This window comes from Microtus oregoni, unplaced genomic scaffold (assembly GCF_018167655.1).
Source record: "Microtus oregoni isolate MIOR12 unplaced genomic scaffold, Mior012 000002F_ref0000024, whole genome shotgun sequence".
Lineage (NCBI taxonomy): Eukaryota > Metazoa > Chordata > Mammalia > Rodentia > Cricetidae > Microtus > Microtus oregoni.
In genome coordinates, this window is record NW_024543061.1 from 10,092,897 (window position 1) to 10,202,205 (window position 109,309).

General features: G+C 38.8%; 3 protein-coding genes and 1 gene segment (V, D, J or C); 3 read left to right on the forward strand and 1 right to left on the reverse strand.

Annotated features, from left to right (window-relative positions):
* Positions 1-5,988: 5,988 nt before the first annotated feature.
* Positions 5,989-87,225, forward strand: LOC121441603 (zinc finger protein 431-like). 3 transcript variants are annotated; one of them, XM_041642815.1, is made up of 4 exons: positions 5,989-6,499; positions 84,382-84,508; positions 84,706-84,766; positions 85,675-87,225. In XM_041642815.1, exons 1-4 carry the CDS (start codon positions 6,497-6,499, stop codon positions 86,813-86,815), a joined length of 1,332 nt encoding a protein of 443 aa, XP_041498749.1. In that variant the 5' UTR covers positions 5,989-6,496; the 3' UTR covers positions 86,816-87,225. The 3 variants fall into 3 exon arrangements, with proteins under 3 accessions (XP_041498749.1, XP_041498756.1, XP_041498766.1); XM_041642822.1 differs by having other exon boundaries at positions 84,706-84,757; XM_041642832.1 differs by lacking the exon at positions 5,989-6,499 and adding an exon at positions 39,957-39,997.
* Positions 16,798-17,383, reverse strand: LOC121441619 (60S ribosomal protein L17). Its single transcript, XM_041642840.1, has one exon. The coding sequence runs from the start codon at positions 17,358-17,360 to the stop codon at positions 16,806-16,808; it is 555 nt and encodes a 184-aa protein (XP_041498774.1). The 5' UTR covers positions 17,361-17,383; the 3' UTR covers positions 16,798-16,805.
* Positions 33,751-42,401, forward strand: LOC121432382 (zinc finger protein 239-like). Its single transcript, XM_041630322.1, is given in 4 exon segments — positions 33,751-33,774; positions 39,721-39,737; positions 41,126-41,952; positions 42,253-42,401. Coding segments are annotated over 4 exon segments (1,017 nt in total).
* A 19,904-nt stretch (positions 87,226-107,129) lies between the features above and the next one.
* LOC121465249 lies at positions 107,130-108,053 on the forward strand. The segment is given in 2 exon segments: positions 107,130-107,178; positions 107,346-108,053. Coding segments are annotated over 2 exon segments (360 nt in total).
* Positions 108,054-109,309: the final 1,256 nt, after the last annotated feature.

Genomic DNA, 109,309 nt, shown 5'->3' on the forward strand with positions numbered 1-109,309 from the left:
AGGATCTGGGAGTCTCTGTCTGATATTGGCTTTTTTAAACATTATTTTAAATTCCATTTTCTATAGATCTCTGAAGTATTTAAGGCTGTCCAGGTATCTCTGATTAGACAGACTTTATTATTAAAAATTACTTGTTTTAAGCTTTAAAACAGGCTTATCCTGTATTTATATCATATCATTACTTTGAGGATGACTGATTATTAACTTGTATTTTTAACAGTCCAGAACTATATACCATATTTTTGTCAGATTGAACCTTTAATGATTTTAACAAAGACAATGAGGCTAAAATCTAAATATTAACAATACGAAACATTTTATAAGCATATATGTTTTATAACCTACTTTATTATAGTTGACACTTGGTAACTATTACCTGGCATTGGTGGTTTTCTTTGTAACTGTTTTTTTTTTTTTCCTTTGGGAGTCTAATCCCAGCTATTCCCAGTGGTAACTGACATTCTTGTATATCAATAAAGAACAGCATAAAACAGTTTTAACATTATCTATATCAAAAAGAGATCCAAATTTTTGTGAACCCAAATCTAATGAACAGAGCTCAGAGAAAAATTACAAATACAAAACTCATAATTACCAAAGACTAATTTTTTAACAAAATAAACATATATAATTTAAAAAAAAAATAACCATGACCCTTTAACAAGACAAACAAAACTTTTTAAGCCCAGAATTAACCATTAAACATTTAGGTACAAGAAATTACAGCAAACATCTTTTGGCCTTTTATAACTTTAAGCCTGGCTCTCTCTCTCTGTTTTTTTTATTGGTTTAGCCAGACATTTTTAGACATTTTTATTATTATTATTTTAGTCTTTTGCCTTTTTTGTTTTTTCGACAATATAAAAACCTTTATTAAAAACCTTTTTAGACAATATGTAAATTTTTATCAAAGTCTTTGTTGTGATTTTATTTAGCAGAACATTGCATAAAACAAAAGCAGAAATATGTATCTTAGTTAAAGGTAACAAGTATTTGTAACCCATATATTTTTTTTCCTGTGGAAACAAAAGCATTTTTAAGCATAATACATTTACTTTAAAGTCAACATTTTTTTAAAGTTACAGGTTGGTATAATTGAAAACTTCTTATAAGCAGTATCAGGACAGGAAATGGTTAAGATGGGAAACTGCTGGCCAGCAGAAGAGACCTTGAGTGTTATATCATACTGATGAACTTGGCTCAGAAAAGAAAAGAGGCACCGAGAGTGTCCTTGGCTGCCAATGCTTTTTTTAAAAAAAGGTTTTTGGTAACTTTTCTCTAACCATGATCTCAGATTTTCTGTTTTACATTTTCACAGTTTTTTAATTGCAAGTGGTCAATTACCTGCCACCGGCGTGCAGGTCCCTCTCTCCTGACTAAGGCAAAGACCCTCAAGATTCAGAGAGAGAACAAGGGAGGGGGGCTGCCTTGTTCAGGCCTCTCTCAGTCCTTAGCTCCACAGCCTGCCTTCAGAAGAGGCATTCCTCTGCCCTCAGCCAGGTGCATGATGACTTTGCCCCTGCTCTATCCCAGGTGCTGCTAATCCCTGGCCTTGGAGCCATGCAGGCCCCAAAGATCCTCTGCTGCATTGCATTTTCCACAGTCTCAGGGCTTAGCTCTCAGCACCCAGGCAGCTTATTCTCTGCCATCAGACCTGGCTCAGGGCTAGGGATACAGACCCTAGATGGGCTGCTGTCAAGTCATCTGCATTTTAGATTTAAGTTTTATCTCATTTTTTTTTTCAGTCCTCGTCAGTCCAGTCTTAAACATAATAAACAAAGAGACAACGGTTTTCTGGAACTTCAGGGGATCACAATGCACCTGATGTAGTGGCCTCAAAGACATTCCAAGTCACAGGCTTGTACTCCCTACCCTCTCTGTGCCCAGTTCCTTTTGGGCTCTCTCCAAGATTTTGCCTCTCTCCTCTCCATCCTAACGGCTGGGGGGGGGGGGGGGGGAGTCTGGGGCTCCATAGGAGCCCTAGGACCCTGAGGATATTAGTTGAGGAGACAGAAAGAAAACAAAGCAACAATTACCATAACATAACACAAAAAGTCTTTGACAAATTCCTGGGACAAGACACACAGTGGCATTTTCTCCCTTGGTGGGAGAAACCAAAACAGTTGTTTCTGAGGTAGCTGCAAATGACACAGGGTTTGGAGAATGCTGTTCCTATCTATTGACCCAGGACTGGGAGAATTCCCATCCCTGTCTGGAAATGAGCTGGGAACAAAACTCCCTGTCTGGAAATGACCTGGAGCCGAAAGGCCCCTGTCTAGAAATGACCCAGGAATGGGAGATTTCCCATCCCTGTCTGGAAATGACCCGGGAGCAAAACTACCTGTCTGAAAATGAAAGACAAGGTGTCCCTTGCTTCTCCAGGGTCTCTGTACAAGTGTGTTCATTTCAGAGAACACCTGTCAATACCAAAATCGCAAATCAGTTGACCGGTACAAAACCAAAGCATCCATAGTCAGTCAGACAAGAAAAAAAGATAAACACAAAGAGACAAGAGACAAAAGACAAAGAGCACTCTCTCATGGGTAGATGCTAATTAAACCTCCAAACTTCCATCATCCTGGTGGAATCTCTGGGGTTCTCGGCCAATGCACCAAATGTTATGACCCCCCCGAGAGAGACCACCAGAGAGGCCCAGACTGTAATAAGCAAGGTTTAATCAGCATAATACAAACATGTTTGGAACTCATCTCCATCCCCGTTACAGCGAGGTGTACAGAGGATTTGGATCTCCTCTGTAGGGTAAGCATTTAAAGGCATAACTACAAAGAGAATCTTTGAAGATGCTTTGCCATGTGTACAAGGACTTTTGCTCTCTCCCATTCTGTTAAGTCAGCTTTTTCCTTGTTTTTAGAGCAAGGGCACTGTTCTTGAGTTAGGCCATCTTTATCAGCCTGTACCAGGTGGCAGGCTGGGATGAGTTAAGTGACCTGTGCTCAGAATCTGCTGGGTTGTTGAGGGGAAGGCCACTATCCTCCAGGGAAAACATTCTGTTAGGAAATTTCTTCTCGCCCCTTTGAAAATAAGGGGTGAGGGTCCCACAAACCATAGAACTAAAACACAATAAATAAATTAGAAAAAGGAAAGGAGTTTTCAACAGTGTGTCACAGTCCTCAGAGAGATAGCAGCCAGAGCTAGTTAACATGAACTACTACTGGTCTTGCATGAAAACAGCTGTGGCCTTCTGCCAAGCCAGCCTGCTCAGTGGCAAAACCTGCTTTGTTTTGAATTTAATATAGATAGATCATCTTAAAGGTTCGTATGGGAGCACAGTGCACAGTGGTATTAGGTGACAATTCCTAGACATTTTTGTATTTGTTTCCTCTTTTGTATCTATGAGAACTATAGCATTGGTATAGTTATCTTTTCGATCAAGCATCAAGATTGACATGTTACATAGGCTCCAAAGCAGTCTACTTTTCAGTGTCATTTTCTTGATTTTTATCTAATACCTTGTGGTACAAGATGAACTAGCCAAAGACATTTCTTTTTTATCATTTTTGTAATTTATATATATTCCTGCATGACTCTGAGGTAAGACTGTCCCTAAATGTCCCTGATTTTACATTGTGATTGTAAGTAAGTGTGAGACTAAGAGCTCTGGACCTCAAAGATTCTGACTCACAGGGAAGCCAGGCTATACCTAGAGCTGCAATAGGGCAGCTGTGGAGGGGTAGAGCCACAGTAGGACACCTCGGGAGGGGTAGAGCCACAATGGGACAGTTTGGCCCTGAAGAGGAAAGTGTCTTGACTTATTGGGAAGTCAGCCTACCTGTAGCTGGGAAGCAGTGGGGACTCCTGTTCTCCCTGCAGGATATAGCAGTAACCCTCCTCTCCTGGAGTACCCCTACAGCTAAGCTCTTCTCTGTTCCCCTAAGGGAAAGTAATAGAGCTATCCCTTTCTTGGGCAATCCAAGAAGATACTTCTGCTAACACTGTGCTAAAGGGGAAGCCCTGCAGAAACGGAACAATTTCCTTTATCTCCAGAAAAAAGTTGTTACTTCTGCTCAGCCTTGCTAATCCTCCCTAAGGGAGAATCTTAGAAATGTTTTTCAGCTTAGTTCCCAAAGGGATGTCCCAGCCAGGTTCTTGTATTATAGGCATGGAGTTTACCCAGGGAGAAGTTTATCTTCTCAGGGATTGATTAGTTTTCCTGTCTCAGGGATTGCTTAGTTTAGTTGGTCAAGAATGACTCTGATTTCAGGACCAAACTGTTTTTCTGTCACTTGTCCTTTTTAGACTTTTGGCTCTAATCTTAGCGCCAGGGAATATTTCTTTCACCGGCTCTGATTCTAGGGACAATGGATGCTTCTTTGGTCCTGGTGTGAGAGTCAGCACGTGTTTCTTAGGTTTTGGGTTCAGGGATAAAATGTTTCTTTCCCTGGCTCAGGTCTCAGATCCAGGATGCATTTGTTTCACTGGTTCTGGGTTCAGGGTCAGTGTGCTCAGCGATTGATGTTTCCTTTATAGGCTCTTATAGCCTGTAGTGGTTATGTTCAGAAGTGGATTTCATAATTGAACATGCTTAGGAATACACAGAACTCCACACAAATATGTCCAAACTCCCTAAGTAAAATACTCATGGTTCTATTGTTTACAAATACATTGGTTTAGCTCTAATCTTAGGGCCATCTCCTAGTAATTAGAGCTGCTCCCGACGCCTCCAGAGTTGTACAAGGTCTTGTCAAGCCCTCCCACCACGTAAACGGAAGTACAGGTGGAGAGGCAGCCTGGGGTGGTGGCTGAGCTCAGTCACAGGATTGAACACTCCTGCTGCAAGGGCTCCTGACTGCCACCCAACTTGCTAAACGTCTCTGGTAGAACTTCTACTTCTAAAAGCCCACCACTGGAGGCGAATAGCACGTTCTTTTCCTGACTCGGGGGTGAAAGAAAAGAAAAATCTCATCCACATAGAAGTCCCCAAATCGCCAAGACCTACCGCTTTTGACTGGAACAAAAAGAACATATGCTAATGGAGGGGGTGGAAAAAAGCAAATCAGGAATCTGCGGGAACCAGGCGCCTCCACCTTCAGAGAGCAGCCAAGTCTCCAGCCTCAGGTTCCAGGTCTCTCCCCTCCCACCGACCGCGCAGCACCAGCTGGAAGTTAGCGAAGCACTCTCTGGGCCCGTCAATCAAGCGCGGCCTCCCGCCTCCCCTCCCCGACCCCAAAATAAAATAAAAGAGTAAAAAAATTAATTTGGAAAGTCGTCTGGAGAGGGAATTCGTCCCAGATTCGGGGAGGCCGAATGCACAGGACTGACCGCCAGCACCGAATAGGCTGCCGGCTCAGCAGCCCCTGCCACGATCCTCGCCGCGCGCCTTCCGCTTTCCAGCTCCCCCGCGACCCGGCCCTGGTCAAAGTTGCGCGAACCGCCACAAGGACTGGCAGCTACTCAGCGGGCTTGGAGCAGGCTGTAACAGGGACGGCGCTGCGACGAAGGACTTCCGCTGCTGCGCAGGTGTGCCTGAGGCAGGGTACTGAGCCGCCGGGCTTTCACGGCGACTTCCGGTCTGCCCACCGGTTCGCCTCAGCGTCTTCCAGCCTTCCCCTCTCTCTCCCCGCCCACCCCCTCCGCTGCAGGCTGCTAGGGGCTCCCGCGGTCGCCTGTTGGTAACAAGTTTAGGGCTGGATGGTGCTAGCACTGTGCCCAGATATCAGACGCCTGCCCCGCTGAACCCCACAGTTAGACCCGCCCCACGCTCCTCCCTGGGCGCTCTAAGGACGCTGGAAACCCTCATCTGGTCAGCTTGAAGCTCTGGGTCGCCAGTTCCAGGCGCTCTCCACCCCTCCTCACATCAGCCTTGGGCCTGCCGCCTGAGTCACTTACCCCGCCATGCCCAACCTGGACCACCTCTAACCAAGTCTCCCACCGCCCTTACCACCTGCCCTGCACCCTCACCAAGACCTGGTTCCTACTTTTCTTTCCTGATTTTCTGAGGTACATGTGACACCCAGGAAAAAAGTACCTTTAGTTCATTTTTACCTCAGCATTGAACCACAGAACAAATACTCCCTTTTGTGTCCTTAAATCTCTTCTGGGCATCCTTCCACTCCTGTGACAAGGAATTACTCTATCCACAAAGAATAGTGGGCTGTGAAACAGCCATGTGTGTCCAGGTGGAAGAAGGAGAAGTGCCTACAGGAAGATAGTAGGGTCTGGAACCAGATCCAAGGGCAAGTGCTATTGAAAAGCACATATCTTCTGATCTAGAAAAGGTCTTTGGTTTGGAAAGCGGGGTCAGCAAATACTGTGCTGTGTCTTTAAGAAGAGGCTCACCCTATGGGAGGTGCACTTGTCACTCAGGCATCACTACCCAATCAGGAACTCCAGGTAATTTGCCAGTCAGAAATGGTGGAGGGCGCTTCCTGTTTCCAGCTTCGCAGTGTAGTGGAAGTGGAGCCAGTCTTGTGTGCTGTTCAACGAAAACTCCTCCAGGAAACTGCGTGGAGCGCTTGGGAAAGCAAGGAAACCCGACATGGTGAGTGAGGGGCTGCTGTCCCTGGACTGGGAGGAACAGATGGTGAGATGCTGGAACCGGTGTGGTGGTTCCTCTCCAATTCTGCATGGGAAATGCAGATTCTGCGCATGCTTTCCAGCTCAACGTGGTGCCTGCAACTCCCTGAATAGGGCAGGTCTCTGAATAACTTGGCACTGTGGGCTGAATCTTCTCAGAGCATTGGGAGCAGGGAGCTGTGTGGAGAAACCTCTTTCTAGGCAACATCAGAATGCTTTTAGTGCTTTCATGGAAAGCAGGTTGCCAAACTCATGGAGGTCTAGTTTCTCTAGTATGTCCTAGATGTTAAGCACTGTGCATTTTACCTTCATGTGTGAGATCTGTTTACTGTTGTTATCGTGGAGGTTGTAAAATCAACCATGTATGGGGTATCCCTCCACTTCCATGCCGTGATGTAGAAGAGTAGAATTGCTAATATTAAGGATTTTTCAATACTTAGAAAATATTAAGTCTCAAAAAGTAGAATTTAAGGGAGGTAGGGCTGTCTCTGTATACTTGTCGGGCCTCATGAAGCAGGGTCTTGAATATTTCCCATTGTATTTTCCTGAGCCTAACTTGAGTTGGCCTGAGGCCTAGTGTAACTTTCTGAGTCTAGCCAGATTTTTGAAGACCTGTCTCTGACTACCTGGACCAAGACCTGCCTCTACCCAGTTAGCACTAACATGGCAAAGTACTATTGGCCCTTGTTCCTTACTCTACCTTGGCCCATCCCAGGCTTCTCTACCCCCATCACAACTCTATATAAGTCCCTGTTTGATACCAATAACGGAGTTTCTGCTTCAAAAGACACCCTACTCAGTGGGTGTGTTTTTCCCTGGTGCCCCGTGGGGAGGGTGGCTGAGTTGTGACCCTCATCATCCCTTTCAGCCCCACAGAGAGTCTGGCAAGTCAGGCTCTGCCCCTGCTCTTTTTGCCTGAGAACCAGGCAGATTGGTGCCCCTTGTAAGGAGGCTCTATCCTGTCAGGAGCTGTTGCTGCCAGAGAACAGGGCATATGCTGACCAGGCCTGTTAGAGATTAGGATACTAAATGCACATTTATTCAACAGGGTTTTTCGGACATTTGCCTCCAAACCTTTACAAAGAAGTCTTCCCTGGTATACAACCTGGTACTAGGTCCATCTGCATATCAAAAAAGAAAAAAAAACCCAGCCCTATAACTAGGGGAGTAACAGGGTCACAGCCAACTTTAAGGCCTGGTGTGCCATAGTAGTTTTGTTTTCTTTTAGAGAAAAGCATAGTTCGGCCTAATGGGTAATATGACACCAGGTGACAGCTTTTTGAAAAATGAAACACTGTTGTGTGAAGTACTGACCTGATCAACTAAGGCTTTTATTTTAGGCTCTCCAGCAGGGAGAAGGGACATTCTTGGGAGAGAGAATATCAGCCTAAGGCCTAGGCTTTGTAAGCTTCCCTAGAGTCTGATGTATTGACAGTTGAATAGAACAACTTTGGTAATTGCCTGGGGTCAGGGCCTTTGTGGAAGTGTTGCTATAGATCCTGAGAACTCCTCAGAGCTATGTGTTAGGAATATTTCCTAAGCAAGCTCTCTGAGGATGCAAAAATTCCCAATCAAGCCAAATCAAAACAAGCCGAATTAAGAAATATCCAGGTTTAATGGGAGATCTGCGCTTTCGTGTGGCCCCTAGGGGGAAACTGGGAAGCCGCAGGAATGCGACCCAGGGAAGAAGAAAGGGGGACCACGTGTTCTTCTTTTGGGGGATCACTTAAGTACCCTGGGGAGTGGTCCTGACCTCACCCCCAGGGAGGGGTAAGGACTGGCCTGCTGGGATTTGAAGTCCAGACCAGGCCTGAGGGCTGAGATAAATGCCAGGGACTGGTGCCTAGGCTCCCGCCTAACACTATGGTTGTCAATCCCAAGGCCTTTTTGGTTTTAGTAATGATCACATAACACCCCATGTTCCCCTTGTGTAGCATTGTTTGATTAGCCTCCCCTTGAATTTGTACTATGTATGCAAGTTTCTGCTGACTTCATTGAAGTTTTTTTTTATTGTTGTTTTTTCTTTTCTTTTTTTTCTTTGAAATTCTTTTTTTTAAATTTATTTATTTATTAAGGATTTCTGCCTCCTCCCTGCCACCGCCTCCCATTTCCCTCCCCCTCCCCCGATCAAGTCTCCCTCCCTCATCAGCTCGAAGAGCAATTAGGGTTCCCTGACCTGTGGGAAGTTTTCTTTTCCTTCCATTTCCCCCCAGAAGTTGGATACAAGATTCTGGTCTTAAGAAACTTACTTGGCATGGAACTTGACGTGTGCAAGAAATCCCCACCCTAGCTTTTATCTTTTTTTTTTTTGTTTTGTTTTGTTTTTCGTTTTTTGGACAGGGTTTCTCTGTAGCTTCGAAACATGTCTTGGAACTAACTCTTTTAGACCATGCTGGCTTTGAACTCCCAGAGATCTGCCTGCTTTGCCTCTAGAATACTGGGTAAAGGCCTGTGCCACCAATGCTTGGCTACTTATCACTTCGCTACCTTCTACTTGTCCTATCTTCCTCAACCCCTGTGACCTTCACCACAGGACCCTGCCAATGTTTCATGCCACTGGTGTACTTACGAAAGTGTTCTGGGAACATCTTTGCTGTCTAACCCTCCCGTCTGCCTGGGTGACTAGACCTACAAATTCCCTATCTCTTTTGAATTGTTTAAGCTTCAGGCAGAGATGGATAAGACCATCAATAACGAGATTTTTCTTTGTTAATTAACTTTATGTGAAGTGATTTTTCACATAAAGGCATATTATTTCTAGAACTGTTGTTTTTCATCCTCTTGGAAAAACTGTGTTTGAGATAGGATCTCTAAGGTTGAGTTGGGTGGCCCCGATTCCAGTCTGTTGCACTCAAGAAACTGGCCTTGTTGTCCTCTATATTATACCTTCAATATTATTAAATTGCATGACTGTACCATCTATCTCAGTTTTAAAATAATCTGTTTGAGTCATTTAGTCAGCTCTCCAGTGCAGTCACAGGAAAAGGATCCACATATGGAACATTGCTTCTGTCTTCTGACCAAAACAGGGGGAAGAATTTATTCTGTACTTTGCCAGGGAAACAGGGTAGGCAACCAGCTCCTGGAATCAGCATTATGATAAAGGACTTAATTGTGGTCATGGGAGTGATTTCCCAGCATGTTTTAATTCATATCATGTGAATGAACACAGATCAGTGTCGGTGTACAGTTTAGAACGGTTATCTTGATGCAATGAATACTGAAGGTGTAATTAAGCAGAGTCCTATGCAGATATGTTCAGTCCTGCTTGACAAATAAGCAAACTGTTGTGATCCTTCCTAAAAGGCTGTTATTTTTCTCGTTTAAGATGTGCACCTTAGAGAAAAGGTGCGAGAACTCTTTGATATGCTCTAATCCCTAGTCTGGACCACATGGCTATAAAGTCTATTTCAACATTTCAAAATTAATTTTGAGATTATATCTCCATTATCTTCACATTCTCTTCTTGCTTCCAAGCATACCATGACGCCTCATTGTTTTCTAATTCATTACTTCTATTTCTTTAACAACAGTTGACTGTGACCTGTGTTTGTCTGCAGGATTTTCCATGTATGAGGCAATGGGTTCACTGAACTAGACATTGCATGTGTAATGGAATGTGCACACAGGAAACATGTGATTAGGATGAAGATCAGGATGTGTTCATGAGAATAGAAGATAAGGTCATCTCTATTGCCCTGGAAGGTCAGAGCTAGAAGGAATGTGTTGCCTGAGTCATTTGATCTTGTCTAACCCAGTAAAGGAGCTGCTAGCATTCAGAGGCACATCCAATGAGGCACTAACCAATGAGGAACTTTGGGAAGTCTGAGAAATCAGGATTACTGGTGATGCTTAATTTTCGGGTTCTTTCTGGGATTCCTCTCTGCTTTTGCTGGAGTGAGTTGTAAGGAAGACAACAAGCTGTGCCTTGCTGAGTTTGGCATGTTCAGAGCAGGTCTGCTGTGCTGTCATTTCTGCTTGGAATTGGATGGACCTTAAGCCAGACTGATTATGTGTGGCCATGTGGTGACTTGGACAATGGCCCTTGTCCTGTGAGCCTCCCTGTCTATGGATTTCCTGGGAAGTGGGAGACTCTGCAGCCCTGGAATGGGAGGATATGATGCTTGTAGTCCAGTGTGCACACATGAGCACTGCATTTTGTGTGCAGAGGGAGACAGATTGGAAAACTGAAGGTCTTCTTACTAGAAGTTCTGAGGATGACATTCCACTCTCAGGTTTTTCTCGTAAATGTTACAAGTAGTTTAGAAACTGTTAGAAAGATGGTGATGGGATCACCTTTCATCAATACATGACTAGAATACTGTTAACTTTCTCTTTCCACCTCCCACAATGGTGTGATTAAGTGAAATTTAGTTCCAGAGGACAAAAGGAGTTTCTGATCTGTGAGATTTCTCAGGTGTGCATGGTGTAGGTGCATGATAGTTCAGAATTCAAATCAAAACTGCATTTTTCTTATACCACAAGGAGGTATACATGGCTGCAGAACCATAGCAAGGAATCACCTTCATTTGCAGAGAGATCTCTAGAGCATGGGGTTTCAGTCTTTGGAAGAAATGTTAGTAGCTAGAGGGACAAAAACAATTTAAAGGTCACTTTGGGCTGATTTTATGAAAGTTGTGATGTCTGTATTTATTTAATTTCTATGCTAATAGGATTATAGATAGATTGGTAACATTAGCCATAATCACACTTTTTCTTGCTAAAAATTTCCTTTGATCTGATTAAAAGTTGACAATATTTTCATATCTTTGTTCTTGGCCTTTTTTCTACACCCCCCCTTTATTCTTTCATAAATATTGTATATATTTTTAATTGTTGTATCTTTAGTATAAATATAAGTAAGTATTGAAGTCATATTATATCAATCTCTGTTCTACTTTCTCATAATTCCATTGAGCATTCTGAGTGTTTCCACTGTGAATGTAGCTTTGTAATCAGCTTACCTCTTATAAAGTGATGGGCATTGTCATTTCATTGAATTCATTTTATGGTGCAAATTTATCACACAAAACACCTTAATCTTACTGCATCATGTTTCCAAGGATCATTTATTCACTTATTTACTTATTTAGCCTCTTGTTCCTGTTGTTGTTAATTTGTAAAAGACTTTTGGTTTATTGTACAGAAGGTGTTATTGGTCTTGGTATGTGACCAAGCACAATTTCTTTTTGAGGATGACCTGAGTTTCATTATCTACACTCAAATTGGGACGCTTTTTAACTTTTTACTATTCCAGATTCAGGGGATCTGAAATCTTTTTTGGTATGACATATATGTGTATGTATATATATATAAGATATATATCATATATACACACACACATATATATATAGTAAATGTCCATGGCTCCTGGAGCAGAGTGTGTCTTCTAGTTCCTGAAACACTGATGCATCCCCTCAGGTAGTGAAGCATTAAGGCTTATTTGTGTTTCTGTGTATGATTGCTTAGTGGTCAAGGAATCATAGAAGTTTCATAGGACAATTGATGTTAGACATTCATTTTGTGTACCCAGTATATCTTTCAAACTTCTTTGTGTCTTGACAACTAAAGAGTTTTTATCCTGGAAATTGCCATTATCTTATGTTTCTGATAAAGCTAAAAAAAATTGGTAGCTCTCCATAAAACTGTCATAGCATCCTCTTTCTGTGGTGACTGCAGCCCAAGCCTGAGTTCATTCTTCAGGGCCCTATCAGTTGATTGGTAAGTAAGCACAGGTGCTTAGAAGACTTCATGAAAAATTTAGTTACCAGTCATTTGTGTGATATATGGTCCCACATCCTTCTTATTTTCTCGATGTCCCAAGTAAGTAAGGCAGTATTATCTGATTTCTTAGACCAAATATTTCTTCTGTTGCATAGTTATTACTGATGGTACAGTCACATCAACAGTAAAAAAGAAACAAGGAGAAAGAAATGAAAAGTGTAGTTGGATATTTCTCTCCCACCCACCAATTTCTCAATAACAACTCAAAGGCTTTTATTAATTATAATATTTGGCCAGTGGCTCAGATTATTACTTGCTACCTCTGCCCCATGGTTCCTGGTTGGTTACCTTACATCTTGCTTCTCTGGTAGCTCTTAGTGTCTCTATTATTCTGACATCTTTCTTTCTGTATATCTGTTAGTTTTTCCACTTAGCTATATTTTGCCTTGCCTTATACCAAAATATAGTAGGGGTGCAGGTTGCATCTAGCCGCCTGGCTAGCTTAACCCCCTGAAATAACCACATAGAGATTGTATTAATTAAATTACTGCCTGGCCCATTGTATCTAGCTTCTTCTTGGCCAATTCTCATACCTTGATTTAATCCATTTCCATTAATATGTATCACCACTTGACTGTGGCTTACCAGCATGAATCTAACCAGCATCTGTCTCAGACAGGAGAATCATGGCGTCTGCCACACTACCCTTCTTCCCAGCATCCTGTTTGGTCTACTCCACCTATCTAAATTTTGCCCTATCAAAAGGCTAAGGCAGTTTATTTATTCCACCAATGAAAGCAATACAAATACAGAAGGACCTCCTACACCACCAAAAGAGCTTTAATCATTAACCACACAAACCAACACATATTCACAGAATACAGAATACCCCACATCAGAAAGTTTTCATTTTGTTGAGAAAAACAGCAATAGGTAGTTTCAGATGGCAGTACAATGCCAAAAAGGATTCAGGGATTATCGATGATTTTAGCTCCATTGAAGGGAAGACCCTGGTTCTACATTTGAAGCCTTGGAAGGTGCTCTATCCAGCTAAGTCCTAATTTTATGGAAGAGTACACAAAGTAATTTCTTGACAGCAGCAACATCATACAAAAACATCACCAAATTTGGTCTAGGCTTGGTAGCGTCTATTATATTTTGGTGAGATAATGTATGTTGTACTGATTCTGGACACAGGAAAGCTGTAAAATGTAAAGGTCATGGATTCTTCTGTGGTCAGTACATCACTGTTGTACCCATCTATGTTTGGCAGGATCATAGCCCCAGTGAAGAGATTGTGAGAGTTCATTGCAAGAAGCAGTAGAGATGACGCTGGGTTGCATTTGAAACCACAGGATATTGAGATACCCAAGCAATGAGACATCTGCCATGGAGAGTTGCATATGGGGAGTAGAACTTGGAAAAGAGTACAATACATGAGAAGTTGCAGGATATTGTGAGATATGTTGATCAAACTTTGATTATAAAGCTTTCTTGGTGTAAGAAAACAGAAATAGCTATTAGCTGACCAAAAAATATCATAGTGGTCCAATACTGTGACAAGAAAAGAAACATATAGTGGCAAGGTGGGGCTGTTAGAAGATATTGACCTTTTGTGGATGGAGAATGGAAAAGATATGAGTCACCAGTGACTGATCCACTGCATCTCTAATCATTCAGGTTCGTACCACTGATATCTAAATTCCTGTATTTTCTTGATAAAGATTCATTAGTTAACATTTCATCTGGCACTCTAAAAGACATGCTTAATAAACATCAAGGGGTAATTAAGATCCCCAGAGATTGATTACACTGCAGCTTATTAACTTGAAATATTTCAAATGCTAATGAATAGGAAACGTTATCTGCGGGGAAAGTAAAAGTTATACTCTTTCATTTTGATTTAGACAAAAGGGGAAATCTTGTGAAATATTGTTTGAAGATGTGTTACATTCAATTATACTGTGAAATATTTGTTTAGTGATGCAAGAATGTATTACATTCTTATGTTGCATTTATTTAACTCTGTGAAGCTGTGTTACTTTGCCTGCCTAAAACACCTGATTGGTCTAATAAAGATCTGAATGGTCAGTAGATAAGCAGGAGAGGAATATGTGAGGATTTCCGGCAGAGATAATAAATAGAAGGTAAAAGAGATAAGAATTGAGGAGGAAAAAGAGGATAGGAGGACATTACAGACCAGCCACAGAGCTGCAAGGCCAGCCTTGATGTAAGAAGTAAAGAAAAGTATTTGTAACAGAGAAAGATGAAAGACCAGAGGTGAAATGTAGATGACATAAATTAAGAAAAGCTGTAGAGAAAGAAACCAAGCTCAGCCTGGGTATTCATAGGTAAGAATAAGTCTCTGTTTTAATGGGGAGCTGGGTGGTGAGGCTCAAAAGATAAAAGAAGAAAAAAACCAACTTCAGAATGGAGCATCCTTTGGGTATATGCCACAAAATAGTATAGCAGCTCCTGTTTTCTGAGGACTGCCATTTTGATTTCCATAGTCGCTGTAAAAGTTTGTAAAAGTTGTAAACCACACAAGAACCAGAGTGATGTAATTGAAGTTTGGCTCAGCTCATGCCAATCTAAAATTTAAGTTTTTCAGAGATTGAAATTCTTAGGTCTGCTCATATCAATACCCAAGTTCGAAGGCCTGTCATTTCCTGCTACTCCAGATCCAGGGAATTTGACATCCTCTTCCCCTGTATGTCACCTCTATACACATGGAAGGCATTCTCTCTCACACAAAAAAGATATACAAACTGTGTGGTTGGAATTGTTTTCAAAAGTTCTTGTGACTCATAAAGCAATAAAAACAAAACACATTACTTTAAGTGTATAATATAAATCATGAACTGTTTTCTTAACAGTCTGCTATCTTGCATTAGGTTTGGAAAAGTTTTTATTTCCTCTCTCTGCTGCACACTTATAGACAGTCATCTGTCACAAGAAACAAAATGATGCCTAAGTGATCTTAACAAATAGTTTATTATAAGTGAATGACATTCTTTTAGTAATCAAAACTGTTTTGTACAAATTTAAAGAATCAGAAATCTTCCAGTGAGTCTCTCCAGTTTTGGTGGAAAAGCTCTCCTTGTCCAATCCATTTTCTGTTATTGGCAAAAGTCACAGCTGCAGTGCACAGAATGAGTCCTGACTATTGCTTTCTTCTGGTTACATTTTGATTAGAATCTTGTTCTTGTATAAGTGACCGTATGTTTGTAGGTCTGTCTTTGTGTATTGTTTTACCAGTGGTTTTATCTATGTTGCTGATTTTATTAATTATCATTTAAGTTTATTGTTGTTTCTCTAGAAAATGATGATCTTCACCATTTTTTATTCAGAAAGTTTACTATTATGATGTTACGAGTTCTTTGAGCATTTGTTGTCTTGGGAAGTTTCTTTGGAAAGGCAGTTGTAGTTTTCTCTTCTTGATCTAGGAGGCTCACTTCTCCTCATTACTTGGTATACCTGTATTTTGCTGTTGTTGCCATCTTCATTTTTGTTGTTGTTGTTGTTGTAGTTGTTGCTTAAATAATTGATATCGTTAACATGCTGGCTTTTTTTTTTTTAGAAAAAAAAACTTCTCATATTTTATTGTCTGTCTTAATTAGCTGTTAACATGATGTAGCCTAGAGTAATTTGAGGGGGCATCACTTGAGGCTGTGCCCAGATCAGAACTGCTAGTTCCAATTTTGTAAAAAAATGTGTTGATTTGGGATCCTCTTCCACTGATGTTCGAATATCCTAAGCAAGTGGGCCTGAGATGAACAAGAGAGCTAGCTGAATCTGAGACCGTAATTAAGCAAGAGAGAAAGCCAGAAAACAATATAATGTTCTCTTGTGGTTTTTGCCTTAAATTTCTAGCTTGAGTTTTTACCCTAAGCTACCAGTTGTGGGATGTGATCTGGTAATATCAATCAAATATGCTTTTGGATAGAGAATTTAATCACACCAAGAAACAAGCAAGTTAGGTCAAAATGTACCTCACCATAGTCCATTAGTTCACTTAGTCCATTCATTGGGCTGTGTTATCCTATATCCAGTTAGTTAGGAAAGTTTTTGACTATGAAGTTTTTTGAAACTAATTTATTGGCGTTAGAGCTAAGATTCTTCTTTAATTCCTATTTTTCTTACATTTTGACATTTCATAGTGTTTCAGATTTTCTGGCTGTTACGTTTTAGGAAATTTTTAGATTTAATATTTTCCCTGATTAATAAATCCATTTCTTCTATTATACCTTTAAAGCCTGAAATTCTCTGTTCCATGTCTGATATTATTATGGTGAAGCTTGCCACTCTAGATTTTCATTTCCAGAATTCCTTCAGTTTCCATTTTTAAAATTTTTTTCTGTTTTCTAAATTAGGCTCTTATGCACATTCATTCATTTCCATCAACTGCTTGGTTTGGGTGTTTTTTTTTTTCTTTTGTTTTCTTATTTTGCTTTAAGGAAATTAATAATTTTTGAAAATATTTCATTATTTTTACCCTGCTTTCTTTTTTTTTTTTTACTTTTATCTGCATTAATTTCATGTTGAATTTATTCCCGTGCCATAAGTTTTTGTTTCTTCAGTTTCTTCTGGGATATCTTTTTCTTCTGTGCAACCTCCTCTTCTGGCTTTGGAACAATCTGTTCCTTTTCAGTGAGGATCATCTCGATGTGGCAGGGGGAGCTCATGTATGGGTTAATCCGGCCATGAGCTCTGTAAGTTCGTCGGCGCATCTTAGGTGCTTTGTTCACCTGGATGTGCTCAATGACCAGAGAGTCCACATCTAAACCCTTCAGTTCAGCATTGCTCTCTGCATTTTTCAGCATGTGCAGCAAAAATTCTGCACTCTTTTTTGGCCACCGACCCTGTGTCCAGCCCCACTGTTTGGCCTGGGCGCACCTACCAACTCCACCATTGTACCGTCGGAATGGCACACACTGCTTCTTCAAAGTGACATCTTTCAGATACTTGGTGGCTTTTCGGATATGCATACCCTTGATGGCCTGGGCCGTTTCACGGGTGTTCTTAAAGTGAACCCGAAGGTTTGATCCTCTCGATTTGCATGATTTTGTAGGGTTTTCTGGGTCAAGAGAGTAGCGAACCATCTTCACGGGTCACCTCTGGCCGCTTACAGGAAGAGGTACCCTGCTTTCTTTAAGGGATTCATTCACTTCCTTTTTAAGGACATCTGTTCTTCATAATCTGGTAGTAACATATTGATCTGGTTGATCCTGACTTTGTGTTCTTATACTGGAGTCTACCTATCTGGGTTTGAGGTGGTTGGGTTGTGGTTCTAAGTGCTGATTTCTCTGTTTGTCTCTGTTAAATGGGTGTTTTGTTCCTTAGTTTCTCTTGCTTTCTGATTTCTCTGTTCTGTGTGGCCTATAGTTGATCATGGGTTCTCAACCAAAATTGGTGGTTGGAAATTTTGTAGAAGGTGTGACATTTGTTTCAGGTGGGAGCAACTGTCAAAGTTTGAGGATATAAAAAAGGAAGAGGGGAAGGAGCTTGGAGATAGTATTAGGGGACACTGGGAGAGTGGGAGAAGCCAGTGGGTAGGTTGCCTAAATAGACTTCTGGTTTTTTATTTGAGTGAATGGTCTCCACCCAATTTGGAGGCTACAACACAGAGATGAGCCAGGAAGTAGGATTGGGGATAGTGTTGGGGCGGGGGGGGGGGTTTATTGAATGAATGGAGGAGTTACACAGGCAAGAAGTCTACAATGATTTTTCATGGCTGTCATGTCCTCTCATCCAGCAGGGAGTCAGGTTGCCTACCTGTTCTTGCTGATGTGGGCTTCACTTGAACACAGGAAAGTCTTTCAATTCTGGAGTGGAGACATTGCTTTTGGGATAGCAACTGTAGGGTTGGTGGAGGATTTTGTGTCTGTGAGAACATAGGGAATGTAAAAGTTTCATGGGCTGGTGGACTGCCTCCCTGTTCTTGTGGCTTCTGTAACGTGCATATGAGTAGGGGATGTTTGCCTGGGTTGGGAGCTGGAACACAATCATATTCCTCTTTTTCTGTATGAGAATATATACTATACCATGATTTGTTGGAAGTCACTAATTTGTTTCTTGATTTTACAAGGTGTGAGAGTCAAGAGATTGCCTTGAGTGTCAGAAGGGACATTGGACATTTGCACTCTTTGCTTTGATATAGATTATGAGAATCATTGAACTTAGACTATATGCATCTTCCTTTGTACTTTTTTTGTATTTATTCTTCTCTCATACAGTACATCCTGACTGCAGTGTCTCCTTCTTGCACTGCTTCCTGTCTCCTCACACCACATCTCCATTCCCCTAGATTCACTGCTACAGTTTTCCTTCAGAAAAAGTACATCTTCCAGGGATTTCAACCAAACACATCGTACCAAGGAGTAATAAGTCCAGGCACAAACTCCTCTATCAAGGCTGTACAAGGCAATACAATAGGAGGGAAAAGGTAGCTAGAGGAGGCAATAGAGTCACAGACAATAGGACTCCTACTGTTAGGACAACCACAAATCCATAAGCCATAAAACCATAGCAGCATGTGTGCAGAAGACCTGGCACGTTGACTTGAAGTCTCCATGATTGCCACTTACATTTTTCTGAGCCCTTACAAGCCTTGCTTACTTGATTCAGTGGGCCCTGTTTTTCCTCAACCCCTCTGGATCCTACAATCCTAACCCCTCTTTCTATAGAATTTCTATAGCTCAAGCTAATGTTTGGGTAGGGATCTCTGCAGGTTTTTCCATGAGCTGCTGAAAGAAGACTCTGATAAATATTGGGTTAAGTGCCAATCTATGATTATAGCTGAAAATAGGTTGAACCATTCATTGATTTTTTTTTTTTTCTTCTTTAGTTGTATTTGATTCTACCATAGTTTTCTGAGTCATTCAAATTCTGGTTCCTGGCCATTCAGGAACGTTCACTTATTCTCACAATTTGGGCTTCAAGTTAGACCAGTTATTAGCCACTATAGCAGTTCTGAGTGAGCCACCATTTCCCCTGCATATTTTGCAGTCAGGAAATACGTGTATCAAATGTTTTATGGCTGGCTTGGTGTCCCAGACCTACTGTGAGCTTTATATAGTTACAGAAGATGGCTGGTTTAGCCCCTGTAATCTTGATCACTACTAGCCCTAATGAGGGTTATAGGTTCTATGTTCTATGACGTTTTCACTGCACTAATTTCATATCCCCTGCTGAAAGATCTCCTATTCCCATCATCTCTCTTTTTCATCTCTTCCTCCATACCTTCATCACTCACCTGACTTTTACTGTTCCCATCGCCACTGGCTTCCAGTGCACCCATAAAATCTATTGTAGTTTCTCTTCCCAGGGAGTTCCCTTCATTTCCCCTAGATCTGTTCTTGTTGCTTAGCCGCTGTGTATCTATACCTTGTTCTTGGATTAACTGTAATTACCATGATTGTACTTTACTTAACTGCTAATTTACACTGTATATAACATGTTTGTCTCTGTGCTTCTGGGTATCCTCACTTATGTCAATAAATAACACTCAAGGAATAAGACAAGGACAAACCTTATAATCCAATTATGATTGTGTACACCTCTAAATACAATTCTCAGTAAACGTTTCTAAAGTGGATGAGAAACTAGAAGAAATTTTCACCATCTTTAGCCATCATGGAAATACATATTAAAACTACTATGAGATTTCATCTTAATCTTTCAGAATAGTTAAGTATATAACAACAAGGAAAACTAATGCTGGCAAGGACATGGAACAAGGGGATTCATTGCTTTTGCAAGTACACAGTTGTACAGCCATTGTGGAAAACAATATTCAATCTTCAGAAAATTGAGAATCAGTCTATCTCCAGACTAACTTATACCACTCTTGTATATAATACCAAAAGATTCTTCTAGAAGGATTCCTTCTCAAGTATGTTCATAGTGACTTTATACATAATAGCCAGAAAATGTATCTCTGAGAGATTATGTTGATTGACGATTTATGTGGGATGATTCCTCCATTGAGGGTGGCATTATCCCTAAGAAAGTGGGCCTGAACTAGAAATGGAAGCTATCTCCACATGAGACAGTGACTAGGCAAGAGATTGAGCCAGGAAACAATCATTGCCCATGACTTTTGCCTCTAATTGTTAGCTTGATTTGCTATCTTAAGTTTCCCAAAACGATGGAATGTGATCTGACACAATCAGCCTGAGCTGCTTCTGGTTATCAGATTTAATCACAGCAGCAAAAACACAAGTTATACCAAAAAAAAAAAAAAACCGAAACAACAAAAGGGATTTGTTTTTCTTATGCAGAACCTGAAATGTTTTCTTTTGTAAGAATGTCATTATATCATGACTTTAGGACTTACCACAGGGCAAGGACCCTGACTGCTCTTTGGACTGGAGAGGGAGGGGGAGAGGAGTGGGGGGAAGGGGAGAAGGGTGGGAGGAGGGGGAGAAAAAAGGGAGGATGGGAGGAGGCGGAAACTTGTTTTTTTTCCTTTTCTCAATAAAAAAATATATAAAAAAATAATACTTTATTAGTATTTATTAGTACCACACAACTGAATGAAATGGAATTATACATTGAGTTTGATACAACTCATTGAAAATAATTCTCTGTAATTCTCTGTAAGACTTTACTAATTTTTATAAGAAAATAAAAATTACACAGCATGGCATCCTAAAAAAAACAAAAGAATGTCAAATATATCATGACTTTAGGTTGCAAAAACCATAGAAAGTTGTACATAGAACTTAATTGGCTGCTTTTGTAGGACCAGGAAGATGGGAATGTTAAGAGTAATAGCAGAAAAAGGAGATTGAGATCATATGATTTCAGTCTAAATAGGCACCTGGTGTAGGAGGATCTTCTTTCTATGTGTTGCTTTCATTGGTTGAATAAATAAAACTGCCTTGGCCTTTTGATAGGGCAGTCTTTAGATGGGCATAGTAGACAGAACAGAATTCTGAGAGGAAGAAGGCAGTATAGTAGATGCCATGGCTCTCCTCTCTGAGATGGACAATGATTAGACTCATGCCAGTAAGCCATAGAAAGAACCCACCGAGAGAGGCCTACTGAACTTGCCTAAAGGTGAGATGATTCTTCGGGGTTCCTGATTCATGAAAGAGTCTGTGAGACATTCTTCAGGATACAAAAGAAAGTGACTGAACTGTCTTTGAATTTTCCTGCTTTATGGAAATGTCTACAGGATACTATGGGCCTGTGGGCTGAAGATGGATGCCCCAAAGGTACAAGAGAACTTTGGGTGACTGTCCAGGCCGCAAGATGTCTTCTGTCATTTCTAGAGTTTTAGAAGTTGCTTACTTCTTGTTTACTTAAGTGATATTATATCCTTCTGGAGTCTTTGATGGAGTTGAAGAATCAATAGATAGTTATAGTTTTCCTTAGTTATTATAAAAGGTAAAATAGATCTAAATATTGTAACTAATTCTTGCTTAATAACTGTTTTGTTATATGTAATGTTACTATGTTAAAGTTAAAGCCTTTCTTTGTTTAAACAGAAAAATGGGAAAGGGTATTCTTTCTATCTGTTGCTTTCAATGGTTGAATAAAGAAAACTGCCTTGGCCTTTTGATAGGGCAGCCCTTAGATGGGCATGGTAGACAGAACAGAATTCTGGGAGGAAGAAGGCAATGTGGCAGATGCTATGGCTCTCCTCCTCGAGATGGATGCTGGTTAGACTCATGCCCGTAAGCCACAGTCAAGTGACTGAAGGCGTAAGTCACAAACAATGCCACACCAATTCGGGGTTATGATTATTAGGGTGGTATTTATTTAAAGGGGAAAAAACTTACAGATCACTGTCCCAGGCAACAGCCCTCTTCGCAACCAGGAAAGGAGTCTAGTCGCAGGCGGAGCAGGAAGTGAAGAGAGAGAGAAGAGGGAAGTGGCCGCTTTTTTAAAGGGAGAGAAACCACGCCCCGGTGGGCTGGTACCTCAGCGGTGATAGGCTGGAGGAGTGGGAGGACCTCCTGCAACACCTCCCCCTTTTGTTTAAATAAGAGAGTTCTAAACCTACTATGAAATTATATACAATAAGTACAAATATCCTATTCTAACTAGCTTAGGTCTTGTATAATAAATAACTTGGCCAAGTCATGAGAGAAAGTAACTACATTTATATAGTCTTCAACCCCATCGAAGATCTGAGAAGGGAAATAATGTTACCTGGGTAATTAGGAAGTTCAGTAAAACAACTTCCAAAACATGCAACAAATTACAGAGACAACTAGCTACCTGGGCAATCACCCAAAGTCACATTAGCAGCGTTGAAGCAACCAACTTTGGCTAAGGCCTAACATAACTGACATACCATTTTCTAAGGCAAGCAACTTTTCAAAACTATCTTACCCTGTCTTGGCAGGATATGACAGTCCTGTTTTATCCATTGATGCATGCTCTGTATCTTTGTCAGTTGTTGAGGTATGGGCATTTCTTTGCCCAAACGCCAGTTCTGCCAAAAAGAAAGGCTCCAGGTGGAGTGTCTTTGGTGCTCAACATTCTCTCGGGAATAGAGTGGTGTTGCCAGGAGCAATTGTGTCTCACTACCACAAAACTCTGAGTTAGATTAAAGGCCATTTTCTACAGCTCTTTGAAGAAGTTGAAGATTATCTATCTATACTGAGTATAATCTCTATATATCTAAAGAACCTGATTAGTCTATTATAAATGACAAACTTAGATGACTATTAGTCTATATAATTCTCAATATCTATCTAACTTAAAGACTAAGACAATAAACGACTGTGAAACAAATGAGGACAATGACCTCCAAATATAAACAATGTACAAATAAACATTGCAGTAGGTAAATATATATCAATACACAATCATTATATAAGTATCTTAATCAGAGGTAGAAATGTACACTGCAATATGGTAAATATATACAATATATATATATATACCAATACAATATATGTCAATACATAAAAAATGTTTTAAACAGAGGTAGAAACATGCATGCGTACAATAGTCAATATAATTTAACTTTGTATCAATATACAAGAATCTATACCAATGTATTTGTCTAAAAACAGTAACTCACAATTACAAATCTATTATCCCATCATCCCTCTTTTTTTTTTTTCAAAATGATCCCTGAGCGTATAAAATTCCTCCCCCAACCCTCAATTGTATACTAATTATAATCAACCCCTAAATGATGTCCCTAAACCCAAGGGCAAGTTTTATTGGGAAAGGGGACGTCGTCCTCTAGAATTACTTCCAGCTGTCATGGGGGCGACGTTCTTTCTGGGGGATCCTGTGAAAGTGAAATGATGGTTAAATTTCAAGATCAATGTCTTTTAAAATTGCCAATAGTCTCTGAGTATTTTGTGCAGGTCTGGCCAAAATGTTGTATAAGATGTGCACCATTTCAGCTAACCAAGTTGGAACTGTCTTGTGCAGCTGGTACCAAAAGCAGGTCTTGTAGTAGCACTATCAGTATCATGACGTCATATCAACCAGGTGGAGTTGTTGTTATGGGGCCCCATCTTCTTCCTGGAAACTTCAAATGTCACTTCAGGAAAAACTCATTGTTCATTATGAAAAACTTAAACATTAATCATATAGACATATATAGACATATATATATATATATTCAATGAAAGACATGATAGATATATTCAATGAAAAGTATGATAGATATGAAGAAAAGCAAAGATGTTTTCTAAACTCATATTTCTTTCTGTCCCATATCATGGCTCTTGACATGAGACAGAAACTCCAGAAACTCTGGGTTTTTCTCTTACTAACAGGCTTGGAATTGGAGAGGGACTGAGCCAGAGTCCAACTTCAAAACCAGCTTTATAAATTTAGAAATATGGTTTAATATTACTTACACAATCCATTCAGTTGTCTTGATATTTCCTATTGGGCAGGTATTTTTCCATCTGTCAGTATCCAAACATCCAGGGTCCCTTGAATTTCTCAAAGATGAGTGTTTTCCTGTGGAGATAAGAACAGAACCCTGCCCCCATTCTATGTTTTTCTTACCACCTGTATGAATATCATCATTGTGGATGAGTTGTCATTTCTCCTTTCCAAGAGGTTTCTCCTCTTCAAATCGAAACTTTATTAATTTTGATGGTATCCACAATTTTTCTTCTCCTGTGGAAACAAGAGCAAAACCCCTTCCCCAACGTAGCACATCTCCTGGCTTCCACTGAGAGGTCAGCACATCTTTGAAATAAATCGGTTGATTTAGTTCAGCAGACTTTTCCATTATCCAATGTCTTTCTGCTGCTGTCGTTCCTTTCTCATTAGCGTTAAGAAAACTCAAGGTTAATAAAGCATTATGTAATCTATTTCTGGGGGTATTTTCAGTCCCTTTCTGTTTGTTCAGCATATCCTTTATAGTACGATTTGATCTTTCTATAACTGCCTGACCTGTAGGATTATTTGGTATACCTGTAATGTGTTTTATATTATAATAATCAAAAAAGCGTTTCATTTTCTTAGATACATATGCTGGACCATTATCTGTCTTTATTTGCGCAGGTATACCCATGATGGCCATAACTTCCAATAAATGTGTGATTACTGAATCAGCCTTTTCTGAGCTCAGGGCAGTAGCCCATTGAAAACCTGAATACGTGTCTATGGTGTGGTGTACATATTTTAATTTACCAAATTCCATAAAGTGGAACACATCCATCTGCCAGATTTCATTTCTCTTAGTACCCTTTGGGTTACTCCCTGCAGGCAACGGTGTTTGATTATAGAAAGAACAAGTAGGGCATCTCTTTATAATGTCCTTAGCTTGTTGCCAAGTAATGGAAAATTCTTTCTTTAGGCCTTTACTATTGACATGATGCTTCTTATGAAATTCCGAGGCCTGCAACACACTTCCAATCAATAATTGATCAATCTCAGCATTGCCTTGGGCTAGAGGACCAGGCAGACCTGTATGGGACCGGATGTGTGTTATGTACATCGGACAAAGCCTGTTCCTCATTATGTCTTGTACCTGGATAAACAATGAAGTCAACTCTGTGTCATCTGGTATAAATTCAGCGGTTTCAATATGCAAGATAACTCTTTCTGCATATTGTGAATCTGTAACTATATTAAGAGGTTCTTTAAAATCCCTTAGCACCATAAGAATGGCATATAATTCTGCCTTCTGGACAGAATTATAAGGGCTTTGTTCCACCTTACTCAATTCATCTGACTTGTAACCTGCTTTCCCTGATTTATTTGCATCAGTATAGAACGTACGGGCTCCAGTTATTGGAGCATCACGTACAATTCTAGGAAGAATCCAAGAAGTTCTTTTTATGAGATTAAGTCTATCACTTTTGGGATAGTTGCTATTAATTTCTCCCAAAAAGTTAGCACAAGCTCTTTGCCACGGTTCATTGTCTTCCCATAACTTTTTTATTTCTTCAGTAGTAAAAGGCACTATAATTTCTGCTGGGTCTATACCTGCTAGTTGACGAAGTCTCAGCTTACCTTTTTTAATTAATTCAGAGACCTTTTCCACATAAGTTTTTAATTTTTTACTTGGTTTATTAGGTATAAATATCCACTCTAAAATAATATCTTCCCTCTGCATTAGAATCCCTGTAGGAGAAATTCTGGAAGGCAATATGACTAGGATGCAGCTAAGATTTGGGTTCACCCTATCCACATGTGCCTCCTGTAATTTTTCCTCAATCATTGTCAGTTCCTTTTCTGCTTCAGCTGTCAGTTCTCTTGGACTATTCAAATCTTTATCACCATCTAAGGTTTTGTTTAAATGAACTATTAGATCAGGTGTTATCCCAACAGCTGGTCGTAGACTGGAAATGTCTCCTAACAATCTTTGGAAGTCATTAAGAGTCTTTAACCGGTCTCTCCTAATTTGTGCCTTTTGTGTTTTAATTTTCTCTAACCCTATTCTGTAACCTAGGTAATTAATAGAATTTCCTCTTTGAATCTTTTCAGGGGCAATTTGTAATCCCCACCTAGGCAAGACTTTCTTTACTTCTTCAAACATCCTTTCTAAAGTATCTTTATTTGAATCAGATAATAAGATGTCATCCATGTAATGATAAATGATGGACTTGGGGAATTGTTTACGAATTATTTCCAATGGCTTACTTACAAAATATTGACACAGTGTAGGACTATTGAGCATACCCTGTGGGAGGACAGTCCACTGATATCTCCTATTAGGCTGAGAATTATTATAAGTAGGCACTGTGAAGGCAAATTTTTCTCTATCCTTTTCTTGTAACGGTATAGTGAAAAAACAATCTTTCAAATCAATAACTATAAGAGGCCATCCTTTTGGTAACAGAGAAGGCAAAGGAATTCCAGATTGTAGTGGGCCCATAGGTTGAATTACTTTGTTGACAGCTCTTAGATCTGTCACCATTCTCCATTTACCAGATTTCTTTTTTACAACAAACACAGGAGAATTCCAAGGGCTGGTTGATTCTTCAATATGGTGAGCATCTAGTTGCTCTTGCACCAGCTGTTCCAATGCCTGTAGTTTATCTTCAGCTAGAGGCCATTGTTTGGTCCATATTGGCTTCTCAGTTAGCCATTTTAAAGGTAGGGCCGTTGGTACCTCTAAAGGTTTGGTATTTGCTGTATGTTCTTGTACAGCCTGAATGGCTGGTGACCTTTTTCCATAATACCTCATCATATCCTTCCCAGAATTATGAGTTCCTGGAAATACAGGAATGTTAATCTGGGTATTCCATTGCTGTAGCAGGTCACGGCCCCATAAATTTATGGCAATATTGGCTATATATGGCCTTAGTCTTCCTATTTGTCCTTCGGGCCCTATGCATTCAACCCATCTTGTGCTTTGTTTTACACGAGATAGGGTTCCAATTCCCAGGAACTGAACATCTACCTCTTGAAGAGGCCAATTCGGATGCCAAGATTCTGGGGTAATGATACTTACATCCGCACCTGTGTCTAATAAGCCTTCAATAAAAGTGCCATTTATACAGACTCTTAGCTTTGGTCTTTGATCATTAATAGAAGTCTGCCAAAATATACGTTTACTCTGTCCTATTGGGTTTTTTGACTCATCCTCCACACGTAATTCTTCATTTAGACCAGTATTACTTTTTACAGCAGAAATTGGAGCTTTTAATTTTCTTGGTGAGGCACGTTCTCCACTGTGACTGGGAATGACTGGGCTACTGTTGGCTTGAGGGCCTGCGAGAGGCCCCCCAAGGAGTTTCCCAATGATATCGGATTGCCCCGTCTGTCTGTTGTTGACCTACATTCGTTGGACCAATGCCTGCCTTTACCGCATCTCCTACATATACCTGAAGGCCGAGGTCTCCTATTTTTGTCATTCCCAGAAGAGATATTATTCTTAGAAATTCTTTGCCTGCAATTCCTTTGCAAATGTCCTAATTTACCACAATTAAAACACCTGGCAGTTTGATGTCTCCTCATTGCTTTGGAAATCGCTTCTCCTACCCAAGATTCATCATTATAGCTAAACGTCTCAACATTCATCGTATGCTGAATCCATTCATCCATAGGTGCTGATCTAGACTTTAAAGGCCCAATTATCTTTTTGCATTCTATGTTTGCATTCTCAAAAGCTAGAGATTCAAGAAGTATTTGTCTAGCTTCTGGGTCTGTTACCCCTATGTCCAGAGCCTTAATTAATCTTTGCAAAAAGTCAATAAAGGGTTCTCTCTGTCCCTGCCTAATTCTGGTATATGATTCAACCCTTTTTGCTGGATCTTGTATCCTATTCCAAGCATTTAAAGCTGCTTGGTGACATAGACACAGTACTTCATCGTCATAAAGAGCTTGGACCTGTGGATCAGCATATTCTCCTGCACCAAGAATTTGATCTTGGGAAACCTCAATACCTTTTGCTCTTCCTTGCTGTTCCATATGTTTGGATTCTTCTCTGAAATAAATATCGAACATCAAGGAAGGTCCATTATCTAAAACTGCAGACACTAACTGATGGAAATCATGGGGAGTAGCTCTAGCATTAGAAGCCCAAGTCCTTATCATTTCCTTTACATATGCATTGTGCAAGCCAAAATTAACAACAGCTTGCTTAATTTCTTTCAGATCATTCATTGCTATTGGCGTCCATCTAGCTTCTCTGACTCCCTTTGAGCCTTTAGAAGTTGATGCTTTTTCAGAATTAAGTATAGGGTATGTCGCTAGAACCCTGGGTAAGCCAGTTCTAATAGCTGGTGGAGGCCTTGTATCCTGTCCTTGTGCCTCCTTACTCTGTTCACCAGCTGCAATCATTTCTTCAATCATTTCAAGTCTTTTTATTATTGTCTCTCTTAAATCCTGAATCTCCTGACCTGTATATATTTCCAGTGATTTCACTGAGGTATCAATTTTTTGGTCCCCATTCTGCACCTGTGATTCCAAAGCTTTAATTTTTTCCTTCAAAGATAACATGTCCTCCTTAAACTTTTCTTGTATATCATGTAGATTCCCATCTTGGAGGTACATTCTGTCTGTTACCTTATCAAAACTTTGTGATAAAGTCTGAACGTCAAATTCAACAGCCTGAACCCTTTCAGGTAACTTTCTAATACCCTTGGATATGGAATCAATTTTGTCTGTCATAGTATCCACTTGTTCAGATAACCTCTGATTTTCAATAATTTTAATCCTGTCAATTAGTTGTTCATTATTAGTTCGTAAAGATTCTATCATTCTTAGGAGTGCCATATTCTTCTGTTCATTATTAGTATGTAAAGATTCAATCGTTCTTAGTAGTGCCATATTCTTCCTTAATGATAGAATATGGAAAAGAAAACTGAAGGCTAGTAACAAGCAAATTAAGGTATCCCCATAATCATATAAACCTTGTATGATGTAATTCATTGTATTAGTAAATATAAATTTACTAATCCATTGTATTAGTGAAAACAAAGCAGTAAAATTTGCGTTAGAAACAAAAACTGCAATATTACCTATTATCCAGCAGGTGGCGCTGTTGCAGAGTCGCGGTGAAAACATGGTCCTGTTTCAGTGCCTTAGTAGATGTTAAAAACTGGAAAATGCAAGTTTCTCAACAAAATAAATCTAATTAAATCAATTCCTGAGACGGAACAAGTCACCCTGAGGGGTTGCAGCTTTCAGCAACCACGTGCTCTGGTTTGTGCCACTTAAGAGCTGTACTTGCAAGGGAGATTTAAAAATGACTCAGAAAAGAGCAAACCAGGTGGCCAGAGACTGCGCGGGCCTGTGGAGTTTAAATCCATGTGGGGAGTCCAAGGCCTCTGGCGGCTGAGGAAGGAGGGGCTCCCGCCAAGCCGAACTAGAGCCCGCCAAGCCTGCGGCCGCCAAGCTGAACTTGCACCCGCCAAGCTGAACTTGCACCCGCCAAGCCCGCAGCCGCCAAGCCGAACTTGGGGCCGCCAAGCCGAACTCGCGGCTGCGAGTGGGGAAAGGAGAGGTTCTAAAACCAAACGTTGGGCGCCAAAATGAAGGCGTAAGTCACAAACAATGCCACACCAATTCGGGGTTATGATTATTAGGGTGGTATTTATTTAAAGGGGAAAAAACTTACAGATCACTGTCCCAGGCAACAGCCCTCTTCGCAACCAGGAAAGGAGTCTAGTCGCAGGCGGAGCAGGAAGTGAAGAGAGAGAGAAGAGGGAAGTGGCCGCTTTTTTAAAGGGAGAGAAACCACGCCCCAGTGGGCTGGTACCTCAGCGGTGATAGGCTGGAGGAGTGGGAGGACCTCCCGCAACAAGTGACAATATACATTAATAGAAATGGGTTAATTAATTTCGAGAGTTAGCCAATATGAGGCTAGAAATAATGGGCCAGGCAGTGTTTAGATGAATATAATTTGTCTGTTGTTATTTTGGGATATAAGCTAGCCAGGCGGCCGGAAGCCAGGTGGCGGGAAGTGGCCCACCGCTCCTTTTATAACAGGCATCATAGAAAATTATACTTGAGATCATTTGCATGATATATTGAGCCCACAATCTTTCTTATTTTGCCTATGACCTGGAAATTTAGTACAGCAGAATTAAAAATAATAGGTTAATTCGTTAAATGGAATACTGAATCTGTTGAATGGCTATTATTGATGCTTCATTCAGGTCATCAGTAAAAAGAAAGGAACAACTAGGACAAAAATAAATGAAAATGAAAAGATAGTTCCATATCACAATAAATTGCTGAAACAGGTGGTTATTTTAAAGGAGTTTATCACCACTATAGAAAAGACTCTTGCTATGGAATGGAAACTTTGCAAGGTGCCTTAAAGGTAAGACTCCATCTATCCAAACCTTCAGTTTATGAAAGGGGTAAGCAAAGTGTTTCCTATTCCCAAGAAGCAGCTTCATGCAAACCTGCTGCACTTGTGATTCAAGTGTGTTAGTATTTACGCCAATTACAAAGTCAAGTTTAAGAATTTCTGTGAGTTTGAGGCCAGCCTGGTCTACAAGAGCTTGTTTCCAGGAAAGGCTCCAAAGTTACCAATAAACCTTGCCTCGAAAATCAAAACAAAACAACAAAATAGATGTTGAACTTTCCAGTATCTCCCATCATGTATTGGTCATGCAAACAAGAAAGAATAAAAATTTGATGTAATGAGTTCTTAGTCTGTAATTACAGTTCAGCATTGTTGCAGGCATCTTTGTTTGGAATAATCAGAAACCCATTGAGGAGACTGGGAGTTCCTTCCATGAAACTGTGAGGATGAAGCCTGGTTGTTGTAATTTTTTCTCTCTCTTCCTTTATGTTTGTGGCAGCATGTCATGGAGCTTCCAAATAAATGACACAGGAGAAGTTTTATTCCTTCTTATAAGTTCCTACTCTTATTGTAACTTGCTTCTAGGCAGTTTTTCTTAAATTATCCTATTGACATTTTGTTTTTGGACCTTTATCTTTCTCTACTTTGAATACCTTTCTTTACTTCTTGCTCTGTGCCTTGTTGTGTAGTTAGGTAGCTATACCCTGGTGTCCTATTCTTTTTTTCACCTTGTTCCTTTTGTCCTCCCATATTTTTCCTTTCATTTGTTTTCTTTGCCTTCTAGATTATTTTATCCTTCCTGCCAAACTACTTACTGTTCTGTTTTTTATTAGATCAATCGGGTATTTTAGACAGGCAAAGTATTACAGCTTTGCAGTGTTAAACAAATACAACATAAAGGAATGCAACACATCTTTGCATCATTGAAACATATGTTCCACATCAGAAACAAATAAAACAAATCTTAAGATAATATGTCACAACCTTTTCCCTTTTTGTCTAAATCAAAATGAAATATTTTCACTTTAACTTACTAAAACTGTACAATAAAAGCAGTTACCAAGTAAGAATTACTTTTACAATGTTCAGTCCATTTGTATTTATCAATTTCAGAAAAAACACTCCATGAGCCATCTCATTTTAATGACTGCAAAGTTTGATACTTAGATTACTTGCTATCATAACTATGGTAAACTGAAACTCTAATTATTTAGTCTTTAACTCCATCCTAGACCTGAGATGGACTTAATATTCCCTAACAGACACACTGAGCTACCTGAACATTCAACCAAAGTTCTTTTCTAACATTAAACCATCCATTTTCAAAATACAGGAAGACTTTTCTCTGAAGTGGGGAATTTGAAGGACTTTCCTTGTAGTGGCCAAGCTCATCAATTACTTTCTTCTGAGTCCTGCAGAATGTCTGACCGTCTCTTCTGTGAAGCAGAAATCCCAGAGCATTGTTCTGCCTTGTTTTCAAAATGTTCAGCAATCACTTTCCTGTTGGTCCTGCATATAAAATCTGCACAGAACACTGTTGAGCAGCCCAAAGTAGTAGCAGGTTTTTTTTTTTTTTCACCCAGTGATTAGGCTTGCCAGAATGAAAGCAACTCCAGTGGAGTTTCTTAAATACCCATCATTTTTAAGCAAGAAAATAACATATTCTGTACATCTTTTAAGTGTTTGGAAACCTTTTGTCTATCTAAATATATCTTGGTAGGACTCTGGAAATATTCCTAACATTATATTTCATTGTTATAAGTGTTTAACTGTATAAGGAACTGTGGGCTGGCCTGCTTTTTGTCCTGCTCGGCTCCTGCACAGCTAGCTTTATACCCGAAATAACAACACACAAATTGTATTCATTTAAACACTGCCTGGCCCGTTAGTTCTAGCCTCTTCTTGGCTAACTCTCATATCTTGATTAACCCATTTCTATTAATGTATGTAGCACCACAAGGTGGTGGCTTACCGGGAAAGATTCAGCATGTCTGACCTGGCGGCTGGAGCCATGGCTTCTGGCCCAGAGAAGAGAGGCATGGCATCTGGCTAACTTCCCTTCTTCCCAGCATTCTGTTCTGTTTACTCACCTGTGTTCTCACCTCTCATGCCAAGCAGTTTCTTTATTAATTAACCAATGAAAGCAACAGATAGACAAATGACCTTCCCACATCTTTTAACTACTAATCTTGAGTTTCCAGATTATCCTAAATAGTTTATAATAATAGCTTTCAAAAACTAGAACTTTATCTTATACTTTTAAATGTGTTTTATAGATACCATACCTTAAATAATAATAAAAATATCTATGCACTATAACAAAAATAACTTAGATACTTAGCAAAATACAAGTATCTATAGCTTACCAAATATCCAAAAGCCTACCATACTTCATCTGTTGGAAATGTGGGTGTCATGTTCTCTGGATTACTTCTTGCTAAATAGGGGTGAAGACATCTTTAGGGTTCCCTGAGAAAATTTGAGATAATGTCCAAGTAGTTGGGAGAGCATTTATAATCTTTATTGATAGTCATCACTTGTCAATATTCAGGAGGTCTTCCCTGATTAACCCTGATCAATGTCATTCCTTAAAAAATCCACAGAATTTAGTCTGCTGTGGAAACAAAGGCAAAACCTTTTCTCAAAAATATTTTTTATTTCCGTTTAACAGATTTGACTCATTTTAAAATTAAGATAACTTGACAACAAAAGACCAAATAATCTAACAAAAATCGGGTACACTCCTAAACAGAAAACTCTGAGCAGATGAATCTCAAAGGGCTGCGAGACACATAAGCAAGTGCTCAGCATGCTTAACTATCAGAAAAATGCAATTCAAAACAGCTCTGAGATTCAATCTTACACCTGTCAGAATGGTGAAGAACAAAAACTCTGATGAAAGCTCATGTTGGAAAGCATGTGGGATGAGGACAACACTCCTCCATTTGTGGTCTTGTAAACTTGTACAATTGCTCTGGAAATCAGTATGGTGGTTTCTCAGATAATTAGGAAACAATTTACCCCAAGACCCAGCAATATCGCTGTTGAGTATATACCCAAATGACATTCAAGTATATGACAAGAACATGTGCTCAACTCTGTTCATAGCAGCATTATTTGTAATAGCCAGAACATGAAAAGAACCTATGGTATGGGAAGAGCTTTTGTATATGTGCTACTTTTATTGGTTAATGAATAAAGAAGTTGTTTTGGCCAATAGCTTAACAGAATAGAGCTAGACAGGGAAAACTAAACTAAATGCTGTGAGAAGAAAGTGGAGTCAGAAAGACACCATGGAGCCACCAGAGGAGGAAGATGTAAGCCACCACCTGAAAGCATGCTGATAGACCATGAGCCTTATGGTAAAATATAAAATAATAAAAATTGGTTAATTTAAGAGATAAGAGTGAGCTAAAAATACACTTAAGATATTGGTCAAACAGTATTTCAAATAATATTGTTTCTGAGTGTTTATTTTGGTGCTGAGCATCTGGGAACCAACTAAATTCTTCCACCAACAAACCTAGATGCCCCTCAACTGAAGAATAGATAAAGAAAATGTGGTAGATTTATACAATGAAGTACTACACAAAGGTAAATTGTAATGGCATCTTGAAATCTGCAGGCAAATGAATGGATCTAGAAAAAACATATTGAGTGTGGTAACCCAGACCAAGAAAGACAAATATAATATGTACTCACTCAAAAGTGGCTCTTAGTCATAAAGCAAAGAAAATCTAGCCTAGAATCTACAACCCCAGATAAACTAGACAACAGAAGTCCCTAAGAAAGACATACATGAATCTACATTGGATGGTGGAAAAGGCAAGATCTGAGTAGAAGGAGTGAGGAGTAGAATGGAGGGGAGTGGAGAAAAATGTAAAGCTCAATAAAAGCAATAGTAACAAAATGATAACCCAATGTTCAATTTTGCAGTGCTTTTTATAATCCCATGTCTTCCACCAGCTATCTGGTGCCCATCAGCCATCAAAAAGGTCAGAGTCAACACAATACAATACAGGATCTTGACTCCTTGTGTATTTCCCATCGTTACATGACTTTTTACATTTCTATTAGTGTTATTATCTTTTTAAAGATGTTACTATTTTTTAAATCTATTTCTATATATGTCTGTATCTATTGTCTTTGCTTTTTAAAGCCTATGCAAATTGTAAAATACACTGGAAATATTTTACAGGTTTTTATTCAATCTGTACCTGTTTAACTGAATATCATTTTGCCTTTTTTAAAAAGATTTATTTATTTATTATGTATACAACATTCTGCCTCGATGTATGACCGAACACCAGAGGAGGGCACCAGATCTCAGTACTGATGGTTGTGAGCCACCATGTGGTTGCTGGGAATTGAACTCAGGACCTCTGGAAGAGCAGCCAATGCTCTTAACCTCTGAGCCATTTCTCCAGCCCCCTCATTTTGCCTTTTTGAAAACATAAGCCTTTAAACTACTGTGCAGCATTGAGCCCCGCTGGTAACTTTGGCTGTAGTCTCTTCCTGCTTCTCAGTTCATGAAAGCCAACCACTAAGCTTGCAGCCATGTAGAAAGTGTGCTTCAGGAACTACATTCTGCCTTTATATTTCTGGAAATCTAATTCTTGTGCTGCTTGCAGACTTTTTATGGTTAAAATTTTCATGTGCCCGCTGCTCACGGGCTTCTTTTGTAAGGCAGAAATTTTTACCATGAATTTTGAGGTCCACATTGCACCAAATTGTACGCAGTTGATTTGCTCTTTGGGGACACTGACACCCACGTCCAAATAAATCACAGAGTTTTATTATTACTTATTAATCTCTGGCCTTAACTTGGCTTGTTTCTAGACATTTTTCTTAACATGAATTATTCCATCAATCTTTTGCTTCTATTTTTTTTTATGTTTTTCTATTTTATATACCTTTCTTTACTTCTTACTGTCTAGCTTGTTGTGTAGCTGGGTGGCTGGCCGCTGGTGTCCTATCTTTTTCTTGTTCCTCTCTCCTTTCTTCCTCCCAGATTTCTCCTCACTTTTATTTTCTCTACCTTCTAGACTTTCATATCTTTTTCTAATAAGCTACAGGCCGTTCATCTTTTTGTTAGCAAAATCAAGTGCTTAAGACAAGCAAAGCTTCAGAGCTTCACAGAGTTAAAAAATACAACATAAAAGAATACAACAGATCTTTGCATCATTGAAAGAAATTTTCCAGAACTTATGAAAATAAAACACATCTTAAAATAATATTTTGCCATATCCTGGGTTGCATTTTGAGACCACAAGATGTTGAGATATCTAAACAATAAGGCATCTTCCATGGAGAGCAAGCTGTCTCTAGCGAGTGGAGGTAATCAAAGAGAGTGATGTATGAAAAGTTACAGGGATAAGATTATCTCGGTCCTTTGAAACAGAAGTTGCATGCATCTGAGCTAGAGCATCAGGATTGGATGTTTGTGCTGCTGTGCTTCAGTTTTGCCTTGGTCCAATCTTCCCTCGGTGTGTCTCCATTTTCCTCTTTTGGAATGTGAATGTTATTTGATATCATATGTTACAAAGATGTAACACATTTTCTGATTTTACAAGATGTCAGTCTCAAGAGATTGTCTTCAGTGTCACAAGACTTTAGACAATTAAATATTTTAGGGGCTTTTGCAGAGTATGGGGATCATTGAAGTGACTAAAGCATATTCTTCATAAATGACCATGAGCCTTTAATGACCTAGGTCATATTGTAATTGATTAAAATGAACACCTCCCCAAATAGGAAGAAGCATTTGAATATGTGTCATTCCTTGGTAACTTTCTGCTGATTTCTTGTGAAATCATTAGTAGAAGAAGACTTTCTGGATGGAATTACTCATTGGGGATGTGATTTGAGTCTCTATTCTCTCAACCTATTTCTTGTTCTTGGTGTACTGTTTTATATTTGATACTAACCGGTAAGCTTCTTTCTTGTGCCGTCATGCCTTCACCACCAATATAGTGGTATTACATAAGTTTCAGTGTAACTATTCAGTGACAAGGCAGTTTAGTAGCCTGCCATTTGAATCTTCTTGCTTGTAAGTTTTTTAAAAATATTTTTTATTAATTTTTATTGAGCTTTACATATTCTTTCTTTTTTCTTTATTAAAAATTTCCATCTCCTCCCCTCCTCCCATTTCCTTCCCACTACCCCCTCTCCCTCCCTCTCCCTCTCCAGTCCTAAGAGAAGTCTGGGTGAGCTGCCCTGTGGGAAGTCCAAGGTCCTGCCCCCTTCATCCAGGTCTAGGAAGGTGAGCATCCAAACAGACTAGGCTCCCACAAGGCCAGTCCATGCAGTAGAATCAAAACCCAGTGCCATTGTCCTTGGCTTATCAGTCACCCCTCATTCTCAGTCACATTCAGAGAGTCTGGTTTGATCACATGCTCCATCAGTCCCAGTCCATCTGGACTTGGTGAGCTCCCATTAGATCAGCCCAACTGTCTCAGTGGGTGGGAGCACCCCTCGTGGTCCTGACTTCCTTGTTCATGTTCTCCCTTCTTCTTCTCCTAATTTGGACCTTGGGAGCTCAGTCCAGTGCTCCAATGTGGGTCTCTGTCTCTATCTCCTTGCATCGCCAGATGAAGGTTCTGTGGTGATATACAAGATATTCATCAGTGTGGCAATAGGATAAAGCCAGTTCAGATGCCCTCTCCTCTGCTGCCCAAGGAACAAGCTGTGGACATCTCCTTGGACACCTGGGAACCCCTCTAGAGTCAAGTCTCTTGCCAAGCCTAAAATGTCTCCCTTAATTAAGATATCTACATCCCTGCTCCCATATCCATCCTTCCTCCATCTCAACCATCCCATTCTCCCAAGCTCTCCCCCATCCCCCCCTTTTCCCTTCTCTCTCCCCATCTTCTTTTACTCCTACCGCACCCCCACCCCTGTGCTCTGAACTTTTGCCTGGCAATCTTGTCTACTTCCAATATCCAGGAGTAGAACTATATGTTTTTCTTTGGGTTCACCTTCTTATTTAGCTTCTCTAGAATCACAAATTATAGGCTCGATGTCCTTTATTTATGGGTGGAATCCACTTATGAGTGAGTACATACCATATTCATCTTTTTGGGTCTGGGTTATCTCAGTAAAGTGTTTTCCGTTTCCATCCATTTGCATGCAACATTCAAGATATCATTGGTTTTTTTTTTGTTTTTTGTTTTTTGTTTTTTTACTGCTGAGTAAAACTCTAAAGTGTATATGTGCCACACTTTCCTTAACCTAGGTTGTTTCCAGGTTCTGGCTATTACAAATAGTGCTGCTATGAACATAGTTGAACAAATGCTTTTGTAGTATGATTGGACATCTCTTGGGTATATTCCCAAGAGTGGAATTGCTGGGTCCTGAGGTAGGTTGACTCCCAGTTTTCTGAGGAACCACCACACTGATTTCCAAAGTGGTTGCACAAGTTTGCATTCCCACCAGAAATGGATAAGTGTTCCCCTTACTCTACATCCTCTCCAGCAAAGGCTATCATTGGTGTTTTTGATTTTAGCTATTCTGACAAGTATAAGATGGTATCTCTGAGTTGTTTTGATTTGCATTTCTCTGATAGCTAAAAAGGTTGAGCATGACCTTAAGTGTCTTTTGGCCATTTGAACTTCTTCTGTTGAGAATTCTCTGTTCAGTTTAGTACCCCATCTTTAAATTGGGTTAATTAGAGTTTTAATGTCTAGTTTCTTGAGTTCTTTATATATTTTGGAGATCAGACCTTTGTCTGATGCAGGGTTGGTGAAGATCTTTTCCCAATCAGTAGGTTGCCTTTTTGTCTTAATGACAGTGTCCTTTGCATTACAAAAGCTTGTCAGTTTCAGGAGGTCCCATTTATTCATTGTTGCTCTTATTGTCTGTGCTACTGGGGTTCTAAATAGGAAGTGGTCTCCTGTGCCCATGTGTTGCAGTCAACTTCCCACTTTCTCTTCTATCAGGTTCAGTGTGGTCAGATTAATACTAATATTAACACACAAACCTATGAACACCTATTTTCGACAAAGGAGCTAAAATTATAAAATGGAAATTTCTTTATTGTATATGAGAATTTTCCTGTATATATATATATATATATATATATATATATATATATATATATACACACACCATGTGGGTACCTAGTTCTCACAGAGGTCAAAACATGATCCCAGAAACCCAGAGCTTGTTCTCATATATAGTTGTAATTCCCTTTTCAGTACAGACAATTGAACCCACCTACATGCAAGCCAGCGAGTTCTCCTTTTGAGCCCTCTTTCCTGCCCTGTGTTGATTACTTAGTATCAACATTTATATATAACTTTTTAACTTAAATACACAGTTCCTTCAGTTAAGCCTTTTATATGTTACAGTTAAGTTAGCATACTTCAGGTTTCTGGAAGATGAATACAGAGCGGGAGTTAATGCATAACGCTTTATAGGAATTTCACCAAACACCTATGTATTTTTCTGTAATTTTTTATATGTTTGTTTTATGTTTTGTTTTTTGCTGGTTTTTACATAGGTAATAAGTTCTTCATATTTAATTCTTACTGTCCTGGACATGATTAATAAACTGTACAACATTTAAATCAGAGGCCTCTGCCTTCTGAGTGCTGGAATTAAAGGCATGAGTCTTTACCTTTCTTTTTCTTCATTTTTTTATTCAGTAATTAATTGTTCATTCCATTTTTCCTGTGTGTCCTCTGTACTTCTGATCTGTTTACTTGTCTCTATGTTAGTTTATAGAAATTTCTCTTGTAGGTGATATTCCATTCAAGGGGTATAGAAATGATAGAGGTGAACATTATCCTATTTAGTTTCCTTCAAAAGTTACTTGGTGACTGAATTAAAATGTCTATGGTGGGCTGGAGAGATGGCTCAGAGGTTAAGAGCATCACCTGCTCTTCCAAAGGTCCTGAGTTCAATTCCCAGCAACCACATGGTGGCTCACAACCATCTGTAATGAGATCTGGTGCCCTCTTCTGGCTTTCAGGCATACATGCAGACAGAATATTGTATACATAATAAATAAATATAAAAAAAAATAAAATGTCTATGGTATGGAATAATTGGGGATCAGCTGCAGAATTATATGAGTATACTGTCAAAGAATTATACATTTACAATGTTGTCATTGTCATGCTTTCTATTGTACATGTATATTGGAAAATTTAGGATGCAGTGACCTATGATGATGTGCAAATTGATTTTACTTGGGAAGAGTGGACTTTGCTGAATCCTTCCCAGAAGAATCTCTACAAAGATGTTATGCTGGAAACCTACAGGAACCTCACTATTATAGGTAAGACTGAATTTCCTCTTATGTTTCAAAATAAGGGAGCAACAATTCATTGGTTATTGATGTTCTTATCTAATTTTGATTAAGAAAGGAGAACCATTGATTGAATAAATCAGGCATGATTCCAATATTCAGGGAAGAGAGTAACTAAAATTTTACATCATTTTCAATATTACATTTATTTTCTGATATTATATTTTAGGATACACTTGGGAAGACCGTAATATTGAAAATCATTCTCAATGGTCTAGAAGATATGAAAGGTAACTTTCATGGGCAAGCTGATACAAATGTTCCTCTGAAGAAATTGTAGTGTGTATTGGAAGTTTTAAACAAAAACAATGTAATAAATAATGACACTTTATGTGCATCAATGATTATTACATTGTCACAAAACCATGTACCTCGATGTCAGCTGTGTGAATTGCATTTGAACACCATGCTTTTAAGAAAGAAGGTGTGGAAACAGTGTCTTAACAGTTATCACCATTTGAGTTATAGCATTATGAGAACTATGGTATAGAATTGTCAATTTTTTTCATACCACTCATATTACAAAAATTATAAACAATGAAGTGGTGATAAGTATGTCTCCAAGAGTTTCTAATATGCAAATAGTACATATTGAAGCTTATGTGTCTCATACACTTGATGTGATTATACTAAGTTTAGTGAGGGTGCAATTAGAGTCAAGAATGGAAGGGCAGTTGTGGCCAAACCTTAATCCCTATACCAAAAGTCTATGATTACAGAGGGTCAACCTCTGGTAATTCAGTTGGAGTCTTTTTATTTATTTTTCCTTTACTAGGTATATCATATGTCACTCTGGATACAAGGCTTATGAGCATAGGGATATGGAAAGACATAACATACTTCTATCAGAATAATTAGAAGATATGTAGCAGTCCCCATGTTAACTATACTTGTTCAAGTATTTAAGTAATCTGTTTTCTTGTTTCAATATTAATACATCAAAAAATGCACATTGCAGAAAATCCCCATGAGTACTAGAAATAAATAATATTTCTGTTTGTCCTAGCTCACTTAGCAAATGTAGTATCTCTCACAGTATAGGAAAATGTATGAATGCTATAAGGATATTAAAGATCTGAGCTTTTCAAATTCTCTTCAAATATGTAAAAATTTTTGTATAGAAAAATGATTCTGTAAATGTGACTCCTGTAATAAAGGATCCTACCATCAAAGGTACCTACGATGTTTCCAAACATCCTTAGTAAATCGATACAGTATGAGTATAAACACAGTGATAAAACCTAAGATCTAATTCCTTTTAAAAATTGGAACAAATTAAAAAATTATTTGTTATAGTAATAAGATTCAACAGTGTATTGAATTTAGTAAGACTTTTAAATGTGCCATTATCCTTGCAGGCATGAAGGAAGTCAAACTGGAGGGAAAACTGCCATATACCTTCAAAGTATTAAAGCCATTGCATGTGACAGTGATCTTCAAAGGCATAACAGAACTAATCCTAGTGAGAAAACATATGAGTGTAAGCAATATGTGAAGCCCATTGCATGTCCCAAAAGACATCAAAATCATAAAAGAACATATATTGGAGAGAAACCCTTTAAATGTTATCACTGTGGTAAAGCCTTTGCATATCATAGTTATCTTCAAAGACATAAAAGAGCACATACTGGAGAGAAACCCTATGCATGTAATCAGTGTGGTAAAGCCTTTGCACATCACAGTTATCTTAACTTGCATAAAAGAACACATACTGGAGAGAAACCCTATGAATGCAATCAGTGTGGTAAAGCCTTTGCATATCGCAATGATTTTCAAAGGCATATAAGAATACATACTGGAGAGAAACCCTATGAATGTAATCAGTGTGGTAAAGCCTTTGCATATCACAGTCGTCTTCAACGGCATAAAAGAACACATACTGGAGAGAAACCATATGAATGTACTCAGTGTGGTAAAGCCTTTGCATATCACAGTGATCTTCAAAGGCATAAAAGAACACATTCTGGTGAGAAACACTTTGAATGCAATCAGTGTGGTAAAACCTTTGCACGTCACAGTCATCTGGAAATACATGAACGAAGACATACTGGGGAAAAACCCTATGAATGTAATCAGTGTGGTAAAGGCTTTGCAAGTCAAAGTAATCTTCACAATCATAAAAGAACACATACTGGAGAGAAACCATATAAATGTAATTAGTGTGATAAAGCCTTTAAATATCGCAGTGTTCTTCAAAGGCATAAAACTGACTGCTCTTTGGACTGGAGAAGGAGGAGGAGGGGAGGGGGGTGGGGACTGGGTGGAGGGGGAGGGAAAAGGTAGGCAGGGAGGAGGCGGAAATTTTTAATTAAAAAAGGCACAAAAGAACACATACTGGAAAGAAACCCTTTGAATGTAATCAATGTGATAAAGCCTTTACACGTCACAGTCACCTTCAAATACATAAAAGAACACATACTGGAGAGAAACCCTATGAATGCAATCAGTGTGGTAAAGCATTTGCATATTACATTGCTCTTCAAAGGCATGAAAGAACACATACTAGAGAGAAACCTTTTGGATGTAATCACTGTACATCACATTCATCTTCAAAAACATAAAATGCATAATGAAGAGAAAACCTATGAATGCAATCAATGTCCTAAAGCCTTTGGATATCACAGTGGTCTTTAGCAGCATAAAGGAACACATACTGGAGAGAAACCCTATGAATGTAATCATGTGGTAAATCCTTTACATGCCAAATTAATCTTGTAATGCATAAAAGAATACATACTGGAGAGAAACCCTATAAATGTAATCAATGTGATAAAGCCTTTGGATATCGCAATGTTCTTCAAAGGCATAAAATAACACATGCTGGAGAGAAACCCTATGAATGTAATCAGATCGGAAAACCTTTGAATGGCGTGGTCATCCTCTGATAAAAGAGGACATACTTGAGAGAAACCCTGTGAATGTACTCAGAGTTGTAAAGTCTTTTAACATCACAACCATCTCCTTATACATATGAGAACCCAGACTGGAGAGAAAATCTGACTAATCAGTGTGGCAATGCTTTGCATGTAGTAGTTATTTTCAAACGTATGTAATCAATAATGTAAAGCCTTTGCATGTCACAGTTATCTTGAAATGCATCAAGGAACACATACCTTAAAGAAACTTATGAATGTAATCAGTGTGGTAAATTCTTTGCATATCTCAATGGTCTTTGAAGGTATAAAAGAACATATGCTGGAGAGAAATTCTATGAATTCATTTAGTGTGTTAGAAAATTTAATGTCACAGTAGTTTTCAAATATATTAAAGAATATTGGTGAGAAAACCTATGAATGTACTCATTGTGGTCAAATTTTTACATGTCAAAAAGTCTACAAAAGAACAAACGAATATATACTGGAGAACAGATACTCAGGATTAGTATGCATTCACATACTGAGAACTTATTAATTTTCTATTCATACTCTGTCTTGATGTAATTTATTATCAGGTCACAGTACAAACTGGAGAACACATACTCTGGATTAATATCTGTTCATTTCACTCGCTGAGAATTTAATTGTCTAGTCATACCCTGTTGTGATGTAATTCTATATCAAATCACAGCAGACATGAAGGCTCCCTCTCAACTGCCTGTGAAGGCCCAAAATTAGAGCCTGTTTTTATCCTGACAGATATTCAGGACATCTACATGTACTTTTCCTCCTTTTTTTGGTAATATGATGTTACCTGCAGAGTGGTTGCCTTTGGAATTCTTGGTCTAGAGTGGCCTTAGTTCCCAAACAACATAATGCTAATGACTTGATGCCTCAAAGTATTAAAACAATTGACTGTTCAAGTTGTTTTTTGAATCATGTTAAAGAAGTCTTTCCTTATATTCTTGCTTTTGTTTTCCAGTGTAGTAGTATGTGGATAATTAAGCATGGGCAATTTCAAAAGTCAGAGGAATGCTCTCCCTGTACTTTTTATGGTTGCTGTTTCATTATTTTTTTTTCTTCATATTCTTTACTAATATATCTAAATCCCCTTGCCCATACCCTGGTAAGAGTTGTTTTTTGTTGATATATGGTGCCCAACATGCGGTGGTCACCGGCATATGGTGCTAGAATATGGGGCTAACTGGTGAACCCCAATATGAACAGAACTCTGGCTAGGTGTACAAGGGAGTGTGTGAGGGAACCCATAAGAATACTTTGTACCAGATCCACTGCCATTGCTCTTTGAAGGAACTTTATCTACCAAGTTGTGCATGGGAGGTTTCTCTTGCTTCTGCTGATACCAAGCTAATAAATAATCAGTTTCCTCACTCATCTGTCAAGTTTGGGTAATGTTTTCTCCCAGAAATGCAAAGTGGAAAGATAGAATCTGGGTTGTCTTCACATCACATGTGTCAGGCAACTGGCATTAAAAATGGAAAACAAATACCCACAAATGATTAACATTCCCAAACTACTCATTCTTTTACAAGCTCAATAGTGCTGACCAGAGCTAGCAAATACTCACAGATTTTATAATGGCTTTAACTATTTTCTTCTATCAATTATTATTTTACTTGTTATACCAATATATAGTTAATCTATTTTGAGTTAATTTTTATATCAAGTGGGATATCGAAATTAGTTGCCTTATTGTTGGTTGGATATCTAGTTTTGATAGCAGCATTTATAGATGAGTCTGTATTTTCTCTGATATTTTTTGACAACTTTGTATAAAAGGATTGAGCTGTAACTTTTTGCAAAATTTCTATGTCCTCTGTTGGGGGAGGTTGTTTGTTTGTTTCCTGGCTGCCCAGACTCATTTCCTAGCCATCTCACCTTTAGTAAGTTCAATCATCATTTGCCCAGGCCTGCAGCTAAGTCAGCACAGACCCTGGGGGCAAGGGAGAGAGAATGGGAAGGGACAAGAGACACAAGAAAAGGAGACAAGATAGAATTCTGATCAAGGGAATAATCAAGGTAAACGTATGGTAGGGGAAATGAGAAAGTTCTTTGTGTGTATATGCATAACTAGGCAACTTACTAGGCAACCTTACCATGGTCCAATGGTCAGGTGGAAAGCCTCTAACTGCAACATGCAGAAAAGTCTGAATGTTCAGAACACAGTAATAATTGAACAATAACTCCTTGCAAAATTAGTATTTGACAAATCAGTACAGCAGGAGAAGCCAAGCACAACAGGGTGGGCAAAACTAATTCAGGGAGCAGTAAGTCTCCCTGATTTTTAAAAGCTAAAACTCACTTTGGAGCTGTTCCTGTCTTTGGTCAGGAGAGCTCCTGTAGTCCCATCCTTACTTATCATAGGAAGACAGAATAGCTTTTGGTTCTGTTCCTGTCTTAGGTGACATGTTTAACATAGCTATACAGATGGGTATTTTGTTACCCATCTCTGGCTATAGAGCCCTGCATACCAAGTTTAAAGTCAATTGTCTGGGTACCTCAAGTACATGAGCTTACCTGCTAAACATTCTCATATTCTTCAATGTCACCCATGTCCAGTCATGGACGTCTATAGTTTGCATTTTAGTTGCCTCATTCACCTATTGTTTCATAAATGCAATTAACTTAAAAGAAAAGATCCTAGTGAAAGGAAAATAATAAGCCAAGCAAGGCTGCTAATGGGAAGGAGGCAGGAGGCAAGTTACTAATGCCTCCATGACATTCACAAGGAGGGCAAAATAAAGCTTGTATTAGGTTTTGGGTATTTGCCGGTGTCCCAACTCCTTTTTCAGCCGAAGCCATCAGAGGCAGCAATATTTCTTGTAGTATGGTCCATCTCTTCATTTTCTTTTTCTGAAATTTAAAATTATTTGTTCCCAGGGAAACGCTTCATTCCTAAAGTTTGTTAGATCATTATTTTCATTATTTTGTATTTTATCAGTTTGTTTAAGTAGGCATTCAGAAAGCCATTTAGCTGATTTTATGTTTTTGGAATAAATGCATACTGACCCTCGTCCCCAGATAAGGGCCCAATCTGACTCATGCCAGGAATTATCTATGGGATCTTCCATAGTACCATGGCAAATGGCTTTTGAGTTTCTGTGTGTCAAAAGGAGTTGGCAGCTTATCGTCCATCAGCGTCCAATTTGAAAAAAATTGAGGATAAATAGGGCATGAGATAGGATGTCTCTGGGTGACACACTTGTTGGGTACCATTCTCCCTTCTTTATTTTATCAGTGTTAATTTGAGCGTGAGGTGTGCTCTTTCAACTATGCCTTGTCCCTGGGGGTTATAAGGAATCCCCATAAAATGGGAGATATTAGGGTTGTTTACAAAACCTAGAAAAGGCAGCACTAGTATATGCAGGATCATAATCTGTTTTTATTTGTTGAGTAGAGTTGACTTGTCTTCATAACAAGGAGTTGTGTACGAGTGGCCATGTCAGCACTTTGATTACCCTCAACAAGGGGTTTGGGGAAACATGAATGGGAAAATTCTTTTTCTGTTTCAAATCTGTAATTCCTTCAAAAAGCATTCCATCCTGAGAAGTATCTTTTATTTGTCCCCCAGTTTCTAGTAGTGGCACAAAGTGAGCAAGGTAAATGCTATTTATGTAAATGTTTATGGTCTGATTTGAAAAGGCTGAGAAGACTGCAATAACAGCTTGTAATTCTATAATTTGTGCCAAAGAACCTGCAGCCTGGAACTGGGTGGTTTGATTATTCCAAACATAGGCAGCAATTCCAATGGAAGAGCCATCAGTAAAAACCAAGAAGGCATTTGGTATAGGGTCTAGGAATGTGACTTTAGGAAAAATAAATTTGTGTCTATTGGTAAAAATCTATGAATTTATCAGGAAAATAATGTTTATCTAAAATGCTGCTGTAAGAGGCTGAAGCTAAGGGCCAGAATATTCATTGTTTGCATAAGCCAATCAGTCTGTTCTTTAGTATACAGCTGTTTAATGACATCAGGTTCTTTCAAAGAAATGTTTTCCCTGTTTTTTCCTATAACAATGAGGTCAGATACTTCTTGTTAATAGGGACCAAGGACACACTTAGATGTAGCAGGCAAGTGACCCCACATTAGTGGTACAGTTTGCCGAAAAAACTGCAGTTGGGGAAAGGACAGTCTTGCATGTAATATATATTAATGGTTGATTATAGTCGATGAAGTTAATTGATTGAGACTGAATGGCTTGTTCTATAATTCTTATGGCTTTTCTCCTGGCATGAGCTCACAAGGTGAGACAGGACAGCTTTCCCATGTAAAATATCATAGAGAGGTTTTAAATCATTTTTGCAAAGTTTAAGATACAGCATAAGCAAATTGATATCACCAAGGAGTTTTTGAAAATCATTTAAGGTCTTAAGTTTATGTAGAATGTGCGGCAGGTTGCCTCCCACCACCTGGCTAGCTTTAACCAAAATAATTACACAGAAACTGTATTCTTTAAACACTGCTTGGCCCATTAGTTTCAGCCTCTTATTGGCTGATTCTCATATCTTGATTAGCCCATTTTTAATAATCTGTGTAGCACCGCGAGGTGGTGGCTTACCAGGAAACATCTTAACCTGTGTCTGTCTTGGAGAGGAGAGTCATGGCGACTGCCTGACTTGGCTTCTTTCTCCCAGCATTTTGTTCAGTCTACTCCGCCTACCTAATTTTTTGTCCTCTTAAAAAGCCAAGGCAGAGCCGGGCGGTGGTGGCGCACGCCTTTAATCCCAGCACTCGGGAGGCAGAGGCAGGCGGATCTCTGTGAGTTCGAGACCAGCCTGGTCTACAAGAGCTATTTCCAGGACAGGCTCCAAAACCACAGAGAAACCCTGTATCGGAAAAAAAAAAAAAGCCAAGGCAGTTTCTTTATAAATTAACCAATGAAACAACAGATAGAAGACCCACCTACATCAAGTTTATCTAATCTTAATTTAAGTTTTTGAGAGGAAATTTTAAACTCTCTCATCTGAAATCCTAAATGAATATATGGATCTTTAAGTTGTACTTTATCAGTTGCTATTTCTAATTCTCTGTTTTGTAAAGCTGGCTTAAGCTCATCGTAGCATTTTAGAACTTCTGTACAGCTATTCAATGTCATCCATGTAATAAATTATATACATTTGAAGCCAACACTCTTGTACAGATTGCATGGCTGAAGCTACAAAAGATTGACTGACACAGAATGGGACGATTTGCCATGACTTGGGGAGAATACACCATTGATATCATTGCATGAGTGCTTGAAAATTAAGAGAAGGCAGACTGAAGGCAAAATGTTTTTGATCCTCAAGGTGTAATGGAATAGTGAAAAAACAATCCTTTAAATCTACAATCATTTTAAAATACCCTAATGGTATAGTGACAAGTGAGGGAAGGCCTGGTTGCAAGGCCCACATTAATACCATAGTTTTATTGACTGCTCTAAGATCTTGTACAAGGCGCCATTTTCCTGACTTCTTTTCAATAACAAACACTGGTGTGTTCCAGGGGGAATTGCTAGGAATAATATGGCTAGCTTGTAGCTGCTCCTGTACCAGATATTGAGTGGCAGGTAGTTTTTTTTTTAAGAGAGGGGCCATTGATTGACCCATACTGGATCATTAGTCATATATGTGATTTTTGTCAGTATGGGTAAAAGGAGCATCAATGGCCCCTATGAAAATGTCCTAGCCCCACTCTGGGAGTTCTGAGCATGGCCTCAAGAAGTTGCAGCATTATAGAACTGTTTTATTCAAGTCCCTTGCCTTGGAGATATCCATTTTACAACATTTTCATGGTGTCAATCTCATTAGGACTGCACATAATGATCCCTAATTGCGAAACTAAGCCATAGCCCCAAAGGTTGATAGGCAGTCCTGAAACTACATAAGATTGAATGTTGCCTTGGCTGCCTTCTTGGTCTCTCCATTTTAAGATTTTTGAACTCTTGAAGATGTTGGCTCTGACCTATACCCTTTAAATGAGTTATGGTAGCATCTAGACACTATGTATCAGGTCAATTTTCCTTTTTGATGATTGTGACATCAACACCTGTGTCTATCAATCCTGAAAACTTCTTTTCATCTAACCATAAACTCATATGAGGGTTTTGTGCAAATATTACTTCTGACCAATAGACATATGAAAACCAGAAACCTTTATTGTTTCTAGAATTACTCACAACTTTATTTGAAGTGGGTAGTAAGGGAAGAAGTAGTAATTGAGCAAATCTCTGTCTGGAAGGGAATGTAACAATATTTTTTGGGGGGGATGACATCATAACTTTAACTTCTCCCAGATAATCATTATCAATAACTCCTGGGAATATTTGAAGGACCTTGATGGTAGAGATGGTATGACGTATAAAACCAACAGTATCTTTTGGTAAGGACTTGAACTCCCATCTCAGGCATTAATATTGTATGAGTGGTGGAACTAAGCTCCAGTCCTGTGCTCCCTGTTGTGGCTCTGAAGAGGTTTGGAATGGATTGTTGTTTGCTGAAACAAAACTGATTGTCCCAAAGGCTTGTTTGGGTTTGGGAGTCCTGGGGTTGTATTCTGTTCCCGTTTCCCTGGTTCAGAGGTTGACCCTGGACATCCCTCTTGTACTTACATTTACTAGCCCAATGTTTTCCTCTATCACATCAGGTTCACAAACCTGGAGTAGATGTTCTTGTGGAACCAATTTTATTATTTTTGCAATCCCTGGCAAAATGTCCAAATTCTCCACAATTAAAACATTTACTTTTATTTTGTTGTGACAATAATTGGTTTACAGTAAATCCCTGCATCACAACAGCCATTGCAAACCTTGCTGACAGGCAGCTCCTATGTCTGAGCAAAGGCTTATATATCCTGTCAGGCCCATTTTCTTTTGTATGGATGGATAACCAACTGACATCCTGCATTAGCATTTTCAAAGGCCAATTGTTTAACAAAATGTGTGCCTGCATCAGCATTGCCAAATATTCTCCCTGCTGCAGTGATTAGCCTATGGGAAAACTCAGCAAAAGGCTCATCTTAACCTTGCTTAATGCTGGTCAGGGTAGAGCTCATATATCCCTTAACTGGCAGTTTTTTTCCATGCTCATGTTGCTGCAGTTTGAACCTGGGAAAAAGTCCTGCAGCATAATGACTTTGAGCATCAGTAGTAGCATAATTACCTTTGCCAATTAACATATCCAAGGTCCATCCATTTCCAGCCAGTGTATTATATCTGGCAATTTCTTTGCTTGCCTCAACAAACTCAGACCTCCAAAGGAGATAGTGTAATGGATTATTAAAAATACTGCCAGATCACCTAGAGCGACAGGCAGCAGAAATGCCGCAGCTCCCCAAGGGGTGGTAGAGGGCCCACTGTGGTGGCAGCAGTGGGCCATGAGAGCAGCCAGTGCTATGCAGGGAGGGCTGCAGGTCCCTGAGCTGTGGCTGGTCCAGGGCAGGGAGACAAACTGCAGTGCGCAACACAGACATGAATAGGCATGCCATGCAGAGTGAGGTTGGATATTTATTCATTGAGTTATGGAGGGGAAGGTAGAATGGAAGAAGATGAGAGAGAATGAGAGGTTAGAAAAAAGAGATGGAAGCTGCCTCTCTAGGAGGGAGACAAAAAAGAGAACTCAGGCTGGAAGCTGAAAATCAGCCTGCCACAGAAGAAGGGAGTGGGTGTGGTTTGTCTTTTTAAAAAGACAGAACAATCATGACATCTCTTTTTTTTTATAAGAAGGTGAGAGGTTAGGTACCATAGGTTAAAGGAATTGGATTGGCAGATTCTCCAAACTTCTTCCTGCTTATTTGTGGGTGTTGTCTTTGGGAAGAACCTGAGAAGGCTGGATGTTGGCCACATCCTAGCATAGCTGGTTCTTTGCTCCTGTCCAGTGTTTGCGGTATGGAAATATTTGGTGTTCCTTACACCTGTTTAAGGTATTGGCAGAAAAAAGGACAAAGTTAAATTAAGGAAAACAAATTTAGGACCACGAATTGAGGGGGGATGTATCTGACCTGTTTGTGCTGGATTCTTCAGTTAAGCTCTCTGGAACTTACAAGAATTCCTTGGCTTTGTGAAAACAGAAGTTTTAGACATATACATTGTATAAACAGTAGCATATTTATTTCAGAATGCTAGTCATCTCCACTGAGGGTTGCTCTTTCTGGACTTTGCCTGTCTCCAGGCATAAGACACAAATTCAGCAATTGCTGTGGTGTAAGGAGCTATAACTCCATGTTGTAAACAGCTAATTTTAATTCCTTAATCAGTTTAAAATCAAAATTTTCACACTGTTCCCTGAGCGTCCACAGTTTCTGTTTCAAGGAAAGCTTCTAGATCATCCATTTCTAGTGATTTATTTCAGGAGAGAGGGTGGGTGTAGCCCTCACATGGATATCTGATAGTTAAGCCAACTGTCCAATGGACTTCAGTATTGGTTTTTTCCTGTTTTTAATCCCTTTAATTGGTTAATTAAATACTGATGTTCCTGTTCCAATTTTATCTATTCTCTTAAGAATTTTATTTTATCAGAAAGTTCCTTTTGGGGGTCTACTACTGAACAAGCCAACAGAGGTGCTGTTGGGACTGAGCTATATGCCAGAGAGTGATGGGCAGGTGATGACCCATCTGAATTATGAAATCTGGTTGCTTCATTCTCTAAATCATATGAGTCCACCCCACTCAGATCATTTTGTTTTTGAAGGAATTCTTTTAAAGCTGGATATAGTTACTTAACCTTATATCTAACTCTTGGAGTTTTTTGTGCTTTTGACTTAGATGTGGGGAGAGGATCTTTGTTTGATTCCTTAATTTCCTGCAGGGAAGGCTTAACTTTAGGAGCCTCTAAGTTTGAATTCTTTTTGTCAGATATTTCAACATCACTATCAAAGGACCTTCTTTTTCCTTATCCTTTTGATACCTTGTGTGTCATTCTTTTGATAAAGTTCCCTTTTGTCTATCTTGTCTAACTCATGTTTTAATAATATTTCTTCTCCTGTCTCAGAAGCATTTGCAACTACAGAATCTTGATACCTCTGAGACAAAAGTCTGTCAATTAAATTCCAAAAAGAAAAGGAAATTACATGAATTTTTTTTCTGGTTCAAATGCTTGATAATGTTTTTTGGGAGCCTCTCTGACTCTCTTCATTTTTCTTCATCTGTGGTCTCATCAGTCAGAAACTAGGGACAAACATCTTTAATATAGTCAAAGAATTCACATGACTGTTTAATTTTAACCTTTTCCCATTGTACCTTTAAAGCATGTCTTAATTCACTAATAAACATTTCATGCTAAGTAATTGCCTGTCCCATAATCGCTGTCTACTTGCCAAACTTAAGAAGACACAGCAGGCTCCTGTGTTTCTCTTCCTCTTAACTGTACTTCACTTTATGCCTGCATCTCTGAACAGCATTATTCACTAAATTCCCCACACTCAAGCCCCATATTAGGTGCCACTTTGCCCGGCCTGTGGGTATGTCAACGGAGATCCTGGGAAGTGAGCTAGAATGGAAAAGGACCAGAGACACAGGAGATGGAGACAAAACAGGATTCTGATCAAATCTCATTTATTCAAGGGAATAATCAAGGTAAATATTAGGTAGGGAAAATGAGGAAGTTCATCATGTGTAAATGGGTAACAAGACAACTTACTAGGACACCTAACCATGGTCTAATGGTGAGGTAGAAGTGCTATTTGTGGATGTTTAAGTATTATGACTTAAATAGAGGTAATATACAACTGTTTGTTTTTTTATTTTATTTTTTAATTATTATTTTATTTTATTACTTAAAAAATACCAATCTAAATTCCCACTTCCTGCCCTCCTCCCAATCCCTACAAACACCCTCCCCACCACCATCTTCGATCTTAATAGAGGGCAAGGTACCCTTCCCTGTGGAAAGTCCAAAGCCCTCCCTAATATATCCAGGTTGAGCAAGGTATACATCCAAAGAGAATAGGATTCCAAAAAGACAGTACATACAGTAGAGACAAATCCCGGTACACTTGTCATTGGCCCCTCGGTCTGCCCCAACTGTCAAGCACATTCAGAGGGAGTAGTTTGATCCCATGCTTGTTCACTCCCAGTCCAGATGGAGTTGGAGAGCTCCCATTAGCTCAGGCAAATTGTATCAGTGGGTGAACCCCACATGGTCTTAACTTCCTTGCTCATACTCTCCCTCATTCTACTCCTCAACTCTACTTTGGAAGCTCAGTCCAGTGCTCCCATGTTGGTCTCTGCCTCTGTTTCCATCTGTTGTTGGACGAAAATTCTATGGTGATATTTAAGATAATCATCCGTTTACCTACAGCGCAAGGCCAGTGAGGCACCCTCTCCTCTATTGCTTAGGATCTTAGCTGGGGTCATCCTTGTAAAACCTGGGAATTTTTCTAGAGCCAGGTTTCTTGCTAATCCCAAAATGGTGCTCTCATTCAAGATATCTCTTTTCTTGCTCTCATATCTGTCTTTCCTCCATCTCAACTATCCTATTCCCTCAAGTTCTCTCCAACCCTCTCTCTTCCCCCTCCTCTTCTCCTCCCTTTCCTTCTACCTCCCACCCCAATGCTCCCAATTTTGACAGGCGAGCCTGTCAGTTTCCAATTTTTAGGTCGGTCTATATATGTTTTTCTTTGGGTTCACCTTATTACTTAGTATCTCTAGAATCATGAAGTCTAGGCTCAATGTCCTTTGTTTGTGGCTAGAGTCCACTTATGAGTGAGTACATGCCATAATCATTTTTGGGGGTCTGGGTTACCTCACTCAGGATAGTGTTTTCTAATTCCATCCATTTACATCCAAAATTCAAGATGTCATTGCTTTTTTACTCTGAGTAATACTCTAATATGTATATATTCCACACTTTCTTTATCCATTCTTCCATTGAGGGGCATCTAGGTTGTTTCCAGGTTCTGGCTATTACAAATAATGCTGCTATGAACATAGTTGAACAAATGCTTTTGTAGTATGATTGAAAATCTTTTGGGTATAATCCCAAGAGTGGTATTGCTGGATCCTGAGGTAGGTTGACTCCCATTTTTTTGAGAAACTGCTACACTGATTTCCAAAGTGGTTAAACAAGTTTGCCTTCCCATCAGCAATGAATGAGTATTCCCCTTAATCCACATCTTCTCACTCTTGTTTTTTATTTTAGCCATTCTTACAGGTGTAGGAAAGTATCTCAAATTTATTTTGGTTTGAATTTTCCTGATAGCTAAGGATGTTGAACATGTCCTTACATATCTTTTCTCCATTTGAAATACTTCTGTTGAGAAGTCTCTGTTTAGTTCAGTACACCATTTTTTAATTGGGTTATTTAGAATTTAATGTCTAATTTCTTGTGGTGAAGATCTTCTCCCATTCAATAGGCTGCCATTTTGTCTTATTGACTATGTCCTTTGCTTTACGGAACTTTCTCAGTTTCAGGAGGTCCCATTTATTCATTGTTGCTCTTATTGTCTGTGCCACCGGTGTTATACTTATGAGGTGGTCTCATGTGCCCATGCATTGAAGGCTACTTCCCACTTTGTCTTCTATAAGGTTTAGTGGGATCAGATTTATATCGACGTCTTAAATACATTTGGACTTCAGTTTTATGAATGGTGATAGATACGGATCTATTTTAATTCTTCTACAGGTTGACTACCAGTTATGGCAGCACAATTTGTTGATGATGCTTTCTGTTTTCCACTATATAATTTTAGCTTTTTGGTCAAAAATCAAGCGTTCAAAAGTGTTTAGATTAAATCCAGGTCTTCGATTTGATTCCATTGGTCAACATCTATGTTTTTATGCCAATATCAAGCTGTTTTCATTACTGTAGCTCTGTGATAGGGCTTGATATCAGGGATGGTAATGCCTCCAGAAGTTCCTTTATTGTATAGGATTATTTTGGCTATCCTGAGTTTTTGTTTTTCAATATAAAGTTGATTATTGTTCTCAAGATCTGTGAAGAATTCTGTTGGAATTTTCATGGGGATTGCATTGAATCTATAGATTGCTTTTGGTAGCATTGCCATATTTACTATGTTGATCCTTCCTATCCAAGTGCATGGGAGATTTTTCCATTTTCTGATATCTTCTTCATTTTCTTTTTTTAAAGACTTAAAGTTCTTGTCAAACAGGACTTTCAATTCTTTACTTAGTGTTACTCCAAGATACTTTATATTTGTAGCTATTGTGAAAGGTGATGTTTCTCTAATTTTTCTCTTAGCTTCTTTATCCTTTGTGTATAAGAGGGCTACTGATTTTTTGAGTTGATCTTCTATGCTGCAACATCACTGGAGGTATTTATCAGCTGTAGGAATTCTCTAATAGAGTTTTTTGGGGTCACTTATGTACATTATCATGTCATCTGCAATTTAAAAAGTTTGACTTCTTCCTTTCCAATTTGGATCCCCTTGATCTCCTTATGTTGCTTTAAGGTTATTAATTGAAAATCAAGCACTATGTTGAAGAGATATGGAAAGAGTAGACAGTCTTGTCTTGTTTCTGATTTTAGTGGAATTGCTTTGTTTCTCTCCATTTAATTTGATGTTAGCTGTCGGCTTGCTGTATATTGCTTTTATTATATTTGCATATGATTCTTGCGACACTAATCTCTCCAATACCTTTATCATGATGGGGTGTTGAATTTTGTCAAATGCTTTTTCAGCATCTAATGAAATGATCATATGGTTTTTTCATGTTATTTATATGATGAGTTACAGTGATAGATTTTTTCTTTTTTTTTTAATTTTTAATTTTTTTCTTATTGAAAAAAATATCCGCCTCCTCCCAGCTTCCCACTCCTCTTCCCCTCCCTCTCCAGTCTGAAGAGCAATCAGGGTTCCCTGCCCTGTGGAAAGTCCAAAGTCCTCTCCCCTCCATCCTGGTCTAGGAAGGTGAACATCCAAACTGGCTAGGCTCCCACAAAGCCAGAACATGAAGTAGGATCAAAACCCAGTGTCATTGTCTTTGGCTTCTCAGCAGCCCTCATTGTCCACCATATTCAGAGAGTGATAGATTTTTGTATGTTGAACCATTCCTGCATCTCTGGGATGAAGCCTGCTTGATTATGGGTGTGTGTGATTTTTCTTATGTCTTCTTGAATTGTGTTTGCGAGTATTTTATTGAGTACTTCTGCATTGATGTTCATGAGACAGATTGGTCTGTACTTCTCTTTCTTGTTTGCATCGCTTTGTTTTGCATATCAGGGTAAATGTCACCTCATAAGAGGAGTTTGGCAATGGGCAATATCTCTTCTGTTTCTATTGTGTAGAACAATTTGAGGAGTATTGGTATTGGCTCCTCTTTGACGTTCTGGTAGAATTCTGTACTGAAACCATCTGATCCTGGGCTTTTTTTTTTGTTGTTGTTGTGAGGCTTTTGATGACTACTTCTATTTCCATAGGTTTTATAAGTCTATTAAATCATTTATCTGTTTTTGATTTAATTTTGATGTGAGGAACTTTTCCAGAAAATTGTCCATTTCTTTACAATTGTCCAATATTGTGGTGTACAGGTTCTTGAAGTATGACATGGTAATTCACTGGGTTTCCTATTTGTATGTTATGTCCCCCATGTTCATATCCAATTTTGTTAATTTACATATTCTCTCTGCCTTTTGGTTTATGTCGATAAGGGTTTGTTTGTCATGTTGATTTTCACAAAGAACCACTCTTTTTTTCATTGATTCTCTGTATTGCTTTCTTTATTTCTGTTGTACTGATTTCAGCCCTCAATTTGATTATTTCTTGGTGTCTACTACTGTAGTGGGAGCTGCGGGCTGCGTTCCTGCCACCCAGCTCAGAGCTGCCTGGCTAGTTTATGCCCCGAAATAGTTACATGGAAACTGTATTCTTTTAAACACTGCTTGGCCCACTAGCTCTAGCTTCTAACTGGCTAATTCTCATATTTTGATTAACCCATCTATAATAATCTGTGTGGCTTACCAGGAAAGATTCAGCATGTGTGACCTGGCGGCTGGCTGCATCTCGTCTGCCCTGGGGAGCAGTGGCATGGTCTCTGAGCTCGCTTTTTCTTCCTCCCAGCATTCTGTTCTGTTTACTCCACCCACCTATGTTCTAACCTATCAGGCCAAGCAGTTTCTTTATTAATTAACCAATGACCTTCCTCCATCATACTACACCAGGGTGAATTTTCTTTTTTAGTTCTAGAGTTTGCAGGTGTGATGTTAAGTCTTTAGTGTAAAATTTCTCCAAGTTATTTATGTAGGCATTTAGTTCTATGAACTTTTCTCTTAGCACTCCTTTCAAAGTGTCTTATAAGTATGGGTATGTTGCATATCCAATTTCATTGAATTCTTAAATGTATTTAATTTCTTTCTTTATTTTTTCTTTGGTTCAAGGTTGATTTATTTGAGCATTGTTCAATTTTCTTGAGTTTGTTGACTTTCTGCAATCAATGTTTTCGTTGAATTCTAATTTTATGCCATGCTAATTCGATAAAATACAGGGGATTTTTCCAATTTTTGGTACTTGTAGAGGTTTCATTTGATACTTATTATGTGGTCAATTTTTGAGAAGGTTCCCTGAGGTGTTTCAAAGAAGGTATATTCTTTTGTGTTTGGGTAGAATGTTCCATAATGTCTGTAAAATCCACTTGAGTCATAACTTCTGTTACTTCCTTAATTTCTTTGTTAAGTTTCTGCCTGGAAGTCCTGTACAGTAGGGAGATTTGAGTACTAAAGTGTGATTTGAGCTTTAGTAATATTTATTTTATAAGTGTGGGTGCACATATATTTAGGGCATAGATGTTGAGAAGTGAGACTTCATCTTGATGGATTGTTCCTATGAAAATATGAAATGTCCTTTTACTTCTTTTGAATAGATTTTGTTTGAAGTCTATTTTTCTTAGAAATTAGGATATCTATACTCACATCTCTCTTAGGTCAATTTGGTTGGAAAATCTTTTCCCAACCCTTTACTCTGGGGTAATATTGGTTTTTGAAGTTAAGGTGTGTTTCTCATATGCAGCAGAAGGATAAATCCTATTTCTATATCCATTCTGTAAGCCTGTGTCTTTTAATAGGTGAATTGATATTGTACATATTAAGATATCTTAATAACCAGTGATTGTTAGTAACTGATTTTTTTTTTTTTAATTTTGTGGTTGGTGGTGGTAGTATAAGTATGTATCCCTTCTTTGGAATTTGCTATTGTGTGGTTATCCATTGCCTGTGTTATTATTGGTTCAGTTAGGTTGGAGTTTTTCTATTAGTACTTTCTGTAGGGCTGTATTATTGGATAGGTATTGTTTAAATCTGATGTCATCAGGGAATGTCCAAAAGTCTGTGATAGTAACAAAGGCTAACAGAGGCTAATTGAGCTGCAAGACTAGAGATTGGCGTGGTGGATTTAATTAAATCATTTATTTCCTTTATAACTGTTTAGTTTCAAATTCTCGATGTAATTTTTTCTGTAGAGCCTAAGAATGCTCACGAGACTCTGCTTTCTTGTGATTCAGCTAAAGAACAAAGAGGATCAACCTTTCTAAAATCCTTAACAGTATGAGATACAAAGTTACATATGACATTATTGCTCTTAAGTTCTTTTAAGAGACATTTCTTCTAAAAAATGGTACATGAATAGCAATTACTGCCTTTAAAAATCCACAGAAATTTCGAATTAGGTTTGGAACTCTTTAGACATCATTAAAGACTTGAAAGTTTGGCTTTATTCTTATCTAGTTTTATTTTGTATATTTTTATTGTGTTTTGAATTTATTAGATTTAAAAAAAATACCAATCCGCCGGGCAGTGGTGGCGCACGCCTTTAATCCCAGCACTCGGGAGGCAGAGGCAGGCGGATCTCTGTGAGTTCGAGACCAGCCTGGTTTACAAGAGCTAGTTCCAGGACAGGCTCCAAAACCACAGAGAAACCCTGTCTCGAAAAACCAAAAAAAAAAAAAAAAAAAAAAAAAAAAAAAAAAAAAATACCAATCCAAGTTCCTACTCCCTCCTCTTCTCCACACACCCTCCCACTCTACCCCATCTAATCCACAGAGATTGTAAGACACATTGCCTTGTGGAAGTACAAGGTCCAAAGCTGAGCAAGTTACACATCCAAAGAGAATAGGATCCCAAAATGCCAGTACATGCAATAGGGATAAATCCTTGTGCCACTACCAGTGGCCCCTCAGTCTTCCCCAGCCATGCAACTGTCAAGCACATTCAGAGAAAATAGTTTGATCCTATGCTTGTTCTTTCCCAGTCAGGCTGCAATTGGTGAGCTCCCATTTGCTCAGGCAAACTGTTTCAATGAGTGACCCCATTATGGTCTTCACCTCCATGCTCATATTCTCATTCCTTCCACTCTTCAACTGGACTTTGGGAGGTCAATCCAGTGCTCCTCCTTCTCAAGTATTAAAGGTTGACCAAATTTTTAAACAATCATATATTTTCCTACTTTCTGAAAGCAAGAAATCAAAGAATATCATCCTCCTCTATATTAATAACTGAACCAAGACCTGTACCCTCCCATATAGCTCTACTCACAATCAAATTTGGTTAATAAAATACCTAATGCAGGTAGAAAAATGACATTCCTGTAGTTACATTTGTGGAGGAGGCTAAGGGAGGACAGATTAAACCCATTGTTGTAATAGGAGCGGTGGGCTGCTTCCCGCCACCCAGCTCCCAGCCGCCTGGCTAGCTTATGCCCCCAAATAACAACACACAAATTGTATTCATTTAAACACTCCTTGTCCCACTAACTCTAGCCTCTTACAGGCTAATTCTTAGATTTTGACTAACCCATTTTTAGTAATCTGTGTAGCACCAGTCTTACCGGGAAAGATTCAGCATGTCTGATCTGGCAGCTTGCTTCATCGCGTCTGCCTCAGAGAGCAGAGCTATTGAGTCTGAACTCACTTCCTCTTCCCAGCATTCTGTTCTGTTTACTCCACCCACCTAAAGGCTGGCCTATCAAATGGGCCAAGGCAGTTTTTTTATTAGCCAATGACCTTCATCATCTCCCCTTTTTCTGTTTAAACAAAAAGAGGAAGGCTTTAAGTTTAACATAGCAAAATTACATATAACAAAACAGTTATAAAGCAAGAATTACAGTTACAATATTTACATCTACTTTATCTTTTATCATAACAAAGGCAAACAACTATAACTATCTATCTATTCTTCAACTCCATCAAAGACTCCAGAAGGATATAGTATTACCTAAGTAAATGAGAAGTAAGCAACTTACAAAACTCTAGAAATCACAGAGACATCTCACTGCCTGAACAGTCACCCCAAGTTCCTCTGTACTGTTGGGGCATCCATCTTTGGCCTACAGGCCCATAGTTTCCAGAAGACTTTTTCCATGAAGCAGGAAATTTCAAAGTCAGTTCAGTCACTATCTGCTATGTCCTGCAGAATGTCTCTCAGACTCTTTCATGAATCAGGAACCCCGAAAGATCATCTCACCTTTAGGCAAATTCAGCAGTCCTCTTTCTGCAGGTTCTTTGTGTCCAGTTTATGCAACAGTCCAGGCAAGAGCAGTTTCTTGCCCAAATGGCTATGAAACTCCATAAGGTTCCTCTTCAATGCCCATCTTCTTCTTGAAGTAGATTGGTGCTGCCAGGAGCAGAGTGTCTCATTGTCATGAAAAGCCCTAAGTTATTAAAACATTTAAAATCTCATTTCTGTAGTCTTTGAAAGATATGAAGAATGCCTATCTAAAATATATCTATGTACATCTAGAAAATCTTAACTAACATGACTACAAACTTTACTATTATGATTATCTATTAACAACCTATATACATTACATTTTTAAATGAACTACACAATCACAATACCTTAAGATCAGAAATACATACATATATACATATAACAGAATTGACCTTAAATTTATATCAATAAAGTCAAATCCATACCAATGCAAATTATTCATATCTCTATCATATCCCCCTTTAAATGTAAAAGAACATTTATAAATAATATTTGGGAATATGGACGCAGTTATTTCTCTCCAAACTGCTTCCTGCTGAATGGGTGCATTGTAATTTCGGCCTTTTATGGTATAACCTGTGTGCCAGGTTCATCTCAGTCAGCAGTTGAATGAAGTAATTTTTTGAAAGTGTTCCCAGTAACCTTTCAGGAGGGCGTGGTCTATCATACCATATTGGGATAGAAACCATCCACAGGGTTTCATCCTCTGTGAAAACAAAAGAAGAAACTCCTTTCTAAAGTATCATATCCTTAGATCCAAATTCTGAAGTCAAAGTATTTTCAAAATATCTATGTTGGATTAGTTCAGCAGCATTTATAAACAAGTATCTTTTAGAAGCTGATGTTTCTTCCTCAGCATTCAAACAATTCAAAGAGAGCATAATAGCATACAGTATGAAAATTCTCATTGTATTTTCCATCTTTGTGCGGCTTTATTTTAACCTGTATTTCATTTATTTTTACTTTTATTTTTTGAGATGCCTTCTCTGTATATCTTTGTCCTAGAATAACTCTGTAGACCAGGCTGTCCTTGAACTCAGAAATCCGTCCGTCTCTGCTTCCCAGGCATTGGGATTAAAGGTGTATCCTGCCACACCTTGAAGTCACAGAGGTCAATCTCCCTCTGCCTCCCAAGTGTTGGGATTAAAGGTGTGTACTACCACACCCAACTACTTTCTTTCTTCCTTTTTTTTTTTTTTTTTTTTTTTTTTTTTTACTTTAAGAACTTTATCTTTGCCAGGTGGTGGTGGCACATGCCTTTAATCCCACCACTTGGGAGGCAGAGGCAGGCGAATCTTTGTGAGTTTGAGACCAGCCTGGTCTACAAGAGCTAGTTCCAGGACAGGCTCCAAAGCCACAGAGAAACCCTGTCTCGAAAAACCAAAAAAAAAAAAAAAAAAAAAAAAAAAAAAAAAAAAACAACTTTTAGCCTGCATATATTTTTAGCACACTGTAAATAATTTAAAGGTTTGTATGTTATTCAGTTTTCTATGTGTGAGTGTGTACGTGTGTGTGTGCCTGTGTGCATGTATATACTATTTAGCACAGGTTTAGTACTCCCAATGACCTTTCTGCCTCTACAGATATATCATATGTATTTTAATGAATAAATCTTTCCTGAAGATCAGAATATAAAACAGCCATGGCAGTGGTGGCACAAAACTTTAATTCCAGCAGCCACCCTCGTTAGCGAGAGGCCAGGTGGTGATGGTATATGCCACCTATTGACACAAAAAAAGTGGAAATATAGTGATACTTCATTTGTATTTTATTTACTATAGCTTGCCTGAAGATCAGAACACAAACAGCCACACTATTCAACCATACAGATCAGGCAGTTGTGCCATTCTCCTTTAATCACAGCAGCCACACTTATTAGTCATAGAACCTGGGTAGTGGTGGTGCACACCTTTATCCTAGTGTTAGAGAGGAACGTGAAGCAGGATGAGAGAGGAACTCACTCTCTTTCAGTCTGAATATTTCACAGAGGTAAACTCTCTAGTAGTTTGGCTGTTTTGTTTTTATGATCATCAGGTCGAACCCCAATATCTGTGTCTGGGTGCTGATTATCTATGCTACACTGTATACTAGATAGCTGGTACTAAAAGAATGCACCAGAGCTTGAAATCAAGTTTTATCGTTCAAGTCTCCTCTTCTTATGATTACCAGGGAGGACCAGAGAGCTTGTATGAATCCTGTTTACCAGAGTTACAGATTGTAATGCGAGTCTATATAAACTTGGATTGGAAGATGGATGCTCTGAAAGAATCTTCAGAGCACATAACTCCTAAAGCCTAAAGTATTTGCCACCCAAAGTTGTATATACTTGATTTTCATTCATGTACAAGCCAACCTAATCAGGGTCAGACATCTGATGCTGGTTAAAGAGTAGAATTCTTCTCCCTTCGAGATAATTAGCCTCAGGCAGGGATAAACTCCCCAACTCTTTATCCAATTCAGCCTGCTCAGTCCATTATCCATATATTTGTGTATTCAACAAAATAGATACAGCAAGTTATATTTGTGTATTTCAGTATATGCATTCACCCATACTTAACATGGAAGAAGTTGGAAAGGGAGAAATAGATGGACTGTAGAGATAAAAGGGGAACATCATGTAATATTTTTAATTAACAATTTATAGAAATACATTTCAAATAAAAGAGGGATAGATAGATGGCTCAGCAATTAAGAAGTCTGGGTATTATTACAGTGGATGCAGCTTCCACTCATAGAACCCATAGGGTAGCTAAATTTGCTGTAACTCCAGTCCCAGAGGTTTCTTAGCTTCTTCTGGCCTCTGTAGGTACTGTGTACGGACATGTACAGGCAAAACACCAATAACTAAAAAAATTTTATAAAGTTAGAAAAAGGAAATAATTAAATTCTTTACATTAATTTCACAATCCTGAGACAGACAGCAGCCAGGTAAAATGAACTCATTTCAGATTTGCATCAAAGCAGCTGTGGCTGTGCCAATCCAGTCTGCCCAGAGGCAAAAACAGCTTTATCTTTAATCTGAGGTTAATACAGATCATCATAGTGGTTCATCTAGGAACAGAGTATACAGTGTTGTTAGGTGACATTTTCTTGATGTGTTCTGTATTTATGTTCTCTATCTTGTGATCCATGAGAACTGTGACATTCATACAATCATATTTTAAATCAAGTATCCGCATTGACAGGTGGCATAGGCTCCAAAGCAACCTACTTTTCACAGTGTCATTTACTTGATTTTCAGCTGAGATATTGTGGTACAACTTAACATGCCAAAAGCATTTCTTTCCATGATTTTATAATTTATATATGTTCCTGCATGACCCTGAATGCAGAATGTCCCTAAATGTCTCTGCTTATACATTGTGATTGTAAGCAAGTGTGTGTGTTAGAGCTCTGAAACCGCAAAGATATCCTGACTTAGAGGATAGCCAGGCTATATCTAGAACTGCAATAAGACAGGTCTGGAGCTGTAGAACAGCAGTATGACAGCTCAGGAGGTGTAAAGCCATAATAGAAAGGCACTGGAAATTGGAGCTACAACAGGACATCTCAGCCCTGGAGGAAAATGTGTCCTTACTTGTTAGGAATTCAGGCTATCTGAAGTTGGGCTGTAGTGGGGGATGGTCTCTGGCAGGATATAGCAATACCCCTCCTCTCCTGGAGAGCTGCTATGACTGAGCTCTGCTCTGTTTCCCTAAGGAAACATCCTAGAAGAGCTATCTACTTCTGCCTTTTCTTCTACCAAGATGTTGCTTCTTCTGCTAATGATTTGCTAAAGGGGAAGCCACTGCAGAAATATAGCAGTCTCCTCTACTCCTGGGAAAAGTTGTTACATTTTCTGCTAAGCCCTGCTTATCCCCCTCTATGTGAACATACCAGCAAGATTATTCTGTTCTTCTCTTCTGCTCAGCCTTGCTCAGTTCCCCTAAGGGAATGCCTCAGCAAGGTTTTTCAGTTTAGTACCTTAAGGGACCTCCCTGCCAGGTTCTATTCTGTGCCTGTGAATGACGATCTTCACCCAAGATTCCTTTGAGAAAGAAATTATTTTGGGAAGAAGTCCAGGAGAGTGGCTGCCTCTACCAGGGTGAGGAAGAACTGCTTAAAACTGAACAGGTAGAGAGGCTTATATAGGCCTTTTAAGGGCAGAAGTTTCCTACTGAGAAATTTTTCTACTCAGCGATGAGGTAGTTTTCCTGTTCAGGAATTGGTTAATTTTTGTTGTTCAGGGTGAGGGATGGCTCTGATTTCAAAGCCAAACTATGTTTCTGTCACTGGGATATTTTAGCTTTTTTAAAAATCTAAACATAGGTCCAAGGAATATTTCTTTTGCTGGCTCTCATTCTGAGGACAAATTGTGTTTATTTGACTCTGATTTTCATTTTTTTTGGGGGGTGGTGGTTTCGAGACAGGGTTTCTTTGTAGCTTTGGTGCCTGTCCTGGAACTAGCTTTGTAGACCAGGCTAGCCTCGAACTCCCAGAGATCCGCCTGCCTCTGCCTGTCGAGTGCTGGGATTAAAGGCGTATGCCACCACTGCCTGGCGATTGACTCTGATTTTCAGAATCAGAGTTAAGTACTTGGTTAAGGGTAAAGTGTTTCTTTCCCTGGTTCAGGCATCAAATCCAGGGTGTGTTTCTTTCACTGGCTCTGGATTCAGGGTCAGGGTGTTCAGGGATTGGTTGGTTTCTTTGGCTGTCCCCTTTACCCTATAGTGATCATTTTAAGAAGTGGATTTGAAAAATGTGAATGCTTAGGAATAGGCAGGCCTCTATGTGAATGTGTCCATACTCCGCATTGCATGCTTCCTTTGCTTAAAAAAAAAAAATCATTGTTTTGGAAATAACTGCCATGCTCTACTTGTTTCCTGCAGGTAAGAAATCTTTCTGATTTCCTCTGTTTTGGCTGTTGTGATGGCTATTCTTTATAGTCAAACTGACTACCTCGAGAATTAAATAAAAACCAAAGAATTGTGTAAACCTGTGAGGGATTTTTCTTAAATGTTTTGAAATTGAAGACCCATGTTTAATCTGTATCCACCTTTAGCTTCTTGATTCAAGTGCACACCATTTACCCAAGCAGTCAAGAGGCAGAGGCAGTCAGATTTTCTGAGTTTGAGGCCAGCTCAATGTAATGATCTGTGCTGTCTTTTTTAAAGACAAGCCATACCCACTCCCTTCCCCATCCACTGAGGCAAGCTGATTTTCAGCTTCCAGCCTGAGTCTCCTCCTTTTCCATCTCCTTGACAAATCTCTCTCTCTCTCTCTCTCTCTCTCTCTCCCTCCCTCCCTCCCTCCCTCCCTCTCTCTCTCTCCCTCCCTCCCTCCCTCTCCCTCCCTCCCTCCCTCTCTCTCTCTCCCTCCCTCCCTCTCTGTGTGTGTGTGTGTGTGTGTGTGTCTGTCTGTCTGTCTGTCTCTGTCTCTCTATCTCTCTCGTCTTCTAGCTGTTAGGATTTTTTCCTAACATGAGCTCTCTGCTAATGCAAAAATCCCAATCAAGCCAAATCACAAGAAGCCAAATTAAAAAAAAAAAAATCCAGGCTTAATGGGATTCCTGTGCTCTCCGGTGGCCCTGAGGGGGAACTGGAGGCCACTAATGTGACCACCAGGGGGAAAGAAAAGAGACCATGAGGAAACTTTCCAGGGAAGCAGTTTAAATAGACTGAGGGCATGGTCAAGATTTTGGCAGGCTTGTCTTGAGTCTTGACCCTCCTACGGGGTCAAGACTTGGCCGGCACAGGGACAGGGCCTCCAAAGACGGAGGCCAGAGATGGGGCTTACCCTGCCCTTCTCCTTTTCTCCCCTTTAATCTCCATAACCCACTAAGTAAATATTCAACCTCACTCAGCATGGCATATCTATACCATAACTATCTGTCTGTCTCTTGTACAGCGCTCGGCTTCCTGCCCTTGACCAGCCACCTTTTCAGACCTGCTGCGTGATCTCTTAGAGTGCCCATAAGTCTTATCTCCTCATAGGCTGCTGCAGCCGCTCAGGGAACTGTGCCTTCCCTGCCGGGTACTTGTTACTCTCAGAACCCACTGCAGCTGCCTGCCCACATCACTCTCTGCCTGCCACTGGGGACCTGTAGCATTTTTGCCACTGCAACCACCAGCGATCTGCAGCATTTTTATTTAATCCATTACACCTATTATGAGTTCCAGGGCTACACAGATAAACCATGTTTCAAAAAAATGGGGAAAAGGGGCTGGAGATATGGCTCAGCGGTTAAGAGCACTGATTGTTCTTCCAGAGGACCCGGGTTCAATTCCCACATGGCAGCTCACAACTGTCTGAAAATGCAGTTCCACAAGATCTGACACCTTCACACCAATGCACATAAAATAAAGTTAAATAAATCATTAAAAGTTTTTTAAAAAAATGGGAAAAAAAAAGAATAAGATCCACCTGCAATCTGAACTGCATCTTCTGGTAGCAGCCGGCATATATTAAAGATATTGAAGAAGGAAGATCTCTCTCTTTGCCTGCTTGCATTATCTCTGGCTACAAGATCATTCCCTTACTATTATTAGAGCCCATTTCTTTGGAATTTTGCCATATACTGAAGACCAGCTGAGACATCCAGCATCATAGACTAAGCAACTACTGAACTCTTCGAATTTCCATTGGTAGGTAGCCATTGTTGGACTACCTTGACCACAGCTTGTAAGATATTCTAATAAATTCACATTCTACATACATGGAGAGATCATTATTTCTGTCCTCTTCATGTGGAGAACCTTGAAATTCAGTTGATTTTTTGTTTGTTTGTTTATTTTTTGAATAAGATTTGCTGTCTAACAATAGTGATCATAAACACATTCTTCCCATCTCCATTATTTGCTAAGTATTCAGGTTTCTGTGAAGATTACTGTTTTTATTAATATTCATTTGCCAAGTGTTTGCTCTGAATTTCAGGAATAAAACTCCTACCATTGGAACCATCTTTCAGCCTTCTGATTGGAGAAAGACCTATGATCTTGTTTGAGATCTGGTTCCTGCTTTTCTTTCCTGGTTGTCTGAAGTCCCTGTGGAAACCCAGAAAAGAGTAACTTCAGTTTGTCTTAACTCAGCATGAAACCACAGAACAAACATCCCCTTTTGTGTCCTTAAATCTTTCTTTTAATGTTGATATTCTGGGCATCCTTCTACCTCTGTGACAGGAAATCATTCCACCCAAAATGTAGAGTGAGCTGTGCAATATTGTTAGCCACACAGTGTCCAGGAGGCAAAAGGAGAAGTGCCTACAGGAAGATAGTAGGACCTGCTACCGGATCCAAAGTAAAGTGCTATTGAAATGCACTCCTCTGCTGACCTTGAAAAGGTCTTTGTCCGGCTTGGAAGGCGGGGCCACGAACAATTGTGCTGTGTCTTTAAGCACAGTCTGAACCTATGGGAGGTGCTCTTGTCAATCAGGCCTTGCTAGCCAATCAGGGACTCTGGTGACTCGCCAGTCCTAAGTAGAGACTTTCCCAGGGCCATTTTCAGGCTTGGCTTTGAAGACGAGCTGTTACCAGTGTTTGTGCTGTGCTGCAGATACTGCTACAGGGATTGGAGTGGAGAGCTTGGGCAAGCCCGGAAACCACGACATGGTGAGTGAGCAGTTGCAGTCCCCAGATGGGGAGGAGCAGATGGGGAGGTTCAGCAGGCAGTGTGGTGGGTCCTCCCCAGATATGGGTGGGAACCTGCATCCAGATTCCCTATCCTGTGAGGTCCCATGCAGTCATTGCATTTCCCTAAATAGGACAGGCCTCTGAAAAACTTTGCTCCGTGGCCTGAAACTACTCAGAACCTTGAGAGCAGGGAGCTCTGAGGAGAAACATCTTTTTAGGCAACATCAACCTGATTTTGGCGCAGGCTGCCAAACTCGAAGAGGCTTCGTTTCTCCAGTATCTTCTAGATGTTCAGCACTGTGCATTTTTCCTTTATATGAAAGATCCATTTACTATTAATTTTGTGGAGCTTTTAAAGGGCATCTCATGTGTTTGGTAGCACTCCGCTTCTATGCCGTGATGTAGAAGAGCTGAATTGGTAATATAAAGGATTACTAATGCTTAAGAAATAGTAAGTTTCACAAAGTAGAATTTAGCTGAGGGATGATTGCCTTTTATTTTATTTTATTTTTTATTTTTTGGTTTTTCGAGACAGGGTTTCTTTGTACCTTTGGAGCCTTTCCTGGCTCTCGCTCTGTAGACCAGGCTGACCTTGAACTCACAGAGATCCACCTGTCCCTGCCTCCCCTGGTGCTGGGATTAAAGGCAGGATGATTGCCTTTTAAATACCCAAAAGATTTGTGTATGGTAATCAGGTCTGTTAGAGATTAGGATACTAGAATACACATTGTTTTTAATGAAAATATTTAGAAGATTTAAAAAAATTTTTAGATCTTTAGACTGTGGAGAGTAAACCGGATGCTTAGGGCCCAGTTAGGTCTTAAATTGGGCTGCTAAGCCACCTAGGAAACTACTAAAACAATTACACACCGCAGCCCAACCAACTAAATAACAATGTTTTCAGGCCGGGCAGTGGTGGCGCACGCCTTTAATCACAGCACTTGGGAGGCAGAGGCAGGTGGGTCTCTGTGAGTTCGAGACCAGCCTGGTCTACAAGAGCTAGTTGCAGGACAGGCTCCAAAACCACAGAGAAATCCTGTCTCTGGAAAAAAAAAAAAAAGAATGTTTTCAGGAGTGGGAGCAAAGTCTCAGTTTTTCAAAAGTGAATCCTGTGTGATCTGAACAGCAAACAAAGTTGAGACCTCTCTGGAGTCTTTTTCAGAAACCCTACCTCCAGGAAACCACTGTAGAGATTCAATTGGACATAGGAAAATGTGGTTCTCTTCAAAAGAACAATAAATGACAGAAAGTTTTTGGTTTCACAAAGCACAGGAGGAATACTGGGATAGTCTCCACAATCAGATGCTAGCCTATGGCTTTCACCAAGTAGAATTTAGCTGAGGGGCGATTGCCTTTAAAACACCCAAAAGATTGCTGTATGGTAATCAGGCCTGTTATAAATTAGGAGCTAGAATACACTTTTGTTTACCAGAATTTAGCAGACTTTTAACTTCAAACCATTAACAGAAACCTCCCCTAGATTACAACCGGGCATTAGCCTCATCTGCATATCAAGGAACAGGCCTCTAACAAGCTACTTAAGGGGGCATTACAGGATCACTGCCAACCTTAAGACCTGGTGTGCCATAAAGTTCCAGCCTTCTTCTTGAAAAAGCATAGTTCTGCCAGATGGACAGTATAACACCAGGTGACATCTATTTAAAAATTAAACACTGTTCGGCCTGGTCAACTAAGGCTTTTATAGGAATACAGTTCTGCAACTCCTTCCAGACTGGGTCCTGACAAGTCAATGAGAAGAAAAATTAGACCAGTTCCTGCTCTTAATAACCAGTCACAGTGGTGTGATTCACTGAAGTTTTATTCTAGGGAACAAAAAGAATCAGATCTGCAGAGATTTCTCAGGTGTGCGTGGTGCTGGACAGGTAGATAGGTCAGAATCCAAATCTTGTGCCTTAATCCATGTGGCAGGATCAGATTTTAAATTATTCTTCTAGGTTGTTTTGGAACTGGGCATCAGTGGGGCTGCATTAACTTCTTCCACAAGGTGTAATACAGGGCTGCAGAGTCAGAGCAAGAGATCTATCACCTCCATTTGCAGAGAACTCTAGAACGTGGGCTTCTATCTTTTTAAGAAATATTAGTAGCTGGAGGGACAAAAACAATAGTTTAAGGGTCAGTTTGAGTTAATTTTGTATAAGTTATGAAGTTTGTGCTTCTTTAATTTCTACATGTTGTACCCAGGGCCTAAACCCTCCAAACCACCAAGAGACCATGTCTGATGTAAAAGCAAAGAATCATTTTAATTACAAGTTAATTCCAGTCCTCTGTCCTTGCAACACATCTGTTGAAGTAAGAGGGAGCCCAAAGCTGCAGTGGGGCAGAGCATATATTGGGGTTAAAGGAAGGGGTTCATCTGGGTGTCTGCTAGTTGCATAGTAACAGTCTCAGGATTGACACACCTTCAGGTACCGAGAATTTGTCCTGAGAATTGGTCAGCTGCATTTCCTGAAAGTTGCTATACCTGGAGGTCATGGGGGCATGGGATATCAGTTGCAACATTCCACCATTATCAGTAAAGCACACCCAATGCCCACCAGCTAACTTCTGATTGGTTCTTTACTACAATGGAGATGCCTGGCAGGAAGTGTCATTTTGACATTCATAGTAGCTGTATAAGTTTGCAAAATGTATTTTCCATAGGGAAACCAGAGGTATGTAGTTGAAGTTTTGCTCAGTGTTTTTCAGTGACTTGAAATTCTTAGGCCTTATTATATTGCATTATTTAAGTTGGAAAGCTCATAATCACCTGCAACTCCATTTCCAGAGGATGCGACACTTGTTTTCTTGTAGGTCATCTGTAAACACATGGAAGACATTTTCTCAAACGTATAAATGTGGGAATATATTTACTTTAGAAAGTTCTTGTGACTCAGAAAGCAATTAGAGCATAGCAAGTTGCTTTAGGTGTATATACTATTTTTTTAAACTTATTTTTTATTTGATTGGAAAAGTTCTCATTTCCTTACTCTGCAGACATACAGGTAATCATCATATCATCTGTCTTAGGAAGCACAGTGTTGTCTATGTGATCTGAACAGGTATAATGTTCTTTAAGGCAATGATATTCCTTTAGTAATCAAAACTATTTTCTATAGAGTTAAAGCATCAGAAAGCTTTAAGCAAATCTCCTCAGTTTTCATGGAACATGTCTACTCATCCAACCCATTTTCTATTATTGTCAAAGCACAGAACTGGAGTCCACAGGATGAGTGCTGGCGTGATTTCTTGTGGTTTAATTTTGTTTAGAAACTTGTTGCTCTTGTTTAAGGTACCATGCTATAAATTTGTAGGTCTGTCTTTGTGTCTTGTTTTGCCAGTGGTGCCTTATATGTTGTTGATTTCATTACTTTTATGTAAGTGTATGTTGTTTCTCTGGAAAATGATGTATCTTCACCATTTTTATTCAGAAAATTTTCCCTATTATGTTATTAGATACATGACATTTTTGTTGGTTTGAAAACTTTGTGTGGAAAGACAGGTTTTGTTTTTCTCTTCTTGATCATAGAGGCTTGCTTTTTCCCATTTTTTTTTTACATACATGTTTTTCTGTTGCTTCTATCTTTTCTATGTTTGGGTTTTTGCTGCTTTAGTGATGAATATGGTTAATAAATTGATTTTTCTACTTTTAACATCTTCTCATATATTATTGTCTTCATCATAATTAGCTTCAACTGTAAACATGATTTAGCCTAGCATCACCTGAGAAAACATTGGTTGAGGCTTTGCCCAGATCAGAACTGGTAATTACTATTTGTTGAAAAATTGTGTTGAGGAATGATTAGTGTGGGTTGGCTCATCCACTGATGTTTCAATCTCCTAAATAAGTGACTAAGTGGGCCTGAGATGGATAAGAGATCTAGCCATGCATGTGGTAGCAAAAGAGAAAGTCAGTATACAATGTTACCCTGTGGTTTGGCTTTTAGCTCTTAGCTTGAGTTTTTGTCCTAAGTTCCCACAATTGTGGGATGTGTTCTGGTAATATCTGCCAAATAAACTTGTTCATTACCTGAGATGCTTTTTGTTGGAGAATTTTATCATAGCTAGAAATAAGCAAGCCAGATCAAAATGTGGTAAGCCAAATGTGATTTTATAGCTGGTTGAATGTGAAAGTTGTCTTTTGGAGGCATGTGGAAGGGTTTAGGTCTTTAGATAGCAAAAGCCAAAGAAAACTGCACATTGGGCATAATTAGCTTTTCTTGTAGTACTAGGAATATTTGATTGTTGAAAGTAATGCAGACAGTGGAGCTTGAGGTCACAGGATTTCAGTGAAAAACATAATCCTTGAAAATTTTGCTGGGGTCATTTGTATAATATTTTGTCCCCAAATCATTTCTACTTTTTTCATTCCCTGGGAAATTGAGTAAGGCAAAATTAAAAAGTAATTGTCTGATGTCATGGACAAAGTATTGATTCTGTTGGGTGTTGATTACTAATGACTCATTCATGTCGACAGAGGAAAAGAAACAAGTGGTACAAAAAGAAGTGAAAAGCCAGTTTCATGGAGAAAAAGAGACTAGGTAGTTTCAAATGGCAGTTTCAAATGTGGTGAAGCATAGGCAGGAAATAGGCAACTTCATACAGAATCTGCTGTAACTCTGGTCCAAGTGTCGTGGTCTCCATCAAAACTTAGAAGCCAAATTTGGGGAGATAACCCATGTTGTACCCATTACAACCCATGACTAGATTGTCTAAGACCGTTGAGAATGAAGCCCACCTGTCTGAGACATAGCCACCAGATTTGGTTGCCCTGCTGAGTTTTATTCTTGCCTTGGTCTAATATTCCCTCTCTCTATGCACGTTTCCTTCTTTTTAAAAAATTATTCTTCTCATACAATATGTTCGAAATGGAGGTTGCCCTCTCTCAAATCCTCTCCATCTCCTCACCAGATTCACTCCTCCACCATTTTCCTCCAGAAAAGAGGAGATATCCCAGGATACCAGTAAAGCCTTCATGACAAGTTACAATAAGACTTAGCACATTCCTTCTTATCAGGAATGGATGAGGCAATGTGGTAAAAGGAAAAGTGTTCCAAGAGCAGGCAAAAGACACAGGGAGAACTCCTAGACCCACTCTTAGGAGTCATACAAGAGCACCAATCCATGCAATGATAACATATAAGCAACCAGATATGGTGCAGACTCTTGCAGGTTCCATGATGCTTTTTTCAGGTTCTGTGAGCCCTACTCAGTTGATTATGTGGGCTGTGTTCTCCTGTGCAATTCTTTTAGTTTGGTAAGGTTTTGAATATTAAGATTTTTAATAATCTTTTCTGGGCCTTTCTGTTCAGATTCATCTCCTTCAATATTTCTATTATTCTTAGGTTTTTTTCCCTATTCATAGTGGTTCAGATATACTGGATGTTTGTTTCAGGAAATTTTTGGATTTATCATTTTATCAATATATCTATTTCTTCTATCATACCTTCAAAGTCTGAAATTCTCTGTTCCTTGTCTTGTGTTCTATTGGCAAAACTTTCCTTTGTAAGTCCTGTTCAATTTCTTAGTTTTTATTTTGAGAATTCCTGTAGTTTGCATTTTTAAAATTGCTTCTATTTCTATCTTCAGATCTTAAACAGACTTATTCATTTCCATCAACTGTTTATTTTTATGTTTGATTAATTCTTTTTTTTTTACTTTAAAACTTTACTTTTTATTTTATGGAATTATTAATTAATTTTCTCCACTTTTTTAAAGGAATTCATTCACATCTTAAAGGACTTTTGTTATCTTTATAAAGGTGGCCTCAACTCAATGGTGATTCAACTGTGTTGCAATATTTAGGGCTTTGTAGTTTGATAGATGGAATTTGTGAGTGACCTATTGATATTGCTGTTTTTTATTTTATTCATATGCTACTGTACATGGATTTGCGTTTGAAGTGATGTTTGTCTACATGCCAATTTCTCAGTTTGTTGTTTTGAATAGGTGTTTTGTTCCTTTGTTTTTCTTTCCCTTCTAGTTTTCTACTCTGTGTGGTCCATGGTTAACAGGAGTTCTCACACAAAATTGGAGGCTAGAAATTTGGTAGTAGGTGTGGTCTTCATTCCAGCAGGTAGTATCTGTCCATATTTAAAGCTAAAAATAAGAAAGAGGGGAGGGAGCTTGGAGATAGTGTTGAGGTGACACTGAGAGTGATGGATGAGGTCTGTGAGTTGGTGGCCTACATGGGCTTCTGGCAGGTGAGGTGTCCTTTCTTTGAGCAATGGGTTTTACCCAGTTTTTAGGCTAGAAAACATATGAGAAGGGATGTGGGACTGAGGATAGAATTGGAGGGTTATTGAAAGAATGGTGGAGGTTGACACGCAAATAGCCTATGTACTTTTCTGATGGCTGCCATTATCTATTGTACAGTAAGGAGTCTTTGCCAAATTTTGCCTACCTGCTCTTTTGGCTTATATTTTGCACTTGAGCAGAGATATCCATCAGATTTCGGGTGTGGCCATGGTTTTGGTGGTAACAACTATAGGGTTGGTGAGGGGGATTGTGTCTGTGAGAATGTAGGGAGTATAGAAAGTCCATGGACTGGAGGTGTGCCTCCCTTTTCTTCTAATGTGACATTCACTTGAGCAGGGGATGTCAGCCGGATTTGGGAACTGGAACACAGCAATACTCTTTTTTTTCTGAATGGGAATATACCCTGTGTCATTATAAGTTGAAAATACTTAATTTGTTTCTTAATTTTATAAGATGTGGCAATCAAGCGGTTGTTTTGAGTCTCAGAAGATACTCTCGACATATGAGTTGATTGGGCTGTTATAGAATATGAGGACCATTGAACTCAGAAAAAATGCACTTTAACTTTTTCATTTTTCTTTGTATTTATTCTTTTCTCATACAATACATCCTGACTAAAGCCTCTCCTTTCTCTACTCCTTCTAGTCTTCCCCCCTTTACCAAATTCTATTCCCCTAGATCCACTGCTACATTACATGATTGTCTATATGCTTTTGGGTTTCCTCACTCGGGAAAATAAAGAACTCAAAAAACTAGACAACAACAGACCAAATAATCAAATTACAATGGGTTATTCTGGACAGAATTCTCAGTAGAGGAATGTATGGCAGCAGAGAAACATTTGAAGAAATATTCAACATCCTTAGCCATGAGGGAAATGCATATCAAAACTACTTTGTGGTTTCATCTTATACCTGTCAGAATGGTAAGGATTCATAACACAAGTAAAAGCTAATGCTGGCAAGGATATGGAGCTAGGGGACTCATTGCTGTTGCAAGTACACAGTTCTACAGCCTCTGTGAAAAATCAATGTTATTCTCAGAAAATTGGCAGTCAGCCTGCCTCAAGACTCATCCATCACTTTTGGATATATACCCAAATGATTCTTCCACAAGTATGTTCATACTGGCTTTATTCATAATAGCCAGAAAGTGCTATGTGTATGAGAGATTGTGTTGATTGATGATTAATTGTGGAAGGCTCCTCCATATGACAATGTCACTAAGAAAGATAACCTGGACTAGAAAAGGGATATGAGCATTAATTAGACCGTGAATAGGCAAGAGAGAAAGCCAGCAAACAATATTTTTTTGAATTAATTTATTATATTATTACTTAAAAAATTGCCAGTCCAAATTCTTACTCTCTCCTCTCCTCCAACTCTCCTCCCTCTCCCTCCACAGATTCTCTCACCCCTGCCCCCAATCCTAAGAGAGGGTCATGCACCCTATACTGTTGAAAGTCCAAGGCCCTCCCTACTACATCTAGGTTGGGCAAGGTTTGCATCCAAAGGGAATAGGATCCCAAGAAGCCGGTACATGCAGTAGAAACAAGTCCCAGTGTCACTATCAGTGGCCCCTCAGTCTGCCCCAACTGTCGACCCCCTTCAAAGGGTCTAGTTGGAGTTGGTGAGCTATCATTTGCTCAAGCAAACTGTCTCAGTGGATGAACCCCTCATGGTCTTACTTCTTGCTCATACTCTCATGCCTTCCACTCTTCAACTGGATCTTGGGAGCTCAGTCCGGTGTTCCTATGTGAGTCATTGTCTCTGTACTCATCTGTTGTTAGACAAAGGTTCTATGATAATACTTCAGATAATCATGAGTCTGACTACAGGGTAAGGCCAATTCAGATACCCTCTGCTCTTTTACTTAGGGTCTTAGCTGGAGTCATCCTGGTGGGGTCTTGGGTGTTTTCCTAGAGCCAGGATTCTTGCTAACTCTATCATGGCTTCCTCAATCAAGATATCTCTTTCCTTGCTGGCATATCTGTCCTTCTTCCTCTTGGCTATCCCATTCCTTCAAGTTCTGCTCAACCCCTCCTTCTCTTCTTTTTTCAACCCCCGTGCCTCCTGCTCTCAAACTTTTGTCTGATTCAAATTTCCAGGTGGGTCTATATATGTTTATCTTTGGGTTCACCTTATTACTTAGATTCTTTAAGATCATAAACTATAGTCTCAATGCCCTTTGCTTAAGGCTAGAATCCACTAATGAATGAATGCATACCGTATCCATTATTTTGGGTCTGGGTTACCTCACTCAGGATAGTGTTTTCTAATTCCATCCACTTGCATGCAAAATTCAAGATGTCATTGTTTTTTACAGCTGACTAGTAATCTAATGTGTAGATGTGCCACACTTCGTTTATCCATTCTTCAGTGAGGGGCATCTAGGTTGTTTCCAGGTTCTGGCTGTTACAAATAATGTTGCTATGAATATAGTTGAACAAACGCTTTTGTAGTATGATTGAGCATCTTTTGCGTATATTCCTGAGAGTGGTATTGCTGGGTCCTGAGGTAGGTTGATTCCCAGTTTTCTGAGAAATGCCACACTGATTTCCAAATTGGTTGCAAAGTTTGCATTCCCACCAGCAATGGATGAGTGTTCCCCTTGATCAGCATCCTCTTCAGCATAGTGTTTTTGTTCTTAGCCATTCTGATAGGAGTAAGATGGTATCTCAGAGTTCTTTTCATTTCATTTCCCTAATAGCTAAGAAAGTTGAACATGTCCTTAAGAATCTTATGGCCATTTGAAATTCTTCTCTTGAGAATTTTCGGTTTAGTTCAGTACACCACTTTTTAATTGGGCTATTTAGAATTTTAATGTTTAATTTCTTGAGTTCTTTATATATTTTGGAGACCAGTCCTTTGTCTGATATGGGGTTGGTGAAGATTTCTTCCCCATTCAGTAGGCAGCCTTTTTGTCTTATTGATTGTGTCCTTTGCTTTACAAAGAATCCAGGAGGATATAATATTACCTAAGTAAACAGAGAGTGCATCATAAACAACTTCAAAGTCTAGAATTGTCAGAAACATCTCACTGTCTGGACAGTCACCCAAAGTTCTTCTGTAGTTTTGGGGCATCCATATTCAGCCTACAGGCCCATAGCTTCCATCATACTTTTCAATGGAGCAGGAAATTTAAAGACAGTTCTACCTATATTGGCCCTTTATCAGTCACTTTCTTCTGAGTCCTAGAGAATGTTTTGCAGACTGTTTTATGAAGCAGGAACCATAAAGGGCAGTCTCAGCCTTAGTCAAGTTTAGCAGTCGTTTCTCTGTGGGTACTGCAAGTCCAGGCAAGCAGTTCAGGAAGTTTCTTGCCCAAATGGCTAGCAAACTCCATAAAGAGCCTCTTTGACACCCATCTTCTTCTTGAAGTCATTGGTCCTGTACCAACCAAGATGATATTTTGCACTGTCATAAAAAGTATTAAACTCTTAAAACATACATTTTAAATGCCATATTCTAAAGGTCTTTGAAAGGTTTGAGGATTATGTATCTCACTAAAATATATCTGTATATGTAGAAAACCTAACTAACATGACTACAAGCTTGACTATTATAGATGATTCTCTATTAACATATATTTCTTAATTATACATTAAATTTTTTAATCTGAACAAACACAATATCTTAATCAAGTGTAGATATGTATATATAATAAATATGAACCTTGAGCCGGGCGGTGGTGGCGCACACCCTTAATCCCAGCAGGCGGATCTCTGTGAGTTCGAGGCCAGCCTGGTCTACAAGAGCTAGTGCCAGGACAGGCTCTAAAGCTACAGAGAAACCCTGTCTCGAAAAAAAAAAATATGAACCTTAAATTTGTAAGATCCATACTAATGCAAATATCTATAGAATATCCCTCTCTAAATGTAAACAATCATTTATAAGAAACATTTGGGAATATGGGTGTAGTTCTCTCCAAACTGCTTCCTGCTTTTCATTGAGTGAAGTAATTTTTCTGGGTGTTCACAGTGACCTTTTGGGGGAATCTTGGTCCTTCAAACCATACTAGCCTGGAATGAAGGCACAGGTTCTCATCCTTTGTGGAAACAAAAGAAGAATCTCTTTTCCAAGGCAACAACTCCTTAGACCTAAATTTGGAAGTCAATATTCTTTTATGTTGGTTTACTTTAGCAGCCCATACAATGAAATGTCTCTCATTATGTAACTCTTTAATAGTCAAAAAATTCAAAAATCACAATAATGCATAATTCAGACTCTGTATATTCCATCTTTACATGGCTTATTTTTATTACTCTATTAACTTTTTCTACAAGTTTAATATTTATTTTATTATATTTCATCTTTTAATCTATGATTGTCTGTACTTTTATCTTACATTTACTGTATTTTTACTCTTTTTCTCTCTCGCAAGCATACATACATTTTTTTTAAACTTACTGCGTCTCTTTTAGAGGTCTTTCTTTGTCTAAATCTGTCCTGTTGTGTATCTGTAATTCTTTTCTGTCCAGAAGCACTTCTTAAAATGCCAAACCGAGGTCTGACTAGTACTAAGGCTGCTTTACCTTTTGGCTCCACCCAGTCCAGCATGATGGAACAGAGGTCTGTTTATTGTGAACTATTCTCACAGCCCCATTTTCAGGCACACAGCAGGTCTATGTTGCCATTAAACAAGTTGTAGTACTCTGCTCACAAACTGCATTTAAATGTTTCATAACTAGCCCTTGTCAGAGTTTTATTGGAAGCATGTGTCAGAAAGCCAGCCTTTCAAAACCCTGGGTTTTTTTCCTGCTACCACTGAATCAGAATAACCTCTCTAAAGGAGCCATGGCATTAAGCCATGTTTTACTCTGTTTTTTTGTTTGTATGTATTTTGAAAGGGCTAGAATTACTTCTCAAACTCTCTTAGGTTTTAAGTGGATTTTAGTTGGCCACATATGTGCCAATTTTTAGCATGAGACCACCTGTTTGTTTCCAGCTGTAAATATCAGTCAGAAAGTATATTATTTGCAATGTTGTTTGGTGGTATGAGAAAATTGTCTGTATTCTGTCAATCATGTTTTAAATAAATGCTGATTGGCCAGTAGCCAGGCAGGACGTATAGGTGAGACAGCCAGACAGGAAGTAGAGGCAGAGCAATGAGAACAGGAGTATTCTGGGAAGAAGGAATACTCTTCCCAGATCACAGAAGAGGCAAGATGTGACCTACCCTGCCGAAAATGATACCAAGCCACGTGGCTAACATAGATAAGAATAATAGGTTAATATATGTTACAAGAGCTAATAAAAAGATTGAGCTAATGGCCCAATCAGTTTTATAACTTATGTAGACCTTCTGTGTGATTTTCTTTGGGAACAAATGCCTGTGGGACTTGGTGGGAGGACAGAAACCCCAACAAGCAGGCCTTCATGCTAGAGTTTGGCCAGTAGCTTTAGCATATTTTTGGCTAACTCTTATATCCTATACTAACCCATCTCCATTAATCTGTATATCACCATGTAGCTTTGGCTTACCAGGTAAAATTCTATCCCCAGCATCTGTCTCTGGCAGGCCTACATGGAGTCTTATGACTCCACCTTCTTTCTCCCAGTATTCAGTTTAGTTTTCCCTGCTTAGCTCTGTTCTTTCCTGCTATAGCCCTATAAAGCAGTTTCTTTATTAACCAGTGGTAATCGCAGCATACAGAGGGGAATCCCACATCAAGTAATCTTTCCATTTGTAGGTAACATATTCAGAGAAAGTAATGCATTATCTATCCTATCTTAGTGAATTCAAAGTTTTACTCCTAACGTATTTTCTATCCTAAGGAAAACTGCAACTATAACTAAGTAGGCTTCAAATTCATCAAAGACTCAGAAAGATGTGATATTATCTAAAATCAGAGACATTTGGCTTGCTGGACAATCATCCACAGTTCCTCTGAAATGTTGGGGCAACCAACTTCATTTAATAGGCCCAGAATATCTGGTAAATTTTTCAGTGAAGCATGAAATTCAAAGGAATATCTTGCCTTGTACTCACAAAGTTCATCAGTTGCTTTCTTACATGTCTTGGGGAAAATATGGTATATCCTTCTGTAAAGCCAGAATTATCCTGTCTTGTTTTGGCAAAGTTAGACAGTCTATTTCTGTGTGTCCTGCATTTCCTGTCTGTATAGCACATTATGAGCAGTCAAAGGCAAGAGCAGTTTCTTGCCTAGTAGCTAGTCTTATCACAATGAAAGCAAACTCCAATGGAGTTTTTCAATGTCTGGCATCTCTGAAGTAATAAAATGATATATTTCATAGATTTTTGAAGTGCTTGAAAACCATTTGTCTATTTAATGTACATGTATATGAACTTGAAAACATACTTAACGTTCAAAATTGATTATTATAACTGACTATATACTAACCTGTGTTTTTTTCAATTATTTTGTGACACAGTGTATGTAGTTCTGGAGCTGCTCCTGCCACTCATTCTGTAGACCCGGTCTTGAACTCCCAGAGATGTACCTGCTTATGCCTTTGAAGTGCTGGGATTAGAGTTGTGCATGACCTCCTTTCACCTAACCTGTGGGTCTTTTTTATTATCCTAAATAGTTTATTATAATAACCTTAAAAAACTAGAATTTTATCTTAAATTTTTAAATGAATGGCATGGGGACAATACCTTAAACCAAAGTAGAAACGTAAATACACTGTGACAAAGTAACTTTAAATTTCTGTCAATCTGCTATATTCCCACAAATGATAACAAACATCCATAGTCCACCATATAACCGAAAGCCTCCATAAAAATCTCTTGGAATTGTAGGTGGAAAATTCTCTTGATTCTTTCCTGCCAAATGTAGGAAAAGACACCTTTAGAGTTCCCGGAGAAAAATTTGAGATAATGGAAAAGTCTTGCGAAAACCAGCTATAATATTTGTTGTTAGATTTCACAGGTCAAGTTTTTGGAGGTCGTCCCTAATCAAACCTGATCAGTATTATTCCTGATGAATTCCACAGTCTTTTGCCTCCTACAGAAACCAAAGTAAAACCTCTTCTCCAAATCATTTTTAATTTCCATTTTACATATACATTTGACTTATTTTTGAAATTAAGATAGCCTAAAGTGTCTAGGTTGATTCAGGTTGGCAGCCCTGTTTACACTTCCAAGTTTTTCATAAACTGTCTCTTGCTTGTCATACGTCAAAAAATTGAAAATCAGCATAAAAGTATACAAGATCCAGAATTCCTGTTTATTTCCCATATTACCTGCCTTCCTGTTTTATATTACTTTTACTATCTCTTTAAAGACATTATTATTTTTTGAACTATTTCTTTCTATACCTCTTATGTAAATTTTCTTGTCTTTTTTAAGCCTATGTATATTGTAAAACACACTGGAAACTTTTCATAGGTTTCTCAGTCTGTATAGCACATTATGAGCAGTCAAAGGCAAGAGCAGTTTCTTGCCTAGTAGCTAGTCTTGTCACAATGAAAGCAAACTCCAATGGAGTTTTTCAATGTCTGGTATCTCTGAAGTAATAAAATGATATATTTCATAGATCTTTGAAGTGCTTGAAAACCATTTGGCTATTCAATGTACGTATATATGAACTTGAAAACATACTTAACATTCAAAATTGATTATTATAACTGAGCCTTTTATCTGCTATGTGGCATGGACCTCTGCCATGAGTTTTGCTGCTGGCTACTCTGGGTATGAAAGCCAAGCTCACAGTCTGGTTAGAGATGTGCTTTGGGAAGTACTTTCTACCGTTGTAGCTTTAGGAAGCCAATGGTCATGCTTCTGCAGACCTTTTATTTACTTAGATTTTTTTTATGTACCTGCTGCTTAAGCATTTGCTTTAAGGCAGAAACTCTTAGAGGAGACATGAAATATGAGTCCCATGTGGTATAACAAATTTTATTTAGGTTTTTTTTTTTTTGCTGTTTTTGGGAGTCGACAACTTGGCTCCCCAATAAATAACACTGATTTTTTTATTATTACTTAGAAATATCTGGCCATAACTTGACTCCCTGTTAAATAACAAAGATTTTTTTTATTATTATTTAGACATATCTGGCCTTAGTTTAACTTGGTTTCTTGGCAGTTTTTCTTAAATTGTCATATCAACCTTTTGCCTCTGGAGTTCTATCTTCTATTCTGTATACCTTTCTTTATTACTTACTCCCTGACTTTCTGTGTAGCTGGCTGTCTGGCTTGGTATACTCTTATTTCCTTGCTTTTCCTTTGATTTCTCTTCCTACATTTTTCTTTCTGCCTGGCATCCCCTCCTATTCTTTACTGTCTATCTATTTGTCATTCAGCTCTTTTTTGACCAACCAAGTGATTTAGGCATCAAGGTATCATGGTTTCACAAAGTTGAACAAACACAGCATAAAAATGCAAAATATCCTTGCAGCATTAATACAAATGTTCCACAGCATAAGCAAATATAACACATCCTAAAAGAATATCCCACAACATGTTGAATTGCATTTTGATAATACAAAATGGTGAGATACCTAAGCTATGAGACATATTCCATGGAAAGATAGCTGCATATAGGGAATAGAAGTAACCAAAGATAAAGATGTAGGAGAAGTTGTAGGTTAGGGCCATCTAAGTCTTATAAAACTAAAGCCCCACAAATCTGAGACAGAGCTACAGGACATGATGTATGACCTGCTGTGCTTCAGTCTTTCTTGGTCCAATCTTCCCTCAGTATGTGTCCATTTTTCTTTGGGATGTGAATGGTATCCTGTTCCATTGTTTGTTGGAAAGATGTCATTGTCAAAAGATTATCTGCAGTGTCAGAGGAAACTTTGGACCTTTAAATACTATAGGTGCTGGTGTGGACTATGAGGATCATTGAAGTGACAAAAGCATTTTCGTCACTGATGACCATGAGCCTATAATGGTCTGGGTCAGAATGTAGTTGATTGAGTGAAAAACAGATAGGAAGTTGTATTTGGTCAAGTGTGTCTCCTTGGAGATTTTCTTTTGATTGGTTGTGAAACCATTAGTAGGGGGAACCTTTCTGGATAAAATTCATTATTGGGGATGTGATATGAGTCACTATTACTTCAATACATCCCCTGTTTTTTGTGTCTACTATGCTGTGGTTGAAACTAATCATCCAGGTTCCTTCTTGTGTTATCTTGTCTTCTCCACCATTATAGACTGAAACACTAAATCATGAAAGGTTTAGTAGAAGTAGTTGCTATTCAGTGCTAATGCAGTTTGGTAGCTTGCTTTTTAAAATTATTTTCTTTGTATATTTTTGAAGTAAAGGTTTGTCTATGTAGACCTAGCTGTACTAAAAGTAGTCCTGTACACCAGGTTGGCCTCAAACTCAGATATCACTTGACTCTGGCTCCCAAGTTCTGGGATTGAAGGTGGACCAACATTCCTGGCTTTTTGGTTTTGATATTATTGGATAATTTTGTCACCCATATCTTGAATTTTTAAAGTTTGGCAGAGGGATTCAGTATATTTCCAAGCAGGGCATTTATTCATGGCATTAATACTGTCTGAGCCTTCTGAGTCATTGGATTGCAGGTACATCACCTTTTTCCAGCTCCTGTGTTAATTTTGAAACTTTTATTGGATATGAGTAACTGTATGCATGAATATGTACCATGTGGTTACATGGTTCTTACAGTGATAAAAAGCTGGTCGCAGAAACCCTAAATTTGAAATAATGGGTAGTTGTGATCCCCCATTTAAGCTCCAGTAAATGAGCCCACCTATAAACAAGACCAGTGAGGACTCTTTAATATTAGGGCATCTCTCCTACCCTGTGTTGATTTTTTGTGATCAACATTTGTATTGTTAAGGTTTTAGTCTGTTCCTTTGTAAACTTTTAAACTTGCACTGCCTTTTAGTAAAATTTTATTCATGTTACAGTTCTAATTGGGACACATCAGGTTTCTGGAAGATGAACACAGAACTGGAATGAATGCATAACTCTTTGTAGAAACTTCAATGAAAACCCCATGTTCTTTCTATTGTTTCTGATTGACTGATTTTTTTCCATGGGAAATGGTCTTAATATGTACTTCTGACTATCCTGGAAGAGATTGCATACACTAGGCTTATATTCAACTCAGAGGCACATATATACACTCCTGTGCTTTCTGATTAAAGGCATGAGCAAATGCACCCAGCTTGCCCATCTTATTTTTTGTTTTTTTTTTAAGTAGGAATTAATTGTTCATAAAATTTCTCTCTTGTACTCTGTATTGTTGATCTGTTTATTTGTCTATGTTTTATAATAAACATTTCTCTTACAAGGTGACACCCCATTCAAAGGATAGAGAAATGACAGAGGTGAACCTCTTAATCAGTTTCCCTTTAAAGTGACTTGGTGATTAAATTTTGTCTATGCTATGGACTATCTGATGGGATTACCAGAAACTTTTGACTGTAGTGTCAAAGAAGTATATATGTAATATAGTCAGTGTCGTGCTTTCTTTTATACACATGTATGGGATATTTAAGAATGCAGTTACCTATGGTGATGTGCATGTTGACTTCACTTGGGAAGAATGGGCATTGCTGGAACCTTCCCAGAAGAATCTCTACAAAGATGTGATGCTAGAGACCTACAGGAACCTCACTATTATAGGTAAGCTGGACTTTTCCATTACAATTTAAAATAAGGGGACAACCATTCATTAATTATTGATGCTGTCCTGTAATTTGATTGAGAAAGAAGAATGGAGTGAATAAATCAAGCAGTGTTTGAGGTTCATTAAAGGTAGTAATTGAAATTTTGCACAATTTTTAATAATAAAACATGCATTTTCTGGTATTATATTTTAGGATACAATTGGGAAGACCATACTATTGAACAACATTGGCAACATTCTACAGGGTATGAAAGGTAACTTTCATGAGAAAGTTGATACAAATGTGCATCTGAAGAAATTTTATTGTGTCCTGGAAGTTTTTATCAAAAGCAATAGTGTAAATAAGAACAGTTTAAAGTGTATCACTGATTATTAAATTCTCACAAAACTATAAAGTGCAATTTCAGGTAGGTGAATTGCATACACAAGGCATTCTTTATGAAAGAAGTCAAGGAAACGATGCCTCAGCTGATAATCTCTATACCACATATCTATAAGTACAGAAAGTCATACTGTGTGAATTCAATATTGAAGTCTTTTATTTATTATTCTTCTTTTACTTAGTATATCATATGTCACTATACAGTCAAGTCATCTGAGCATATGTATATAGAAAGGCAAAACATACTTCTCTCTCAGAACAATTAGAAGAATCATAGCAGTCTCCATGTTAATTATACTTGTTGAGTTTGATTCAAGTATACAAGTAATTGGTTTTCCAATTTCATCATTAATGCATCAGCAAATACACATTGTAGAAAAGCTACATCAGTAATAAGACTTTGTAAATACTTTTGTTTATCCTAGGTCACTTAGCAAATGTCATATCACTCACAGAGTAGGAAACTTCATGAATGCAATAAGCATGGTAAAACTCTGAGTTTTTCCAGTTCTCCTCATATATTTGCATTATCATGTATATAAAAAAGTTTCTGTAAATATGAACCATGTAAAAAAGTATCTTACAATCAGAAGTATCCTCAAAGATGCAAAACAACCCTTAATAAAGGGGAACAACCTGAGTGTATTCACAGTAATAAAACCATAAGATCTAATTCTTCTTTATGATTAGACCAAATTGTAAAATTAATTCTTATAGATATAAACATTTAACAGTGTATTGAATATAATAATGCTTATACATGTTCCATTATACTTACAGGCAGAAAAAAAGTCAAACTGGAGAGAAACCTTCTTTATCTACTCAGTGTCTTAAAGCCCTTGGATATAACAGTCGTCTTCAAAGGCATGAAAGAACAAATCCTAAAGTGAAACCGTATGAATGTAATCAGTATGATAAAGACTTTATACATCACAGTCGTCTTCAAATGCCTAATAGAACACATACTGGAGAGAAAGCATATGGATGTAATGAATGTGATAAAGCCTTTACATGTATCAGTCATCTTCAAAGGCATATAATAAGACAAACTGGAGAAAAACCTTACGAATGTAATCAATGTGGTAAAGCTTTTGTATGTCATAGTCATCTTCAAAGGCATATAAGAACCCATACTGGAGAGAAACCCTATGAATGTAATCAGTGTAGTAAAGCCTTTGTATGTATCAGTGATCTTCAAAGACATATAAGAACACATACTGGAGAGAAACCCTATGAATGTAATCAGTGTGGGAAAGCTTTGGTAAGTCAAAAAAGTCTCCGAACACATGAAAGAATGCATACTGGAGAAAGACCTTACGAATGTAATCAATGTGGTAAAGCTTTTGTATGTCACAGTCATCTTCAAAGGCATAAAAGAACCCATACTGGAGAGAAACCCTATGAATGTCATGAGTGTGGTAAAGGCTTTGCATGTATCAGTGATCTTCAAAGGCATATAAGAATACATACTGGAGAGAAACCCTATGAATGTAATCAGTGTGGGAAAGCCTTTATAAGTCAAAAAAGTCTCCGAACTCATGAAAGAATGCATACTGGAGAAAGACCTTACGAATGTAATCAATGTGGTAAAGCTTTTGTATGTCACAGTCATCTTCAAAGGCATAAAAGAACCCACACTGGAGAGAAACCCTATGAATGTCATGAGTGTGGTAAAGCCTTTGCATGTATCAGTGATCTTCAAAGGCATATAAGAACACATACTGGAGAGAAACCCTATAAATGTCATGAATGTGGTAAAACCTTTACAAGGCAGGGTTATCTTTACATTCATATAAGAATACATACTGGAGAGAAACCCTATGAATGTAATCAGTGTGGGAAAGCCTTTGCATGTCACAGTTATATTCAAAAGCATAAAAGATCCCATACTGGAGAGAAACCCTATGAATGTAATCAGTAAGTATCGTAAAGCCATTTGCCCATCACTCTTCCAAAGCATAAAAGGACACATAACTCGAGAGAAGGACTGTGCTTGTAATCATTATGGTAAAGGATTTGGTCATCATAATACTGTTCAGCAGCATAAAAGGACACACACTGGAGAGAAATCCTATGAATTTTATCAGTGTGGTAAAGGTTTGTCATATCACAGTCAACTTCAAGGCATAAAAGAACACATACTGGAGAGAAACCCTATGAATATATGTATTAATACTTCTGCTCATTGTGGAGGCCTAAAATTGTGAGCCTGTAATCAACCCAATTATAAAATGGGGCACTGAGCTGAACAGAGAATTCTCAACAGAAGTTCAAATGGCCAAAAGACACTTAAGGTCATGCTCAACTTCCTTAGCAATGAGGAAAATGCAAATCAAGACAACTTTAAGATACCATCTTACACCTGTCAGAATGGCTAAAATAAAAAACACCAATGATAGCCTTTGCTGGAGAGGTTGTGGAGAAAGGGGTACACTCATCCATTGCTGGTGGGAATGCAAACTTGTGCAACCACTTTGGAAAGCAGTGTGGCGGTTTCTCAGGAAATTTGGGATCAACCTACTCCTGGACCCAGCAATACCACTCTTGGGAATATACCCAAGAGATGCCCAACCATACCACAAAAGTATATGCTCAACTATGTTCATAGCAGCATTGTTTGTAATAGCCAGAATCTGGAAACAACCTAGATGCCCTTCAATGGAAGAATGGATGAAGAAAGTATGGAATATATACATATTAGAGTACTACTCAGCAGTAAAAAACAATGACATCTTGAATTTTGCATGCAAATGGACGGAAATAGAAAACACTATCCTGAGTGAGGTAAGCCAGACCCAAAAAGAGGAACATGGGATGTACTCACTTATATTTGGTTTCTAGCCATAAATAAAGGACATTGAGCGTATTATTCGTGATCCTAGAGAAGCTAAATAAGAAGGTGATCCCAAAGAAAAACATAAGCATCCTCCTGAATATTAACCATCAGGCGAAGAAAGGAGACAGAGACCCACATTGGAGCACCAGACTGAAATCTCAAGGTCCAAATCAGGAGCAGAAGGACAGAGAGCACAAGCAAGGAACTCAGGACCGCCAGGGGTGCACCCACACACTGAGACAATGGGGATGTTCTGTTGGGAACTCACCAAGGCCAGATGGCCTGAGTCTGAAAAAGCATGGGATAAAACCAGACTCTCTGAACATAGCTGACAATGAGGACTACTTAGAACTCAAGAACAATGGCAATGGGTTTTTGATCCTACTGCACATACTGGCTTTGTGGGAGCCTAGGCAGTTTGGATGCTCACCTTACTAGACCTGGATGGAGGTGGGTGGTCCTTGGACTTCCCACAGGGCAGGGAACCCTGATTGCTCTTCGGGCTGATGAGGGAGGGGGACTTAGTTGGTGGAAGGGGAGGAAATGGGAGGCGGTGGCAGGGAGGAGGCAGAAATCTTTAATAAATAAATAAATAAAAATTGTGAGCCTGTTAACAATTGATTAAAGGTCAGAGAATTGGGACTTTCCTCTAGTTCCTTCAAAGTTATTGTGATTTTAGCTCAAACAAATGCCCCACCAACATATAGGTCCAAGAGTTCCACTCTCTCAAGGATATTTTCTACAGGCGTTTCTAATTGACAGAACTTGTACTCCAGGAATAGAGAAGTAGATCTCTTCCTACCTCAAACAAATTCTAAGGATTCAACTAAGTTCCAGTTTTCTTTATGAAGAAACTTGGGATTCTACTGAGGGAATGGTTTTCCTACAGAATGTTTTGGTCTAAGGTGTAAGCATGACTTGTTTTGTTCTATCAACATAATTTTTAACTGTGCATGTAGCTCATAAATTTCAGTTAATACTAGTTCATTTCCTTGTACTATGTTAAAGAAGTCTTTTGTCTTACTCCTACATTTTGGGGTCAAGGATATTTTAAGCAGTTGGAAATTAAATGCAGGTGAATTTTCAGTACTCACTGGAATTCCCTTCCAATACTACCTTATGTGTTTCTCCATTTTATTCTTTTCATTTGTGTCTTCATATTCTTATTATCTACTATAGTTCTATTACTGACACCTTTACCCTTAAGAGAGGTTTGTTTTTTGTTTTTTTTTTTTCTCGACGCTGGTCCCAGACAGCTAATCACAGTCACCTTCAAGAGATAAATGAAAATACACTGGAAAGAAAGTATATGAATGCAATCATTATGGTATAGCCTTTGCATGTATATCTTTAATATCATGAGGTAAAATCATACTACAGATAAACCCTGTAAATGTAGTCAGTGTGCTAAAGTTTTGCACTTTATAAAGGAGTGAAACTTTTTGTGTGCAGTTAATCTGTTTTTATATTCATTTTCATATTACAATAGTCTTTGCCTACCTGAAAAAGATACTGAGGTCTTATTATAAAATACCTGTTTAAATCTTTATCCAACACAAATATAATCAGTTACAGAAGAGTATTAATTCTGTAGAAAAGTTTGACAGTGTCAAAAAAGTTTTCAAATATTATGATATCCATTTTTATATTCTAAGTACTCACATACTCATGGAACAAATGAATATATGAAGACCTATGTGTAGGGCAAAAGGGCCAGACCAAAAAAAAAAAAAAAAACAAAAAAAACACACACACACCCTAAACCTGAAAGCAGAGCCAGTGAAAGACATTTTCACCACCCTAAACTTGGAGCCAATGAGACACACCCTGACTCTTAAACCAGAGCCACATAAACACTTTCAGCCCCTGTATCTAGAGCCAGTGAAAGAAACACCCTGACCCTAAAATCAGACCCAAAATGTGGAAAGGGGCCATTAAAAGAAACACACTTTGTCTCTGAAACTAGATCCAAATAAACACTCTACCCTTGTTCAACTGATCACAAAATCAACTAATCCCTGAGCTCAAAACCAACCAATTGCAGAGTCCCAAATCCAGTAAGTGTCTGCAACTTTTAACACTCAGGGAAAATCTTCTACCAGGAAAATCTCTGCCCATTTATAAGCCCTGTTTCTAATCAATCGGCAGCTTCTCTTTTCTACCCTGGCAGAGGTAGCCGGTCTTCTGAATTAATCCCTTTTAAATAAATCTTTTGAATGAGTTTTCTATTAAGACCTTTCCCCTGAGCAATGATAAACTCCCTAGTTGTTTGGAGTAGAGAAGCAGTGGACAACTGTGCTGGTAAACTCCCTTAAAGCAATGAAGCAGTACCATTTTGTGGGAGACTGCTATATTTTTGCAGCAGTTCCCCCCTTGCTTAAGATAAGAAGTGGCCAGATGGTAGTGGCACATTCCTTTAATCCCAGCACTCAGGAGGCAGAGGCAGGCAGATCTCTGTGAGTTAAAGACCAGCCTGGTCTATAAATGTTTGTTCCAGGACAGGCTCCAAAAAGTACAGAGAAACCCTTTCTCAAAAAAACAAAGGGGAGGGGAAGAACTAAAACCAAACAAACAAAACAAGTGAAACAAAGAAATAACAATTTGGTTTGGGACTGAGATGAAATAGACAACTTTGCTAGGAAACTGGTGGAACAAAACAGAGAAGCAATGGACAATTCTGCTGGGAACCTCCCTTAGGGGAGTTCAGCAGAGCAGCAATGAATATCTCTGCTGGGAAACTCTCTTAACCGACTGAAGTCAGGCCTAGCTGTAAAGGCTCTCTTCATGAGAAGAGAGATTGCTGCATCCTGAGGAGAGAACAAATTCAGATATAGCATGACACTCAGGATACTTTTTCCTATATATCTGTAGGTCTCCAGGATACGTTCTCATCACAGTTGTAGGTATAGCCTGACTTCTGATAGTACAGTAGGTACCTTTTTCTTCAGGGCCCTATGTAACCAGGATATCTTCCCTCCACAACTTCATTTATAGCTGGAATTCCATCATTCAGGGTGTCTTTCTCTTCACAGATGAATATAACCAGAATTTCTTCACTTCACAGGTGTAGGTATAGCCTGAATTCCAACATTCAGTGTACCTTTCTCTTTAGAGAGGTAACAGCCCAGGATACCTTCCTTCCATAGCTTCCTTCCATAGCTTCAGGTGTAGCGTGACTTCCTGACAGTCAGCATACTTTTCTTTTTTTTTTAAATATTTATTTATTTATTTATTATGTATACAATATTCTGTCTGTATGCCTGAAGGCCAGAAGAGGGCGCCAGACCTCTTTACAGATGGTTGTGAGCCACCACGTGGTTGCTGGGAATTGAACTCAGAACCTTTGGAAGAGCAGGCAATGCTCTTAACCACTGAGCCATCTCTCCAGCCCCCAGTCAGCATACTTTTCTACTCAAAGCTGTAGGTAGCCAGCATGCTTTCCCTTCACAGCTGTAGGTAAGGATACTATTTCCTTCACAAACTTCGATATTAAGGATAACTTCCCTCCATAGCTTCAGTTATAGCCTGACTTCCCAAAAATCAGGATACCTTTCTACTCACAGCTGTAGGTATCCTGGATATCTTCTCTTCACAGATTTAGATATAGACTGACTTCAAAAGTCAAGGGACCTTTCCGGATCCAGGATGCCATCCCTCTACATCTTCAGGTATAACCTGATTTTTCAACAGTCAGAGTAACTTTCTTCTCACAGCTTTAAATACCTTCCATTCACAACTGTAGATATAACCTGACTCTACATTATTCCCTCCAGAGCTGTAAAACTTGAAGTATTAATTTAAACAATCAGATAACCCTTTTGGACTTTGGCTTTCAAATATCTCTTCAATTAAATGAAATAACTAATTGAGGTATAAAATTGTGTGGATTTGTTAGTTTCTTTTCTGTTTTTGTGATAAAATGTCTAGGTCAATTTATAAAAGAGTTTCATTTGGCCCTTGGTTTCAGAGGGATACAAAAGAGGCATGGAAAAAGGAGTCAGACATGTCTGCTAAAGCAAGAAGCTAATAATTTGCATTGTTAGTCTGCAGCATTGATATATATATATATTTTTTTTTCATTGAATCCTTTGATAACCATATACAGGGTCTTTCGATCAAGTGATAGCAGGCAGAGGAAGCACTGGGATATCTTAATCATCAGATGCACACGTCATGATACCAGGCCACAGGTCTCCGGAGGCAGCTGGTCCTGGGCAGGAAGCTAAGCTGCAAGTGAGAAAGAGATGGATAGGCATGCCATGCAAAGTGAGGTTGGATATTTGTGGGTTATAGAAGGTAAGTTGGAGAAGGAAAAGAGGAGAGGAGGAGGAGGAGGAGGAGGAGGAGGAGAGAGAGAGAGAGAGAGAAACTGAAACTGGAGAAGGCGAGAAGTGGGGAGAATCAGAAACTGCCTCTTAGAGGGGGAGAGGGAAAAGGAAGAGACTCGGGTTGCAAGAAGGAAGATCTGCCTGCCTCAGCAGACGGGAGGGAGTGGACATGGGCAGATCATTACAGCTTCCCTTCATGTGCCTGTTATGTTAAAAAAATGAAATTTAAGTGTACAAATTTTGTCAGTGAGTATACCAAGTGAATGCCGAATACCAGTGGTGACCACAAGATGGTATCTGATACCCTGTGACCGGAGGTATAGACAGTCCTGAGCTGTCTCGTGGGTGCTGAGCCTTCTGTCTAGCCCCATGAACATGCAGTTGATAGTAATAATGTATGAATGGCTGATGTGAGTTCATCATTTTTGTTCTGTTTTTCAAAAATAAGGTTTCTCTATAGCTTTGGAGCCTGTTCTGGAACCCACTCTCTAGATCAGACTGGCCTCAAACTAAAAAAGAGGTTGGCCTCTCTGCCTCTCAAGTGCTGAGAATAAAGGCATGCACTTCCCCCTTCCACACACACACACACACACACACACACACACACACACACAATTTATCTTTACCTCAAACCTGATAATCCAGAAGAAATATAAGTCTGATAGCATCAGAAACTAACCTAGACTTGGTTCTTAAAGAATATTGCAGGCCCAAACCTCTACAACATGAGGGAAAGGTACAAACAATAATCAGCACAGAAAGTCAAAATAAATGCCTTTAAACGATGGTTGAATATTTATTGAAAACCACAAGAGTGAATTTGTCTCCAGTGGTGTAAAAAGGCAGCAATTGGAGCTCACAAGATCACATGTCAGGTCTAGCCCTCCTTGAGTTTATACCTCCTATAAGGAGAGAAAAAGAACTTGTAGGCATGAAGTCTGACTTGTCTAAATGGGATCATATTATGTTTCCCTAACGTGTGTAACACCCTCAGTTAGGAGCCGTGATTGGTGGCGACTCTAGAGGACAGCCAGGTTGTGTAGGCATCCTGAGACATGAACTGAAGTCTCTAAGGCCAAAGCAATCGGGCATTTACAAAGAGCTATGGGGTTTGTAAGAATTGCTAGAGATGGAGCAGTTTTGGGTGTGAAAGCCCAAGGCTCAAATGCAGGGGTGCAGTACTTGTGATCAGCCTGAGGACAAATTGGCAAAACCTGTACTCTGTATATATTCAGCTATGTGGGTCATCCCTCTTTGGTCTTCCATCCTTTACTCTTTGGTCAACTCATATAGCTGTCAATGATAGTACCCTGCACTCTTCATTTTGCAGTCTCCACTTGGACCTTAAAGCTTCTAAGTTTTCAGACCATCAATCCCTGGTACCAGCCTGCCTGGAAGGAATAAGGATATTCTAAGAGACATTTTTATCTCTCCCTTTGGCTAACTAACAACTAGAGAAGCAGTAATGACCATGAAATTCTAATTTCACTGGGAAATTCATTGTAATAGACGACTAACTACTCCAGATGAGATTATCTGTACTAAGGGAATGTTTTTTTCTTCATCTGACCAACTTGCAGAAGAGACTGGAGCTGAGGTTGGAGGAGGGTTTTAGAGATGGTAAAACTTTCATTAAAGGGCTTAGTTATATTGCTTAGCTGTGCATATCTCTTGCCATATGTATAAACTTGTTTGGACCCCAAGGATGGATGAATTGCCTTTTATCTTTATCACTGTTCTGAATTAGTCACACTGAAAAAAATGCTATGTTTACAATTTTTAGTAATAAGTTGATTTGTTTTCTACTGTTTTCTTCTTATTTTAAAGAATAGTCTCAGTATGAATATCTGTATGGCCTAGAAATCAGTATATTTACTAGTCTCTTCTAGGACATCATAAAGATTTGCACAGCTTGTCTCCAGGGTACCTGAATTATTGGTGGGCACATCACAGAAAACTAACTTGGTTTGTTTTTGTTTATTCAAGAGAAGGTTTATTCGTGTAGCCTTGGCTGTCCTGAATCTGTCTCTGTAAACTAGGTCGACCTTGAGTTTACAGAAATCCACCTTCCTCTACCTCCCACATATTAGGATTAAAGGCATGTACCAATACCATCTAGTGTAACTTGATTCTTTTAATATGGATAATAAGAGTGAATGAGTGGCCTGCGTGGTTAGGGTACACAGGACACAGGCTCTGGTATAAAGTCCAGTATCAGAAGAAGGCTTCCATCAAATGCAGGCCTTCTGTCTTATAATCTACTGTCTTACAACTATGAGAAATGTTTTCCTTTATCTTTGAGTCTATTATAATTCATCAAGGCTGGGCCCTACCTTGTCAGTGAGAAAGGGAAAATAGGTCAGTCAATAAATGTTTTTCACCTTCTCTGGATTTCTTTTGCAAAATTACAAGTGAAGAGGAACCTGTGTAAGAATTGAGCTTACTGGCCAACTTTAAACAGGTGTAGTCCCAGCACAAAAAGTGATGGACAAGAAGGAGCATGAAAGTTTTCCTACTTTGACTGTAGCTCACATTAGAAATAAGTAGTGAGGTGCTGTAGGAATTCCTACCACCAGTAGCTTTTAAGTTACCCACCCACTTGGACATGGCCTCTTTTACTGTTTGTGCCAATGCAAAGTGCATGTCCAGCCACTTTTCCCACTGTGAGATTTGGTTGCTGTTCTTCGTTCCAGCAGAGGATTGTGATTTGTGAGTCTACCCCTTAATAAATAACCCTCTATTATTCTCAGTTCTCGGCTAGTGTGAATTTCTTTAAAGCGCCCTTCTTCATCTGGAGCCCAACGTAGATTCAGTTTTCACACCTACCATTTGGATGGTCTAAAGGCCTAACTGGTCCTGAACTAATTAATTTTAGATGATTATTAAATGTGACTGAACATGTTTTTGTATCCACAGAACAGGGTGTCATGAATCTGGATAAAGAACTGAACTTATAATAAAACCAATTGCAGTAGTTACACTAGTTTGACCAGTACAGAACTGAATAATATAATGTGGCCCAATCAAAAATAGTTATTTTAGAGGTTAAGATGAACATCCTGAGGGAATTTGTGTGACTAGTACTTGGTGTGCCCTTTACAAATTCCTAGCATCTGAAGCCCATGGCCCTATACTAATGTTTCAACTCCTAAAAATATTTTTGGGGTATTATAATCACATCATTTCCCTCATGTCTTTATTGATTCTAAGCCCATCCATACACACTATTGTTTTCTAATTTGTGACCTCTTTTTTTCTTTAACAAAAGTTACTATTTGAATATGACCTATGTTTGGTTTTACCATATCTGATCTACGAAAGAAAGGCTCGATTGCACTTGTCAGTGTTTCATGGATTATACACATAAGGGACTCCATATCTTGTAAGAAGAACTAGAAGTGCTCTGAGAGACTGGAATAGTTTCTGCTAAATAAAATTTGCCAGGTTAGAAAACTGTCTGCCCCTAGGGTGGAAAGGCAGAACTGTGAAAGTCTATAGTGCCTTAGTCATTTGATCTCTGCTCATATCATAGTGGAGCTGCTACTGTTTGGGGGCCAGTTAGGTAATGCTAGATACTGAGGGACCCTGGGCAAATCTAGCAATCAGGAACACCAGTGGGTTTTTTCTACAGTTCTCCATTATGATATGATAAGTCATGCCATAGTGAGTAGGGGCACATTGCCTTTCATGCAAGAGGAGCAGGTTTGCTGAGCTGTCAAATGTGCTTGAGTTGAATGGCCCATGAGACAGACTGGTTCTGTTGGCCAATGTGTTGACCAGGGAAGTGGTCCTTCTCTCCTAAGCATTCCTGAATACACTCCCTAGAGACAGGGAGGCTCTTCAGGCCCAACAATGGGATATGCGATCTTTTTAACATCACTGTCTTGTGTATACACAAAGGCATTCTTTTAATGTACAATGGGAAGATAGAATAAAAAAAGTGAAGGGCAGGTTTAAAGAAATTCTTAAGGTTGCATTCCACATTCAGATAAGATTTACAAATAATTTATAAAACTGTTTGAAAGGAGGTATTGGGAGTTATTTTTAAGAAATATTTGATTTGAATGCTTTTATCTTTCCTCTACCATCAGGCACAATGGTAAGCAAAAGGAATTTCTGTACCTCCAGAAGTTCCTTGGGTGTTCCTGGTGTAGGGCAGGTGGATAGGACAGATTCCACATCTTGTACCATAATTCATATGTCTGGAAACAATTATTCTTCAACATTATTTTGTATGTTGGCATCAGTCAAATTGGATTTCCCAGAAACCACAAGGGGGAATGATAGGATGCATAGCCTCAGTCAATCTTTCTGATCACTTTCATTTCCAGAGAGAGTTCTAGAACAGGGGGCCATGCTGCTTTGAAGCAAGATCAATAGAACCTGGAGGGACAGACATACAGCAGCCCAGGTGTCATTTTGAGTTATTTTTATTTTGTTTTGATTTTTCAAGACAGGGTTTCTCCATAGTTTTTTTTTTTTTTTTTGGTTCCTGTCCTGGAACTAGCTCTTGTAGACCAGGCTGGCCTCGAACTCACAGAGATCCGCCTGCCTCTGCCTCCCGAGTGCTGGGGTTAAAGGCGTGCACCACCACTGCCCGGCTTGAGTTATTTTTAGAGGACTTATAAAGTCTGTCTTTATTTAGTTTCTATACATGTACAATCATAGGTAACATTGGTTGATTTTTGACAAAGAAGCTAAAATTATACAATGGAAAAAAGAAAGCATCTTAAAAAAAAAGGGTGATTGTATAACTGTTGTCAACATGTAGGAGAAGGAAAATGATCCATATGTATTCACATGCACAAAACTCAAGTCCAAAAGATTAAAGATCTCAATATGACTCCAACCACACTGAACCTGATAGAAGACAATGTGGGAAGTAGCCTTCAATGCATGGACATATTCCTAAATATAACCCCAGTAGCATAGATCATGAGAGAAACAATAAATAAGACCTCTTAAAACTGAAAAGCTTCTATAAAGCAAGGGACACAGTCACTAAGACTAAAATGCAACATACTGAATGGGAAAATATCTTTTCTAACCCCACATTAGACAAAGGAGTCACCTCCATAATACATAAAAAACTCAAGAAATTCGACATCAAAATTCTAAATAACCCAGTTAAAAAATGGGCACCGAACTAAACAGAGAATTCTCAACAGATAAATCTCAAATGGCCAAAAGACACTTAAGGAAATGTTCAACATACTAAGCCACTATGGGAAGTGCAAATCTTGCAGTCTGCAGTCATGTTGTTTGTCTGAGCCTTGGTAGAAGTAAGAACTCTTTAGTTGCTTGGCTGCTTTGCTTTTCTGATCTTGAGCTTGAGCCCCAATATTTGTCTTGGTTTTTATTACAAGGCACTGAAGACATTCCATATGGAGCTTGTTTTCTTCTTGGCAAAACTCACCTATTGGGCAAAGAACTGCCTTGGTTCAACTGTTGACAGTAAGCATACTACTATCCAATCTGAACAAGCAGGACTCAAGGAAAAACAGCTGCTGAACTTTTCCAAGACAGGGTAGGACTGTCTTTTGAATTTTTCTTCTTCTGAAATTGGTCTATCGGATATTCTAGACCTATAGCCAAAGTTGGATGTCCCAACATTGCAGACAGATTTTGTGTGACTGTCCAGGTAGCCAGCTACTTCTGTCAGTTCTTGCATTTTTTGGAGGTCACTTACTTGCACTTCCTGCTTACTCAGGTAATGTTGTTTTCCTTCTCAGGTCTTTGATGGGGTTAAAGATTAGATAATTGCAGTTATAACCCTCTAATATCTTAGCTAGGACATATTAGATTATTATATTAGCCTTATCTTGTTCCTGATTTTAGTAAAATCACTTACAAGATTTAAGACTTTCTAGGATAGGGCAGCTATTGGAATGATTTCTGTAATTTGCCAGTAACCAATGGCCTGAACATTTAGCATGTTTCTTGCATGATGTTGTTTCTGTTGGTTGTAGTTTCATTTTTGTTTATAATTTTACACTCTTCTTCTTCTTCTTCTTCTTCTTCTTCTTCACAATACTTGATAGTTGCTCTTATTGTAAATAGTTTTATGTTAGGATTAAAGCCTTCTTATTTAGGAAAAAGGGGGTGAGGAATTATGGCAAGGTTTTTTTTTTTAATAATTTTTTTTATTAAGAAAAGAAGAAAAAAAACATAAACAAAAAACAAGTTTCCACCTCCTCCCAGCCTCCCATTTCCCTCCCCCTCCTCCCACCCTTCTCCCCCTCCTCCCACCCTTCTACCCCTCCCCCCACTCCTCTCCCCCTCCCTCTCCAGTCCACAGAGCAGTCCAGGTTCCCTGCCCTGTGGTAAGTCCTAGGTCCTCCCCCCTCCGTCCAAATCTAGGAAGGTGAACATCCAAACTGGCTAGGCTTCCACAAAGCCAGCACATTAAGTAGGATCAAAACCCCGTGCCATTGTCCTTGGCGTCTCATCAGCCCTCATTGTTCGCCATGTTCAGAGAGTCCGGTTTTATCCCATGCTTTTTCGGTCACAGTCCAGCTGGCCTTGGTGAGCTCCCAGTAGATCAGCTCCACTGTCTCAGTGGGTGGGTGCACGCCTCGTGGTCCCGACTTCTTTGCTCATGTTCTCCCTCCTTCTGCTCCTCATTGGGACCTTGGGAGCTCAGTGCAGTTATGGCAAGGTTTTGATCCATTTAGCCAATGTCTTTTGGGGCAGCAAGCCCTGTGTTGTGGTCTTGCCTGCCTACAAAACAACTTTAAATCTAAGGGTTGTGCACTCTCTCTTACTCTTATGGTCTCTTGGTTTCTCAGAGTGGAGCATGTGTCAGAGAGGTGTTTTGTGACTGGTACTCTTCACCCCTGGACAGAACAGCTGGATGAAGACAATTGGATCAGCAGCAGCATCTGATTGGTTCTGTATCAGTGAATGTTTTTTCATATCCTATACCTAAAAAATTGAGATCCTTAAAAAAAGAAATGCAAACAAATACAACTTTGAGATAATATCTTATGCCTATCAGAATGGGTAGGATCAAAACCACCAAAGATAGCTTATGCTGGAGAGGATGTGGAGTAAGGGAAATACTCATCCATTGCTGGTGGGAATGCAAACTTGTACAACCATTTTGGAAATCCGTATGGTGGTTTCTCAGATAATTGGGGATCAGCCTACTTCAGGATCCAGCAATACCACTCCTGGGCATATACCCAAAAGATGCTCAGTCATACTACAAAGACGTTTGTTGAACAATGCTCATAGCAGCATTATTTGTAATAGTCAGAATCTTTAGAAAACCTAGATGCCACTCAACTGAAAAATGGTTAAAGAAAATGTGGCACATTTACATATTAGAGTACTACTCAGAGGTTAAAAATAATGATAGGGCATGAATCTGGGACCTACAATGGAGTAGGGAGGAACCAAATATCTCTGTGGGATCAGGCATGAGTCTGGGACCTCATAGAGAGTAGGCCTGAGCCAGGACTTCTGTGGGTCTGGGCACACCCAAGCCTTGAACTCGGAGGGAGTAGACCAGAGCCAGAGTCCTTTAAAGGACCAACCCCAAGCCAGGGAAATGTGCTGTAATGGATCCAGACCAGGGATATTTACAGAAACAGGTCTGAGCCAACAACATACCTAGAGCAGGCTTGAGAAAACAAACTCCAAGGGAGTTTAGCAAAGCCCAGGCGCACTGAGTGACCTCCAGGAACAAGCATGATCAAAAGGGTAACTAGAACTGTGGCACCGACTATACTACAAGAAACAACCATCTGGGCCTTGGGTTCGCTAGCACCTAGTACATTAATCAACAGAATCACTGACAACCCCAACCAAACCTATTAGAGGAAAACATGAGTAGAAAAGGCAAGATCACATGTGACACCACAAAGAGCAACATGAAAAAAGTAAAACCTAAAGATCATACAACAGTAAGATTTGAACAACCAAATATAGATGAAGCAGAAGAAAATGACCTAAAAAAAATAACTTTAGGAGAATGTTTGAAACTCTTAAAGAGGAAATGAGAAATTCCCTCAAAGAAATGGAGGAAAAGACAAACAAAAAATTAGAAGACATCAACAAATCCCTTAAAGAAAATCAAGAAAAAGCAATCAAACATATGAAAGGAACTATTCAAGACTTGAAAACTGATATAGGGACAATCAAGAAAACACAAGTTGAGGGAATTATAGAAACAGAAATCATGAGAAAACGATCAGGAACCAAAATGCAAGCATGAACAGCAGAATAAAATAGATGGAAGAGAGAATCTCAAGCACTGAAAATACAATAGAGGAAATAGACTCACTGGTAAAAGAAGACATTAAATCTAACAAAAGCTTAACCCAAAATATCCAGGAAATTTGGGGCACCATGAAAAGGCCAAACCTAAGATTAATAGGTATATAAGATGGAGAGGAAGTTCAACTCAAAAGCACAGAAAATATATTTAACATATTCATAGAAGAAAACTTCCCAACCTAAAGGAAGATATGCCTATGAAAAGACAGAAAGCTTAGAGAACACCAAATACACTGGATCAAAAAAAAGTCCCCTTACCACATAATAATCAAAACACTATACATACAAAGTAAAGAATGAATATTAAGAGCTGAAAAGGAAGAAGGCCAAGTAACAGATAAAGGCAGAACTATCAGAATTACAACTGACTTTTCATTGGAGACAATGAAAGCCATCACGTCATGGTCAAGTTTTATGCAGACATTAAGAGGCAACAGATGCCAGTCCAGACTACTATACCCTGGAAAACTTTTAATTACCATAGGAAGACAAAACAAGATGTTCCATGAAAAAAACAGATTTAACCAATACCTAGCCACAAACCCAGTTCTACATAAAATACTAGAAGAAAAACTCCAACCCAGGGAAGTTGGCTACAAAAACAGACAATTGATGGTCTCATAGCAGAAATTCCAAAGCAGGGGGAAACACACAAATTAACATCACCAACAGCGAACACTAAATTAACAGGAGATAGCAATCACTGGTCATTAATATCCATTAATATAAGTGAACTCAACACACCTATAAAAAGGCACAGGCTAACGGATTGGAAGCAAAAGCAGAATTTATCCTTCTGCATATAAGAAATACACCTTAACCTCAAAGACAGACATCATCTCAGCGTAAAAGTTTGGGAAAAAATATTCCAATCAAATGGACCTAATAAACAAGTGGGTGTTGCTATCCTAATATCTAACAAACTAGGCTTCAAACTAAAATCAATTAAAAGAGAAAAAGAAGGACATTTCACACTAGTCACAGGAAAAATCCATCAACTGGATTTCTCAATACTAAACATCTATGCCCCCAAAACAAGGGCACCCTCATATGTAAAAGAAACACTTCTAAATCTTAAAGAACACATTAAACTCCACAAAATAATAGTTGGAAACTTCAACCCTCTACTCTCACCACTGAGCAGGTCAGTCAGACAAAATATTAACAGAGAAACAAGGAAACTAACAGATGTTATGAGTCAAATAGACTTAAAAAAACATCTATAAAAGATTCCATCCAAAAAGAGAAGAATATACCTTCTTCTCAGCACCTCATGGAACCTTCTCAAAAATTGACCATATATTTGGTAACAAAACCAACTTCAACAATTACCGAAAAATTGGGATAACCTCATGTATCTTATCAGATCACCATGGTTTAAAACTAGAATTCAAAAGCAACACTAATTTCAAAAAAACTCCACAAACACATGAAAATTAAACAATGCTCACCTGAATCATCAATGGGTCAAGGAAGAAATAAAGAAAGAAATTAAAGACTTCCTGAAATTCAATGAAAATGACCACACAACATACCCAGATTTATGGGACACAATGAAAGCAGTGTTAAGAGGGTAGTTCATAGTACTAAATGGCTACATAAGAAGCTGGAAAAATCCCACACTAGTGAATTAACAGAACATTTGAAAACTTTAGAACAAATAGAAGCAAACTCATCCAAGAAAACTAGATGGCAGGAAATAATCAAATTGAGAGCAGAAATCAACAAAATAGAAACAAAGAAAACAATCCAAAGAATCAATGAGACAAAGAGTTGGTTCTTCGAGAAAATCAACAAAATAGACAACCTTTATCCAAACTAACCAAAAGGCAGAGAGCGAATATCCAAATTAACAAATTCAGAATTGAAAAGGTAGACATAACAACAGACACAGAGGAAATACAGAGAATCATCAGGTCATATTTCGAAAACCTGTACTCCACAAAATTGGAAAACTTAAAGGAAATAGACAACGTTCTGGATAAATATCACTTACCAAAATTAAATCAAGACCAGATAAGCAAACTAAACAGACCTATAATGGCTAAAGAAATAGAAACAGTCATCAAAAGTCTCCCAACCACAGAAAGTCCAGGACCAGATAGTTTCATCTCAGCATTCTATAAGACTTTCAAAGAAGAACTAATACCAATGCTCCCCCAAATTATTCTACACAATAGAAAGAGAAGGAACAATGCCAAACTCTTTTTGTGGGGCTACAATTACCCTGATACCCAAACCACAGAAAGACATTACTAAGAAGAAGAATTACAGAGCAATCTTACTCATGAACATTGATGCAAAAATACTCAATAAAATACTGGTAAATCAATCCCAAGAACACATCAGAACCATCATCCACCATGATGAAGTCAGCTTCATCCCCAAATGTTAGGATGTTTTAACATACAAAAATCTGCCAAGGTAATCTACCATATAAACAAACTGAAAAATAAAAGCCACATGATCCTCTCATTAATGCTGAAAAAGCTTTTAATGAAATACAACATCCCTTAGGGAACATACCTAAATATAATAAAGGCAATATACAGCAAGCCAACAGCCAATATCAAACTAAATTGAGAGAAACTTTCAGCGATTCCACTGAAATCAGGAACAAAACAAGGTTTTCCACTCTTTCCATATCTATTCAATATAGGTCTTGAGGTTCTAGCTAGAGTAATAAGTCACCAAAAGGAGATCAAAGGAATACAAATAGGAAAAGAAGATGTCAAACTCTCACTGTTTGCTGATGATATGATAGTTTACAAAAGCGACCCAAAAAATTCTACCAAGAAACTTCTACAATTCATAAACACTTACAGTAATGTAGCAGGATACAAGATTAACAAAAAAAAAAAAGTAGCCCTCCTGTACTCAGATGATAAAAGGTCTAAGAAAGAAATCACAGAAATGTTACCCTTCACAATAGCCACAAATAGCACAAAATATCTCAGTGTAACTTTAACCAAATAGGTGGAAGACTTGTATGACAAGAACTTTAAATCTTTGAAGAAAGAAATTGAAGAAGACAGTAAAAAATGGAAAGATCCCCCATGGTCTTAGGTTGGTAGAATTAACATAGTAAAAATGACAATCGTACCAAAAGTAATCTATAGAGTCAATGCAATGCCCATCAAAATCTCAGCAAAATTCTTCACAAAACTTGAAAGAATGGGTACTGGACTTCATATTAAAAAAGCAAAAAATCCAGGATAGCCAAAACAACTTTGTACAATAAAAGAACTTTTGGAGGCACCACAATCCCTGACCTCAACCTATACTAGAGAGCTACAGTACTGAAAACAGCCTGGTATTATCATAAGGACATGGAGGACCAGTAGAACTGAATAGAGGACCTGGATATAAATCCACACACCTTTGAACATCTGATTTTTGACAAAGAAGCAAAATATATCAAATGGAAAAAAGAAAGCATATTTTAAAAATGGTGATGGCATAACTGGATATCAATATGTAGAAGGATGAAAATAGACCCAAATCTATCACCATGCACAAAACTCAAGTCCAAATGGATAAAAGACTCCAACATAAAGACAGCCACACTGAACCTTATAGAAGAGAAAGTGGGAAGTACACTTGAATGCATTGTCACAGGAGACAACTTGCTAAATATAACCCCAGCAACACAGGCAATTAATAAATGGGAACTCCTGAAACTGAAAAGCTTATATAAAGCAAAGGACATGGCCAACAAGACAAAACAACAGCCTACAGAATGGGAAAAGATCTTCAGTAACCCTACATCAGACAGAGGTCTGATCTCCATAATATACAAAGAATTCAAGAAATTGTTCATCAAAAGAACAAATAATCCAGTTAAAAAAGTAGAACACAGAACTAAACAGAGAACTCTCAACAGAGGAATCTAAAATGGCTGAAAGATTCTTGAGGAAATGTTCAACATCCTTAGTCATCAGAAAAATGCAAATCAAAACAACTCTGAGATTCCATCTTACACCTGTAAGAATGGTCAAGATCATAAACACTGATGACAACTTCTGCTGGAGAGGTTGTAGGGAAAAGGGAACACTTCTGCATTGCTGGTGGGAATGAAAGATGCTGCAGCCCCTTTTGATGTCAGTGTGGTGATTTCTCAGAAAATTGGGAAACAAACTTCCTCAAGACCCAGCAATACCACTTTTGGGTATATATCCAAAGGATGCTCAATTGTGCCACAAGAACATGTGTTCAACGATGTTCATCGCAGCTTTGTTTGTCATAGCCAGTACCTGGAAACAACCTAAATAACCCTCGACCAAAGAATGGATAAGGAAAATGTGGTATATTTACACAATAGAGTACTACACTGCAGGAAAAAAACATGGTATCTTGAATTTTGCAGGCAAATGGATGGAGCTAGAAAACATCAATTTTCGTGAGGTATCCCAGAACCAGAAAGAGAATTATCACATGTACTCAGTCCTAAGTGGTTTTTAAACATGAAGCAAAGAAAACCAGCCCACAAATCACAATCCCTGAGAACTTAGACAACAATGAGGACCCTAAGAGAGATATTCATAGATCTAATCTACATGGGTAGTAGAAAAAGACAAGGTCTCTTCAGTAAATTTGGAGTATGGGGACATTGGGACAGTGTTGAAGGGGAGGAGAGAGGTTGGGAGGGGAGCAGAGAAAAATGTAGAGCTCAACAAAAATCAATAAAAAAAAGAAAAAAATGACATCTTGAATTTTACATGCACATGGATGCAACAAGAAAACACTATCCTGAGTGAGGTAACCCAAACTCAAAATGACAAATGTGGTATGTACCCACTCATATGTGGATACTAGCTATAGACAAAGAATATTGAGCCTATAGTACGAGTCTAAAGAAACTAAATAATAAGTTGAACCCTAAGAAAAACATATATAGATCTACTGAGAATGTCAAAATAGACAAGATAGCCTGATAAGTTGGGAGCATGGGTGTGGGTGGAGAAGGTAAGATGGAAAGGAAAGAATACGGGAGAAGGGGAGAGGTAAAGGGATCTTGAGGAAATGGAATATTTGAGATGGAGGAAGGACAGAGATGAGAGCAAGGAAAGAGATTTCTTGTTTGAGGGAGGCATCATGGGGTTAGCAAGAAACTTGGCAGTAGAGAAATTCCCAGAAATCCACAAGTATGACCCCAGCTAAGACTCTAAGCAATAGAGGAGAGGGGGCCCAAACTGGCTTTGCCCTATAGGCAGACTGAAGAATATCTTAAATATCACCATAGAACCTTCATCCAGCAACAGTCAGAAACAGAGGCAGAGACCCACATCAGTGCACTGGACTGACCTCCCAAAGTCCAGTTGAACAGTGAGAGGAATGAGAGTATGAGCAAATAGGTCAGGACAATGATGGGTACACCCACTGAAACCGTCTGCCTGTGATAATGGGAGGTCACCAGCACCACATGGACTTGGAAGAAACAAGCATAGAACCAAACTAGTTACTCTGAATGCGGTTGACAGTTGCTTGGCTGTGGCAGACTAGGGTACCACTGGCAGTGACACCAGGATTTATGCCTACTGCTTGTACTGGGTTTTTGGGAACTTATTCTCTTTGGATGGATACCTTACTCAGCCTAGATATAGTAGGGTGGGCCTTGGACCTTCCGCAAAGTAATGTGCCTTACCGTCTCTGAGGAGGGGATGTGGGTATGTTGGGGGTTATGTGAAAGTAATGGGAAGAGGGGAGGGATTGGGAACTTGGATTCATATGTATAATGATAAAATATAGCTATTTTTCTTTAAAAAACAATGGGAGAATTCTTTTATGAAATCAGAAATAAAGAAGATATAGAAAGATTCCCCAAGATTCATCATGGGCTCTCTATAACTTTAAAGATAAAGGAGCATAATTCAAATTGAATATAGGCTAAAGTAAAACTTCTGATCAAGCTTAAACATGAATTTTCTGTCTCAGGTGCTATCATTTTTTAATAAATAAAACGAAACTTATTTGAAAAATATGCTCAGATAATAATATGACATGAGCTAAACAGTAACAGAGCATGGTGCATATTGAGAATTATAGTTAGGCAGATAAGTTGATCTTCATGAACTCCAGTCCAGGCTTCTCTTAAACCCAACATGGCATAGACTCCTGATCAAATAATAGTTGCTACAAAATTGGTATCTAGTTTTTCATCCATTTTCATGGGAGATTTTTTTTCTATTCTCCTGGTGATGTCATAGGAGTTTGATTATGTCAGAAATGTCACCAACACCTGGTTTCCAGGCCACATAGTTAGATGCTGCTATTCTAAGTGTTTTATGGGCATGGTCATCTGATTGGATTGGAATGCGTTAGTGAGCTTTATGTTGAGTAGTTTCTAGAAAAACAGGAAGCAGATAAGGTTTCTAGAAGCTCTCTGAGAACATTGTAAACAGTTATCCTCAAAATACATTTATGATGGGAGAAATATGCCTTAAACTACTCTGCATAGCATGTCTCCCTTAGATGATCAAATTAAGCTGGTCTTCAAACAAACACGTGGGTAATCTCTACGTTACTGGACTGTACCACAAGGAAGGAAAAGAAAAATGGAAATTTCCTTCCTTATCAGTGTAATGTTTACAAATATGTAGATATTTTCCTGGATTAACCAGGTTTGTGCTACTAAAAGGACAACAGGATCTTATAAGCCATGAACAGCCTAGTCTCTATCTTCCTATTTGCATACTTCATCCCCAGAAACCACAGATGGCTCACAGTTGTTTTGAAGAGAAGTACTTATGAGACGAGCAGCAATTAGCCAGAGACTGAGATTAGACAGCAAAATGGATCGTCATGTATTGACATTCAGCTTTCTGCTAATTAGTGTCACAGGTAAGAAGGAGGAGCACATTTAAGATCAGAATCCACAATCTGAGGAAATTTGAATATTGAATAAAAAATTTCATTTTCTTTCTTCTGAACATTAGGTTGTATGAAGTTATTTTTATATTTCTATGTTTACTAACATTTCGTTTTTCTTTGTTTTCTCCCGATAACAGTGTCTGAGGGAGAAATTGTTCTCACCCAGTCTCTAGCATCCATGACTGCATCTCAAGAGGAGAAGGTCACCATGACCTGCAGGGCCAGTTCAAGTATAGTCTCCAGTCACTTGCACTGGTATCAGCAGAAATCTGGAGGCTCCCCTACACTCCTAGTTTATGGCACATCCAAACTGACTTCTGGAGTCCAAGCTGGCTTCTGTGGCAGTGGGTCTGGGACCTCTTACTCTCTCGCAATCAGCAACTTTGAAGCTGAAGATGTGGCCACTTATTTCTCTCAACAGAGGCATAGTAGCCCACCCACACAGTGATAGAGTCTTGAACAAAAACTCTTTGCCTACCTGGAGCACAGATACTTCCTCCTAGAGATGAAACACGGCCTTATGTTCTATTGCAGTAATCCATAAAATAAACGGCAATTTACAGACTACTTACTAGGCCATTTGCAGCTTTTGGTAAATTAGTGTCTCCATAATATCCCACTGTACTTCACTGTTGCTCTTGTTTGGCCACCATTTGTTTATTCTCTGTTTTGGTTCTATTTTTGTTTCTATGATTTGTTGATGGGAAGTGTAGCAGGCATTTCCCTTCAGCTGTTTTACAGGAGATCTCATAGCAGTCTTCACACTTGGTTTATTCTAATTACACTGATTGCAGGATCTTATCTGGCAGGTTGTTCTCCTTCAAGATAGTCAGTTCCTAAAAGTAAACTGCCTCTGTTATTCTTCTAAAAATAGTATCTATCCTCTTCTGACTTCTGATTTTCATTAGCAGACCTTCTGTCCCACTTATGGTATCCTGTTGATTTATGCTTGAAATGATTGTTTTTCCAAAAATTGATTTATGACTGACACTTCAGGCAAAAATACGAATTAAAAAAAAATTGGTTCCTTGTTTTTGCTTCTCATGAAGATGCCAATGAATTCTCAGGGCTTTTCCTCCTGTTACCCGTATGTCTCAAAGATCTTTCTTTGAGGAAGATTGGTATTTAAAATACAAGTACTTCATTTGAAATCATTGTATGTAAATATTTGTGTGATAAATAAATTCTGTATTTATAGTAACTTATTCATATTTATTGAATTTCTAACTTAACACACTGTGGTAGTAAAGTTTCTAGCCATGACAATTATCTATTTTGACAACAGAATCGCCATCAACTGCAAAGCTAGTTCCCACGGAAAATTGGGTTCTCTAATTAATCTGTTGATTGCAAGACACCCCCGTTTGTCCTGAAGTATGACATCTCGATCCAGTCTTCATTAAAGGAATAGTGAGACTTGTACACAAATCACAGAGTAATCCCATCTTGTGTCAGGTCACCACTAACTTGTTCTGGATGATGTAGGGATAGAAAACAAAGCCATTCTTCCAAGAATAATTGAAGTTTAGAAGGTAATCAGCACCCCTGATGAACTGGAACTGAATTCAAATGAATGAATGATTTCCGCAAGATTGTTATGCCTCCTTGCAGTTGCACCTGTTTCTTTGACACTAGTAATGACATAAACTGAGGTTTATTTTCATCTGGTTGTATACCTGAAATCATAAAAAATAAGAGCTTACTGGGAAGCACTGTGCTGAGTCTGTGAATGTGAGAAAAACAACTCTTCATATTTTTATAAGAATTGACTTCTCAGAAACAGTTTTTGTCACCAAGAGAGACTAGTAACCTCATTTGCTGGGGAGTTCATTTCCTCACAATTCAGAGGCCAATGCATATTCTGTACCTTCACAGGAATTCCGGGAACAAGTTTACACAGAGTTCAGTGACAGTTTTCCAGGAAGATTTTACCCTCATATTCTGTTGCATGGAAAACATCAATACCCTGTGTGGCTTGGACACAACAGTGTTATATTTCTAAACTTCTTTCTAAACACCAAACCATCTGAATCATCCATAGTCATGAACCGGAGGCTAGCCCGCTATTGTGAAAAACTGGTTTTACTGTTCACATGAAGAA

What these genes read in the sequence shown, in the direction of transcription:
- LOC121441619 (XM_041642840.1), bottom strand. Translation starts at nt 17,360, where the DNA reads ATGGTTCGCTACTCTCTTGACCCAGAAAACCCTACAAAATCATGCAAA.
- LOC121441603 (XM_041642815.1), top strand. An exon ending in CAGGAACCTCACTATTATAG is followed by an intron (nt 84,509 to 84,705) that starts GTAAGCTGGACT and finishes ATTATATTTTAG; the next exon opens with GATACAATTGGGAAGACCAT. An exon ending in CATTCTACAGGGTATGAAAG is followed by an intron (nt 84,767 to 85,674) that starts GTAACTTTCATG and finishes TTATACTTACAG; the next exon opens with GCAGAAAAAAAGTCAAACTG.